At 35.1% G+C, this 128,337-nt stretch overlaps 1 protein-coding gene and 1 pseudogene across 6 annotated transcripts; one reads left to right on the top strand and one right to left on the bottom strand.

Annotated features, from left to right (window-relative positions):
• Positions 1 to 13,505: 13,505 nt before the first annotated feature.
• LOC128211900 (uncharacterized) lies at positions 13,506 to 18,825 on the bottom strand. Of its 6 annotated transcripts, XM_052917016.1 has the most exons (8): positions 18,094 to 18,825; positions 17,342 to 17,407; positions 16,887 to 17,025; positions 15,984 to 16,139; positions 15,408 to 15,582; positions 14,957 to 15,065; positions 14,394 to 14,587; positions 13,515 to 14,153 (listed from the first exon to the last, which is right to left on the bottom strand). In XM_052917016.1, the coding sequence occupies exons 4-8, from the start codon at positions 16,108 to 16,110 to the stop codon at positions 13,904 to 13,906; spliced, it is 855 nt and encodes a 284-aa protein (XP_052772976.1). In that variant the 5' UTR covers positions 16,111 to 16,139; positions 16,887 to 17,025; positions 17,342 to 17,407; positions 18,094 to 18,825; the 3' UTR covers positions 13,515 to 13,903. The 6 variants fall into 6 exon arrangements, with proteins under 6 accessions (XP_052772979.1, XP_052772978.1, XP_052772976.1 ...); XM_052917014.1 differs by having other exon boundaries at positions 17,334 to 18,825; XM_052917015.1 differs by having other exon boundaries at positions 16,887 to 17,407; positions 18,294 to 18,825.
• A 21,433-nt stretch (positions 18,826 to 40,258) lies between these two features.
• On the top strand, positions 40,259 to 100,181 carry LOC128210916 (probable ubiquitin carboxyl-terminal hydrolase FAF-X; annotated as a pseudogene).
• The last annotated feature ends 28,156 nt before the right edge of the window (positions 100,182 to 128,337 follow it).

Raw genomic sequence — 128,337 nt, 5'->3', positions numbered from 1 at the left:
TGTTATCTTGAATTTATATGAACAAGGGTCATCTTGGGTCAAAATCTAGGTCACTAGGTCAAATCTTTAGAAGAAATATTCCACAGTGATAAAATCAAGCATTTTTATCAAATCTTGATGAAACATGGTCAGAATGCTTGCCTGCATTATATCTTGCATATTTTTTATATGGGTCAACCCAGGTCAAAATCTAGGTTGCTAGGTCAGATCTTAGGAAAAATATTTCCACTTCATAAATTCAACATTTGTTGATATCTTGATCAGAATAATTGTCTGCATAATACTTTGCTTTTTTATATCGGTCATATCCCGGGTCAAATTTAAGGTTACTGTACTTAAGATAATCTTTCCACGTCATAACTTCAACAATTTTTGTCAAATTTTATAAAACTTAGTCGGAATATTATCGTTGTAATCTTTCATACAAACACAAACCCTACGGCAAGCTAGATTCAGACATGTGTAATTTCTAGGGATAATTTTTTCGAATGTGGAGAATTTTCTTGAGAAAGTTTGATGTAATTTCTTTAATTTTCTATACAACTTTAATTTGGAGCTCAGCAAATGGTGTTTTGGAACAGCTCCTCCATTAATCGACAAGGTATATATCCCTCTTATTCAGCATTACTCGGAAATTAAAATCTAGGAATTCTGTAATTCTATCCTTCCAAGCGGCTCTATATGCTTGTGGTTTTGATATTCTTTTCAGCTGAACATTCTTCCTCTTTATGTACCTGTTCAAGTTCCACTTCACTTTGCCTTTTACAGTTTTATTTAGTGCCAGAAAATGCCAACTTTCGTTTAACCTTTACATTGTCTTTTCTTGGTCGCCCTATTTTGTTAATCCCAAGTACTTCTTCAACATTTTCTGTTAGCTTCGTTGTAACCATGTTCATATGTGACAGCCTTCGTGGTGAAGCATTCTTAACTACTGTATATGATCCAACGTATTTGCCCAAGCTCTAGGACTTTCTAGTAGATGCCTCTGTGCTCTTTCAGCAGATTTTCGAATGCTAACATTTTTCTGCATTCTTGTTCTTCTTGATTTTGTCTGGGAGCTTATACTTTTCTGTTCTCTTCCAGCTTTGGCAGATTTGCGCTTACTACTTTTCTTGTTATATTCTCTCTGTTTAGCTTTCATTCTTTCATCTACAAACATTGGCGTTTAATGTCTCTGCATTCATTTTGTTTATTTTTTTAATGATGTTCTGATGGCTGGAAAGCTAACAATAAGCTACTCATCTTGGCTGCTTTGTTTTTACTCTATAAAATGAATGTAGGCAATTTTACCATTTTAATGTCAGGAGTGAACCATTTTTACCGATGCAAAAAACCATGCTCAAAAGAAAAGATATATGCTGCAAATTGTTATTTGCAGTATTATGCAGTAACATCTGGGAAAACATAAGCATGAAAAACATAAAATTCATACAAAGAAAAATGTTCTTCTTTTTAGACATATACATTTTCAACAAATAAATTATTATTATAACAATTTGACATATACATTTTCAACAAATAAATTATTATTATAGCAATTTTATTTAAAAGCATTAAAGCGTTTTGTTAAACTGTTAGAAATGGTTTAAGCCATAAAACCTTAATTTTGGAATGGGGACATGAGATCTGTGATCTGATATTTTGTCAGTAGTCTTTTATCACTTCCAAGACAAAACATTAAAAAGTGAGAGTGCTGCTTTGATAGAAAGTGTTGTAGTTAGGGAATAACTCATATTTTCTCAGTGCAGTAGTTCACAACCTATCATTCTTAATATTTCACTTTTTGATACTGAAAATGCATGAAAGAATGAAATGAATTTATAAAATAATTCTATTTTATTTGGGAGGAACCTTAAGCTGGTACATTCAAAAATAATGTTCACCAACATGTCTGTTTCATCTCCTTTTTATATGCTATCTTGAGGATTTTTTGCTGGGATTCAACCTCTTAATGTAAAAAAAAAAATATTTAACTGAAAGAGCATTTCCAGTGTTTTCCAAACATTCCAAAGATAATCATGTTTCTACATTTTCAGGTGCTTTGAATGGATATATTTTGGGTGTCACCTTGTAACCTGGCAACCAGAAGCCAAAAACAGGTGCGGTAATTTTTACTTGAATCAAATGTCACATCCTATTGTTGATTTATGATCTCAACTTGACAGATATCAATCTAGTTTAGACAAGAACCCTTGAATTAAATTAAGACCTACTCTCCAAACATGTATGTTAGTGGTATGCTCTTTCACATTATGACATTTTTCATAAGAAATTAAATATTTTCAGAGCTGATTTTTGCAACAGTGCCTCCAATTCAGTCATACAAGACATGAGATGGTAGTAAAATATGGATTGTCTTGAAAACTTATATTTATTTTACATTATGTGAAATCATTTTGCTCATGATATGGAAATTTCAAGTTTTGAAAATGTGTGTGAACAATTGCAATGTAATAATCAACTAAATGCTTAAAATTGTTCATTTCAGTTTGTATTCATGTTTTGAAAACGGCTTATTATATTTACTTTATAATTACTTTTTAACATGTATCCTTTAAAGGTACAACAGAGCACAAGTACGAACGCGTGTGGTGATTGAGCAGTCCTTTGGGATCCTGAAGAGGAGGTTTCCTTGTTTGTCGTATGGACTTAGAGTGGAGCCCGATTTCTGTTGTACAATCATTGTGGCATGTGTGTTTCTGCACAATTTCGAGTGAGTAATGGGGACACCTTGGACCCAAATGATAACTTTAATGATGACCAGCCAGAAGTCCAATTGAAATTTGAAGGAACAAGGAATGGTCTGCTGTACAGACACATTCTTGCAGAACAGTACTTTTGAATTTGGGATACGCTTACCTAAAAGATGAACTCTTGACTTTCACGTTAGATGTACTGTAAATATTATATTTCTTAAAGATACACTATAACTCCCAAAAAAGATGTACCATACCACAATTAATACAAGTGCTTAAATATACCCAAAAAGAAGAAAGTATGTCTAAAACAATGGTTCTAACAGAGGATTAGTTTAATTTGAAAGAATTATTCAGAATGAACAGAACATCTACCTTATGAGACTATAGAAGATCTCTGAAATCTTTCAGTGTTTACCAATCAATTGATTTTCTCTATGGTTTTCAATGACACTATACACTGTTACAATCTTGTTATCAGTAAACTAATTAATATTTTCAAAAAATGCATTATCTGGTAAGTTGTTAAAGATGTGTCACTCATGATGTTATGTTTGATTTACATGTGTATGTATTGACTTTGAATTAGAGGTTAACAAAAGAATGAATGAATGTCTAAACCATTGGTTCTTATGAAGGATATCATGTTTTGAGTGGAAGAAAAAGAAAAAAATCTGCATATTTCTACCTTTTTGGGCATTGGTTAATCACTAAATATTTTGGGACTCACCAGTGCATTGATAATTGAAGGTCATTAGCTATATAATACTTGGTTTCAATCTTGATATCAGTAATTATTGTTTTCCATAAAAGCATTATTAAGTAAGAAGTTAAAGGATTCTAAATTCTTAAAGCTGCATTCTCCCATAGTAGCTGTAGTGTCATATTTCTTTTTTGTTGTTATAAATGATTCTCTAGATACTCCGGAAACCAGTTATTTTTGTAATATTTATATTATGTAATATTTGATGATTTTTTCTTATATTTATAATTGATGTTTTTACATATGTTTCTTTCAAATCTGAAGTAATTCTTTAATTACCGGCATTAAACTATGATCCGCTTTAAATTGAACTGGTGTGCAAGTAAATGTCTTTACTTTATGTAAAATTTTATTTAAAAATCACACACTCTTTTGTTCTCTATTTGTGCCATGAATGTTGTTTCATGTTGAAGGCCTTTCATGTTCAAAAAGTATGACACATTTTTCAGAAATTGTGTAAATCAGCAACAGGCCATATACTTGTGTAGCTTGGCGTGGTTTGTTAATGTTTGATATAATGAGTCATTTACAGTGTTGACATGAGGTAATGATATAAACATCTGAACACTAATTGTCTGATTATAATAGTCTATATTTATACTATTTTGGGACATTAAGCATGCCATCATGATGATGTTTTTTAAAGAAATGTATTTCTTCTTTTGTACCAAATATGGCTTTTGGTTATGAAAAACAAGATATTTATACCATTTAAACAAAATACATTTTATTTGTATTTGTGTATTCACATATAAGATAATTATGATAACCAGATGGAACAGAACAATTCAATTAAATCTGAAGTGTTTCTATTCAAGCAATTAAGCAACGTTTTTTTAAAGCATTCAAATAAAGACCTTCACCTTATTCTCTTATATTATTATTACAGGCAAATCAGGCCATTTAAGTTTAATCTATGAATTTGATTAACAACTTAGTGTATTTAAGATGCAATAATTTGCCCAAAAAGCCTATGTGATACTTATTTCAAGGAGTAGTGTTTACCACTGAGAAAAAAAGTGATAAAAAGGTAATGAACGTTTTGAGGAAGTGCTACTCAAAAATAACTATTGTCAAAAAGTAAATTTACAAAAGATTAAGTTTGATATAATTGAGAAGTATCAAAGTCTCAAAAAGTAAGGTTTATTCATAAGATCTAAGATGATTAAATTGGTTATAATTAAGAAGAAGACGAAAAAAAAAGCAAAACACTCCATCAAAATTAGAATGACTGACGAAAGTCTGTGCACAAAATTGAATATGAAAGTAGAAAGGAAAAGTAAATTACTTTTAAAAAAAGACATTAAATTTTTCCAACATTATTTGAAAATGAAAGCCACACACTGAAAATGACCTTTTTAATGTGTATTTTTTTACATTACATTGTTTTGTATATATCATTAAAAATCAGCTTTTCCAACTTTAAAAATTTGCTGTCGCCAGTCCTGTCCGGCATTTTATACTAACCATATACTACTTATCGGTGTTAATTTATTAACTTTAGTGTAAAGCTCTCTCGGGAAGTGTTTGCGTTTTGAGTTTTCTTGTTTGGCGTGTTGCCATTGTATAGTCCTGTTATTCAAGTAACGTTAGTATTGACAAAATGTATGAAAAATGCTATTTCTGTGGTGTATTTTATACGTACCGGTAACTGTTTTAATTTACCAAATCTCAAGCCCTCGTATATGACACATTACCAATGCATTCAAGATTGCACAAAGTTGCGTGTTGCCTATAATGTACATCAGATATATGTTAACTTTTTTTACAATACAAAATTTATTGCACAATATAAACATAGAATAGCATGATATGGCGTATTATAGTGCTGATGGTATGAACTAACATAATAAAAGTTAAAATACATGACATGATTTATGTTTTGTTCATACGATGATGCCAAATCCATAAAAGTGCCAGGCAGACAGTCAAAACGCATCAGATACATTAACCTGTTAATGCTATTTGCGACAACAAATTGACTATCACCGATCCTAAATGCCGGAAATTTGTAAGTATATAATTATGTATATATATATTGACAACATATAAGAAATAAAAATGATATTTTTTTTTAGAAAAATAAAGCATTATACAAATTATGTGCATCAGATACATTTTTAACAAATAGGTTAACAACAAATCACAGATCATCTTATCTCATCGATTTTCTGTTTAATTGGCATTCCTGAATTATTTCAACTGTTTTTTAAACGTCATAAGTATCCCAAATGATGACGTAATCATCAAGATGTCTGAATAATAAAACATATACGCTGAACAGGTTATTTTGGTGAATTCGTCATTATACAGGGGTAAGTGAAACAAGCTTTTATTGAATTTCACATACTTTGACATTATTATTTATTGTGAAACTATAATTTACTACATCTTGTCGGTTATTGAAAAATAAACACTGTTGTTCCTATGAAAAAGCCTCTCTATCTAATAATAATAATGTATTTGATTGCACTTTATTTCATTTTTGAAAATGAACGTATAGCAGTGCCCAACAATTTTCGTGTTAAAACACATGTACTTGTGACCTATTATCATTGGAAGTGCAGTAAATAATAGTTTTCGTCCTCTGTGTCCATACATTTTGTTAATGTATTTGATGGTTGTTCTTGTTCGAGCTCAAACTGAGGAAAAAAAGGGATGTATTGTCTCCAAATTATTACAATGTCGTTTAAATTCCTAGTGTTGTATGTCCCAAGTACAATTTTATTCTTTAACCTTTACTTTTGACATTTGTCTTGGTCAAAGATGACCAGAAGTTGAGCCGAGTATCAGAGAGCATACAGAGAAAGAAAAATAAGGAAGAATCCTAACTATCTTAATTCAGAGTGTATAAGAGCTAAAGGAAACAGAGTGTCGATATCCAAAAAGAGTAAGAGAGAGCAATCAGCAACTAGGCAAAGAAATAAAGAGTACAGTAAAAGATATAGAGCCAAATTAAAGATTAAATCCACATTGAATAAACCAATCAAGCCAGGAATTGTTCTCAGAACAAGTTCCATCAATGTCAAGTTCGACTAAACTTGTATTACTGTAGAACAATGCCATAAAAATTGAAGCCAGACAACACACCTACACATCTGTGACACTTCATCCAGACTAGTCGTATATTACAAATACGACTCCGATGAACTTAAGCACAAGAATTACATCTTTATTTCCGATGTTGGCAACCATAATGCTACAGCTGTGTACACTATTCTGAAAGGTCTCGTTCCCTGCATTAAAGATATGTTACCCTCCACAACAATGGTCCACTACTGGACTGATAGTCCATCGTCACAGTAACGAAATAGGTATATATTCTACCTCGTGACAAAGCACAAAGAACTATTTGGCACTGAAGCTCGATGGAACTATTACAAATGCAGATATGGCAAAAGGCCTTGTAATGGACTAGGGGGTGTTGCAAAGAGACAAGCTGGCAGTGCCTGCAAACAAGGAAGAGCGACAATACAAAATGCTTAAGACTTTTTTAACTGGGCAAAGGCAATTCAAAAAAGCATTGAGTACAAATTCTACTCACAAACTATTAAAGTACGATAACAGTGCAGCTGAACTTTAAGAAGACAAATCGAAAGCATTTCCTGGAACAATGAAGCTTCATGATTATTCATGTAAGACATCAGTTTTACACACCTACTACATCTTGCTATTGCGCTTGGTGTTTGGCATATAATCCATGCATACACTGGGAAACAGTTCAAAACAACGAACCTGAAAATGAAACATTTAATGGGCAGAAGCATGTCCCTGCAGTTGGAACGTTTGTTCTGGCCAATTATGACTGGGAAAAGTCTTAGAGGTTGACTGCAATTCTAAGGATGCGCATGTTTCATTTATGGAAAAGACCCGAGGCAAAGGTCCAATGCCGCTTTTCAGATGGCTTTTAAGAGCTGATGACTTTTGGGTTAACTTCGAAGAATAGAAGAACCTTCCCCCTATGGCAAGACCAAGAGGCAATACCGATAGAACAATGATGATGTCGCCTTAATTGCTGATGATTAATAATTGTTGTTCCGACGTTTAAAGTAACAGTGTTTCTTTTATATGACAGCTAAGAGTTACATGATGTGTTAACGTATCTGATGTGTTTTGGTTGTCACGACTTAATTATTAGAATTGCATTAACAAAAGTGTTTTAATGCGCTATTCATATGATTTGTGGTGTATTAGAACATATCACTAACAAACAATACTATGGAAATACCAATGATCCTATTATATTCACAATTATACGAGAATTATCACTATATTCAAATATTCTCATATATTATAGTTATATGCACCTTAAACTGCTAAAAAAAATTGACTTTATATTGTGTGGATATATGAGGAACGACAGATATGTTATATAAATTAAAATTTTAAAGTTGTCGAAATATAAGTTATGTTATGAATTGAAAGCATAATGACATGCCTTAAACCTAAACAAAACATATCTGATTTTGATTATAATAAATAAATGTTTCTAATTTCAATTAAAGTTTGGTATTAAATAACAAAAGTCCACTTTTGACTAAACAATTATCATTATTTAACGTTTCTGATGCATTAAAACTACACCTTCCTAAACTTGACCTGTTCAGACATTGTGTATGTGATTACGAATGACCCACTTTCAGTTTTCTGTTGCTTAAGTGTTCTAGTTTCAATAAATGTGATGCACCATGAGAATATGGGCCCAAATGAGGTATCTGGGCGAAATTGAGTTATTATCATATTCACAAAGCTTATTCTTTTTCCAACACAAATCAATTTATTTTTTGGAGAAATTCCAATTATTGAGCGAGAAATTGAAGTTTCCGTATAACAGGTATAACAAGAAAAGAGTGAGTTTCTTGATAATGTTTACATCTTAAGGATTATCAACATGTAAACAGAAAACATAAACATTTGTACATGTAAACCAATTATTGCTCCATTATAGACACACAATTAAAACCTTAATAACAAACCTTATAATTGTAACCCTCTGGTGACAATAAAATACAAATATGGTTGACATGGCAACGGTTTTCTAAAATTTCAAATGAAAACTACTTTTTTCTTTAAACTAAGTTTGAAGTCATTATTCATTTAAAATATATAGGGCAAAATGAACATAATTCATGTTCCTGAAGCAAAAATTGTGTTTCAGACATCAAAATAACATACAAGTAATTAAAGAGATGAAGGAAACTTCAAACATGTTAAAGCTGCACTCTCACAGATATACTGTTTTAACAACTTGTTTATTTTTTGTCTTGGAAAGAGCAAATTTTTGCATTAATATCTGTAAACCAATGATATAAGGTTCAGCTGACAAAAATCAGATTGTAGATTTTTAATATTTCCTTTCGAAAATTTATGTTTTATGGCTTAAACCGTTATTAACGGTTTAAGGAAAATACAAAAAACATCAATTTTTGAACTTAAATATAAAAATCTGCGATCTTATTTTTTGTCAGCAGTCTTATATAACTGGTTTCCATGAAATTTCGCAAAAATTGCCAAGTTGTCAAAACGTTCAATCTGTGAGAGTGCAGAGCATATTGATAAACTGTATGATTTATGGTACCAATACTCAAATAGTGGAGTTTGTGTGTTTCTGGGTGATTTTAATGCCAAGTACATACCAAATTTTAGTATTAGTAACCGTGACAAATTGTTAATTCGATTTCTCGATGATTGTAATACTGTACCTGTTAACTGTTTACACATGTGTACGGGTTCACCATATTCTTTTGTGTCATATGATGAGAAATATCGAACACTGATCGACTTCATATGCATTCCAAGGGAGCTCATTGACTGTATATCAAAATGTTTCGTTTTTGATGATAGTTGTCTTAATGTGTCAAGGCATGTGCCTGTCTTTTTACAATTGCATGTTCCGAATATTGTTTTCACTGATAACGAAGCCCATGTACCAAATGTATGTCCTAACTGGCCTAAAGCAAACAATTGTGACATTGATATGTACAATAATTGCATTGAAAGAGACAGAGATATTTTGCATATAGGAGCTTGTGATCTTGATATTGACGGTATTGATAATGCATGTAATATGTTAGCTGATAAACTGTCATATTATGCTGATACTTGTATCCCAAAGAAAAGATTTATGAAATTCCTTAAGCCATACTGGAACACTAATTTGAAAAATGCTCATAAACATATGCGTGCGCTGAAGATCGTTTGCAGACAATGCGAATGTCCGTCGGACAGTCGGACATGTCCGGTATATTTCAATTTTGACCGACGAAACTTTTGTGTTGGTCGGTCACAATGTCCGGTGAAAAATTAAAGTCAGCAGCGTTTAATTTTCGGAAAATTTACTTTCAGTTTCTAAATAAATGTTCAGAGTTATTTTTATATCATGATTATTCAGCGTGTTAATCCGTGTTTCACTATTTGTAAACCCCGTTTCAACATGTTTCCGTAAAAGCCGATAAAACGCGTAAGGTTCCGATTTCAGCTAGTACTCTAATACTTTTATTTTACGGAAATGTTCGGGAATTACAAAATTCCGTTATGTAGTGGTTCCCGGCAATCGTGTTAATTTAAATATGATGATTAATAAACCGAGCTGACTTTCTTTCCGCTCTGTTTGTTAACATTGCCAATAACAAGAACTCTACTTTCGTTTTTGCATAAATGTTGGCCTGAGTTTGACTTGTAGTACAATTCGTAACATTTTATAACCCTATTGTATCTTTAATTTAAAGATGAATTAAGTGTAAGATCTAGCTGTTTCATGGGTAGACGAACCAGATATGAGTTTTTATTGGGGAGGCAAGGGAAGAAAAAAAATATGACATTTATAAGATTTTGTTTACATTATGTTTGGCTTTTTTTTGTAATTTATTATAGTACTGTAGGACAAATCTAACCAAAAGGATCTAAACCTGTTATAATGGGGAATTACAAAACTTATTTAAAAAAGAGGCTTATTAAATCAAGGTTTAGGCTGATGTTACTGAATACTGTTTGTAACATTGCGACAGGTAAAAATTTGGTGCGACAGGTAAACTTTCAGTGTTTACCTGTCGCAATGTCCTGTGAAGAAGGAAAAGTTTTCGCGTTGTCTGCGTTTGGTGTGCTGACGGACGCCCACGAGGTGGCACCAACAAAAGTTATACTGACTATAAAACGGCAAAGACCGACTTTCGTCGTCTGCATAGGTACTGTGTGACGCAATATTTACAGAAACTCGATCATGATATTGACAAAATGGCTGAAGTAGATGCCAACGGTTTCTGGAAACTTGTGAATAAAAGGCGACATTGTGGTAAAAGTAAACTGTGTTCCGGTATAAACTTTAAAGGGACAGTGGTACGAGATCCCAAAGTGATAACGGATGGTTGGACTGACTATTTCCGGGATCTATACACGCCGTCGGACATAGCAGACGACTACATCGACTGGGAACGGTCGGTGACAGCTGAGGTTCAGGATACTATCGCTTCACTGGAACCAGATCGTAACGCTACAGTACTTCCGGATACGGTTTATGACGTCATTTCCGCTCTTCCGCGTGGTAAAGCTGCTGGGATGGATGGCATACAATACGAACATCTTATTCATGCGACGAAACCGTTATCCCACGCTATTGCTAACGTTTTTACGTGGATGCTTAGAAACGGGCACATTCCCAATTCACTGAAAAGAGGGGTCATCATAACACTACATAAAGGTGGGAAGAAACCGAAGGATAATCCTGACAATTATCGAGCAATTACCCTTTCTCCGGTTCTATTTAAGTTGTATGAACAGATACTCTTAGTGCGAAGTAAAGAGTGTATTATGGAAAACATCAATAAACAACAAGGTGGTTTTCAGGAAGGTCTTGGGTGTTTCATGACGTCATTTGTCCTTCGTGAAAGCGTACATTTCGCACGTGAACATGGGTCTAGGGTGTACGCAGCGTTTATGGACTGTAGGAAAGCATTCGATACCGTGTGGCACACCGGAATCCTTTACAAACTATTAAAGGAGTGTAAGATGGACCCCACTTCCATATTAAGTTATGCAGCGATGTACCGAGATATGACTAGCTGTGTTCGCTACCTGGGCAATATTTCCGAGTGGTTTCCGGTCCGGCAGGGTACCAGGCAGGGGGGCAAGGCCTCGCCGTTGATCTACCTCCTATACATCAACGAACTAATTAACACTCTACAAAATAGCGGTCATGGTTTTTGTATGTTTGACATGAAACTCGGATCACCAACAGTGGCAGATGACATGGTGCTTATCTCTTTTTCTGTCAGTGGACTTAATTCCATGTTAAACATTTGCGAGTTGTATTCAAAACAGTGGAGATATACATATAATGCTAACAAATGTTCAATATTGGTATTTAATGAATGTAAGAACATACAGAGTAGACGAACATTCAAACTTGGTGATAAACTTCTAAATGAAGCAAAGGACTATACTCATTTGGGAATTAAATGTGACGCGCATCTAAATACTTCGGATATTATTCGTGACGCATGTACCAAACTGAAGGGAACGTTCATCAGCATTTGTAATAGTGGTTTACATCCTGAAACTCTTAACCCGCTGACGTCAAAGACAATATATACATCTATTGTCATACCGAAGTCTTTATATGGGTGTGAATTATGGTCATTCATATCGCCATCGGACTTACTGAAACTAGAAAGAGCGCACCGATTTTGCATTAAATATATGCAATCACTCCATAAGAGCAGCAATACAGACTGGTCACTCTGTGCTTTAGCTATTCCACCCATTGAAACATATGTGGATTTGCGAAAACTTCAATTTTTCGGGCAATTATGTCGGCTCCGAAATACATATATCGCTAAACAGGTGTTCAACATACGACTGTGTACGTACCTTGGATATGATAACCAATCTCGTGGCGGTATACCAGATTTTTACAGACTGTTATCGAAATACGGACTTCTAGATATATTGCTAAACTACATGCATAGCGGGACCTTTCCGTCACAATATACGTGGAAAGCAATCATTGATACTTACGTCAAAAATCCAATTCTCGTAAGTCAGTACAGAAGACTAAATCGGTCCAGTTTCAGCCCATTCGTTTGCACTGTACTAAGGGAGAAGACTGGAGCAACCTTATGGGAAGTGTCAAGAAATAGTCCTAGATTATCTCCCCTGTGTTGCACAATACTTCGCACAATGTGTCAACTCGTTTCGAACAACTTTACGAGACGTTGCGTCAAATGTGATATGCTGACAGATAATATGGTTGTTCACAGAATTTGCTTTTGTCTCAAGTTGCAAAATTTTAGACTGAAAATGTGGGATTATTTAATGCTCAACTTTATGAACTTCAATAACTTGCGCACGATGAGCCCATTGATACAATCTGTTCATATTCTATCTCAGGCAGGAACAGTGAATAGTACAATGTCAATGAGTGATTTGTACCTTGCTAAAATCATATGTAGCTTGTGTCAATAACTTGTTGAATTAAGTTGATCCAGAGTTAGGTATATTGTAAAATCACACTTTGCTTTCCTAGTTATTTCGTTTTTCGTACTAGCTTTGCATTTATGTGTGTAATTATACCTAGGAATAGAGGGCTGCTCTTAATCTAAATATTTCTTACCAATGCTTAATTTTGTTATCTTTCGAGAGTACTTGATATTTTATTCTGTTTGTCTACTTGTGTACATAATATGCATGTTTGGTTTACTCGTATTGTTTGAATATTATTGTGTTAAATGTAATTCATAATATGTGTCATTATTTGTATATATATCAATGTTTTGCTCTTCATTTCATGGAGGAATAAAAAGTGTCTATCTATCTATCTTTAAACAAGTACTTATGATGAAATTGATCATTTAACATTTTATCTTCAAGATTGGAACAAGGCAACATTTTGATGAAAGGCAAACTTTTACTGCAACTATATGTTTGTATATTAAACTTAAAATGTTACAATTGTAACCCTCTGGTGACAATGGAATACAAGCATGGTTGCCATGGCAATGGTTTTTTTTCTTACAATAATTTATTGAAAGAAAACAATGTTGCTTTTTTCTATAAAAATCAGTTTGTAGCCATTAATCATTTAAGATATACAGGGCAAAATGCATGTCACTAAAGTAACAAGTGTTTCAAGCATCTCAATAATATTCTAGTTAATAAAGAAATGAAGGAGATTTCAAACATGATAAACAAAATCTGCACTTAATAAAAATTATTATTTAACATTTCAATTCTCAAGTTCGGAACAAGGGCATCAGTTCGGTGAAAGGCAAACTGTTACTACAATGCGAAGCACGTTTATTTCACTAAAATAATTAGTTGACGACTATCACAATATCTATGAAGTTTAGATAAAAATATAGATAAAATAGTCTCCATAACTTCAATTAACTGTTAAATAATAATCTGACAAGTCCAACATTTACAATCAATGTATAAACATGTCACAACACTATAGCCTAACACCACTGGATGGTTTTGGAACTGTTGGTTTGGAACATGCTGAGCTGTTGTTGCAAAGAGGAGCAATCTCCTCAAACAGGTACCAAGACCTTTTGGCATCAAGTTCCTGATTATCAATCCGTTCTGGCATGTCACTGCTGGGGATAGGCTGTCTTTGTGGTCTTGTAATTTCTATGGCAACCTCTTGATTGTCAGCATACTCTCTCAGAAACACTGTCCCAGGGTGGCTACTAGTGATCCTGAAAAACAAGATAGGCAAAATAGTAATGAGTGTTATTTTGAACAAATGCACAGTTTGTATAAATGGTACTTGAATATTCATGTAACTTTTATAATGAATACACAGCAATTTAAAAAAAATGTAACCAAATAAATTTCTAATACTTTCTATCATCTATTACCTTAAATGATCAAAAACATTTTAAACTCAGGAACTGATTTTGTATCTTCAAAGCTGAAGATCATGAAGGTGTTTTTACCTAAAATGGTGATATTTGGTTAGCCCTGGAATAGGCTTGAACAAAGTCCTAAAGAATTCGGTCCAATTGTAAAAGGTCACCGGCTTAGCTGGGTTATTGACATACTGGGGAATATTGTATCCAACCCGGGATGACTTTCGAACAGTGTCCGCCACTTCTTCCAATGTTTCAGCATTCGATGCTCGCCATTTGACCTGCAAACAGTTGACGTAGGTTTAAAAATAAATTCAAACTGTATATATGCTTATAACCTTATATGCATCTATTATTTAAGTCTATATTTTGCATTCATTCCTTGTGTTTATAATTAAGTTTAAACCAAACAGGCTAAAATATTTCTATCATAATTAGTTACCAGTTAATTATTGTCAAAAAACAAGCTGATGACAAACCATTCAATTTTGTTGGTAAAAGGCTCTGCCAAGTTTAGTTGTAATTTATATGTAACCAGAATTAAATAAATTGTCTGTTCACTTATAATGATTGTAATTATATTTTCAAAGAATCCGGAATTACTAATCAGGTGCTCAGAAAAAACAACTGAAAAAGGCAAGGCATATAACCTTCCATAAGCCGAAGTGCCAGTCAGGACTGAATTTGGTGTGGCCTGCCTCCATCAAGCTGAATTCTATCTCCTTGTGCAGCCCTCTCATGACCCTCCACATACCATATCTGAAATATATCAGTAATTCATACTTTATTCTATATATGTAACTCCCATTTAAGTCCTAAAGGTCTGTAACCTTATATCAATAAAGAAGTAAAATTTATCAGCATATAAAACTTGGTTCAAAAATGTCCTTTTCTTAAAATCTATTCAAAGCATAAAAAATGCAACATAATAAAAAATACACATGGAGACATTCAAATCGGATATAATGCAGTTGATTATCTGCAGTCTCTGACAGGCTTTTTGACAACACTTGATCATCGTTATATCTTTACTTAGAAGTATGATAATGGAGATAAAACAATGATCAAATATTGTAAACCATAGATGAAATAAATAACTACCCAATCACAGTGTTGTTTTTATTTTGCCCTACGCAGTTGTCCATATGGAGCATTGCTCTCTTCTCCCCATAGGCCAGATGGGTGAAATGATGATGTACCATGGATACAACACTGTTTGCCCCTTTGCCAACACTTTTCCCGACAGCCTCATCCAGAAGATAAACAATCTGAGTTCCTAAATAAAGTAACAGTAAATATGTTTAACCAATGTGGACCTTCGTTTACAACTTAGGTTAAACAACTTACAATTGTGCAACATCAAATGAAAGAAAATTAATGTTTTGCTTGTTTTAATATGATAAATTTCAGTGAAAATGTTCACCCAGAAGAAACCTTTTATTTTTTATCAAACGTAATACGATCATTTGCCTTCCTAGCATTATGGTAGCACAATGGACTTAAGGTGTCTAACCTTTTTTCAGTTTATTATTTTTATTTTATTTTTTATACCAATATAAATTTGTTGTATCATTTTCCTGTATTTACTGCAAAAATGTCATAAAAGTTTTAAATTGAATGTATTAAAACAGCAGCTAATGACCATTTAAACAGTTAAACATTACAAAAATATCTCACTTGAAGATTCACAGCAGACTCCAAAGCATCCACATTTTCTAGGTGTTTTGAAGAAAAGTTTTCCGACCTGTTGGGCATAGTGCGGATACAACACCTGCTGGGAATAATCAAAACTGTAATGCACCATGGTGTCACCAGTAGCCGGTTCTGCTTGTCCTGAAATATTGGCAGATTTATAAACACAGATATAACACAATATTGATGAATTAACATTTTTTTTACACTTGTACAGGATATTATATATACACAAATAACAATGTAAGTGACCTATGTGGTACTAGCTAACACTAAATTAATCAAGTATTGTGAATTTCTCATATTTTTAAAAGAAATATTGTCTTTAAGTCATTATCATGCATTGAGGTTGTTTCTGTACACCAATGCAAAATACCTCTAACTTTGTGATCTTGAGGTCTTTTCATAGTATCTTTATTCACCACTGTGATATTGTTTTTCTCTGACACAAGAGAAATAAAATACAATCTTAAACTGAATTTAACCAATATTCTCTATTTCTTTCACAAAAGACAGCACATCAAATTATGATATTCCAGTCTGAATTTAAAGTTGTAGTCTCACCAATGTACTGATTAGTCAACTGTTTAATTCTTGCATCAGACTAATTATTACCAATTTTTGCTTGTACGTTTATAAATCAGTGACAGGACCATTTTAACAAAAAATCAAATAGTAATTTGAAGAAATATAAAATTGGCAGTTTCTTAATATTTGCGATACGTAATATTGCGAGTTAAATTTTAAAATTGACTTGTATGCATAAATGGCCAAACCAACTTTTTCTTATATTTTGAAGGGGATTCTTTGTCTCATACTATGATGGATCTAGTTTATATGTTAATTAATGTAAATTTAAAGCATAATCAAGATTCAAATGTAACTCACATGTAACTTGAGGAATCATAGACAAAACTGTTGTCAAGAGCCTCTGCAGGATCACAGGCGACACTGGTACCAGGACAAGAAACTGGTGGCTGTGGCTGGTCAGGTGATTCTGTTTCATGTACAGCTGATACAGAGAATACTGCAACAGAAATAGAAGTTGAGTTTTGTGGGTTTTATACTTGGTCATCATGTGCAAAAGTGGAATATCATGTTGTTCATTTGCTGCATATATTATTTGTGTACACGTTGTCAGTGAAATATTTATAATTAAATTCAGAACTAGGTACCAATACAACAAGAGTAAAAAATGGCAGATTGTACAGTTTAAACAAGCATGCATTATAAGATGTAAAATTAATTTAATGTTGAAATCGATTGTAAATGTTAAAGCATGTTCTGCGTGGATAAGATGTGATAAGGTGTATGTTGAACCAAGGAATAAAGTACAATATCACCCAATGGCATAACAGTTACATCCTCGGTTGGAGTAGAGGGCATGTTCACTTCTAGCTCTGATGATACTGCAATTCATGTTTTTATAAAAAAAATATATAAATAGGATAAAAAGTTGTACAGTACAAAAACATGACTTATAATGCTAACATATACATTTTGTATTTCTCATTTAAACCCTGAAAAGGTGATTGATATAACAGTTTAATCGCTGCAGTTATGGTTGAAGATATGTTCTGCAGCTTTAAATGTTTTGTTAAATTATTTTCATAATGAGGGGTGTTCTATACCTGTAACATATGTTTTAACACCCCCAGGGATGCCGCGGGTTAGCACCTCTTAGATGGTTCGCCAAGATCTCTTTGTTAGTTATAGCAATCAATTTGAATGTGAATATAAACTGAGGTGTGTGGTATGGCATCGTTTTTGTATCAGGTGTTATAAAAAGTATCACTTCTCCCTAAAGTCTCCCCACTTCTCCCTAAATTGACTGAAGGGAGAAGTCACTTCTCCCAAAATTTTCAGCCTAGTGAGAGCCCTGATTTTAAACATCAAAAGATGTAGCATTGGTTGTTTACAAGAGTATTAAGCCAATTTCAACATGGAAAAACTAGTCATTAAAAGGTGCATACATGTACGTACACAAATTGTGAACAAATTGTACAAATGGTGATCATTAAATGTTAACAATTCGCGAATATTAAATGGTAACAACTTGCGAATATTAATGTAAACAATTTGCCTGTTCTCCCACATTTGTTTTTTCTCGTGTGCACCTTCAGAGGCACCACGGAACGTTGAGAACAGCCCTTTGCCCTCCTCTTCCACAATCAGACCAATAGCCGTTGCCTTCTCCTTGTCTGTCCAGTTTGCACACCTTTTTTTCGCCATTTTATTACAGAACGCCATCGTTGTTGTAAACAGACAGGTATATGATGTTTGGTCGAGCCTTACCTCTATTTGAAGAGTATCCATGCTTTTAACCCAAACTACCAAAAAGATCATTCGGAACTCCTCGGCCATTTTATCGAAAACAATGTTTTCGATCAAACTCCGCGCAGTGTTACTTCCCTTGCAGTACAGTAATCACTGCCTTCACAAATATCACGTGATGATAGAAACGGCACGTGATTGCAATTTACAAAATGGACGGAACACCTTTAAAAGAAATTCCAGCAACATGTTTCATTTGTTTAGAAAATAAACGATTTTATTCCATAAAAGGAAAAAATGCAAAACGTTCGATACATGTCTGAATAGCTAACAACACATCCATGTTGATATTGTAATTTGTAAATCCTACTTTCAATTTGAAAAAAGACCGAACATTTCCGAATGTTTTTTTTTAATTGTTATTTTTTTATAAAACATATTATGCCTATCAACTGGCGTAAAGTAATTATTTAAGAAAGGATATAAGAATAAATATATATGATTAAAAAAAATGCCATTAAAAGTTTTCATCCAATTTTGGATGAAAATCTTGTGGTGGCGGTGTTACTGTACTGTTTACAAAGGGAAGTAACCCTGCGCGGAGTTTGGTTTTCGATAAAATGGCCGAGGAGCTCCGAATGCCAAAAAGATATTTGTGTTATACTCGATTTGTTAAACGCTTTCGTGAAATTCGGTTTAACAAAGCGGTAAAGTTAAACCGAATAACAGGTCTCGTTGCTAATCTAAGAAGTTTCGAGACATCGGGACCAGTAGATTATTTGAACCGTACTCTCAGTTTTTACTAATTAAAGGGTTTCATTTGAGAATTGTACAGTACCCGATTAATTCTGAAACTGCTAAACACTGCATAGGAGTCATAAAAAGTTTCATACAAAATACTCAGAAAAAATGTAGATTTATGGAAAAGGGAAAACAGAGAAAAAAATAGTTTTCAATTAGATAAGACAATTTTTAGATTTAAAATTAGAAAATGGTGACGGTGTTGCAATCAACAAAAGCTTTTCACAAGAAATAGGATGTACTAATATGTGTGCATCCCAATGCAGTGTCACGGGGCCTTTCTTTTATCAGACATTTAACATTGACCTGACAGCGGGCATTAGAGGGCTTGAAATAAAAACACAAACGGTAAAATAGTCTTAAATATAGACTAAGAGTCAATCATCGAAGACGACATATTTCATAGTGAATACAAAGACGAGTGGCAATCGATGTCAATATAGAACAGAACAGAACAACATACTTTTATTAGACGTATACCATCACAGTACGTAGTCAAATAATATCAAGCACATTTACAAATATGAATTCAACAAGTCACATAATACAGAACCGATGTAGGTTGAATACAAATAGAAATAAAAAAGTTGTCATGAGCAAATGCAAATGAATGCATACATACATAATGTGAGGATGAACATATGATACTAATGATCTTAAGTAAGGGAAATTTTATGTTTTACAGATTCTTTAATATATTTTGACAGTTTAAATATTGTATTTTTGTTTCCAGATTTTAACAATTCTATAAACTTTAACATGCTTTGTATAATGTAAATATATTTCTTAATATACTTTCTTCTAATATCAATAACAGGGACAAATTAATACAAAGTGATATTCATCTTCGCTGTCACGAGTGTTACAAAAAATACAGTAACGTTCATTTCTGTGAATATTATTAGTTGCATATCTACCAATATGTATTCTTAGAGAATGTGCCGAAACTCTTAGTCTACTCACATATAATCGTAAATCCTGTGGAAGAATGTTTAAGTATTGTTCGTAGCCTAATGTATCTTTAATACTATCATACAATATTAACACATCATGCACTTGTTGCTTTGTCATTACACCATCTTTGCTTAAAAGTATCAATTATTGTTTGTTTAAATATGCAAACAAATGTGTTAACATCATATAACAATGGATTAATGAAAATATATGTACAGTATAACCATATTTGCTAAGCAGATCTTTAACATCAGCAACCCAATTGCGTTTTCAGTTTTCGCAATCATTAACGGACATGTCGTATAACATTGTCAGTACTTGCGACTTTATACCAATATTTTATAATTCTTATATAACGTGACACAAACAATGGATAAACGTCGTAATTCTCCATATACTGCACTGTTACATGTATGTATACGTACATTTAGAATTCTTTCACAAAATGTTAAATGGATTCTTTCAATTTCTTCAGATTTTCCAAATCCCCAAATCTCAGACCCATAACTTAAAGTTGATCCAACAAAAGTATCAAATAATTGACATAGAATGCTAGGCTTTATACCATATTTACTACAATTAGATAGTAACACTTTAAGCGCATTAAGGGCTTCCCCAACGAGGTATTCTTGGCTCAGTGCGAATTTGCCTGTGTAATTAAAAGCAGTACCCAAATAATTGAAGTCATTAACAACATCCTGGTTATTATTTTTGTATGTAAATGTTTCATGTCTGTTTGTAAAAACAATTCTAAATCCTCCAAAAACAGAGAAAACAAAACAGGGGACATCATCTTGTCTCAAACCAATAGAATATTCAAAGAAATCAGAGTAATTATTTAACACTTTAACAGCTGATTTAATTTTTTCATACATATATTTTACTATCCTGGATACCAGATCTGTACAGTTTAAGCCACAGTGCATTTTTATACACACAATCAAATGCTTTTTTAAAATCTACAAATACACAATAAAGACGTTTATTTTTATTTAGAAATTTTTGTATAAGATTTAGCAAAACAAACTGAGCATCAATTGTTGATCTTCCCTTCCGGAATCCAAACTGCGCATCCGACATAACATTTGATTCCTCACAGAATGAAATAATTATTTTGTTAAGTATGGATGTGAACAGTTTTGGCATACAACTCACTAGGGTTATGCCTCTGTAGTTATTAACATCAGTTTATCCCCGTTTTTATGTAAAGGTATAATTATCCCCTTAGTCCAATTCTCAGGGGAATAGCCACTACTTAAAAAAGCATTAAAATATCACATAGATGTGACGACAAAATGTCGACAGATTCTATAAAATATTCGTTTAACAACGTATCTGGACCGCTAGATTTAATTCTTTTTAACAACTTGAAAGCGGCCTTTATTTCATTTACTGAAATATCAGCATCAAATAATGGATCCAAACCGCATGCGTTGTTAAAATTGTTATTTCTAGCAATCGTATATATATAAACGAGTAAAATCAATCTGTAAAGAAAACCACGAATCAAAACAATACTACTTGAAACACTTGAAAGGAAATTGAAATTTCAACGTTAGAAAAAGAAATCGACCTTGGCGTCATCTTTGACCAAAAAGACTAGCTCACCATTGAAAATGTACAATGTTAAGCCGCTAATTTAGTCAAAGCTCTAGCTTGTCTTAATTATGTCATCTCAAAAGGAACACAACAATAGGACGCGGGTCTCCCAACTGTAGATGATACTATGAAATATTAGGACTCCCAACCGAAAAGTATACTATGGAACATTAGGACTCCCAACCATATAGTATACTATGGAACATTAGCACTCCCAACCATAGAGTAATCTATGGAACATTAGGACTCCCAACTAAAAAGAGTACTATGAAACATTAGGACTCCCAACCATAGAGTAAACTATAGAACATTAGGACTCCAAACTATAGAGAGTACTATGAAACATTAGAACTCCCAACCATAGCGTATACTATGCAACATTAGGACTTCCCAACAATAAAGTATATGGTACGTTAGGACTTTTAAACTATAGAGTTAAATATGGAACATTAGAAATCCCTAACCATAGGGTATACAATGAAACATAATGACTCCCAACCATAGAGTATATTATGAAACATTAGGTCATCCCAACCATATAGTAAACTATGGTAGATTAGGACTTCCAAACTATAGAGTAAACAATGAAACATTAGGACTCCCAACTATAAAGTAAACTATGGAACAGAAAGACTTCCCAACCATAGATTAAACCATGGAACATTAGGACTACCAACTATAGAGAGTACTATGAAACATCAGGACTTCGCAACCATATAGTATACTATGGTACATTAGGACTTCTAAACTATAGAGTAAACTATAAACATTAGGACTACCAACTATAAAGTAAACTATGGAACATAAGGACTTCCTAACCATAGATTAAACTATGAAACATTAGGACGCCCAACTATAGAGTAAACTATGGAATATTAGGACTCCTAATTGTAGATAGTACTACGAAACATTAGGACTTCCCCCACTTAAGAGTAAACTATGAAACATTAGGACTACCAACTATAGAGAGTACACCAAAACATAAGGATTTCCCTACTAAAGAGTAAACTATGGAACATTAGGACTCCGAACCATGTAGTATACTATGGAACATTAGGACTCCCAACCATAGAATAATCTATGGAACATTAGGACTCCCAACTACAAATAGTAATATGAAACATTAGGACTCCCAACCATAGAGTAAACTATAGAACATTATGACTCCAAACTACAGAGAGTACTATTAAACATTAGGACTATCAACCATAGAGTATACTATGAAACATTAGGACTTCCCAACAATATAGTATAATATGGTACGTAAGGACTTACAAACTAGTTAAATATGGAACATTTGAAATCCCCGACCATAGAGTATACTATGAAACAAAATGACTCACTACCATAGAGTATATTATGAAACATAATGTCTCCAAACCATAGAGTATACTATGGTAGATTAGGACTTCCAAACTATAGAGTAAACTATGAAACATTAGGACTCCCAACTATAAAGTAAACTATGGAACATAAGGACTTCCAAACCATTGATTAAACTATGAAACATTAGAACGCCCAACTATAGAGTAACCCATGGAACATTTGTACTCCCAACTATAGAGAGTGCTATAAAACATTAGGACTTCGCAACCATATAGTATACTATACTACATAAGGACTTCCAAACTATAGAGTAAACTATAAACATTAGGACTCCCAACTATAAAGTAAACTATGGAACATAAGGACTTCTAACTATAGAGAGTACTAAGAAGCATTTGGACTTCCCCACTAAAGAGTAAACTTCGAAACATTAGGACACCCAACTATAGGGAGTACTACGAAACATCAGGACTTCCCAAACATATAGTAAACTATGGTACATTAGGACTTCCAAACTATAGAGTAAACTATGAAACATTAGGACTTTCAATTATAAAGTAAACTATTGAGCATAAGGACTTCCCAACCATAGAGTAAAATATGAAATATAAAGACTCCAAACTATAGAGTATACTAAAAAATTTTAGGACTTCCAACTATTGAGTATACTATGAACCATTCGGACTCCAAACTATAAAGTATACTATGAGTTATAAGGACTCCAAACTATAAAGTATCCTGTGAAATATTCGAACTTCAAACTATAGAGTATACTATGAAACTTCAGGACTACCAACTATAGATGATACTATGAATCATAAGGACTTCCAACTATATAGTTTAGTTTGAAACATTAGAACACCCAACTATAGAGTATACTATTAAAATTAGGACTTCCAACTATAGAATATACTATGAATCATTAGGACTCATAACTTAAGAGTATAATATTAATCATTTGAACCCCCAACCATAGAGTATACTATGGAACATTAGGAATTCTAACTATAGAGTATTGTATGAAACATAAAAACTTCCAACTATATAGTATACTTTTAAACATCAGGACTTCCCAATTCTATAGTATACAATGAAACATCAGAACTCCAAACTATAATTATGTGTACTATGAAACAATAGGATTTACAACTATAGAGTATACTATGAAGCATCAGGACTTCCAACATGCAGCCTACTATGAAACATTCCAAACTATAGAGTATACTATATAACATTTAGGACTTCCAACTTTACAGTATACTTTAAATCATTAGGACTCCAAACTAAAGGGTTAACTATAAAACATTAAAACTTTAAACTATAGACTATAGAGTTTAGTATGAAACAATAGAACTACCAACTATAAAGTATACTATGAATTATTAGCACTCCCGACTATAGAGTAAACTATGAAACATTAGGAGTTCCAATTCTAGAGTAAACAATGAAACAACAGGACTTCCAACTATAGAGTAAACTTTGAAGCATTAGGACTCCCAAATATAGAGTATACTATGAAATATAAAGACTTCAAACTAAAGAGTATACTATGGACCATTAGGACTCCCAAACTATAGAGTGTACTATGAACCATAAGGTCTCCCCAACTATAAAGTATACTATGAAACATAAGGATCCCAAAATATAAAATATACCGTCTAATATTAGGACTCTGCAACTAAAGAGTGAACTTTGAAACATTAATTAGGACTCCCCCAACTATAGAGAATAATATGGACCATTAGGAATCCCCATCTATAGAGTATACTATGGAACATTAGGACTCCGAACTATAGAGTATTATATGGATCATTAGGACTCCCCAACTTTAGAGTATACTATGGAACATTAGGACTCCCCAACTTTAGAGTATACTATGGAACATTAGGACTCCGAACTATAGAGTATTCTATGGATCATTAGGACTCCCCGACTTTAGAGTATACTATGGAACATTAGGAATCCCCAACTTTAGAGTATACTATGGAACATTAGGACTCCGAACTATAGAGTATTCTATGGATCATTAGGACTCCCCAACTTTAGAGTATACTATGGAACATTAGGACTCCCCAACTTTAGAGCATACTATGGAACATTAGGACTCCCCAACTTTTGAGTATACTATGGAACATTAGGACTCCCCAACTATAGAGTATACTATGGAACATTAGGACTCCCCAACTATAGAATATACTATGAAGCACTAGGACTTCCAACTTAAGTGTTTATAAATATGAAACATTAGAACTTAAGAGTATACTTTGAAAAAAATCGAAGTGTCACTGAGTGTTAAAGCCTTGAAAATTCGTAACAACCGGTTTCTGCATCTACATGAAGTCCATTTAATTTTCGTTCGTGATGGCAAACATCGGCGCTGCTTGTCAATGGTAAATTACGATCAAGGGCGGTTCCACGATTCACCGTTAGAGGGGGCGTAGCTTAAGGGCGTTCCCTTTTAACATTCCCCCATAAACGAAATTTATTTGGCTTAAAGTATTGGCAGGGGGATAACAATTTCTAGTCCGAAGTGGTGCATTTTTCGGCGTATTTTTTTACTTTTCTTCCCCTGTATTGAAATAAAAAGAAAACTTATGAGGGGCTAGGCGCCGGGTGCGCCCCCCTCCTCCCGAACTCTGTAAAACATATCTCACATTTTATACAATATACTCATCGAAATATGCAATACAAGTATTGAGAATGTGACGTTTAACCTTTTTCCGTTAGCCGTTTTGCCTATTAAAATTGCGCGCGAGAAATAAACATTCGGAGCTCCTCGGCCATTTTATCGAAAACAACCTCGGATTGAGTATGTAAACCGTCCTTGGAAATACATCCGAGGTTGTTTGGAAAAAAATGGCAGAAAAGCTCCGAATGAACGAATAACCCACAGACCTCTGAATCATTGTCACCAAATATTGATAAAAATCATTTTGGGTACATATAATGATATAAACAACACATTTGAATATATTTTGTGCCTTTGGTGAATTCTTTCTTGTATTTCACAGGCTGCACTAACTATCTTCAGATGTGTTGTTATCTCATTATATGAAGAATGGCATTTTCATTCAATTTAAAGCCGTTTAAGATTCAAGATCTGCCAGGCGCCTATACGTGCAGCACGTCCATGTGGTCCCCGGGAGACAGACTAGTACATGCAAGTGATATTAGTCGTTGGACATTAACGTGTTTAAGTCGCTATAGTAATGTTTAAATTGAAATTAGCGTTTTAAACTCTTTCTTTGTAATAGTACATATAAATTTTCTGCCCTCTGGATAGGACATAATAATAAAACAATGTGAGTGTGAATTGACGGTTTGTCATGATGATACGTACCATTGTAATGTTCCAGTATGTACTTGTTATTACTAGTATATCGTTTCTATTTATTGAACGCGATTCTGTAATAGTTAACGCAGTACGAAACGCAACACCACGTACACTCCGGTAGGAAGCGTCACATGGTGTCTGTTGCGATGCTGTCGCTGGAACCCCCGCAGCCCTGATTGATCCTGTACGTCGAGCTCTCACCACCGATTATTTGGACTATTAATGTACAGCTGATTTTATCGTTGTTCTGCGTGAAATAATAAGCCCGGACAACGATGACGCCCCCACCGCAATCTCATTAAAATCAGATCCCCAATACACGCTTCACGACGTTACGCTAACGTAATGAAATGAAGTGAACGTCACGATATGATTTTAATGAGATTGCCCCCACCGCGACCCACGAGTCGCTCAAAGTTAAGGAGTCACATTGACATATTCGGTCCAGAGATTGCACCAGTTGGCATACTTGCGCACCTATCGATGGATAAAATGTGGTCCCGCTGCTTAGGCCGCATAGGCCACCATGTCCAGTATCTAAGGTTGCTTGAAATGTTGGCAGATAATACCGTTCATGTAAAACGTTTGTTAATTGCAACGATATTTACTTGGCTTTTAATATACATGCACAGAACGTTTCATGAACTAACTACCTGAACCGGAGCTGCATGCCAGTCTAGGGGCCAATAACTCGAAAAATACTCAAGTTTAATTTCAATTCCCTTTACCGCATAACATCAAAGGTTATTCAAATCGTACATGTTTTAAGTCTTATACAAGCGCACTCTCCCACAGACTTAAACATTGATGAGCACCCTTTTTAAACCAATTTACTCGAATAATGTTTTTGCTCTAGTATTATTTTTTTTCAAATGTTAACTCAACACAATCTTTGAAACATACGTTCGACATATTAAAGTGCACATATTAAACATACACGATATTGAATCATACTAAGCTTTTGTATACATGGTAAAATGAGTTAAGATTAAGATTTGATTTGAGTATTTCTGTGATCAAAAATTGGGATCAGATGATCTCCCCTATGATATTGCCATGCTTCTCATTTGCTTCTCCTTATAAAATAAGTATCTGATATTTTAAACTTGGAACTATTAAGAATTGGGGAAAAAATAAAGTCATACGATAGTGTGATATCAATTATATTCGTGGGCATAAAATTTCGTGTTTTTTTTGTTTGTTTTAAGCTGCACTCTCACGGATTGAACGTTTTGACAGCTTTTTTTTATTTTTTTGTCTTGGAACGAGCCAATTTCGCAGATTTTTATATTTAAGTTCAAAAAGAGATGTTTTATGCATTTTTTTAAACCGTTAGTAACGGTTTAAGCCATAAAGCATTAATTTTCGAACGGGAATATGAAAATCTACGATCTGATTTTTTGTCAGCAATTTTATATCATTGGTTTGCAGATATGTACGCAAAAATTTGCTCTTTCCAAGACAAAAAATAAAAAAAAGTTGTAAAAATGGTATATCTGTGAGAGTGCCGATGGTACTTAAATTCTTAGATTTAATTCACATACTTATTCCCCAGGAGTATAAATGATTTCAAAGTAATGTTAACACGTCGGCATACAATATACGCCCCAAAAAGCATCCGAAAATAGCCCAAGGTAGCGGCAAGAAGAACCAATCTACACCACCATTCGCGCCATTCTCTTAACTTTGACCGTACAAAACCGTTGATTCACCTCATGATCTCCATCTTGTGCCCCAAACCCACCACCCACAATCAACACGTTGTCCATCTCCTCCTATACCGGTGATGGTGTTCTTGCCTCTTCTATTAACTTAATTGCTGCACCAGTTTCCTCCACCTTCTTACACTAGCCAGATGACAAGACCAATATCCAAAGCTCTAAAAGCAAACGAGAATTAGACAAAACAGTCAGGATTGACGGTAGTTCAGTCACACTTTGGCATCAGAAAATGATGTCAACACGTAGGCATACGAACATTGAACGTTTACAGTTCGTATGTTTATTACTTCGGCGTCTTAAAGACGTTGCGCATTTATTTCGAAGAATAAAAGTAGAATCAAGTCAAGTCAAGTAAAGGTATGTTCAGTATGAACATACTGAGGTATATTATACAAACATAGTAATGCAGAGGCGCTGATGAATTATGATATTACATGTATCCATATTTAAAATACAAAAGTAAAATCAAAATATATAAACTATATCAGAGTAAATAAACAATGTTGCACCATTGTTAGTTGAATTTCGTGTTTTTCACTTTTGTAATGAAATGGGAGATTTACACAGTTTATGCGTACGAGAAAATATAAATACATTTACCTTCAATTGATTGTTTTTATAAATATCAAGCTGTACAATATGCACCGTGTGTAACATGAAAAGAACAATAGCCAGTGCCAACCGTTCTCTCTGATAATAACTTTTGCCAGTGTAAACAGATTTCAAAATTATGTGTTATTGTTCGTATAAAATCATTTCTTTAGTTTGTAAATACATAAGTATTTGGATCTATTTACCAAATATAATTTAATTGTTCTCGGTAATTGTCAAAAAATAAAATATGAAATTCGCCACCTTTACATTGTATTTTACATATAATTTCATTGATTGATGTTCTGTTTCCATATCTATTTTTTATTGGTAGTGTAACGTTTCTTCCGTAGCTAGCTCAGACACGCTACCTTCCGTAGCTAGCTCAGACACGTTACCTTCCGTAGCTAGCTCAGACACGCTACCTTCCCTAGCTAGCTCAGACACGCTACCTTCCCTAGCTAGCTCAGACACGCTACCTTAAATGAAACTTCAAACCTATTCTCTAACTTCTCCCCAAAAAATAAATATGAAATCAGTAATATATACACGCGATTAACAATGATTAATCACAAAACCAAATGATAAGAAATTATTCATTCGATTATTGTTCAAGAATCAATGTTTTATTATCTCAAAACCAAGAACGCACAGACAGAAACACTACAACACCCGTGCTTTATCTTCAGACAGGACCAGCACACAAAACGTTCACTGATAAACCAATCTCACGATATGTCAGTGAAACTCACAGTCCCAAAGTGTATTGCTTATACGGGGAATCAAACCATTGACCCTAATCCGTCTTTATCGAATGGTCCAGGCTTACTAAGAGGCCAAGAAGAAACCCCACGAATGTCCGAACCTGGAAACTAGAAGCTGTAGCGCAATGTTTCACTATAATTCTCCTAGTCCCCAATAGTTCAGAACCCGCCTTAAACAGTACAAAAAGGAACTTCAGAGTTTCCCTACATATTTTTATTTTCCCCTACACATTAATGTGATATTCTCCAATCTGCGTCAATACATGAATATACCATTTCTATGTGTATTTGAGTTAATCAAGGTCTGGTTGCATTATGGCTTGACCCCGCCGTGACGCCATCACGACTTAAATTGTGATTTTTTAAATGCCATAAGTGACATGAGATAGAAGTGACAGCAATTCGCAGTCAAATCCAGACATTTGAAGACTTGAAGAAACAGAGTGAGATACAAGAGATCCGGGTGCGATACCCTAGCTCTTTGCGAAGAGACCTCTTGGTTCTTTTACGTGCTCGGTGTAAAGCACCGATACACGGGATACAACTTTCCTGGGTTGAACCAGTACTGAGTACACCACTTTTCCAAGCACTACCCTTTAAATGCCAAGCGCCAGGCAAGGGAGCTACTTGTACCAGCTTTTAACGTCTTTCGATATGACGCGACCCGGGATCGAACCCACGACCTCCCGCTCCGTAGGCGGACGCTTAACCACAAGGCCACGGACACGGTATACCATTTCTATGGTGGGTGGTGTTAGTAGTTTATACTCCGGGTCCCGGCGTGAGCACATTGAAGGCTCCCAGAGTGACAGTTCAACCACCGCACACCTATCCTGGGCGGTGAACCAGTACTAGGTGCCTTCACTTCTGCAAGGAACTGACAAATTCTGTACATGCCAGGGGCAGTGGTACAGTGCGAATGGTCGTAGAAAGGATTTCATAACCAATCACAACAGAAGTGACCTGGTCCGCCCGGGAATCGAACCCGGGTTGTCCGATTAACAGTCCAACGCTCTACCGACTGAGCTAACCGGGCGGACACCATTTCTATTTCTATGCCTTTCGCTTCTTATATATATATATACCCTAACATCACGTGACCAAAACGGAATGATCCATTTTAACAAACTCTATGGATGAAACGGTTATTTAAAAACTTACATTACCGACTAGGGGTGTCAAGTTCATTTATCTTTAAAAAAGGAAAAAAAACCATGACTTCAATATTGAATACACAAAACATCCTAAAGAAGTAATAAGAAAACAGCGGAACTCGTAAAAAAACCATATGCTTTATAAATGTCACTAAAACAGAAATGTTTATTTTGCGGGCTCCAGACTACATGATTCCAGGAATATTATAGTAGTCATGTTCAGAAGTTTATGAGTGTGATACAATAGTGGCGGTGGAGGTAAGTAGCCAATTGGCAAATGATATATAACACTTATAGAGAACTGTTCAATTTATTTTTATTATAATATTGAAAATCTTTCTTTACCTGTATCATGTCAACCATTTTTTAATTGGTCAGCAGTTTTGTTCGTACCGTAACGTGCGAAACCAACATACACCAGCAGATCCCTTCAAGGAAAAGCATGCTCGACCCTGAAGGGGTCCGCTGGTCTTTATATACAGTCAATTCTAAATGCACACAGAGCCCAAGCTTTGCTAATCTGCATATTACCAACCAAGTTATCATACGTACTATGAACGTACTTCCGTCTATAACGGAATGTTATATTATGAACGCACATCCGCCGCCTACAGCGGAACGTTACATAACTTTCCCCTCCGAAAAGACTCGTCTTGAAAACTCAATGGTAGGGCATCTGCTTTCAGGCAGTTGTCAATATCCTATCGCTGCCACCATTTGTTACGTGCGACGTCAAACAAAAACCCAACAGACAAAAGCATGCTCGACCCTGAAGGGGTTCGCTGGTCATTTTATACTGTAAATTCGCAATGCACACAAAGCCCAAGCTTTGCTTATTTGCATATTACCAACCAAGTTATCATTTGTTCAATAAACGTACTTCCGTCTCTAACGGAATGTTATATTATAAACGCACATCATCATCACCATCAGCAGCAGCAGCAGCAGCAGTAGCAGCAGTAGCAGCAGCATCAACATCATCACCATCATCAGCAGCATCATCATCAATACTAGTAAGGTTTATAATAAAATAAAACGCAGGAATAAACTCTTCAGTGGATTGCACACCTACGTGGCCCCACACCCAAGATCGTTCAAGGAAATAAAATAATGGGGAAAGAAATAGCACCACTTCGGACTAAAGAAATGTAAAAATGTTTATAGAGAAGCATCCCCCCAACCCCACGTCTATTTAAATTTCGGTTGTGAGGGAGACGCAAATGTCAAAAGAGTTGGCCCCTAAGTTACACCTCCTCTAACGGCAATACCTAGAATCGCCTCTGATAGAGCATATAAGGACTTTTTAACCGTTTGCATTTAGACGTTTTACCTTTTAATTCACGTTTCGCGGGCATTGCTTTGATAAAAAAAATGGCGAGAAATACATCTGCAACAGTCATGAAAGTGAATAAGCATCGTTATATTTTCTCTTTCGCACAAAATATGAGCAAGAATATTATATACGGTTTTATTTGACAAGTTTTGTCGTTAGTAATTTCTTCACGAGTTGTTGTTTTTCGTACTGTACTCATGTTTCTTCGAACTCATTGTACCCACAGGCCTTAGCCACACAATTCAATAGTTTACCTTATTATAGTATATAGCCCATATTTAACATTAAAAAAGTTTGTTTCAAGCACCTGTGTTAGTACCAGTAGTCGAGTAAAGACAATTTTGACGTTTTCACTATCTGATTCCGTGGGGAGGGGTGGATAGGGGTATGCACCCAGTGTTAAAGCGACAGTCCGCAAATCGGGCAAATTAGCCATGAAAAAAAAAAAAAATCATCTATGTGTTGATAAGCATTCCTGACTGACGAATCCAAAAAAAATTTGGTTCAAATCGACCTAGAAATGAGTTTTTCGTGTCATTTTCAATATCTCTTCTTAACTATCGGCCCCCGAGAGTTAACGGTTATATAAATAGAAAAAAAAGTGGGATTCCAAAGTTCTTGCGCATGCGCAGGGCGATACTATTTCCCGGTCTCTCCTCGTAAAATCCGGTCTCATCCGGTCTCATAATTCCCGGTTCATAACTTATGGCCCCAGGCAACGGATTGTGTTGCTGATGTTTATAACACGATTTTGACAATCTTATTTGTTTTTATATGTAACAAAATGGTATAAAATATATAAACATTATGTCTTAATTTATGCAATTTGTTATAGGTATACACTATTTATGCAATTCGTGTTAAAGGTGTAGAGAAAGATGCGATGCAGTACAAATGCTCATGTTTTTTGCATAAAAGATTGAGGACGGCTAGAGTATGAAGTAACTTAGAATTGCACCTTTTAAATTATGTTATGTTATGTTATTAACTTAGAATTGCACCTTTTAAATTATGTTATGTTATGTTATTGTTCTTCCTTTTATGTTTCCCCCCCCCCCCCCCCCCCCCCGACATAAAATTTTTTAAGCATAAATGATTACAATTGAAAAATTCCATGTTTGCATATCCGACTCATATCTGATTTACATGTAGTCAAGCATTGTTATTTTTTGTATTACTATTATCAATAGTATACTTATAACTGAATTTAATATGAAAAAAACACACACTCAATGTGTTTGTTATTCATGACATTAATTTCAGTACATGTGCATATTTCATGTTTTTATCTTTGCCTAAATTTATTTTATGTTTTATTGATATAAAATTTGAAATAAATAGTGACATAATTATCATCAAATATCTAATGTTTTAATCAACTGTAATCTTTTGTAATCCTATTACCCCCCGCGGTCATTAACACCTTTTTGATCACGCCCGATAGCTACTATATAACAGAGACCGGAGGAGACCGGGACCGGATGAGACCGGGACCGGGAAATAGTATCGCCCCCAAGAGTAGTCGGAAAAACCGTAGACCTACTTTCTCTTTTGCCGTCTAAAAATAGCAACTTTCGGCAATTTTCAATTTGTTAAATCTAAGTTATCAAAGCGATTTTTTAAAAAATAATTGCGGTTCAGTCGGTCTGAAACAATGTGGAACTTATTAAAAACTTTTGAAATACGGTTACTTTTGCGGACTGTCGCTTTAAGTTCTCGGGAGAGGATAATTGTGCTCAACCATGTCTTTCATCAATTTCTATCAGAAGAAACTTCCTGTGAAGTTCATCCAAAAATAAGCCTAACTTGGCTAATGCAAATGCTAAGCGCGCTTACATCCAGTCTTTCTTGGGTATGCATCTAGCCAGGGTTCTCGCTGGCGAACGTCATTGTCGCCATTTGCGACAAAATCACAAAAGTGCCGACAACTTTTTATGGCGAATTTATAGAGACAACAATTTTTTTTTGAAATATTTTTTTAAAATAACGTAAACAGTGCCCATACGGCCTGCATGTTAATCTATTCTGTCACTGTCATAAATCAAGTGCATCTACTGGTGCGAAAACAAATCCGATAATTACAGTCACGGCTCAGTCAACACCTCGCTAATTATTGCGGAATTTTATTAGTTTCACGGATTAACAATGACATTCTTTAACTTTTATGTCTCTTATTAGCAAACAATTTTAAGATTTAACTGAACAGCTTTGTGCAGTTGTTGCATAATTAACTTGTAGTCAGTGCCGTAGCCAGAGGCATATTTTAACCGAGGCAGAAAATATTCTAGGGGGTGGGGTTGGGTGGGGTCAGAAAATTTGTTGTCTCTTAGATCATCTGTGGATGTTTTGTGTTCAGTTTCAACCTATTATTTTACTTATGTATTGTGTCAAACATGCCATAACAATACACTCGGAGTTTTCCTTTGACCTTAAATAACATGACGCATCAGAAGCTTACTGGACAGATGCTTCCTCATCAATATCACTGAGCGCGTAGTATGTATGTTTATAATGAACCAAACAGGGTACTAATTGAATCTATTTTCATAACTGAAAGTGTGGGGGGAGTCTGTCTTTCTGAAGGGCATTGAAATATGGCAGTCTCGTTTTCCTCCTAACACACACTGGTGCATTGGCTAAAAGGGTCGGACACTGCATTTTTAACCGACATGTGTCCGTGGAGAATACTTTTTCTTTTGCGGAGTAGTGAAAAAATGGAGTAATATGTTGAAAAGTGCTCATTTAATTGCAAGTTGGTGGAGCCTGAGTGCATGAGATAACATCAGCTCTTACAATGCGTTAAATACTTTTGGGGCTTCGTCAACACTTCCTTTACATGTGGAAAATGTTAAGTTATCCGAGTTTGAATGCCACAAACTTTGCCACTCATTGTCGATGCACCAACAAACCCTTTTCCTCGCCACTTCGTTAGATTCCATATTTGTAGGCTTTCAGTAAGGTTGTTTGTAATGGTCTCTGCATTATTCCGTGGCATTTCTACAAAACCAATGATTTTCTTTCGAACAATATACCGCACACAAACACTTATCTGTCCTGTGACACTTATATCAATTGTTTCATGATGCTAAAAATGGGGGAATCCGAAACATCACATACAATCTTATCACCAATTCATGCAATTATTTCATTTTGGAATTGCGGCGATGTGTACTTCGCATAAGATTGGACTACTTTTCAGATGATTGAAAAGTGTTTCATCATATGTGTTTATCCAGTCCAAAAAGAAGTTAAAATATGCTATCCTCGCGGATTTGATCTTTTAACAACCGCCATCTAAGAGAAATTCCACGTGATGAAAAAGTTATAATAACTTCAATTATCCTGTTTTCGATTATTTTATCGGAATAAGCTGTGCTAAACGACGCATTTAATTTCGTTTTTCCTGTAAAAACACTTTATAAACATCACACTAGCGGTTACTGCACCAGTATGTGTTTTAGAACTGTGAGTTGTGACTTGGTAAGATACCCCTTTTAGCCACAACAAAAAAAATTCCAATCTTTAAATGGTGTAAATTTTGTGTGTCTGTATGTGCATTTGTAAGTGCAAACACAATACAAGGTGTACAATAAGCAACACCTTCGATCACTATCGGAATACCGTAGCCAGTGAAAGTGCGTCCTAAAGGAATGTTTAACTTGGATACTTGGACAGTTAATTAACATTGAAGTTAAGAATGTTAAATTTCTCTTCATCCAGCAACTGTCTTTGATGTGAAAACAATGTTGCCAATCCGGAAAAAAACCTGTAAAGAGTATCGATTAATGCATTGGAGTATTTTAGTGGAATTCCACTCGAATGCCAGCGGTAAACATTTCATGGAATACCACTAAAATTTACCGCTGGTATTTCAGTGGAGTCACTGCACATCATTTGAATGAGGACAACATTTGTACCAAGCAATATGGTAATCCATCAATGCATAAGTAAGTTATACCTCAGTAAAAATGTCGGTGAAATATCACTGGAATACCAGCGGTATGCCGGTGGTATACCAATGGTATTTCAGTGGTATACCAGCAGTAAACTTTGGTGGTATTCCACTAAAAGTTGACCGCTGGTATTTCAGTGGAATTATACCGCTGGTATTCCAGTGGTATTCCATTGACATTTTTACTGGGGTATAACTTACTTATGCATTGATGGATACCATATTACTTGGTACAAATGTTGTCCTCGTTCAAATGATGTGCAGTGACACCAGAGCAAGTAAGACAATACATAAATATTTGTAATATTTTTACTGTTTTATTAAACAGTAAATGAACAACATCCACTATGATTGCAATGCTTGTATCTATGTACAAAAGTTCTGTTAAATACTGTCATGACTTTCTTTCTTATTTTTGAAGCTACAGCAATGAAATTTGTAAACAAATATCAATACTGTCATTTAACCTTTAAACCATCTTTCTTATTTTTGAAGCTACAGAAATACATTTTAAAATCTACAAGGAAAACTTGACTTGGTCAGATTATTCCATGGCATAAGGAAATAATGGGAATTTAGGTTTTGCGGCTTATCATTTGATGGAAATGGCTATTTCTGCTTTTATGAAATTACCACAGGTGCTAATACTTGTGTCATTCTTAAGTGTTTAATGTATCATTGCCAAACTTTCAGTTTATGTTGCATATAGCCTGAAATGGAACTAAAGGAGTTTTTGAAGTAGGTTTCTGAACAGGTGGATGATATTTTTATTAACATTTTGACAGTTCATGGGCTATTGTAACCATCATTTATAATGACACATTCATTGTTAACAGGTCGAGGGCATCAAACTTAATGGCGAACAGAGGCAAAGACGTTGTTGGGGCAGAAAAGGTTTCCCAAGTGCAGAATGATAAATAGGCAACTAGAGAAAGATGATTTGATACTGGCATATTGGTGATGAAGATGGAGACAACCTGGACATGAAAGATAAGTGTTTGAGAGGAGTCCTGTAGAGAGGGTAACTTAAACAGTGGTTACATTTTGACCTAACCAGGATTGCCCCAGCCATCCCCAATTGGTTATGGCTGTTTGAATTTGCTATAAATGAGGCTGTGAATAGAACAGAGCCTTCCATTAGGCCTCAGTTCCTTTAGCAATACCCACCAACGAATAAATAGATTATGGCCCTTGAAATTGTCAACAGTTTAGTATGCATTAGAGCCTTCATAATTTCATTGCATGTTATATGTAACAAGACTGTAATGGCAGAGCCAATTAACTAACAGAAAGTGTTTCAAGTAAACTGTCAGTAGAAAATAACCTAAAAAGACAAGTCAGTAGAGCATCTTGTTTGAGAGAGTTGTTCTTTGAGGAGAATGTCATTTTAGCTCACCTGAGCACTATTGTGATTGTTTAATGTCTGGCGTCCGTTGTCAATATGTCTCGAAACCACATGGCCAAGAAACATTTTTGGTATGCAGTTTGGTATGCAGCCTCATGTAGAAGTCCTTAACCAAGATTGTTCAAATAATATCTCAATGGTTCAAAATTGGCCAGCCCTAGAGGTCCGAAGTTTTCAATATACTTATTTGTAAAAGCTTATAAAATCTTCTCTGACACCACAAATTGTGTGGGCTCAATATCTCATTAGCCTCTGGAAGGATTTTGAAATAATGTTTCTTGTGGAATGATTGTGTTGTTTTGGTCTGTTTTCAAAGAGTGTTTTTCTTTGAGGAGAGTTTCTCGATTTGAACCAAGTAGTCCTATGAGGAGAGATTGTTTTTTTGGTTAGCAAACGTCTAATTGCAGAGTATTGCTTGTGAAAAAGAAATCTCTTCTTAGAGAACAGGTTGTTTCGGGGAGAGAGTCTCTCTTTGGAGAGAATGTCTCTTTGTTCTCAGGCCAATACTATTAACATAATTAGCATTTTCTGTTTACGCCAAAATTTATCCAGGTATTGTCATATTGTCATGGACTTTCAGCAAATGTGTACTAAAAATAATTTTCACCATTGGTACAAAGCTATAAAAGATATCCAAACCAAAACATGGTGCACATGCTGCCAGCGACAATTTGCACTTGCACAGCAAAGCTCATAACTATGGCTTCTATAAATGTGATGTATGCCCCTTATTTGATTGGAAAAACAACCACAGACGAGTGTTTGCATTTGTTCTGCCTGGTCTTTGGCATAAAATACCACAGAAAATGTGTTGACTATCAATGAACCAATACTAAGCTTAATGTGTTCACATAAAAATCTATTTTCACCTTTTACATGCTTCAGAATGTTCTTAAAGTGAGCCTTTGAACCAAAGTGTAGTCGAAATGCTATTTGGACCTGTTGACTATCTTTCTTATTTTTGAAGCTACTGACCTGAAACTTGGACCATGTGTAAAGGTTTGCAAACCATTATCAATAGGTACTCTGACAGGTGACATTTAGACCTACTTTCTTATTTTTTTTAAGCTACAGCAATGAAATTTGGACCATGTGTACAGTTTTGTAAACAAATTTCAATATTACTTTTTGAACTACTTTCTTATTTTTGAAGCTACTGACCTGAAACTTGGACCATGTATAAAGTTTTGCAAACAATTATCAATAGGTACTCTGACAGGTGACATTTAGACCTACTTTCTTATTTTGTTTAAGCTACAGCAATGAAATTTGGACCATGTGTACAGTTTTGTAAACAAATTTCAATATTACTTTTTGAACTACTTTCTTATTTTTGAAGCTACTGACCTGAAACTTGGACCATGTATAAAGTTTTGCAAACAATTATCAATAGGTACTCTGACAGGTGACATTTAGACCTACTTTCTTATTTTTAAAGCTACAGCAATGAAATTTGGACCATGTTTACAGTTTTGTAAGCAAATTTCAATATTACTTTAATATGTAACAAGACTGTAATGGCAGAGCCAATTAACTAACAGAAAGTGTTTCAAGTGACCTATCAGTAGAAAATAACCTAAAAAGACAAGTCAGTAGAGCATCTTGTTTGAGAGAGTTGTTCTTTGAGGAGAATGTCATTTTAGCTCACCTGAGCACTATTGTGATTGTTTAATGTCTGGCGTCCGTTGTCAATATGTCTAGAAACCACATGGCCAAGAAACATTTTTGGTATGCAGTTTGGTATGCAGCCTCATGTAGAAGTCCTTAACCAAGATTGTTCAAATAATATCCCAATGGTTCAAAATTGGCCAGCCCTAGAGGTCCGAAGTTTTCAATATACTTATTTGTAAAAGCTTATAAAATCTTCTCTGACACCACAAATTGTGTGGGCTCAATATCTCATTAGCCTCTGGAAGGATTTTGAAATAATGTTTCTTGTGGAATGATTGTGTTGTTTTGGTCTGTTTTCAAAGAGTGTTTTTCTTTGAGGAGAGTTTCTCGATTTGAACCAAGTAGTCCTATGAGGAGAGATTGTTTTTTTGGTTAGCAAACGTCTAATTGCAGAGTATTGCTTGTGAAAAAGAAATCTCTTCTTAGAGAACAGGTTGTTTCGGGGAGAGAGTCTCTCTTTGGAGAGAATGTCTTTTTGTTCTCAGGCCAATACTATTAACATAATTAGCATTTTCTGTTTACGCCAAAATTTATCCAGGTATTGTCATATTGTCATGGACTTTCAGCAAATGTGTACTAAAAATAATTTTCACCATTGGGACAAAGCTATAAAAGATATCCAAACCAAAACATGGTGCACATGCTGCCAGCGACAATTTGCACTTGCACAGCAAAGCTCATAACTATGGCTTCTATAAATGTGATGTATGCCCCTTATTTGATTGGAAAAACAACCACAGACGAGTGTTTGCATTTGTTCTGCCTGGTCTTTGGCATAAAATACCACAGAAAATGTGTTGACTATCAATGAATCAATACTAAGCTGAATGTGTTCACATAAAAATCTATTTTCACCTTTTACATGCCTCAGAATGTTCCTATGGTGATTTTTTCAACCAAAGTGTAGTTGAAATGCTATAAGGACCTGTTGACTATCTTTTTTTTAGCTCACTAGAGCACGAAGAACTCAATTAAGCTATTGTGATCGTCTGTCAATCTGTCAACAATTGCTTAAAAAAACATCTCCTCTGAAATTACCTGGCCAAATGCAATCAACTTCACAGGAAGCTTCCTTGGGTGTCCCCTACAAAATACAACAAGGGGTCATGATTTATTAATAACAACATCAACAAAATGGCTGACTTCCTGTTTTGGTTTAAAAAACAATTCTCTTCTGAAACTATCAGTCCAAATTCAATGAAACTTTACAGGAAGCTTCCTTCGGTAACCTTCTACAAAAATACAAGGGGTCAAGATTGATCAACAACAACAATAATCTGCCAAACTTCCTGTCTGCTTTAAAAAAACATATCCTCTGAAACTACACTGCCAAATTCAATGTAACTTTACAGGTAGCTTCATTGCATGACCCTTTACAAATATGAAACAAGGTATTTTCATAAGTAAAGATATGTATTAATTGCAACATTGTTATTAATGCTTTATCAGAGTTGTGACCCTTTGCTTGGGTGAGCGCTTTATGGCCATCTGCGTGACCAAATTAGCATTGCATATATATCCCTTACAACCCCAGGTACTATTAAGTTTACAAAGTGTGCCATGTTCAAATGTATGTGTATGTGGAAGAGCATAGATGAGAATTGTTTCTTGAAATGATTTAAGGTAGTATTTGACAAAGTAAAATTTCGTAATTTGAAATATTGTATTTATGACATTGTCAATGTGGTCAAACAAGCTATATTTGTGTTGCATCACAGGAGGTTTTTCCTATCTTTTTTTTGGCAACACAGAATTTAATTATTTTTTTTAGTTTCTATTTCTTCAGAAACTTTTTAATTAAATCTAATTTTTCTAACTTTGCAAAAAGTCTTATATTGTGAAACACTTCACAAGGCAGGAGGTTCAATCCAATTCACCTCAAGTCAATTTAAGAATTAAGTATCACTTTGTTATTCTGTTTTTTTGCAGGAATAGATCCAGAAAATGAAGTGCTGTCAATTGTGTTGAGGGACAGCCTACATCAGCCCCAGTATGTGGAAAAGCTAGAGATAATCCTCCGCTTCATGATCACAGAGAAAGCCCTCTCTCTACAGAACCTGATAAACTCTGGGAGACTCAAGTACGTTGTTTTTAATGAGAACGACATAATTCGGGTTATTATAGCAACATCTATCTTTTTTTAAAAGTGCATTATATGACTGAAAATAGGACATACAGAAAGAGATTGAAAATACGTTTATAGAACTGTTTAAATTGTAAAAATATCTTATCTGTAAAGTCAAGTAATGAAATTTTGAAGTTCAGAATTATGGACATTTTGTTGGAATATTTTCATGTAAAAAGCATATATTCCGCTATTCAATCAATAATTCAATGAATTGCATTATAATAATTTATTATCATGATACCAAAATATTTCATTATAATATATCATAATCACATTTAAACTTGTTGCTCTCTGAAAACAATTTCATAGGTTAGTTCATTGACCTCTTTCAACGTAGCATCCCTGCTTGGTTTCTGGAAACACATTTAATGCATTGTTTACGAATGCGATTTTCTTTATTAAACAAAACAAAAACAGTATGTGTTTGTAGAGCTATGTCCATGTTAAATACACTGATCAAAATTGGTTACAATGATGATGCTGTGCTGGTGCTGATTTTGATGATGATGATGATGATGATGATGATGATGATGATGATGATGATGATGATGATGATGCACATCTAGCATATACCGGGGTATTGAATGTCAAATCACAAAAACAACAGCACTTAATTGCTTATTCCGCGAGTTGTTGACAACATCATGTGTATTCACTGTACAGGTGGGCTAGCAGCATGCCGTCAAGAAACAATGGGAGAAGTTACTGGAGCTGATCAGACGACTGGCCAAGGATGACAAGGAGGGAATAATGGCCCATAAGGTGGGTTATATATAATGGTTTTAATTAGTATGTTCTTGATAGGCTGAAAATATACCTTGGATTCTCAATGTACCTTTAAAGAGTGTCAAGTAGAGATAAAATGATGATCGAGTACAGTGGAAAATAGCCGTTACTTACTGTAGTTGCAAATAGTCGATTCCATAAAGAGCTTGGAATGGATTATCGCCATGTGACTGTGCAGAAAAACATTAGAATTAATTGAAAGATTTTTATCTGTTATGTTCAGGAAAATCCTCAAACTTCTAACTGAAAAGTAGCCAAACATGAAATATTATAAAGTTATTAATTAGGTGATTTCATATTGGCCCAGTTATTTGTCAGAGGTTAGCATTATTTTCCTAAGCCTGAAAGGGCAGGCGAAAACAGCTGACCGAGGTCAAATAACTCGGGTAATATGATACATTTTGGTTAAAAACATTAAAATAACTAACCTGAAGTTCACATTGAAGCAGTATTTATCCCTTATTCATTTACTGTGTCTGCTTTTCTAGACTTAACATTGCTGATTATGACATGCATCCTTAAAGTGACATTGCACATACATATGAATCAAGCACTGTGCAGTCTAAGGTAGCATATATATACGCCTTAATTTCGTAAGTGGTTTGCCAAAAAGTCAAATTGACACCTTTGTTGTTTATATTGTTGCTGTATAAAAACACAATTTTCATTAAACTCTACAACAGGGTAAATACAACTGTAATACCAAAATGCAACTCAGATATTCCAAGTTTTGTAACCAATCAAAACTCATATAGGCCAAGTTTGATTGATATTGGCCAAGGTTGTTAGATATAAGCCGTGTTTTGGCATATGTATGTCATCAATCGTTTGATATTGGATTCGCGATTGTCCGCGTATCGCATCAAATATGTAATAGTTGACTAATAATATATAATAGTCATGTATTCATGTAAAGTACAGCTGTTTATGTGTAATTGTGGTTCATTTATAATTCATTATTTTCTATGTCTGGTACAGTCATTATAACTGATTTTGAACCCGGCCATTTGGGAAAATTTACCATTAGAGAGTGAAGACAAGTAACAACCAAATTTAGCATTAAGTTATATAACATATTGAATCCAACATGTACAGGTGTTGGGGCTGTTTTATAATGGAACCTTGTACACAGTGTGGATATGCCCACCAAGATTATGGACAAGGCCTTAAATTGTTGGGACATGTCAAGATCCTGGACTACAGCTGCATTCAGGTAAGGGGGTTATTGTGCAGATATTTCTTTTAAATATGCTTCTGGCAAACTTAAATTAGTAATTTATCATTCTTCTAAAATGAAGCAGTAATTAACACTAATTTATGAAATCTTGAAATGCTTTGAAATGATCTATATGTTGAAAAAAAACAAATAAACAATTAAATATAAGTTTATATCAGAGTTTTATTAGAGCTTTTCAAGTGAAAACTGCATATAAGTCACCAGAGCATAGAGCTTGTCAACTATCAAATGTTTAACAACAAGTTTTTAACACCTTTCTTACTTGTTTAACCAACAGCAAGACTGTGATGCCCAGAAGATGAGCTGAATCTCCAAGTCTGTGGAGGAACTCGAGAACATTAAGTGGGTGTTGCCGTCCCTCAAACAGATACAGGGAATCGGTCAGCTATTTCCAGAGGTGGCTCAAGACCACAGTTATCCATCCAGATATGAATAAAGAAAAGAGTGCTTGTGTTCAAGTATCAATATTTTATAAAATTTGAATGAAAGAGAAGAAACAGGTGGCCGTTTTGCATAGAGCTTAACATAATTTGAAACTGTATTGCAAAAACTGATAGTTTTCAATGTAAAAAATGGAAAAATCATTGCCTGTGGAACTATGTTAATAGGTAGTTTGTAGCCTTATTCTGTCTTGACCTCAGGGTCATTGCTACTCAATTTTGTGAGAAAACGCATTGGTCAACCCTATGTTTTCTTGTGATTACATTTTTTGCCTTGGATTGTTCTACAGCAGTTAGTTACTTGTTAGCTCACCTTAGCCGTAGGCTGAGGGTGAGCTTTTAGGATCGATGAATGTCCGTCGTAGTCTATCGTCTGTTGTCCGTCCACACCTAGTTTGTTAACACTTTAGGGGTCACATTTTTGCCTCAATTGTCATGAAACTTGGTCAGGATGTTTGTCCCAGTAATAACTCTTAACAAGTTCAAATATGGGTCATCTGGGGTCAAAAACTAGGTCACAGCGCCCAAATATGGAAATACCTTGTTAACACTCTTAGAGGTAATATTTTCAGCCAAAATATCCTGGAAATTTGTCAGAAAGGTTGTTGTAATGATTTCTAGCTCAAGTTCCAATATGGGTCATCTGGGGTCAAAATCTGGGTCACAGAGCCCAAATATGGAAATACCTTGTTAACACTGTCGAGGTAACAATTTCATACATCAGAGAAGCCAAATCCCTGTTATTGCCCTTTAATTATCAACAAGTCGAGAGCACAAAATTTTACTGAGGTGAGTGATATAGGGCCATCTTGGCCCTCTTGTTTTTCAATTGGGACTGTTTTAAAGTGAAAAGCCAGGTTAGTGTCTTTATGAAACATATAGTAAAAATAACTGTGGTTTCCCGCCTGATATAGAGGAAGCTTTTGGAGGGGTGAGCTATTTTAAATTGTTATAAATTCTTAATTTTTACAGGCATCTGGTTGAAATTTGGCCAGTTGACAGTGCTTAGCCATAGAATGTTGGTGTTTGAGTATGAAATTTGAAAATCTAATATTACATAATATAAATTAATAATATATAATTTTCTTATATATTTTTGACATTTAAAAAAAAAAAGCGACTTTCTTGTTCCAAATGATGGTAACTTATAAATGAAAGCCTCACTTTCAATTCCAAAGTATAAATGGAGGGATTTTTAAAATATAAACGACATATACTTTCTCAATGAAAAAGCACGGCCAAACGACAAGAGAAACAACAACAGGCAAGTGGCCCAATAGCACTCACTTCAGTAAAATTTTGTTGTTCCTTTCTTCTTATTTTAAACAGGCCCAGGAGGAACTGATGAAGAACCAGCCAGACAGCCCTCCCGCGAAGCTGCCCACCCGACCGAGCTGTACTTGGTGTATGCCAACATGCCAACATGCTGTAATTTGTTAGTACTTCAAGATCATATAATGGAAAATTGTATCCAAACTGAAGTATAAAGTGAGTAAGTTTGGTCATATAAGCCCATTGATACTGTTTGTTCCATTCTTAAATGAATTTCTTTCATGTTGTTTGTCAATCATTTCTGGTGGGGCTTTGATAATAATATTATTTCCTAATGAAACTGCTGACTTGTATTAGTCTTTGGTCTGTATTGTGCATCTATTCGCACATTTGTTTTGCTCTTTTAAGCAAACATAACATTAATTGCAAATTCTATAAGCAATTAAACAAAACTTACTGCACATATGATGCAGAATGATGTTTTATTTAGTGTGCATATGATTTTCAGCTTATGGACAAGAAAACATCTACTTCAACAATCACAGCAACACAATGAGATCCCTATTTTAAAGAAATAATGCCACCTTTCATTAATTCATTCTATCAATCATTCATATATATTCATTAATTCATTTATTTAAAACTTTACATTTCTGAAGGCAAAAGAAATGAAAAGTGAGCTGCTTTCATAAAGATTAGAGCCTTTTCCCTTCATGCATTAAAAAACAACAACCTTAATACATTATAAATGTCTTAAAAACCCTAATTTATTGTTTATTTCAATAGCCAGTCTGGTTGCTGTAGCCACAGGGAATTTCCAAGGACAAGAACCAGTGCTGGTCAAAATGTGGTCTCGTGTGGTTTTCCATACCGGCTCTCGGCAAGGATTTCCGAGAAAGGAATACCATATCCAAGTAAGAAGAAATTCTAAGCATGTCTGGTTTGAATACTTTCAAAAGGCATCTGGGTACTCAATAAGATAAGATTAACCTTTTGACTTGTTAAAAACTGATTGCAAAATGTCCAAAAGACTATATGTTTCATAAAATTTGTCCTGAAAATCTTTGAAATCTTGAGCTTTTTTGCATATTTATCACATTTATGACTACATAAAAGGTTGTGTATGCCTCAAATGAGTGTCTACAGGCCTTTTTCAAATTTTAACAGTAGTGGCAGATAGTTTTTTAAGTGTAAAACATCGCTTTTGTGTCTTGCTTGCAGATCAAGATGTGCCAATAAGCTCCAGTTAGCTGCGGCTTTTCCCCCCGGCGGTAGTCCTGCAATCTGAATCCAGGAGATGCAGCTCTGAATCCAAATTTTTCAGAAGAATGAAGATGTTAGTCAACTCTGTAGTACTTGTTTGTGTGTAAATGATTCCAATGAGTGAGATTTATAAGCAACTTTTAGACAATGGTGAAGTGCTGTACTCTGAATTTAATGCCAAATCTAGCCTTCAAAAGAGATATTTAAAGTAAAAATAAAAATAAAAATGGGCATATTAATGCTATCTGTGCATTTTCTACATCATGTAGCCACCTCATACATGAAAACACTAGCAGTTGTCTTGAATCTTTCAGTTTTGGTGTTTTTTTTGCCATTTCCTTTGTTGCGCCATTTGTCCCGGAAGCAAACAATTTGGCATAGGTGTTGTTTAGACTGTCTATAAACACATGATCACTAATTTCTTTTGTTAAACTGAACAGTTCTGTTACCAATGTATATAAGTGGACCAGAAAAGCAAACTTTTGACAAGTTGAAGCATTTCAGTTTGGCTCTATGTCATTTTTTATATAAAACGCTAAGCTGATAATGTGGAAAAACCTTATTTTTCTTAGAAACAAATCTTAAAAGAGTGGGCAGGCCATTTTTGTGGTGCTGTTCTATAGACACCATTGAAAGCTACAAGGAAAACTTTACTTGGTCAAATTATTCCAATGCATAAGGAAATAATGGCTCTTCAAAGGTTTGTCTCGTTCATTTAGTGTTTAATATATCATTGCCAAACTTTCAGTATGTGTTGCATGTAGCCTGAAGCTGAGATATAGGAGTTTTGAAGTCTTGTTTCTGAAAAAGTGTTGCTTAAATAGGCTCAAGACCACAGTTATCTGCCCCCCGTTGACCAAGATCAAGATGTGAATACAGAAAAAAAGAGTGCTTGTGTTCAAGTATCAATATTTTATTAAAGTTGAATGAAAGAGAAGAAACAGGTGGCCTTTTTGCATAGGGCTTAATATAATTTGACACTGTTTTGCAAAAACTGCAGTTTAATAAGCTGCATGTTTCTGCAAATTTACTCCACTTACTACCTGAGGCCTTTCCTCAAAAGGGAGAAAAAACAGTATACTTAAATGCAATGTTCTTGTGCTACATTTCAGGCTCACAAGAACTACCCCCACATGCCTATCCGAGTGTCACATGTGTATTTCTTCAACTCGGTGATCAGCATCCTCCAGTGGAACCACGCCATTGTGATGGCTGTTGCTCAGAATCGCACCGCCTATATGAACAAGGCCAGGGCTTATGCCAATGGTAAGCTTCATGAATTATTACTTTAGTTTCCTTGTTATGACAGCTGCAATTTTGCACTTGGAAGTATTTCAATCTACGATTGTTCAGATGGAGACAAATTAATATTTAAGGATAACCGAGTACTTAGTTGACCAACACATAAAAATAATTGTAGTTTGTAAACTTTTGTTATTCTACAAATGTTAGTGTATAAATGTTTCTAGGGTGTATACTTCTTTATAGGAGAATTGCCTACAAGTACATAAGGTCTTTGAAGTAGTTTAAGGTTTCAACTGCCACATATCCTTTCAGGTTAGGCCAATTTTTTTTCTTGTTTCTGGTCACGGGCCTCTAAATCCTAAGGGTCGGTAGGTAGTGATTTTTTATAAAAAAATTTTTTATAATCCTTTGGATCGGAATGTTGAATGTATTGTCTTCTGTTTGTTGTAAAAATATCCAATTTCTTTTATTTAATTAACAACAATATTTATAAATCATCTAGTTCAAAATACTATGATGTAGAACCTATATATAGCGGGGAATACCTTTCATTACTAAAAATAGCAACATATGGCCACTTAAATATGTTAGACGTTCGTAGCGATCTGTTACGAAGACTGGCGATATATTTCAATGTTACCGAGGTTGTACCTGTAAGTGTTGAGTTAAAAAGGATGCATGTATTATTTTTTATGTAATCTGATGCACCCTTGTCAAATTCCAATATGCGATGACATTTTTCTCGCTTTTACTTTCAGTTTCATTTTCACCTTAGGTTTCTTCCGGAAGTAAACAAAAACATTCAGCGTTCTTATTGCCAATATCCCGTTATTGTTCCTTTATAAAAATGGCTGAGCAATCAACATGTTATGTAATAGAACTTAACTGTAGATAGACCAGGATTTACGTCAAATAGTTCTCCTTTCTCTTTTATTAAAATTGACAGGAAGTAAACATAAAAGCACCTGATTTTTGGACTATGTGCATGAGCAGGAGACATAGACACAATTTTCATCTTTTTTACGCATTTACAAACTTCCAAGATTTATCTTTTATTTTTAGCTAATAGGTGAAATTGAATTAAATAACATTTCAATTGTTGATATAGAAACATTGTTGTCCGTAGTTAGCTTAAACTGCCGAAGGTATCCATTTACATATTCTAAGCATAGTTATTCACAACATTGAGTTTGACTGCTCTTAATGGACAGGGTTGTTTACTAAATGTCACTTCGGGCGTTAATTGCTATTGACATGTGTTTACTTTACAGACAATTGAATTGAATAAACAAACATTCGGCACATGTTTTGCGGCCGCATTGATCTTCAGTTTTAGGAATAACATGTCTTGCACTGAAATTCTCTTGGGTCAAAGGTGACACTTACTTGTGAACTTTGGGTTATTGACGATATCTCACGGGAGGTAGGGTCCATTGAAAGCCCTGTTTAAATATCCTTGTCGGATAGCACGTATCCAGAACTGTTCTCTCTGGGGTAAAAAGTACGGTCGGTCAAGTGACCAGAAACAAGAACTTTTTTTTTTTTGGCCTTAAGGACTAGGACAACCTAGGATTTAGGTTGTATGTCTTCATAATTATATGATTAGCTTTAACAAACAATGGAATTATTTGCTTAACTAAATCACTCTATATGAATAAGGCAGAAGGGTGCACAAGCTGGGGCTGTGATTACGAACAGTCTCAAGTCCAAGTCTGGACTCAGACTCAGAAAAGCAATTTCATAACTGCTGGTTTCAATGAAAAGAAATGTTGATGTATTTTTCAGAAAATAGCCTTCACATTTCTTTAGTTTTAAAAGTTGGGCAAATTATGTGAAAACTAAAATGCAAAACAGCAAATAAGCAAACTCAAAGCCATTAGAAGCTTTGCATTTCACATTTTAGAAATTCTGTGAGACTGAATAATACATGATGTACATTTCAGCTGTTTTGAGCGTTCTTCAAGCACTTGAACGTGAAGGAGAACAAGTTGATGCAGAAGCGTCGAGGCGGTTACATGATGGAAGACCTTGAACTTGTAGGATACTACTATCTCTTAAATGGAAGTCATTTGACATTTTGTAAGTTTAAGTGTGTTTGTAGTAGTTCATTCAGAAGAAGTTAAAGTTACAATTCACAGTCTGCGTTATTTACCTGTGTTAGATAAATTTGATAAATAGTGCCAAGAAATATTGGGGCAAAAACCAACAGGAGTTTGTCTAGGTCATGGGTCTGAATGTGGGGCCTGTGGGCACTATACAGGTCCAACAAGGGTAATGGTTTTGTTGTTTATTTACCCCAGGAGTTGATGCATGGGCATGAGAATGTTGCTGAGAAGGCTATCACTCTTCTGAAGGACACCTTCACACACCTGGGCCCACGTCTGCAGCAGTCACAGGTGGAGATACACGAGGACTTTATGCGGACCACCATGGACAGACTTAAGGTACGTTCCAGATCAATAATGGTAATAGTGCCCTGTGTATGATATTATGGCCTAATGAACAGGCTCACAGTTGAATGAAGTAAGGGCTTTTAACAGGGTCTAAAACCCAAGAAGCAATGACTCCTCAGATTTTCAAAAGTCAAAATCAGTTTTTCAAGAGTCATTGTCTGTTTTTAATTTCGTTGTCTTTCTTCATAAATAATAGGTCTCATCTGTCATAAGATGGCGTGGCAAGGTACATGTACATAATTATCCATACTTCATTAAATAGTTTCCAAAACTTAAATAAATAATAAAAATTTCCAGTGTTTTATAAAGTTTTACTGAATTAGATCCACTGTTTGTTCTGTAAAAATCTCAAGCACTACGAAAAATAATCAGTATAACTTTTAATAGAATACCTTGTTTTATTTCCTTTTTTTAGGTGGTTAAAAAAATTCCCAGAGTCAAAACTTGGATAAATATGTTCTATCTATGATGAACATATTATTTATTTAATGCTTGTTCATTATGTAACCCAATTCCAATATGCACCAGCGATCGTTTAGTTGCAATGCCATCTTTCTTACTTTCACTTTCACGTTTTTCTTTTTTTTTTGGAAGTAAACAATTACATTCAATGTCCCTATAGCCAATATTGCAATAGTGTATCTTTCATAAACGGCATAACCATAAGGCCACTATTTTTTAGCTTCTTAGAATAAGGAGAGCTATCCTAGTCACCCAAGCTAGGCATCGGGGTAACCACTTATGTTAAAGTTTGCGTACCACCTCAAATATTTTCAAAGTCCATTGACGTTTGGCTTTGAAACTTTGCACACTTGTTGACCATCATGCCCCAAACCTGTACACAGGAGGAGGTAACTCTATCAAGTATTTTGACAAAATTATGCCTTTTTTTCTACTTAGAATTTACGTTAAAGTTTGCGTACCACCTCAAATATTTTCAAAGTCCATTAACATAATTATGGCTTTAAAACTTCCAACACTTGTTCACCATCATGCCCCAAACCTCTACACAGGAGGAGGTCACTGTATCCAGCATTTTGACAGAATTATGCCCCTTTTTCTACTTAGAATTTATGTTAAAGTTTGCGTACCACCTCAAATATTTTCCAATTCAATTTATGTAAATATCTCAGCACATCATGTATTGCATTGAAATCTAATCTAACAGTGATGCATGCATGTTTCGCTAAAACTTTTCAATCCATACACTGAAAAGCATCGGAATAGTCGAGCGCGCTGTCTCTGCGACAGCTCTTGTTTATTGTTTGGTTTACAAGAATTTTTGGGAAAAATGTCCACCGGGTGGTGGAAAAAAAGGAAAAAAGTCACAAAACATACTCTTTAAGGGTGAAAATCTTAGAACAACATAACAACATTGAAACTTTATAACATTTACTTGACATTTTTAATTTTTAAAATGCTATTAATGCTTGTTTTAATACACTCAAAGTTTCAAGGTTCTAATTAAACACACAGTTTAAATCTTACATACTGTGCATATAAAAAGTCAATGAAATTGACTGTAAATCCTGTATACAGTCCGAACTCGTTATGTCGACTTTGTCGGGACCTAGGAAAAAAAGTAGAGATAACAAACATTCGACACATCCCAATTACAAAAAAGTATAACCAATCCAAGCACATATGAGTTTGATACATGTCCGACATCCGACTTGAATTGAATGGAATGGTGTTTTTACAGTTGTGGAAACAGCAAACGTATTATTTAAAAATTAGGTGATAAAAAATGAATTATTTGTGCCAATTTATTTTATTCACGTTGATATATTACACAAATCAACTATTAAATCACAATTGCATACACTTGTACATTGTAAGAAAATGGTAAAGCACATATGTTATGCCCATTTGTGTTCTACATGCAGTATAGAGAAATTACTTTGTCACGTAATTTTCAATGTTGTCAAATTTTTACGATAATGTCATCGTCGATTTAAATTGTGCGTTTCAATGTATAGCTTGATCAATAAAAGATTCTGTAATCAAATACATAAACAACACCTTTAATTATTCACACTAACCCATTAACCTCCAATCATGAGTTTGTTATTTTGACACGCATGGTAATTTAGCGACATGCAGCAAGCCTCCATGACAACTTTCACACTTACACCTCGATCTACAGTTCAACATAAGGGACAAGGAAAATGTGTGAAATTCGACCAATGGGACTGAAATAGGAGGTTGACATAGCGAAAAAATCGAGATAGAAAAATAGACAAAAGCTGATTTATTTTATAAAGATTAAGAAGGAATAAATTCGGGATTAAAGTCCACATAACCGGAAAGTCAAGTTATCCGACGTTGACATAGCGAAGTTGCACTGTACATGAATAAACTACACTTTTTATCAAAGATACATTGAATATCACTCAGCAAGACGTTTCTTTAACTTCAAGGGTATGCTAAAGAAAAAATGAATGCAAAACACTTTAAAACTGACCAATATTAAATTTAAAAAAGCAAAGAGAAGGCGCATTTTATACATTAAAATACACAAAAATTGCACTGTATTAAAACAATTATTTACATTTTCATTTTGCTAAACATTGTTTCAGTTATTTCAATATTGGAAAATGTCAAAGTGAAATATTTACAAATTTTGTCAACAAGTAACATTTTATGATCATTTGAGCTTTAATATTGTAAAAACAATTCCTGAAAATCTCAAAACCGGATATTTTCGGACCGGGATATTTACCATGGGATGTTCACCAAATCCATTTCAAATTCAAATCTTGCAGCAAATTACCACATCAGTACATAAAAATCACATAGCAAAATAATCTAGCATGTGACTTAACTTAATGTACCAATAATAGTAAACTGACAGAGAAATCCATAATTATGTATTGGATATTTTAATTTTCTCCCATTTTGTGTATGCGTTCACAGGGCATCTATACTTCATGATTGTTTATTTTTCATTTTAAAGAGTATTCCTTGGTTACAACAACAAATCTCATTTATAGTGCAATATCAAGTTCATTGCAAATTGAAATGGACTTATTCAAAAGTCCGTGTTGTTTTATCTAAATGTTTTGCACAGTTACAACTCCCAGCATCAGTAAATGTCATTGACACATGTGTTCAACTCTTTCATTGTTTTAACTCTACTATTAACCAAAACATGAATAAACATGTAATCCAGAATAAACAAGTTTTAATAAGTATTTCCAAACCATTCTGTGATTTAAAATCCATAAACACCACCAACCAAACTTTAGATTAAATTGTGAAACTAGGTCACCGGTGTCAACTTAGAAATTTTACTTTTGATTTCACCACTCACACTTAGTGCACTGTTATTTCATATATTACCATAAAATGTTATTAAAATTTTTTAAGCCGCATTTTTCATCGAAAAATTACGGGTTATAGAATGGAGAAAACCGGGAGGGCGGGCGTTAACAATTTTGCTTTCAAGTTTTCATTTTATGTAATAAAATCAAGAGTTTTTATCCAATCGTAATCAAACTTCATACAATGGTAGAGCATAATGAGAGGAAGTGCAGTGTACAGTAACGATAACTATATTCTTGCTTATTACTGAGTTATTGCCCCTTGTTACTTTTTTTGTCTAGAGTATAACTTGAAAAGTACTGTATGGAATTCATTGGAACTTCATGCAATGGTAAAGCACAGTGAGAGGAAGTGCAGGGTACAATAACCATATGCCATTCTTGCTTATTACTAAGTTATTGCCCCTTGTTACTTTTTTTTGTTCGGAGTATAACTTGAAAAGTACTGATTGGAATTCATTGGAACTTCATACAATGGTAAAGCACAGTGAGAGGAAGTGCATTGTTCAAGAACCATAACTCTACCTAAACTCATTACTGAGTTATTGCCCTTTATTTTATTTTTTTGCTGTCATTTTGTTTTTCCAGACATTAACTTGCAAACTACTAGATGGAATTTATTAAAACTTCATACAATGGTAAAGCACAATGAGAGCAAGTGCAGACAATGCGAATGTCCGTCGGACAGTCGGACATGTCCGGTATATTTCAATTTTGACCGACGAAACTTTTGTTTTGGTCGGTCACAATGTCCGGTGAAAAATTAAAGTCAGCACCGTTTCATTTTCGGAAAATTTACTTTCAGTTTCTAAATAAATGTTCAGAGTTATTTTTATATCATGATTATTCAGCGGGTTAATCCGTGCTTCACTATTTGTAAACCCCGTTTCGACATGTTTCCGTAAAAGCCGATAAAACGCGTAAGGTTCCGATTTCAGCTGGTACTCTAATACTTTTATTTTACGGAAATGTTCGGAAATTACAAAATTCCGTATGTAGTGGTTCCCGGCAATGGTGTTAATTTAAATATGATGATTAATATACCGAGCTGACTTTCTTTCCGCTCTGTTTAACATTGCCAATAACAAGAACTCTACTTTCGTTTTCGCATAAATGTTGTGCCTGAGTTTGACTTGTAGTACAATTCGTTACATTTTATAACCGTATTGTATCTTTAATTTAAAGATGAATTAAAAGAGTAAGATCTAGCTGTTCCATGGGTAGACGAACCAGATATGAGTTTTTTTTGGGAGGCAAGGGAAGAAAAAAATTATGACATTTATAAGATCCGAATATTGATTTTTTTACATTATGTTTGTTTGTTTCATTTATTATAGTACTGTAGGACAAATCTAACCCAAAAGATCTAAACCTGTTATAATGGGGAATTACAAAACTTATTTAAAAAAGAGGCTTAAAATCAAGGTTTAGGCTGATGTTACTGAATACTGTTTGTAACATTGCGACAGGTAAAAATTTGGTGCGACAGGTAAACTTTCAGTGTTTACCTGTCACAATGTCCTGTGAAGAAGGAAAAGTTTTCGCGTTGTCTGCAAGTGAAGTGCACAAGAAGCATAACTCTTTTTCAGCTTATTACAGAGTTACTGCCCTTTGTTACTTTTTTCTTGTCCGGAGCATAACTTAGAAACTATTGGATGGGATTTAATAAAACTTCATACAGTGATAGATTATAATGAGAGGGAGTGCAGTGTACAGGAACCGCAATTCTATTTCAGCTAATTACATAGTTAGTGCCCTTTGTTACTTTTTCTTGTCCGGAGCATATCTTGAAAACTATTATATGGAATTTAATAAAACTTCATAAAGTGATAGATCATAATGAGAGGAAGTGAAGTGCACAAGAACCATAACTCTATTTCAGCTTACCACAGAGTTACAGCCCTTTGTTTCTTTCTTGTCCGGAGCATAACTTGAAAACTTTTGGATGGAATTTAATAAAACTTCATACAGTGATAGATCATAATGAGAGGGAGTGCAGTGTACAGGAATTGCAATTCTTTTTCAGCCAATTACAGAGTTATTGCCTTAAGAGAAAGAATTCCACAGCCATAAAAATTCATTAATTTTTGTCACCTCAGATCAAAAACTAAAAATACTAGGTCACTAGCTCAAATCCTCGGTTTGCAAAATTTCATTGTCAAATAAAAATCCGGCTTTAATGCGGCGTTGCCGCATTGGCGTCTTGTCTAACTCATAATTTACAGATATTTGTGTCTTCTAATTTAATGGCAGACGCTGACTCTTTTATTATTTATCTATGAACAACAATATATTTAAATGACCTAAATTAACAGGGGAAAAACAACAATCACGTGACAGTTATTTTTTGTGTCGGCTGTTACATTCGTCAATGCTTATTGCTAGTATTGTTATTTTTATTTTTTATTATTACTCCTGCATGTTTTAATTAATTATTATGCCCCCCTTCAAAGAAGAGGGGTATTTTGCTTTGCACATGTCTGTCGGTAGGTCGGTCTGTCAGTCGGTACGTCCATTGGTAGACCAAAGCTTGTCCTAGTGATAACTCAACAATGCCTTACGAGGTATGGTCATCAAACTTGACATGAAGATAGGGCCTGACCAGTAGATAACCCCAATTGATTTTAGGGGTCTTTGGGTCAAAGGGCAAGGTCACAGTGATTTTGAATGATAAAAGGTTGTCTGATTGGTTATTTGACAATGCCTGCACCCATGGCCCTCAATCTTGACTTTGGAGTATGGGTTTGACAAGTAGATGACCCCTTTTTATTTTGGGGTTCATAGGGCCAAGGGTCAAGGTCACATTGACCTTAAATGATAAAAATTTGTCCCAGTGGTAACTGACAATGCCTTCACCGATGGCCCTCAAACTTGACTTGGGGGTAGGCTTGACTAGTAGATGACACCGTTTGATTTTGGGGGTCATTGGGTTGAAGGTCACATTGACCTTGAATGATAAAAAGTTGTCCCAGTGATAACTCAATGCCTGCACCCATGGCCCTCAATCTTGACTTTGGAGTATGGGTTTGACAAGTAGATGACCCCTTTTTATTTTGGGGTTCATAGGGCCAAGGGTCAAGGTCACATTGACCTTAAATGATAAAAATTTGTCCCAGTGGTAACTCGACAATGCCTTCACCCATGGCCCTCAAACTTGACTTGGGGGTAGGCTTGACTAGTAGATGACACCGTTTGATTTTGGGGGTCATTGGGTTGAAGGTCACATTGACCTTGAATGATAAAAAGTTGTCCCAGTGATAACTCAACAATGCCTGCACCCATGGTCCTTAAACTTGACTTGTAGGTTGGACTTTACCAGTTGATGACCCCTATTTATAATTGGGGTCATCAGGTCAAAGGTCAAGGTCACAGTGACCTTGAAGACAAAATTTGATAATTCCTGGACCTATGGTCATCAAATTTGACATGAAGGTTGGGCCTGACCAGTAGATGACCCCTCTTGATTTTGGGTCAAAGGTCAAGGTCACAGTGACCTTTAACACTAAAAGGTTAACAAAGCTTCTCCCAGTGATATCTCAACAAAACCTGGACCTATGATCATCAAACTTGACTAGGGGGTTGGGCCTGACCTGTAGATGACCCCTTTTAATTTAAAGGGTCAAAGGTCAAGGTCGCAGTGACTTTGAATGCAAAAGGTTGTATGAGTGATAACTTGACACTGCCTGCACCCAAGGCCCAAAACCTTGGTGGTCCATACATATTTCATTCAATTGTCCAAAAAATCTTGACAACTTGATGTCAGGGGGGCATAATGTTTGACAAACATCTCTTGTTTCATACAGAGAATGATATGACTGCTATTGTCAATTCCGACAGCGCTGCCATAACAGTTGACTGGCTCACATGCTATCACTATAAATTGGCGAATACGGCTACGGAACAAACTAAAACGGTCAAGATCTACTGCATTATGCTCTTATCTGTTCTTTTTTTCCGCTTCGTACCAAAATCAAAATGGTTGGGAAAATAATTTTGAACTTTTCTGTTCTTTTTGTACTTTTCGGAAAATTAGACCCGTCGGTTTTGTAAACCAATTTATATAAAAGAAGAGGCCTAACTGTTATATAATACTGTTTTGTTAAAGAACTTAACTGTAACACTGACAATGATTTACGCAGTGATTTTTTTAAAAATTAACTTGAGATATAATAAAACAACTTAAAATTATTGATCAAAATATATCTTAGCACTGTTGTTTTTCAAAACCATCGTACTTTGCGAAAAAGCGAAAGGTATTCGTTAATTTGCATAATGGGCGGAGTTAGTATTACGTCATCAAGTTTTGCTAATTGACACGGTAACCGCCCAGATTCCAGATCTATAATCACTTGTCACTTCGGGTGTTGATTGCTCTTGCGGATTAAACAAACAGTCAGAGGCTCCATTCTGACTGATTATACTGACTCTCCCACCAAACAGTCAGAGGCTCCAGTCTGACTGATTATACTGACTCTCCCACCAAACAGTCAGAGGCTCCTGTCTGACAGGCTCCTGTCTGACTGATTATACTGACTCTCCCACCAAACAGTCAGAGGCTCCTGTCTGACTGATTATACCGACTCTCCCACCAAACAGTCAGAGGCTCCTGTCTGACTGATTATACCGACTCTCCCACCAAACAGTCAGAGGCTCCAGTCTGACTGATTATACCGACTCTCCCACCAAACAGTCAGAGGTTCCTGTCTGACTGATTTTACCGACTCTCCCACCAAACAGTCAGAGGCTCCTGTCTGACTGATTTTACCAACTCTCCCACCAAACAGTCAGAGGCTCCTGTCTGACTGATTTTACCAACTCTCCCACCAAACAGAGGCTCCTGTCTGACTGATTATACCGACTCTCCCACCAAACAGTCAGAGGCTCCTGTCTGACTGATTTTACCGACTCTCCCACCAAACAGTCAGAGGCTCCTGTCTGACTGATTTTACTGACTCTCCCACTGAAATTCTCCTGGGTCAAAACTGACGCAAACTTCAAATTTATGATGCGTCAATTTCGGGTCATTTACAATTTCTGTGTGTCAAAACCGGGGAGCTCGGGTCAATTAAAAGCCCTGAAAGTATAATGATATAATGCCTATGACCAAAATGGAATTAGAAAAAAAAATAAATACATAATAATATTCTTAGATTTAATTTGTACTTTCTACATCCACTAGGACACCATTCTTTATCCATTAGGACACCATACTTTGTGGTTTCGGTCAAGGGAGATTATACTGAAGTTGATGGTGGAGAATTGCACAAAATCAAAATTGCTAGATAATACCCCTTCTCAAAAAAAAATACACTTTTTACCAAAACGCGCTTAAAACGCACTAAAAAGTGTATTTTTCCTGCGTTTTTCTGAAAAAGTGTATTTATTCTGCGTATTTTTATGAATAACTGCGTAATAAGTGTATCTTTTCTAAATAAGTGTATTTTTTCTGCGTCTTTTGTTAACTGAAGTGCGTTTTTTGTGTGAATAAGTGCGTCTTTTCTAACAGAAGTGCGTTTAAGTGTATTTTTTCTGTCAATAAGTGCGCTTTTTATACAGAAGTGCGTTAAAAGTGAATCTTTTAGGTTTTTGTTTTCAGCAGAGTGCGTTTTAAGTGGATCTTTTAAGGGAAAAGTGCGTCTTTTATTTTGTTTCTTTTTTTACCACCAATAAGTGCGTTTTAAGTGCGTCTTTTATTTTGATATTTTTCTGACCACCAGTAAGTGCGTTTTAAGTGCATCTTTTTGTTAAGAAGTGAATCTTTTACTTTTTTTAATATTAATGTGAATCATGCCCTTCTCAAAATAACATTTATGAAATACACATATAAATACAAGAATATGAATGAATGAATAAATCAACCAGTAAATAAGCATTTTATTATTGATCAATATACCTTCAAAATAAAAAAAATTAAATAATGAAATAAAAAGAAAGATTATTTTAAAAATCAAAAATATATTATAATTTCTTATTTATTGTGTAATCAAAAGAACACATTTTACTTATAGGCAAGAATCAATTGCATGTAATTACAACATTTATAGAATTATTATTCCTTAAGTTTCTTGTAATGACTACCAAATTCTTTGTCATTTCCTTTCCAATTTTACAACATGCATGATAAGCCTGATCTTATCTGATTGTACCAAGGACCAATTAAATCTCAGCATTTAGGGAGCCAATTTCAAATCAAAGCTACTGGTAGCCATTTTGTTGGGATTTCATTAAAAGAATATTGATGATGTTTTAATTAATAAATGGATTTACACCAATTAAAACAAATTAATATTAAAGGGATTAGTGAAATAAAATAATGATCATTAGATCAGGTAAATATGAACTATGATTAGAAACATGACAATACCACTATTGGATGATTTGTGATAAACTGACATGTGAAAGCACTCAGGTCATGGTATGTATTCTTTATTTCAGTTGTTAATTTCACTGTTATGACACTTGACTACTTGTGGGACTTTTGTTTGTCAACTTTCAATCTAGTGCACATATTTTAATAAATAACAATGCTGGTGTAGATAGTAGCTGGAAGTAGGATTATTGGTCCCAGATAGTAGATGTAGTTTTAAAACTCTATGAAGATGCACTTGTTTTTATCCTTATATATGTTAATATAATATTAACATATTAAGCAGAAATTGCCATGTTTCCATAAATATGCACACTAGCACCTTTAAAGTTATACAAATGATTACTGTGTTGGTTTTTGGAGGGGTCATAAAACTGTCATCTTCCACATGGCTTACCAGTTATTGGAAACTGGCCAAATTGGGTCAATCAATTTAAGTACTAATAAAGTCAATACTTATTTAAAATATGATACCCTGTTTTATTCCAGAGCTGTCAGGAATCTCTAGATTTGACAAAAATATAACAAAAGATTCTTGAGACTGTCATTTTCCAATTTGTAGCTTACAGTTTCATGATTTTCTATCAATTATTTTTGCCACTGAGTAAAAGGTTATTTTATTATTGCTAAATTTTACAAATATGCACTTGTTTGTCAGACTGTAAATACATAATAATATTATGTCCAGTTACAAGGTGTCATGTTAAATTAATTATGAGATATTTTTTTATATATGTAACACAAACTCATGTTTAGGAAATTTAAATGAAACAAAAACAAAATCAGTATTTATTTATTCAAATGTGTTCTATTTTTGATGGTTCAATATATTTATATATATAAATAATATATTAAAAGTGTCCATTTTTTATTTTTGCAAAAATGGACACTTTTAATGCAGGTAAAATGCACCTGAGTGAATTTGTGCTCTTTTTTAACACAGAAAAATGCTCTTTTAATGCAGAAAAAAATGCACTTTTAACGCATTTTTTTCATAAAATTTGGGTGCAAAAGATTCACTTTTAATCAGTAAAAACGGAAGTGCGTTTTAAGCGCATTTTTTAGGGATCAAAACGCACTTCTTTACTGAAGTGCATTTAACTGCGTTTTTAACCCAAAAATGCGCACTTAAAACGCAGTTGAGTGCGTCTTTTCTAGAAGTGCGTTTTTACCTCCAAAAAGCGAACTAAAAACGCACTTTCAAGAAGTGCGTATTCTTTCTAAAAAACGCACTTAAGTGCGTTTTAACTGCGCGTTTTGGAGGTAAAAAACGCACTTTCAGAAAAGACGCACTCAACTGCGTATTAAGTGCGCATTTTATCCTAAAAAACGCGGTTTAAACACACTTAGTGCGTTTTTTTTTGTGTAAGTTCGTTTTAAGTGTATTTTTTTTGTTAAAAAACGCACTTAAAATACACTCAAGTGCGTTTTTAGTGCGGTTTTTTGTAAAAAGCGCAGAAAAAATACGCTTAAGTGCGCTTTTCTGTTCAATTTTATTCACTTTTTACGCACTCGGTAAGAAAAATACGCTTAAAACGCAGTGCCAATACCGCTGCGTTTAACGCGCGTTTTCTGCACGTTTAACGCGCGTTAAACGCGCGTTTTCCGCACTTTTTTGAGAAGGGACACTATTTTATGGTGATTTATTTCACTTTCAGGCTCTGTATGACACAATATCAGTGCTTGAGGGAGACAAGGAATCCAGCAGTCAACTGATGGATGAAACCACACGGATGATTCAAGCACTGACTGTTCTCAAGGAGTATGTGAATGAATGTGATGAACCGTGTAGGGAAGAGAGGTCCATTTTACTACTTAGCAGGTATATAAATGACCTTAAGTTGTTTTTCAAAATACGCATAAGCTTTTTGGTTTGGAAATATATGTAAGAGATATTTTAAGTAAAAGGAAAAATTTGGAGATCAATCGAATGAAGAATAATTGAAAGTGAAGGCTTTTTTTTAAATATAGGTGAAGGGATGGAAATGTTCAAAGTAGTTAAAGACAATAGTTCATAAAAAGGCAAAATAAATTGTGTGTGATTAGAGTTACATCTTGTCCAGAAATAGATAAGGATGTTAATGTAATCTTTGGGGAGTTGCCTTAACTTCAGTATACAGCTTTTTAACTACATAAAAATTTAAGCGGTTCATTAAAACATACACACACACAAACACTTATCTTCTTTTTTGAACTAATATACTATAAATAATATATTTTTTGGTAAAAATAAAAAAATATTGAAAAAAGTAAATTGAATTTTTTTTCTGCTCACATTTTTTTTCTGCTCACATAAAATGATGTAAAACCTGTTGCCTCTTCCTTTGCAACATAAGGATGCAGTTTTAAAAATTGTTTTCAAAATGGCAGCCTCAATTGAGCTGAGATCATACAAAAAATAAATTCTCATTTTCAACATACCATCTGCATTTAAATGATTTTTTTGGTAATAACTGACAACTCAACAGTAAGCGATGTAATTGCATCAGCATCAGGTGAAGTAAAATATCACACTATTTATGTGTCAACCGATGAAAAAGACTGGACGAAAATATCGCAAGAAAAGACCTGCCAGGAGGACTTTGATTTTGGAAACTGGTTCATTAAGGCTGATGTCTGTATCAATGGCAACAAATCACATATAAACCAGAGTTATTGATCAATCATATTGTCCTGTGTTTGTCTGAGGGGGCATTAATTGTTAAACAAATTATATGGAGACTGTTCTATCCAAGTTATCAAAATCTTGGGTAACTTAGATTTTGTTAAAGCTGAAGAGAAAAATCTTAACTTCAAAGAATGCTTTACTGAATTTAAAATCATTTTTATTATTCACATTTCCTTATTCCATTTAAAAAATAATTGAGTCAGTGAAATTTGTTACATTGTGCTTTTTCTGTTGAGAAGAAGTAGTGCCCAGCAATGAGGAGATACAGGCATATTCATTGTAAGGCCGATATGTGGAAATAGTGTTACAAATAGGAATACTCTTGCAGTCAGGATGTGCTCTAAAAAACATCAACAAAAAGTGACACTAAAACTGAAAGTTTGTAATAATATTGACTTTACATGTGACATTATTTTAAGTGTATAGAATGCTTATATCAGAATTACATTAATTTAAATTTTAATTTGGTAGGTCGAGAGAACTTTGGACTGTAAAGCAAACATATGTGTATTACAAAGTGAACATTTGAACATAAAGTATAATATTGAGGCATTGCAGACATGGTGTTGCATAGAAATCAAAACAAGCAATTCAAATGTCATTCATATGTATCTATGAATATGTCTTTCCTGTTTGTTGATATTTTGATCTTTTGGTTTTGGGTTTCGCCCAGGCATGAGAATTTTCCGCGGATCCGCGGAATTCCGCGGATTTTGGTTCCGCCAGGGCCATTTTTTAGATCGATGTTAATCCGAGGAGTTTTTTTAGGGGGGGGGGTAAGGGGTACACCATTTTGCTGGTCCGTTACCGATGGCCGTTAGTCTTCTGCCGTTTTATCTTAATCTGAATTCAAGCTAGATATCCGAGGTATACCAAAAGTGAAAAGTTTCAGCGATAACATTCAAAGGAATCCGTATATGGATTTCTGCCAATGGAATAGCGTATTTCAATTTCGTTGTCCAATCGAAAGTCGTCTTCTATCCTCAGATTGGCATTCTTTTCAAAATGGAGGAAGAATACTATTTTTGTTGTTGAAGTATTCCAAAATGGAGAAATTAGGCAAAAATGATGTTGTTCAAGTCAAAGAAATTGATGCCACAGTGAAAAACAAATTTTCGTTTGCATGGCTAGAGCGAGAAATTGACTTATTGATTGATGGTAAACCGTACAAATATACAGTGGGCAATGATGTAGTGAAAGTGTGTACGACTGGAAATGCTTATTGTGAACTTTGTTTAAAATCCATTAACTATGGGAGCAGAGGTTTTGTTGCGGTAGCAGATCATGTGAAAAGTGAAAAACACCAAGCCCTCGTCAAGCAAAGATTGCAGACTTCTAGCATCAAGTATAAACCTGACTAATTAGTTGAAGGATTAATCTGGATTATTGATTTTCAGTGATAAAACCTTTCATTTTAAGACAGTCTCAGTGTACTGAAATCCCTTAAAACCCAAGAGCTTCAGGGGGGCTTTGCCCACCTGGCCCCCTACCAGGGCTTTGCCCTGGACCGACAAGGGGACATGCTGCCCCCTTGACCCCCGGCAAATTTTTTCCTCTTTTTTGTAAATCAGCCATTCTCATGCCTGACACAAAAGCTATGAAAAATACATTTATTGTAAAAAAAAATTAGTCTGACTTCTTATCCATTAACCAATTAATAAAAAAAACGGCCTAAGTAACTAAAAGTATACTACTCAAAATTTGATAAGAATCACTTGATTAGTTATTTGTAAAGACCAAATAAGCATGCTTATTTAATTTCAAAGCATTAGCTTTATCCCTTCGTAGGCCTCCAGAATGTTCGATGATATTGATTGTATTGCTACCAGCGCGTGCACGGGCGGCACGGAAAACTGCATGCCCACAAAATAAGGCGTTTTGGCATACATGAAACAACTTTAAAATGTGGTCATTTCTTGTTTTTCGCTTCGTGTATTCGATTTTTACTCGGAACATCTACCACATTTTGTTCAAAATGCCAAACAGAAGACGTTTAACTCCTGATGAAATGCATGTTGGCATTGGAATGCTGGAGGCAGGGTTGTCTCAGAGGACTGTGGCAGAACACCTGAATGTGTCACAAAGTGTAGTTTGCAGGATGTGGAATCGTTATCAAATGAATGGAAATGCTCAACATCGACATGGTGGTGGTCGTGCAAAGGCTACATCTGACGTTCAGGATCGTTACATTGCGGTTTTAGCCAGATGTAACCACTTTCGTAACGCCACTTCGTTACGTAATGACTTCCAGAACGCCAAAAACGTAAGAGTTTCAACGCAAACCATCAGAAATCGTTTGCATAGTGCCGGCTTGATGGCACGACGACCGGCAATTCGCATCCTATTGACCCGATACCACATCCAGGACCGTTTGGAATGGGCACGTCAACACGTTGGATGGCCGTTAAACGAATGGACCACAATGCTTTTTACAGACGAGTCAAAGTTTTGAATTGACTTTACAGATCGACGTTCCAGAGTGTGGAGGGGACGTAATAAACGTTTTGCTCCAGTTTGTGTCGCCGAACATGACCGTTATGGCAAGGGCTCAGTCATGGTATGGGCTGGAATCAGCATGCACGGGAAAACAGTCTTACATGGATTTGAAAACGGTACGTTGACAGCTGTTCGTTATTGTAACGAGATCCTGGACGTTTATGTTCGACCGTATGCAGGTGCAATCGGTCCTGATTTCATTCTCATTAATGATAATGCGCGCCCACACAGAGCAAACATCACAAACCAATTTCTGGAAAATGCTACCATCGAGAGTATGGACTGGCCAGCTCGTTCCCCCGACATGAACCCGATCGAGCATGCCTGGGACATTCTTCAGAAAGCTGTTTCTGCTCGTCCGGCCCAGCCAACAACGGTTCCTCAGCTCAGAACAGCGCTTCAGAAGGAATGGGCCAGACTCCCTCAGCAACAGCTCCGGAGGCTTATCAGCAACATGCGGAGGCGATGTCAAGCTTTTATTGACGCTCGTGGACATCACACATGCTACTAACATGATCTAAGAAAAGTTCAAAGATATTCTGTTGACTTTCCAAATTTGTTCACAGCCTGATATACGCCTGCTTTTGACCCCTATCATGTTAAGGAGTCCGTTACGCTTGAACAGAATTGGTTTGGTACTGATATCTTATGACATTTGAAACCTGAAACAATGCCATTTGATAACATTTAGTGTTGATATATCGTTTTGTTGAAATACGTATGTACTTAACATTAAAAAACATGATCCCTATCAAATTTTGAGTAGTATATATCAACAATATGTTTGTTTATTCCTAATTTTGTGTTACACAAGGGTATGTCGGGGAAAGCTGGTCACACTGGTGGTGCGATTTCCCAACCAGGGACGACAGGTTGATGACATTGAGATCTGGTCCCATACAAATGAAACCATAGGTATGTCTTCAGTAGTAGGTCAATAAATGAAAGGACCATTGTCTACCTTTATTCACCCTTTAATCATATTCCACCTCGCCACCCCCCTTAAAAAAGCTTTTGACCTATTATAGCAGATTACAATACATAGCTACTTGATGTATGTAGTCAAATAAAAATATGTAAAATATCTTACACTCCCGTTGTTTAGAAGCGGTACGTGGCCACATCCTTCACCGGGTCAAGGCTAACAGCAATGTGTAGGTGGACCTTTACAACAACGGGGATCTTCTTGAGCCGAGTGAGGATAAAGAACTCTTCTCCCAGGTGTGTGGCGCGGGATATGAGGGTCTATAAAGGAAGAAAACTAGCACGCATATTCACTATATATAGGACTATAATGTCTCAGGGATGGTCAAGTTGAAGATAATTACTGAAATCAGGGTCTGGAGCTTTAAATTTACTATTTCATTTAAAGTTTGTTTATAAATAACTTGATATGGATATAAAAGACTTTAAAAGCAATTTTTAGTTTGCTTTGAGCTCTGTCTTGAGGCCTGACCTCCTCATACTGAAGTAATTTTTTTTCCGATAGTGTTTTTGGGTCTGTCATCATCTCCGATGTTGTTGGAGTCCAAATACTCAGGCAAAAAAATATTGTTTAAATTAAAAATGAGGAATTCTATCTTAAGGTCAATGATGTAGCACTGAAGGTATGGAAGGATTGGATTGAAGGTCACATGTGTATTTTGGATTAAGTGTTTTATTATCCCTGCCGAACCGAAGGTTTCGGGAGGAGGATATTGTTTGGCTCTGTCCTTCTGTCCGTCCATCTGTACGGAGCCATATCTTGGTAGGCATTGATCTGAAAATGTTCAAACTTGGTCAGAATTTTCCCCTTGATCAAATCACGACCACTTTTAAAAGTGGGTCACATGGGGTCAAAAACTAGGTCACTAGGTCAAATCTTAGAAAAATATTTGGAACAAACTGGAGGGATTATCATGGTCAAATATTTATGTAATTTAATCAAAATGTTTTCCTTGATGAACTCATGGACGTATATAAAACTGGGTCATATATGATTGAAAATTAGGTCACTAGGTCAAATCTTTGAAAAATCTTGTCAGGAACTGTATCATGGTAATGATTGGTCAGATTTAATTTGAACTTGGCCAGGATGTACCCCTTTTTATACGCTCAAAGGGTCGTATTATGTTATGGCCTCCATCGTCTGTCCGTCCGTTAGCAATTCCGTGTCCGGGCCATAACTTGGTAACTAATAAAGCGATTTTCAAATAACTTTATACAAATCTTCACTACATTAAAAGGATGTGTCGCGCCCAATTTCCAGGTTCATACCTCAAAGACTAAAATCACCATGGGGGTGCGTTAGCAAATCCATGTCCGGGCCACAACTTGGTCACTAATAAAGTCATTTTCAAATAACTTTATACAAAGCGTCATTACATTAAAAGGATGTGTCGCGCGAAATTTCCAGGTCCATACCTCAGACACTAGAATCACCAGGGGGGGGGACGTTAGCAATTCCATGTCCAGGCCATAACTGGGTTACTACTAAAGCAATTTTCAAATAACTTTATACAAATCATCTCTACATTAAATGGATTTGTCAAGCATGCTTTCCAGGGATGTACCTCAAAGGCTAATTTCACTGGGGGGCGTTAGCAATTCCGTGTCCGGGCCATAACTTGGTAACTAATAAAGCGATTTTCAAATAACTTTATACAAATCATCACTACATTAAAAGGATGTGTCGCACGCAATTTCCAGGTCCATACCTCAAAGACTAGGATCACCGTGGGGGTGCGTTAGCAAATCAGTGTTCGGGCCACAACATGGTCACTAATAAAGTCACTTTCAAATAACTTTATACAAAGCATCATTACATTAAAAGGATGTGTCGCGCGCAATTTCTAGGTCCATACCTCAAACACTAGAATCACCAGGGGGGGGGGGACGTTAGCAATTCCATGTCCAGGCCATAACTGGGTTACTACTAAAGCAATTTTCAAATAACTTTATACAAATCAACTCTACATTAAAAGGATTTGTCAAGCATGCTTTCCAGGTCCGTACCTCAAAGGCTAATTTCATGTCCAGGCCACAACTTTGTGTTACTACTAATAAAGGAATTTTTAGAAAACGTGTCCTAGCCACAACTCTGTAACCAATAAAGCAATTTTTAGATATAGTTTCAATATTGGAAGTTTAAGCCTTTGTTGTAAACACTTCACACCTAGTAAGCAGTATACTAGCATAACCTAAATGTTTATTAAAGATCTCAAGCCGAATCTTCTTCGGGCGTATAATGCTCCGTTTCGCGGTGCTCTTGTTGTTAGTGGCTGCTGGAAGGCCTGGGGACTGTCAAACGGTAATTAATTCCCTTTGATGATGTTCTTCACCGACGTCTATAATGTCCTGCCCCTCGTCTTCTTTTGTCCTCTTTCTTTCTACAGAATTTCGCCAGGAGTCGTGAAAGATACATAATAAATGGTTGTAAAGGTTGATTTAAGACAACCCGCCGACCATGCGTTACTGTTATTTTAAAACTCGTAATTTTTCAGACCTAAAATTCATATCGTCTATGTAGAACACTTTGAATAAGATATTCATGCAATTTTAAAAGATTGAGATGATAAATAAAGAAAATATGTAAGATGTTCACATCATTCTGGATCACCCGTTGTATAAGGACATAATGTATAGGTTGTTTTGTCTGGGCTGTAACTTTATCTTGTATGGACAAATTTTAAAATAACTTGCCACAAGACGACGTGTCGCGTGCAAGACCCGTGTCTGAGTCCCTCCCTCTAAGGTCAAGGTCACATGACCTTACACATGTTTATTAACAATGGAATGCTGCATATAAGGACATAGAGTATAGGTTGTCTTGTCCGGGCTGTAACCTTTTTCTTGTATAGACAGATTATGAAATAACTTGCCACATGTGTTTGATATACCAGGACGAGGTGTTATGTGCAAGACCCATGACTCTTTTTCTAAGTTGAAAGATATTCTAGGTGATTTATCACATTAGAATGCTGAATATTAGGACATTAGAGTGTAGGTTGTCAAGTTTAGGTGGTATTTTTTATGTTCAGAAGCAATTTCAGATAACTTGACATTTGTATTTGACACCTAAAGGCAAGATTAACTTTTCATGTACTAACCTTGTTCATAGGTCAATGTCACATTCGGGGGCATTTGTCACATACTGTGACAGCTTTTGTTTTATAAATAACCCTTTGTCAGAAATGTCATGTTGATTGAAATGTTAAAGAGTAAAACTCGTTTCTTGAACTACAGATTGCCAGGTTGTAGTTGATGCATGTAGTAACGAGCCTCGGGGGCTACCCATCACCTCCTTGGTGCACAGCCATGCTGTTATCCTACAGCAGGCGTTACATCACATACCCAACCACAGTACAGAAGGCTGGGCAAGCAACTAGCTAAACAGGTACCAAACAGTTATATAAAGAAATTCTCAAGCATTTATTTTTGACATAATGTGACGAGAGGCATATGTAATACTGCTTGATCTAGTCCCTTGCACGCCATCTTCGTATGCATGGGTCCTCAGTGAAAATTGCAATAATTTTTCCTCAGAAAACAAACTCGATAGGCAGGGCAAAATGTATCGCAGAGTATTTATAAAGTTTATTGTTTTTCACTTTAATACAGGATGCTAGCTATATTGAAAAGTTTACAGTTGGCTGATTTGTTAAAAGAAAATTAAACACTATATAATACCTGATGTATAAGTCTGCTTGATGGTTTTTCTGGCAGTGCTTAAATCAAATAAGGGTAATCAAAAATTAACAGAGTTAATGCATTTTGGAATTTTTGTATTGTTGAAATATATCACACAAAAATACATCTACTTTATGTTAATAAAACTGGCTTGTAGATTGCTTTAATTTTGCAAACATTGTATAAGCATATTTTTTCAAACCAACAGGATGCAAATTTATAAGTTAGCAAACTATAATAAAATTTTGTTGTTCAATGGTTGTCAAGTTATGGTTTATCAGTTGAAAAAGAACTCTTATTAAAATAATGTGTGGCAAATTATAAACCCTGTCAAATTGGTCTGAATCAGAAAATTGCGAAAATTGGACTAGCAAAACCAATTTACAATATTCTTCATTTCTACTCAGGCAACAGCATGCAGTGTTCCCAGACCTGAACACTATCAAAGCCATACGGAAGATAGCCTGTTCATCAGGTAGTGGCTCGTTACACCATCCAACCACCTGAACACTATCAAAGCCATACAGAAGATAGCCTGTTCATCAGGCAGTGGCTCGTTACACCATCCAATGACCTGAACACTATCAAAGCCATACAGAAGATGGCCTTTTCATCAGGCAGTGGCTCGTTACTCCATCCAACGACCTGAACACTATCAAAGCCATACAGAAGATAGCCTGTTCATCAGGTAGTGGCTCGTTACTCCATTCAACGATGATATCCACAAGGCTCATAAAAAGGTATACATGCTTTCATTGACACTCTTTCCGGATGTAGCCAAGTTTGTTTAACTATTGATTATTAGCTGTGTTGTCTGCATTTTGTGTTTTTAAAGCAAAAAATTGAGGTATTATGAAAGCCTTAGTGTGAAGCTATGGTGTGAAAAAATGTATGCTACCTTGTCCTTATGCTTCAGAAGTGCTACACAGGGATGGGGACGCTAGGGCCTGTTTTTACTGTCTACATCTCCCAATGTATAGGAGGCTGCTGCAGACCAAGATGACCTGACAGAATCTCGGGATGGTATGGAGGTCCTGACTGTGTGTATGCTGTTGTGCTCTAGTGCTACAGATGTGCTACACAAGCATAGACCCTGGCAACAGTTCATCAAGGACTGCCTCTTGCACTGTAGGAACAAGTGAGTTCTCGTAGAACTTTATATTCTCCTTATGGTTGTTTAATAGATTTAAACCCAGAACTCATATATTGCATGGTTTCTAGTTTTTGACTGACATGTGGCATATGTTATATTGTTTAATGTTTACATTATTAATTTGCTCATTTATGAATACCCCTTTTATATATTCATTTATAGTCACGTTGTTGCTATTTTAAATTCTAAGGCTCAGTGTTCTGCCAAGGATTGAAAAAGATGGGGCCGAATGGCCCAGCAGTCATGAAAATTAGGGGCCATTTTCAAAAGTAAAGGGCCATGACCTTTTCCAGGGGAAAAATGAAAACTTTTAAATGAAAGTGTTTTATTTAACCATTATATACATGGTGTAACATCCACATGACATCAGTATTCTCAAATATTGGACAGATTGATTTAACATTTAGAAAAAAAACTATAAACATGGCACAAAAGAGACACAATGATATATGTTAAGAACAGTTTTACATGTCAATGTGTTACTTTATCAGGGATGTGATTGACCTGGCAGCTGGAGGGCACTTTTGGGGTCAAAAGCACACTGCTGTAGAAGAAAGACTGGCCCAAAAGCACACTAGTAACTTTTTGAATCAGCTAAAAAAAAACACCTTTTTATTTATTTACTTTTTTGGGGGGGGGGGGGGGGGGGGGGTCCTTTGGGCCATTAGATCCGCGGACAAATCACATCCCTAAATTATAACCCTCCCCAGCCAGGAACATTTTCCTCTGTTTTGCATTCCTCTAATGCACCAGGGCCTCATTGAAATTGAATTTGTTTATATCTCCCACATCTAATTTGAGTTGTTTTCTTTTTCTCAGCCATGATAATAACATTGAATTTGGTAAAAAAAATATACTACCCCTCGCGGTTGGATAGTTACACGTATAAGGACCAATGAAAATCGTTGTTTTATTGAATGAATGCTATGCTGTAAAAGTTCTGAAAAAGAAATCGATTAAGTCAAAACGGCTTTTAAAAAAAAAATCCATTAAGTCAAAACGGCTTTTCGAAAAACGGGCGCGCCGATCGGCCCGTCTACAGGTATTTCGTTGCGCCATCCCGATTTTTTCCGCGCCAATGGCGCAAGGGCGCGTCCTTGGCAGAACACTGAAGGCTCCTTGCTGATTCTGAAAAAAGATGAGGAAAAACACTGCAAGTTGTGTTTCTCATTTAGTTATTTCTCCTGCAGACCAGTACAGATGTCAGCATCCGAGCAATTCTTCTTGATGGCAACCAAGTGCAGCCACCCACAAGCCCATTGTGTTCTTCATACAACCCCTCTTTACTGTCCTCTTAGTAAGTGTAATATACAGCAGACTCAATGTGGGAATTAAGGCACTTAGGTTATTGTGCGAACTAGAATATTGTCTTCCGTAATTGACTGACAAAGCTCTACAACCTCCACATGTTGCTAACATAGTTAAAGAGTTTTATTATACTATTAAAAAAGTGAGTTGGAAATGATTCTCTTTTCAAAACTATTTGAAGATTGCCTGTATTTCACACAAACACAATTTGAAAATGATTTACTTTATTTTTCTCTCTTTTGAAAGAATTTAGTAAAAGACCATGCAAAGCAAGCTAGTAAATATTTTCAGTGATTATTATATGCATAAACATCTTACAAGGCACATAACTCTTGCTAGAATAAATTGTCATGTTAAGCCCCTTGTTCCGATGGAGAGAAAAAAGAACAAATATTGGCATATATACTTGTGTGCTGATTTTTCTACTCTTGAATAGTCAATCAATTTCTGTGTAACTGTTGTTGTGTTTTCAGATTGCTGAACAGATGCCTAACTTGTATAATGCTGAGGCTTTATTAAATAAAGAAATACAGGGGCTCAAAACTGTCAAGGTAAGTGTATCAGTATCTTGCTAAATGAATAAAATAATCAACTTCTTAAAATTTACTCCTTGTGTTGCCGGCAAAATAGGGCAGATACATAGGGATTACTTTGTTTCCACTGTCAACATCAAACTTTTGTTCCTGATTTTTTTTTTTGACTGACTTCATGTAGAGTTATTGTCTTGTTCAAGAGCTGACTTGTATTGATTCAGTAGGTTAAAGGTCAAGATCATGGTGACCTTTACAAATATAGATGCCCTGGACAGATGACACAAGTATCTGATTTGTGAATTCTAGTATAAATTCAGACCTGTGTACTGTTGATTGCTTTAATTTTACAAATCGAGTAATGCCATTCCAAAATGATGTGTTGTGTCAGGTTCAAAGTTTAAAATGTGCCTACCTGGCAGGAATGAACAACTTGAAGTGTCATAGAAAAATGCATTCTTCTGTTCTTTGCACCAAATATACTTTATACAAGATTAACCAATAAAAATGATAAAAAGCATCAATAATAATATTTGTTGACACAAATGGTTGCTATTTGGATTATTAAAGTCAAGAAAGGTGTACCTGTTGATTATAGATTTTCAATAAATGTTTTTATCCTCTTTCTTACTGCAGGATCAGGTTTTGTCTAGCGGAAAAAGCCAGGTATAGGACACATCGCTAGAGGGACATCTGGGAATCACCATGGAGCTGCTCGCCATCCAGAGCGCAGAGAAGAAGTACCAGATGGGATCCATGCATGGGGGCGTGAATCTCATCAAGGTGGGATTGTCATGTGTAGATCAAAATTGAATACTGCCTATTTCTGAATACGGGGTATTGAAGTAGGGATATATGTCTTCAAAAAATGCACTGAAGAATGCGAAAAAAGTTAATTTAAGATTCCAATGTTATTCTTCAAGAAAGTAAGCATAATGATCAATGTTTCATCATGAAATATTAAATACTGTTTGCTTGTTATTGTTCATAACACATGTTCATAAGTAACCATTTTATTTTGAATATTTATCTTACAGGATCTAGTGGCTAGTGGAGGGTTTTGTGTTCCCAGCGTCCAAAGTTGTTGTTCAATGTCGGAAGTCTAAGGGGGGGGGGTTATCCTACAGTGCAGGCGACCCCGGTGTGTTCCGCTCCACTGACCACAATAGCGGTGTATGACTTGCTTGTAGCGGTGTTTACAGGATGTGTATCCAACCTAAGGACTGCTCAACTTAAGATATGTTCTACAATGGTAGGTGGCAATTGTTTGTAATATGGATTTTAGTTGTTTATTTTCTGACATTGTATGGCAATGGTAAGTTTTCATGGTGATCAATTGGTGAAAAAATGTTTTTATCAGACACAGAGGTCTCAATAAATTTGGTTGAACCATCTCAAATAGTGAAGTAACCAACCAACTACTACTTATTGTGCAGAAATTTACTTATTTTTCCTAATTTGAACTGGTCCAATGGCCATATTGAACTGTCCATTTTGGCTGGCAGCTTGTTCTCATGGAGAACACTGCAGACATTTTATTTTTGTCCTGAAGATTAAATCAATTCTGGCTTGGAAGCCATGTTGCTTAAGTTTACTTTAATGGACATAAATCAGACTTTATACAACTAATTGCAGCAAGTAGGGCTGAAGAACGCTGGGGCCATGTGCTATATGAACTCTGTACTGCAGCAGCTGTTCATGATTGAGCCAATCAGGTCAGGGATTCTTTCTGTGGAATGGGCCGTCACAGAAGATTATTCCTCTATTGAGAAAGGGGAAGGAGAGGTGAGATCATTTTAAGTGGGCATTGAGGAACAGCCTCTGTCTTTAAAATCAGGAAAAATATTAAGGATATAAAAAAAGGCAAAATCATAGTGAAAACAAATAGTTTAAGTTATTGGAAAACATCTTACTTATAAAATGCATAGTAGGGTTTATGGGGGGTAGTTGAACAGTGTTTTTTTATAGCAAATTAATTTAAAAAGCTCTCAGATAATTGAGCCTATAAGAAAATTTTGATCTTGAAAATTGTGATCAAACTGAACATAGGGAACAAAGTGTTTCGTTTTAAACTGTATTTCTTTTGAGCTAGCTTTTATATAGACATTTTGTGGTGTATTCCGAAACAAAAATGTGTGGGTGTGATTCCCATTAGATGCACATGGCTATTTGAGCTGCCTGTTAAACAATAAACCTTATAATAATTCAGACAAATGTTGACATGTGTGAGGAAGAGCGTAAAGAAGAGGAGAAGCCAGTGAGTAACCGGGATGAAGAGCGCAAGGAGTACAAGCTGGGAATTTTGAAGCAGATACAGCTCATATTTGGTAACCTCGCTGCCAGCAAACTACAGTACTATGTGCAAAAAGGGTTCTGGAAACACTTTGGGTGAGTGTACTGTTGATGTATGATATTTTGGTAATATTATTGTACATTGAGGAGGACAACGTGGTTATACTCCAGCAGTTAGAATTCATATTTGGTTACATGACCACCAGCATACTACAGTAATATGGGTTCTATAAAACTAAATGAATTGTTTGTGAAGTTTAGAAAAACTGGAACAATGGCTATTACATGTGGAAAACATATTGTGTTCCATTCACAAATAAATCTATCTAAATATATGGTAAATTATTCTCTGATCACCTGTTACAGACTATGGGGTGACCCTGTTAACCCCCGAGATCAGCATGATGCCATGGAGTTCTCTAACAGTCTTGTAGATAGCCTTGACAAGGCCCTGAAAGCCATGGATCAGATCAGCATTCTGCAGAGGTCCTCGGTGGGTATTTTGCCTACCAGAAAATCTGCAAGGACTGCCCACACAGGTAATATACCTAATAATTCACCTCTGAGATTGTAGGTTCAAACCTCAGCATATTCTTTACCATAAGAGTGAATGAAAATTAAAAGACAGATTATGAGCAATATTAGTTTGATTGGTGCATATTTCAAGATTCATAACTCTGGCTCTTAATTCCCAAATTGCTTCCCTTGAAATATTTCTCTGCAAATGAATTGACCTTTCATGATGAACTTCTGAATGAAATATGTAGACATATTGAAGCAATACAATATGGTAAAGTGATCTTGCGATTAGTACAATAACCCATTATAGTGGAGCCCATTGTGATCAAATTGCCTCTTTTTAGCCTCCTTTTATACCAATTGTACTGAAATAAGCAGGTTTAAAAAATATTTGTGATTGTCTACGCTGGCCGTAATATATACTTATATCTGGTTTGTCTAAAATTTAATAGAAATGAATATAATTAAAGTTAAAAAGTTAAATCTGATCAACATGATCAGCAGGTTGACCACATAGGCTTTATGCATATTTACCCCATTTTTATTTTGAACATGCTTTCAAATTGCTCCTCTATCAAATATGCTCTCAATCGGGGCCGTATCACATCCAGTGTTGGCTCTTGTTTGAAACACTGGTAGATGTACCGTAAATAACTGGATATAAGACAAACTTTTTTCCCTCAAATTTCGATGTTAAAAAATGCCTGCATCTTACAACCAGTAACAAACTTTTGACATTATTATTAGCTCACCAGAGCAATAAGTATTGCGATCGGTCTTTTTCCAGCGTCCTTCCTTGTGTCCATCAGTCCGTCCGTCAACAATTGTTTAAAAAACATCTCTGAAACTTCCTGTCCAAATTCAATGAAACTTTACAGAGGGCTTCTTTGGGTGACCCTCTACACAAATACAACAAGGGGTCATGATTGATCAACAACAACAACAAAAAAATGGCTGACTTCCTGTTTTGCTTTAAAAAAAACATTTGCCCCGAGTACTAGTCATTTGTAAAATTAAACGCTGTATACTGCGACTTCTGTAACGAATAAACTAGTATGTACAACAAGGCAGTTGAAAAAGTGAATAAAGGGTCTATATTTCATGGGATCTTAAATTCGTGGATCAACCTACCCACGAAAACCACGAACATTAATGCCCCACAAACATTAATGATTTCACAGTACTTCAATTTATCCTCTTGTTGGCCTATATGATAAACTTGTCAACAACAATACATATGGGTAAGCCATTTAGGGGTATGTGGCAAGATGCTTGATTGACAGAAAATTTTGAATATACTTGTACATGAATGGTTAAAAATATAATTTCAGATTCTTTATGAACTGAATTCATATCATGCATGTAAGTAACTTGAGTTACCTAGAAGAAGTTATTTCAGGCATTGGACAGTACACATTAACAAAATTTGAAATCTCAAATCTAATGAAAAAATTATTAGTGCAGTTAAAATGTAATTATAAGCATGTTTCAGAGAACTGAAAATCAAAGTCTTTTCACATGTTTCTATGCTATTTCCGGGTTGATACGGTCAAGCGTCATGTGATATGAAAGTTGCCCAAAACCATGGCTATACAACTGAAACAGTTTGATTACAACTGGGAAAAGTTTGTTTATTTGCACATGCAGTAATTCGTTTTGAAGTTTCAGTTTATTGCTTATATCAGCAAATACATGGCTTTTGCTTGTTAATACTAAATATGCTTGATTTTGTCCCTTGGAATGGCATATTTTATATCCAGTCTTCCCGACTTTGTTAAAATTCTGCTGTCCACCGGACAGGCACTTGAGAAGTTTTTGCCTGTCCAAAAAATATTTGTCTGTCCGAACAAATGCGTCATTACACATGAGTTAAAATAAAGACCCTTTGTCTCGCAAAAAAATATTTAAACAAACGCCACCATTAAGGTGCTTTCTGTTTTTTCGGTCTTCCGGTAATTCCACCAAGGGCCGCCATTTTGACTGCAGACGAAGTTTATTGAGTGCTAACGAATTTGATTGTACATTGTTGCAAACCAAGAACCAATCAAAACAGCTTTAATAAAATGCTGTTACTGATGAATCGTATTTACTCCTTTATCTCCAGCAATCAACATCATGATTGCATACCGGAAATGGCCGACTTTTGGCTATGTTATGTGAAGTCATCAAGATCAGTATGGGATCGACTAACTACCGAAAAGGCAAATAATCAGCGAAAGTTTTTAGATACATTTCACTTTCAGGTATCATTTCGATATTAAGTCGTCTCAAAATATGTTGGTCATCTTGACCGTCATTTTCAGAAGACCAGCCAGACCTGTACAAAATTTGCCTGACATGTCCGGCGGACCGGGACATTTTGGGAAGGCTGTTATATCCATGGTCTTATGCTAAAATCTAAGAATTCCAAACATAGCCCAGCTTAAGAATGATACATATGCTAATGATGAGTATAGGAATTGCGATGTGACTGCAAATGTTAATAAACAGTCTCATGTTGCACATAATTTGTCCTGTGTATCCTGGGGATACTACTGGTACGGCACGGCCCCGGGTTGTTCGGGTAATGTCTTTTTTCAAGTAAATGCATTTGCATTAAATACATTTGAGAACACTAGTATTATAGTGTAAAACGCGACATTTTACTGTGGATATGAACTGGTTTGCCAATGACAACAGAACACGTCCGTGTTGGATCGTGTAACTCCGTGTTGGAAAGTGTTGTCTGGGAATAAAATCTGAGCCATAAAAATGGCATCATGGCATGTGCACCAGATCCACACCTTAAATCTGTTAATTCTTCTTAAAAGTTTATCTGAAATATGTTTAACAACAAGAAATGCCGGTTTTGGCAGTTACACATACCATAAAAAGAATCCCAACACAAATTAATTATACTGTTTAATAATGTTTTTTATTGACTCTTACAAAAACTGGTGTACTTAAGCTGCTGATAAGCCTCGATCTGAAGTTCTGGCTGCGGTAGCTGCGACCGTATCTCTGTGGGGCACATTAAGGAGTTTACAGGAGATGAAATTTAATGTTTACCCTCAACTAATCCAGTTGTTATAATATACCTTTGCTTATTTTCCAGGGGAAGTGCAATGAAGTTCAATGATTACTATGAGTTTCCTAGAGAGTTTGATATGGAGCCATATATACTGTGAAGGGTCTTGCCAAAATAGAAGGTAAGAAATATGTGCAGTATTTCATTGGTTAAAACCCTGCAGCCAGTTGTAGAAAAATGGATAAACTTTCTGTCTGGTCAAAGTTAGCCAAACTGTTTATTGATTGATCAATAGTTATCCAGTAAATATTATATAAATATTGCATGGCTTTGCCTCGGGTATCAGTATTTCCCTCATGTTGACAATATGTACTGTCACACTGGAATATTTATTTTATTATACCAAATGCATTTACATTTTAGTATATTAATAATTTTTTTTTATCATAACATAACTTTCAAGTTTAATCATTTTTATTCTGTAATTGTTTCTGCAACAATAAATCTGAAAATGTAACAAAAGACACTACATGTATTGATAATAACAGAATGTACAACAAATCAGCATATTCACTGACATAATTTTTAGCTCGACTATTCGAAGAATAAGGAGAGCTATACTACTCACCCAAGGGTCAGCGTCGTCGTCACCCCTTGGTTAAGGTTTTGCGTGCAAGCACACATAGGTAAATATCTCAGCAACTACTTGAGGTATTGCATTGGGACTTTATACAATGGTACTCAACCATCCAACCTACTTAATTAACCAAGTTAGATAACTCTAGTTTGCATTTATTGCAAATAATAGGCCTTTATTATTTGACTTGGAAATTCTGGTTAAGGTTTTGCATCCAAGCACACATAGGTTAATATCCCAGCAACTACTCGAGGTATTGCATTGAGACTTGATACAATGTAACTCAACCATCCAACCTACCTTATTAACCAAGTTAGATAACTATGGTTTGCATTTAATGCAAAAAATAGGCCTTTATTTTTTTACTTAGAAATTCTGGTTAAGGTTTTGCGTGCAAGCACACATAGGTTAATATCTCAGCAACTGCTTGAGGTATTGCATTGAGACTTGATACAATGGTACTTAACCATCAGACCTTATAATTAACCAAGTTAGATAACTCTAGTTTGCATTTAATGCAAAAAATTGCCCTTTATTAGACTTAGAAATTTTGGTTAAGGTTTTGCGTGCAAGCACACATTGGTTAATATCTCAGCAACTACTTAAGGTATTGCATTGAGTCTCGATACAATGGTACTCAACCATCCAACCTACTTAATTAACCAAATAATGGCCATTTATTATTACACTTAAAAATTCTGGTTAAAATTTTGCATGTAACTACATTTATGTTAATATCTCAGCACATCATGTATTGCATTGAAATCTAATCTAACAGTGATCCATGCATGTTTCGCCAAAACTTTTTAATCCTTACACTGAAAAGTGACGGGATAGTCTAGCGCCCTGTCTCTGACAGCTCTTGTTAAAACAAAATATCATTTAAACATTAACCAAATTTAATAAGAATAGTTAAAGCTGCACTCTCACAGATTGACCGTTTTGACAATTCTTTTGTCTTTGAATGAGCCAATATATGCGTAAATGAATTGAAACCAATGATATAAGAAAGCTCAGATTGCAGTTTTTCATATTAGCGTTCAAAAATTGATGTTAAAAGTTCTACTGAAGTTTTAAGAAAAATGTAATTTTAGGTGGTTTTCCAAACAACTGAGATCTCTTCTATTGTGAGTTATCTGATATCACTGCATTGAAGGCATTGCTACATGTACCAAAAACAGCTGATTCTGAAAAAAGGTCAAAACTGTCGCTTTGTGAGAGTGCAGTTTTAATTCCTGTTTTCACAGAGTATATGGTATTTATGTGAAATTAGCGATTTAATAATACACAACAGTCAACAGTGGAAACACCAAATCACAATAATTTGTCCGTTTTGACTGGAAACTAGTTGAAACTGTTTTAAGTTCCCATTGAAATAATTGAAATAATTAGGTCAACACTGACAGGCTTATCTTCCATGGAAATGAACATGAACAGTGCAGTTGCTTATATGAGTTAATACATTATAGTATGCCTGTTCACCACCCCTATTAGGGATACCATAATAGGGAAAATCTCTAGGACGGTGATATCTTTGAGTAAACCTTCCCTTTCCCATGATTCGGGCCAGCGGGCGCATGCCCAGTGCCCCCTGAAGTAGATGCCAAATCCTAGTCTGTTTCCCCCGGCGCTATCCGTATATAACACTGCGTCGTCGTTTGTTAGCCAGAATTAGTCATGAAATACTGAAATGCCGTTAAATTTTCTAAAGAAATTGAGCCACAATTTTAAGTCGAGCTTAACAGACCTTTTTAAACGGATGTGGTGGAAAGGCTTGGTTAGACCGCATATTGAATTAATCATTCTCCTGCAGAAGGGGCGCCCTAACGGTATCGCGCGGAAACAAAATTTAAGGGACCCGATCAGTGATTGCATTTCTTTCAGATTAGTTGATTGTTTGGCCATGATATTTTTTCGATCATTTCCAACGGTATGCGTACTACCATTTCCCTTGTGTCAAGTTCAAGACCTAGGAAAACGTAAGACCTCTGTAGGGCCTCTTTTTTTCATGGGCTAAGGGGACGTTTAATTCCTGCATTAATTCTATAAACAACTGGAGTAGGGCGTTAGCCGCTGTTGTGTTTTTGTCCCCGCCTAGGAAGTCATCTAGATAGTGAATTAGCCTTCCTGAGTCTGATTTGATTTTTACGCAAAATTCAAAAAGGAAGGGTTTTGTCAATGAAATACCTGTCATTAAATTTATAGCCAAGGAGTTCAAAGTCCTCTGGTCATATCGGTAGCAATTTGAATGTGTTTTTTATGTCGACTTTAAAAATCTTACAATTCCTGCCCAGGGTTTGTATCATTTTGACAGCCTCTTCGAAACTTGTATATTGTATGGATGCGTTTTTCGGATCGATGTGCCTTTTACTGTACAAATAGATACAAGGCACATACGTAGATAATTATTGAGAGCGTATTTCGGCATCTCTTCGAAGGTAGGGTTTTCTGCCCCCAAGTAAGTCCTGAACAGTTTGACACTTCTGTTAACAATCTGCTTTGTATTGCTAGAGACCTTAGCATCGTCTAAAGTACACAAATCCTCTGCAGAAACTGACACAAACTGTTTGTTTACACTAGCTGACATTATTCTGCAAATGTCGTTTGGAAATATTGCAAACCCCGGAAGGTACAAGATTTACAACACATTTTAATAAGCGCTTACCACCTCAGACTTGGGAAACCAAAAAATGCCTATTTTTAGACGCGCGTGCTATGTGACAGTATTATGTCAACCGGTCAAAATGGTACTGTCAGTGTGTGACACTGTACGAAAATGCTCATAATGGGTATTTGAGAATTTAACATGGGCAGGTCAGGTGAGGTATAATAATACTAACTAATGGCAGCTTTTTGATGTGCAAACTAAACTTGAGATAACCTGTGGAAAACCTATCCAGGTTGTTTACAATTGGCTACAGACAACTAGAAAGACCAAAGCATCAAAGGGCGCCGTTTAATAGTTAATGCATTTGTTATATGTTGAAAAACAAGGAATGTCAAGGCCAACAAGCATATTATGGTCCATTGAACTGCATCCATGAAATTCTCAAAATATTTGTAGTATTCTGCTTGACAACATAGGCAAAAGCATTGAAATTGAAGAGTTTCAAGTTGAACATTGCATTAGGGGTGGGGTACATTAATGAACACGACAGAATTAGGTTGCTTGTGCACTGTACTTTTTTGTCATTGCCACCTACCCATATACCAAGTTTTATTTCAATACCATAAGTAGTTTTAAAGTAATGCTCTGGTCAAGAAAAAGTGGCAAAGGGCAATAATTATGTAATTAGCTTAAAAAGAGCTATAGTCATTGTCCACTGCACTTCCTCTCGTTGTGCTAAATACCATTGAATGATGTTTAATGAAATTCCAAAAAAGTAGTTTTCTAGTTATGCTCCGGACAGGAAAAGATACAAAGGGAATAACTCTTGCAATACGCTGAAATAGAGTTATTGTTCATGTACACTGCAGTTCTAATCATATAGGGGGAGGAGGCAACGTCACCATGCTGGAATGACAACTTGTAGGGAAGAAAAAGTTACCTCATTCATCATAAGGAAGTGATATGAAATAACAATTTAACAATTTTTGTAGTACTTTAATAAACATTATCATTTCGTCTGAAAGTTGCAAACATAAATAGAACATAATAATTGAACTGTTTTATAAAAAGAGAACATTGTTTACTAGATGAAATGCATTTATAACATAACATGCCTTGTTTTTAGCTGTTTAATAATACTAAAATGTAATGTAAAATTGCATAAAAATCTGTTCAATGGAGTTATTATGTTAACTTCTTCATTTACATAATAAAGAAGAGTTGAAAATGGATGTTTTTAGTTGATATTAAGACAAAAACAGCATGTGTCTTATTGGACAATGGGAAATTTTTTAAATATGATAAAAATAACGCATTCAAACTGAATATGTATCAGACTATGTATGAAAGAAATAATACTGTTTCTATTTTTCACAAAGGTTTTGCAATACAACAATGCACACATATAAGCATAAATAGGCCAAATATGCAAAAATATAATAGTAAACAATGTGTGAAAGTGATACTGAACACTTAAAATAATTTCTTTGTGCATTAAATGAATATATACCAGAAAAGCAATACTAAATCAAGTCCAAAATGTATAATAACATGAAGAACACCCCTTTATGAATATCTTCATAACAAATCAGAGTACATGTAAACAATGATCATTTATATCATTAGTATCAAATGTGTCTAGTTTAAAGTGTGTTTTCATTTGCATTAAATTACATTGTAATATATACCAGAAAAGCAATTATACAAATCCTTAAATGTATAAGAAACTGAAGACAATAAAGAATAACACCCATTTATGAATATCTCTAAAACAAATCAGAGGTCACCTAAACAATAATCATTCATATAATTAGTATCAAATGTGTCTAGTTTTTGTGTGTCTGTTCATTATCTTTAAATGAGCATCTTTAAAGTGAAACTCTTATTTGAAATCAATACATATAATTGTATTTATAACACGCATAAAATTGAATGATAAAACAATAACTACTTACTAAATAATGCATTTACTGAAATAGTGTTTACTGATAACAAGCTTGTGACCCTGTTTATAATAGCAGAAAGCATGACAAATATTAAATGATTGGTGATTGCTAGCAGAAAGCATGACAAATATTAAATGATTGGTGATTGCTAAAAGATTTACTGTGGTCTACTATAGTATCACAAGGCAGAAATACCATGTTTTATGTTCATTCTTATTAGCAAATTGAACTCAAGAGCCTTCATTAGAAACATTGTTGTTGACATATATCAACCCATTAAAAAAAAATCAAAACAATAATACAATAATATTAATTGTGATAAGTCTTATATGGGAGTAAGAGTGCATCTTTAAAAATAGTGTGTGTTTTTTTTCTCACTTAAATAGGTAACAATTCAATTTGACAAATGAGACAAAAGTTAGGAAATAGAAGTAGTAATTGTACATAATACAAAACAACAACAAAAATTGACAAAGCTCAATATAACAGGAAATCTATATGAAAACACAAATCCTTAAAGGCCATAATTATTTAAACTGAATTAAGGTATAAGTAATACACACTTTTATAAAGCTTTTACCAACAACATAGTCATTATCATGGAACACTATGGGACTTTTATCCAAATTTTGAAGATTTTTCTTACCGTGAATTAAAAATACTTTGTCTATATTTGATTTTTTTTTTCCACATTATCAGAGCTTATGAAATAAACACAACAGTTTTCTGGTAAAATAAAACTTCAGTTAACAGAAAAATTAAGTTCAACCGAACATATTATTGATACACATGGAAAAAAATCATTTTGATTGATCTTGTGAGTCTTCGGAACAGAGCAGTATTTCGATGATTGAAAATATATAGCAGTTTTATAAATTCATATAAAATAGTTAATAATAAGACAAGCTGCTGAAATCATTTTAAATATTTTCTATGATGTCTAATGAACAATTAAAAAGACAATTTATGATAGTTTACCGTTCAGTTTTGAAGAAAATATACATAATGTCATGTTACTATACATTTTTATAACTAACAAAATGCTTAAAAATCAACCTTTTTCTTGTAAAAATTGATAAAGCTTAATTGGACTTATTCATAAATGTAATCATTCAAATAAATGAATTTTACTTATGATACTAACTCAGAATTTAGATTTAAAAACAATGAATGTACTTTTAAATGAATATATATATGTAAAGAAAGAAGAACACTAAGTAGGCAGTAATGCCCCTCCAAAAATGTCAGAGTGAAAAATCTCAACTAATGTCTTTTTAATATTATAACATGTAAACAGTCTCTGTTGGTAATCGATGTCTATTTGTTTTATTTAGTCAATGGTATTTTAACATTTAGAATTTTTCACAATGATTCTTCACTCTTCAACATTTGAAGTTTGGTTTGTTCCCATGCGTTTGTACTTGTAGTGTGTGCACAGATGATAATTACTCAATGCTGAGTCAATGCTGATTTGGTTTTCATGCCCCTTCAGGTTCTTTACCCATCTAGAATGTTTAGTGCTGTAAAAAGAAAAAAAAAGTACTTTCTAACTAATTTGTATAGATAATAATACTGCCATACATATATATAAAATTAAATATAAACAGTTTAATATTTCTCAACATTATTTAAAAACAACAACAATAAGCTGATACATACATGTATATAATATAAAGAAAATTACTAAATTTATCAATAAAATTCATCATCACCACCACCATCACCACCTTCACCACTGGATTATAGAATACAGGGAGTTTATAAAAGAACAAACACCAACTCAAATATGTTTTATATGAAATACTCACATCATCTCTATCAGATGTGACTGCCTTGTGGATAGACATGGATGTCAAATCTATCTCAATGATCCAACAAAGTATTTAATGCAGGCTGGAATTCTTCATATAATAGTAATATTCAGTCATTTTCCTGCCTGAAAGAAATTAGACTTCTGATTATCAACCAACAGAAACTACAACCGTAAAATACAAATGCACATGTATTAATTATACATTCTGCACTAATATCCGTTTAAGCCAAGAGTAAGGGTTGGTAGGCACAAATGTGTAGTTGTTGTGCATATGGTTGATAATGATTCACAACAGTATGGCGTTCAACGAGACCTAGGCCAGAGTTTTTTTATCTTTAGATTTACGGGAGATTTTTCAAAAAGTTGGGTAAGGAGGAGGAAATAAAAATAAAAATAAAATGCATAAAATGTCCCGAAGGAGAAATAAATAAAAATAAAATAGATTTTTCTCCGATTTTTTTTATTTTTTAAACCTTCTTATATCATGAAGACAAAACACACCTAACTTGTGTCAGCTATTTCATCGGCTGAACAAAGGGTGAAAGATCACCATAAAGTTTCAAAAGCATAATTAAAAGGTCCTTTTAAAGACTGAAAATATTGACCTCAACACTGTCAGTTCAAACGCTTATTGAAATTAGTTGTATATATTTGTTCGAATGCATCTATGCATATGTGGTGCATATATTATCAACCCATAGATTTTATGAAACATGTCAGAGTTATCAAGAAATTAAAATGGCCATTTCTAACCTTTTGCCCACAATATAAGCACCTTTCCATTGTGAAGTATTCAAACATTGAACAAAGTTTCAGACACGGTATTAAAGGAGGTCAAATGTGTTTTTCTGTCTTTAACGAATTAGCACCGTGACAATTTACCGTGATGTGGTTTTTATATAGAAAATATTACCAAATAAAGTCCAAGCCCTGATGGAAATTCCTCTTCACTTCAAAGTTTGACAGGGCTTACGGATACACAGACATTCAAAATCTACATTTATGTACTTCACCAAAGAAAATTCAGGAGCATTAAGATAAATTTGACAAGTGATATATGTTTCAAAAAACCGGGTCTAAGAACTGATTTTAGAATCAGGCCTGAACAATATCCTTCCTATTCCAGCTATGCCCGTTGGTAATGAGCAACCGATCAGTATAACTTCTTGCACTGACTGCCAAATATCTTATGTTCAGATTTTTTTCTGTCTTATCGGAAACACACACTATGTTATTATTACATCATTTTCAGTATTCTTTAACGATTTAAATTCTAGATCATTATTAAACTAATTAACAACTACGAACTTATCACGATACCTTGTGTTTTTCTCTTCAAATATGTGATCGTGAAGCAGTGTGTTCAATGCTCCTCAGAGTCAAATTTAGAAAAAAATATCCATTTTGACTATGATGAACACGATATCATTTTGCAGTTTATGTTTGTCAGAAGCTATACATTTTTGCGCTGTAATCCAATTCATTCTTGTTAATATACGACGTGCGCCAATGACTTTTAATGGACAATACAACCCACGAATTTCTGTCTCCTTATTTTGCCCGGAAGTTGCGCAATCATTCCACGAATCGCGAACAACATACTGAATCTACAAAAAAATCACAATAAACACGCTTTAAGTTCTCCCCGGTTTGATTTAAATAAAGAAACATAAACATCGGAACGTCTTTGTAGTAAAACCTTTCAATATAGCTGCAGAAATTGCGAGAAATAAGGGGTATGACATTAACTACTTTCACTTTTGACAGGACGTTGTTATGGTAACGGGTACCTGTTCTGTTTCCCCGCGTATTTCCGACTGGTTTACGTGGTTTGTGCAGTAAAAAATCCGATAATGAATAACAATTAATACACCAGTTGGTTCTGAGATATGAGTTATAGAACACTAATTTTATTTTCTTCTTAACATTGGAACAACGTTCGTCGGAAAAAATAAAAATAAAACTACGAAAATGAATTTTATTTTTATTTGGGTTTTGCAATATTAAGGTACGGCGCTCCCGTAAATCTAAAGATATAAAAACTCTGGCCCTACACCAAGCAAATGAATGTCGCTTGTGTCCAAGCTGTCGTGGTTTCCAGCCCGAAACCATACATCATCTTTTAATACAGGTTTACTTTGAAAATATGCAGTTTGTAAACAAATAATGGGTATTTTTAAGTCTAATATTTTTCTAAGATAAAACAATCAAATAAAAGATTACATACTCATATCATATACATAAATGATGTACATAAGTACATTTAAAAATATGTAACATGTACATAATGCACCAGTCAATTGTAACCACGGCCCCCCAGGTCTGGGGATATGCTGGGAATAGCCGGGGAAATGGGCTGTGTTTTTACCTTTCAGGTGGCCTCGCAGTGCCGGGTGAATGCGGTGGTTTTGTCTTTGAGCAGGGAATATGCCTTACCTATAGGCTGTCTGGGGTACGGGGGCATATGGCGAGGATTTGACCCCGCAGGACGAGTATTTTACCCGGGGTTGGCTGGACCGAAAGTCAAAGTCCCAGCTATTCCTCGGACCTGGGGGGTTACAATTGACTGGTGCATTTTAAGTAGATATAAAGTACATGTATATAACATGTATATTGTATATTTATAGTACATGTACTGGCTAAGGTCACAAATCCGAACACTTTTTGAGGTTTTTCACAATTATCTTGGAGAGTTTTTGTTAAAGTAAGTTAAAATTGCGTATGAAACATCTTTGGTTAATGTGACAACATCTGTGAAAGTACAGTTTCACGATCTCATCAATTTCATGTTGAAAATCCTTCATTTTATGGACAGTAAATCACCCTTAATTTTATGCTTTGGAGGGTACAAATACCGAACACTTGAAAACCGCAAATACATGGTCATACGATTATAATTAATAAGTATGCTATATTAAATAAATAAACACTTAACTGCAAAGTTAATTCTTGTTTCCAATGTTTTTTAAAACATGCAATTCAAATGTAAAGCGTGATTTCTATTTATAAATACCTTAAATGTAGGTCAACATAACTGCAAAACCTAAAGATGCGCGTGCGCCCTCTGACGTCATTCCCCATGTACTACATTTTGATCTTTAAGGTATAAACATTAAATGGCATTTTTTTAGAAAAAATACTTAATAAAACAAGATGAAACTTCACAAGTGTAGTCAAGGCAAGCCTCTGTATTGATCTTGATCATTGAATAATCGATCACGGTAAACAAACACGTGTTTTAGCCGGTGTTCGGGATTTGTGCCCTGTTCGGAAATGTACCGTCAACCAGTAGAAATATTAAAATGCTGTCTTAACATTTAGCAAATAAAAATGATTTAAGAATTCCAAAGATAAATTAAAAAACCAAACATTTTTGAACACATAAACGTACACAACTACTCAAGGAAACTTACATGAATAGCACTTTGATACGAATATCCCAGTTCCATGCTGATTGTTGACATTAGTTTTTTCGACAGAAAATCTTCTCTTACGCGTATAATTCACTTATAATCCATGTTTTACTGTAATGACTCAAATTGTTAGATGTATCGTAATCAACTGTCAGTGTGCACTTTTAGTGTTTACTTATTTTAAACGTATATTCATGAAAAAACTTCACCGAATTTCCAACTATTAATCGACGATGTAAAAATTCCATTATTGACCTATGAATAGCGGGGAAATACCTTCTGGTTCTAAAAATAGCAACATCCGGATATGTGTAGTGTTAACAAAAAAATAAAACAACTCGGGGGCAATCGTAATAAAATTTTACTAATGTCACCTTCAACACATTAACAAATAAAGTTATGTGAACATTTAATATAATATCGATTAAATTAAAGAAAACAGCTTACCTCATGGTTTATTAATGCAGTAAACATAACAAAACAACATGAAACATAATTATTCCCATTCACATAATTACCGGTCCACACATTTTACATTTCATTTGGAACTCCTCCGAATATTTACATTTCCGGCACATGATATTACAGGTAACCAATCGGAAAACGTAAACGAATCGGGAACAGTTATTAAACTTATTTGTCGTTCTTCCGATATAATGTTTTGAAGATAAATTGAAGACAATCTATTCAACTATAAATAGCATTTTTAACACCCATGCAATCGCCATCAATTTGCATTTTTTAATCATAATGAAATAACAGTAAAACCAAACTGTCAATCAACTTAAAAAACACTCCTACCACTAACTTAAATAAATTCCCATTCCATAATAGACGCGCACTTCAGTGCGGCGCCAATCACTCTTAGATGTGTCACATTAGTTGGACAAGCAGACTATAGTGCTCACAGTAATGTTTCACTGATATATCTGATGTTACCAACTAGTATTGTGGTCTTAAACCAAATGTGTCTGGGTTCATAGTCAATGCAGTTCTTAACTTAGTCCTTATAAAAGGCTTTTTGATTATTTTTTAAGTCAATTGAAAACCCTTAACCCTTTACTTCATGTAAACCTTAGCCATTTCAGGCTGCCAGTGTATGGCTTATCAGTTCATATCAGTACCCCTACTTCATAGGAGATTATTGATATTATTGGAATTTTAACCCTCATGTATTACAAACCTATTTTCTTAGTATTTCTTTTGGTTTAATCAATAAGTCATCAATGTAAAGTTTATAGAGAATTAAATTTCCAATCCAGTCATATAAATTTTATTTTGTTATCTAAATTATTTCCGCATGATATTCATAAATAAACAGAAAAATATGTCAAATTTGATGAAAATTATTTTTTATTACACTTTTATTTATCAAACATAACACAAAATATTATATAAGCAACATATTTTTATAATTCATTTAATGCAACCTGAATTGAAACAAAGATGGACAGAATTAAAAAATAATTCACAACAAAGAAGCAGGGTATATTTATATATATGAAACAGAAGAAAAAAAAGAACAGTTGAAAACAGTCACAGTACGTATAACTTTCGGTTATTAAACACTACAATGAACAAATAAAGTTATTATTCAACTACTAAATGAGGCCTGCATGTTGTTGTTTACTAAATTTATATCGTTTATTGCATGTCCAGGTATTGTCATTGGGTTTGATTTTAAAAATCCTCATTTCTCGTATCCTTGTGTGCGTGACGCCGAGGTCCGAATTCGCCATCTCGACATCGTACTCAAACTCATTTTAATCGAAGCCAGAATGTTCCGATTCGTCAGACAAACACTGAAATATAAATGACATTATTCAGGAATGTTGTTTTAAACTGAAGTTAACAAGGGCAGAAATTAGCTCTACATTGCATTCTTGTGTATTCGAAAATACATGTTTCAACAGCTGATCGATGTTAAATTGGGTCATGTCAAAGTTTAACAATAGGGATAGTCATTATTTTATTACACATTTGTACTTACTTTCAATTTGTAGAAGCAGATGCGCATTTTTATGACCGGATTAGCGAAACAGAAGTAACACATATGTGCCATATAATGATTTATGGCCTTTGTTTATACAAGCCAGATGATTTTTTGTTTATCCAACATGGCCGACATTTTGACACATTTTCGAACCATGACCTGTGACGTCAGGCGCGTGATCAATAAAATATAGTTGTATTATTGGTAGTTACTTATAACTTGCAGTATTGTGTAAATTTCCACGAGGAAAACGAGACAGGAATGCCCACAAACCTGCGCAGTCAACGTTTTACGCATCTTTGATACCAGTGACCTTTTTTCGCGATATTCCGAAATTCTTTAAATAGTAACATAGTGTTTTTTTTAGTGCATTGTATTTATCGATGTTTATACTTCATGAATATGAATTTATAGCAAATAAACAAGTATCAGGTATGAAAATAAATGCCCCTACATTACGAATACGTAGGATTACGTATCTATGAAGCTATGGATAAAACGTTAAGATCCGTATCTTATGGATAGATAAGTAAAATTGCATATCTATGAAGTAAAGGGTTAAATTACAGTTTTATTTAAATTTCTTTTTCTCAGGTTGGAATTAAGTGCAGCCAATAATTGTAAAGTATGACTGACAATTGATCTTTTGTGAAAAGCAGTTAAGCCTTGCATCTTAACCCATTTCATTCTGAGACCCAGTTAGATATGATACCTTGAATATCTGGGCATTTTCCAATAACTGATAAGCCATCTGCCTTTTTATGACCATTGTGTTGTATAAACACTAATAACTTCTTTATTATTGGTACAAGACCCAATAAAGATTACATATTTGGAAAGGAAATAAAAATATGCACATGTTTATGTAAGTTTTATTAGCAAATGATTTTAAATAAATTATTTTTTGCAAGTTAACCAGGTGATGATGAAAAAAAAAACACCAAAAAATAAATACCGTATTATATCATGTATAGGACGCTAGCATAGATAGGACGCAGGCAAAAAAATAGTTGAAAAAACGGGTAAAAACCCTTAATATATAAGATAGGACGCAGCGAAAAAATGTCAAAATCGGAGCCGAAAAATTGAGGTTGGTAAAGTATTTATAACATATATTGAAGTAAAAAAAATGTATATAAGGCATATTTCGATAACTGTCTTGTGTATTTCGATAATTATCGTCGTATTTCGGTAATTTAGTGTACACAACAATGATATAAGTCTTGACATTTTGAGAACATTCACGCATATTATAAGACTTATACAAATGCTGTAATAGTCCTGAAACGCCTTCTGACTGACAGTCAATCGTTGCAATAGTTCCACATGCCTTTTGAATGACAGTCAACCGTTGCAACCGTTGCAATAGTTCCGACATGCGTTCTGAATGACAGTCAACCGTTGCAACCGTTGCAAAACTGTGTATTGTCAAAACTGATGATTGTTTTGATAAGGCTTGTCGCTGCGCGGATTAAAGCATGTCAGGCATAATTAATGCGTGTCGGTAATTATCCTTGCCAGCGGAAGGCACGACGGGTAAAGTGCGAACAAACAACCATACGGTATTAACATCTCAATAGTTCGTTCTATGGATGTTTTTCTAATGACAGACAGCGGGTGTTTTTCACACCTTCGCACATTTGAAAAAGATTTGATAGTGACAATAATGCTACTTTGCGTTATGCACATTTTTTTATTATTTTTTTAAAAACAGTAAGATACAACAAAATGTTTTGTAAAATATCGAAACATTAAAATCATGAACAACGATTAATTGATATTTACCTCCTTTCCCGATTTTCCGTTGCCGTTATAACTCAAACCAGTTAAAGTGCTGACTCACATCGAGTTTTTGTGAGTAGCGTCCCTTTTGTAAAAAAGTAAGCACTCATGTTTGTTTTCAATTTATTTCTCAATAAATCATTTTAAAGTAAACATTTCTGCGTGTGTTAACTTGCGTGATTTTACCTATGTCAGTTGTTCTCTTCGGTGACGCAGTACAGATACTTACTTTTACCGCGTTCTTCCCCGGTCCGATATTTTCGACCTGAAATGGACTTGGAAAAAAACAGATGCAATTCTAATAGCATAGAAAGGACGCAGGCCCTTTTTAAGACAAGAATTGGAGGTAAAAAAGTGCGTCCTATGCATGATATAATACGGTATGCACAAATTGAAAGCAAAAAAGCACACATAATTTTTTTCAAATGTCACATAATCCAATGTATGAAAGTTTCTAAATTAATCTGTCTTTAAAATGCAGAAAGAATTATGCGTATATTTTAAATCTATAAAAAGTTATAACAGTTTATATCATCCCATGTCCACTTCGGAGCAAATCGGGCGGGTGGATGTTCATCGCGATGTTGGTTGGAATAGCAGTTTGAATCCTCGACCAGTAAGGTCCAGAAGTCTTGCCCCCATAACAGTTTAATTGATAAATGACAGTAATGCAATATCCTGGCTTTCTTGGGTCATATTGTTCTTTAGGACCACCATTCTTTGTATTCCCACTTGGAAACCTTGGGGTGATCCTCTTTGTCATTCAATCATTCTAGAACTCCTCAAGATCGTCATAAAAACTCCACCAAATAATGCAAATGTCATAGTTTGTGATTTCTATCGATGTTTTAATATGTCTTCTGTTTGTATCAAACAAATTCACATAAACTTCGTCATTATAACCATCCCAATATCACTATCGTCACTGTGGTCGAAAGTCCTATCCATTTCAACCAAAATTTGCATCAAAATCGCAATAAAAAGCTTAAATTTAACTCGATTTTTGAGTTTTAAAATTATTTCTTCATTAAAATTTTCTGCGCATCTATCTGCGCATAACATCCGGTCATTCCGGAAAACGTATAAACCGGAAACAATACAGTCAAAACGAAAGTAAATAAAGTGAAAGTTCAGTACGTCGTAAAGGGTAACTACACCAAAAGGTGTATCCCGAATGAAATGGGTTAAGAGATGTATAATAACCATGGAAACACAAAGAATCCATTAAAATTTGAATGTTCCATTCTGTCAGATATACAGTTGTTAGAAGTTGCTTTGGTGTTTTGCCCATGCATCTTGAGACGTTGTGTTTCAGGGGAGATTATTGACACCGACTGTGATGAGAAGGGCCAGAGCACAAAGTACAAGTTGACAGGAGTGGTGGTACACTGTGGTTACAAAGGCCAATACCAGACTCTACTTACTCCGCAGGTATTTTGTTGTGGATAGATATAGCCGTGTTTATAAAGTACATTAACACCACCACATGTGGTACACAGTCTCATACGTGTGATCATTATCTCATAGTCTCAATAAGTAGGGCTCCTGAAGATGTATAAATTTGGTAATGGAAAATTGTATTAGTACACAATTACATGTTGTATACTCAGTAACAGTGTAAATGACTGTGTAAATAGGGTTTGCTCATGTTTATGTTACAGGAGTGAGGGCTCATCTAAGTGGTACAAGTTTGATGACGGTGATCATGTCATAGTGTAAGATGGATGATGGGTTACATCGGGGAGGTGTTTGACCACTTGCTAAAAAGGTACAGCAGTAGTAAGACATACTATCTAGGTGATGTGGTCACTTTAATGCAAGATCCCATTAACTGCTTTTTACTTTCTTTATAAAGTAGGGTGATAAATGGTTGTTTTTAAGCTTGATGCTATGTTGAGTCATGGAGCTATTGACAAGCTAGTAGTAACTGATGAAAAACCACAGTGGTTTGCTATGTGTGAATGGGAAAAAAATCACATAAACATGGCTACATCATGTTTTTTCGATGAAATATTGGGTTTGATCAGTGAAATAACAACAGTGAATTTTCACTGCAAAATAATGTGTGAAAAAATCAGCTTTCTGAACTACTTTAAAATCCTTTGTAGTTACTTCCCCTTGATCTAAACAGAACACTTCTCTTTGAACCAGAAAACGTTGGCAAAAAAATGTTTAATATTTAAAGAAACGTTTTATAAATTTAGATAAAATATATATTTGGAAATTAGCAACTTACCGTTTATTACCGGTTATCCCGTTTTTCAAATGTTTTCTTGATCTTGAAGCTGAATGTTCGAACATTTGCTTTCATACCAAACAAATTACAGATGAAAACAACTGTTCGAACATAAATAGAATTTTATATCATTGGACAAAGGTACTTGGAACTGTTTTCATTGTAGTACGTAAAACGAGCTTACCTGAAAATCCACACAACAATTAACAGATAATCTGATAACCCAAGTGTGGCATTTACTCTTCACCTGGAAAACAAACCTGTTTTCAAGCAAAACAGACTGGTCTCTGACAGTAAGATGACTGAATATTCATGCATCATGAAACACAGTCTAAAACTAAAAAACCCAATGATTATCCGCATTTGTTTTGCCAACACATTTGACCGTCCAAATTTTCATTCATTAAATGGCAGTGTAGTTATTTGGTTATGTATTCATGCCCCGCTTAAAATAAAAGTGTTTTCGTAATTTTTGAAACATGTGCAGTAAGAAAACATCATTGAATACTGTTCATAAAAGCTTTGCACTAAAAAACGAGCGAATAATAAGCTAAAAGAATGAATAGCAGAGAACTTTTTCTCAACAAACTGAACATAAAAAAAGGTGACAGCTATAATTTTCGTGATGGGCGCCCCATGGGTAGCGGTGTAAATAACACCCTTTTCAAAAAAGTGGGTAATTAAGAAATAAATTACAAAAACTAATAAAACTCCGAAAATTAAGCATAAAAGAAACAGAAAATTTGTTTATATCAATGTAAGATCATATTTAACTTCACTCATGATCATAAGAAAACTATATTTTCTATGACACTCTTGAAATAAAATATGATTTTACACTGAAATAAATAAATATCCTCTATATATATATAAAAATATGAAAATTGTGAACAGTTGTTATATTAGCGTTTGTGGTGGTTCCTTTTTTCCTGAGTAATTATAGAATTTGTATAACAGAATGACATATCAGCGGCAGAAGAGATGGTGGAATGCTTATATATTGTTCCACGAAAGAATCGATGATGTGGATGATGAAATAATCACAAAAACTGTGCGTGGTACTAAGCAAAGTAAGTGAGACCTTCACTTAGTATGTGTATATATATATATGTGTGTGTGTATGTGTGTGGGGTTGTCCAGTTAGTTAACTTGATTCTCACCAAGACATTCCCGATATGATTCCCTGCCTGGGGGCATGTGAGTGGTTTGTGGTGAGCAACTCGGAAAAGTGGTTTTTCTTTTGATTGTCCTTGTTATAACCCCGACAAACGAAGTTCGAAGGGGGTATATTGGAGTCACCCTGTGGTCGGTCGGTCTGTTGCAATTTACCTTGTCCGGAGCATAACTTAAAAGCTATTGGATGGATTTGGATTAAACTTCATACAATGGTAGAGCATAATGAGAGGAAGTGCAGTGTATAATAACCATAACTCTATTCTTGCTAATTACTGAGTTATTGCCCTTTGAAATTTGAAAACTATTGGATGAAATTTAATAAAGCTTCATACAGTGATAGATCATAACGAGAGGAAGTGCAGTGTACAGGAACCGCAATTCTATTTCAGCTAATTACAGAGTTACTGCCCTTTGTTACTTTTTCTTGTCCGGAGCATAACTTGAAAACTATTGTATGGAATTTAATAAAACTTCATAAAGTGATAGATCATAATGAGAGGAAGTGCAGTGTACAGGAACTGCAATTCTATTTCAGCCAATTACAGAGATTACTGCCCTTTGTTACTTTTTCTTGTTCGGAGCATAACTTGAAAACTATTGTATGGAATTTAATAAAACTTCATACAGTGATAGATCATAATGAGAGAAAGTGCAGTGTACAGGAACTGCAATTCTATTTCAGCCAATTACAGAGATTACTGCCCTTTGTTACTTTTTCTTGTCCAGAGCATAACTTGAAAACTATTGAATGGAATTTAATAAAACTTCATACAGTGATAGATCATAATGAGAGGAAGTGCAGTGTACAGGAACTGCAATTCTATTTCAGCCAATTACAGAGATTACTGCCCTTTGTTACTTTTTCTTGTCCGGAGCATAACTTGAAAACTACCGGATGGAATGTAATAAAACTTTATACAATGGTACAGCACAATGAGAAGGAGGTCAGTGTACATGAATCATTACACTATTTTAGCAAATTACAGAGTTATTGCCTTTTTCTGTGTTTTTTTGTCAAACTTTTGTCCAGTAACTTGAAAACTACTAAATGGAATTTCATAAAACTTCATACAATGATAAATCATAATGAGAGGCCGCGTTCGGGGGTATTAATCACCTTCAGTGATAGCTCTAGTTATATTTGTGACACTATCACTTTTCAAACAAATTCTTGATCTCAAGACATTAGATGTAGGTTGGATGAAAATTTGGTATATAAGAAGAGAAAAAATGAATTATATCATTGCATTTTCATTGCTTAATACTTTGGATGGCTTGGGAAATGATTCATTATCAAATTGGATTGGGAATTCATGGATATACTGTTAGTTTGGATTTAAAGATTGACAAGGCCAGAGCTTCACAAACATTAATGATGTTATCACGAATAGGTGAAATGTTTTCATTAAGTAAAAAACAAGGAAAAACATTTACTGTCAAGTGTGATTGTTACATACCATAATTGACAAAATAACTTCTTTACTGATAATGTCAGTACAGCTTAAAGAAAGACCAATTAAAAAATATATCTGTCTATAGTCTTGACCTTTTATGCAGCTGTGTGAAATGTTTCACTGATTAGCCACAGCCACGCGAAAGAACCATGTTTTATTAATTGTGTATTGAATATTTATATAGGGATTTGGATATGTGTTTCCCTTTACAGAGCTTCAGCGACGGAATGGTACGAGGCGTTGACATGTAACCTCCGTTCTAGCAAGTCTGTATGTATCTGGTTTGCCACAAATGTCATGTTTCCACAGCCGGGAAGGTTTGCTGAAGATCTGCTAGAATGCCACAGCTCTAAGGTTAGGTTTATTAATAAAAAGAGTACATGAACATTGAAGATTTACCTGTATATTTGGCCTATTTACATATATTTTTATTTTCGCTGATCATCCTGTACTATATTTGGCAAATTAGTAAAAAGAATGAAATTGAGCATAGTGCACTACTAATACGTTCATGCCATTTTGGTGGGGTTCTCATAAAAATTTAGCCCAGAGAAGGGTTTTTGTTTTGGACTAAACTATATTCTTTATTGTATTCTTCCTAAGAAACAATAAGGACAAAACCGTTGACACATGTATGAAAAAAATCAATTGTTGCCTTAGTCTTAAGTCTGTTGAATACATTAAAAATCTGCAGCTGAATCAACACACAGTGTGAGCAAATGACTTATATTACATTCATATTTACATTTATGTACTTGTAACTTAAATGGAGACAGCATTTTTTTCTTCATTCATAAGCTTCATTCAATTTGACTGCTTACAATACAAAAAATAAATAATAAAAAACATACATAAAATAGCTCCTGTTGATTGATTGTTTGAGCATAAAATTTACATTTGAAATTGAAAAAAAGAACTATTCATTAATTGGTGTCATTATTGTGTTTATATTGTACAGGTTCGAAATGTGTTTGGCAAGGTTGTGGTGTGCCTCGCCCACTTCTCTCTTAATGATGGAGCATTCTCCGCCCAGGGGCTCCCAGGTACCTTCATTATCTTGAGGAAGAAGTGTAGATATTTATGATTATAAATCTGATACATGAATTAAAAAAATTATCAACAAAATAAGCTTGAGTTGAGGGTTTACCTTTTTTTATTTTTTTATGATGAAAATCAAATAATATTGTCTTAGTCTTGGTGTCTAGGTCAGACACGTAGTGTAGGGTCATATGACATAGGGCTAGGGCCAAAACTAGAGTGTCCTCTCATAAGGTTTTTTTTGGTCATATATATAAAAAAGTCAAAATCCTAAAATAGATGGACCACCGTTTTGTTGTGGGCTGATATTTTTTTAGGATTTAATCCTTCTAATTATAGTGGGGTTAATAACCAACACCTGGTAGGTGTAAGGGGCGGACAGCGGGCCACTTTTAATGTGGAAAGTATCCCTTGTTATTAATCCCCAATTTACCTATAATATTAATTGAATAAAAATAATTAATAACAAAAGCCAAGTTGCATTATCACTTTTTTTATATATATAAATACTGATTATAGTGGTGGGATGGGGATTAATAACAAGGGATACTTTCCACATTGCTATGCTTGGCCTTAACTAAAAAAAACTTGGTACATTTGTGAACTTGGACTAGTTTACTGCAATCTTACATTTTTTATCATGAAGACTCTGGCTCCATTCTTACTCCTAAAACATTTTTTTATACTTGATGTGATTACAAGATTCTGATTGGTTGAGAGCCAGGTAAACAATCTTTATAAATGTTAATACAGTAAACAACTTTCCCTGTAAGTATACGAGTAATACAATTTTATAATTAACAACATAATTCTAAGTCAGTATCACTTTCAAAGATCAGAAAAAAGTATATTTACCTCCACACAAGTCTGTTTACTGTAAATTCATCATACATGTATGTGTTTGTCCCCTAGTATCCTAATGATGATATATCTATTCCACCAAAACTCAAGTACCTATGTAGCGGACCCCGCTGCCACGTTGAATGACCACCTGATGACAATGGTGTTACAGCTGTTCATGAAGGAAGTCTCTACAACAGTACTTCCATCTCTTCCTCATGTACTCTGACCTCGGCACACAGGAGGTATGACTCTTTCAGGCAGGGTACTGTACTTGGTTTAAATTTCGTGATTATTATTATTATTATTTATCATCATTTGCAGATAAAATAAGAGGTTCATATATATCTGTGACATAATGTGGCAGGTAATTTGACATTCACAATAATGTTTAATTATGATGGGTTGGCAATGAACAATCAGTGTTAGAGAGTGCCTTTAAGTCTAATGTCCTTCAGAAATGTCACCTGTTGAAGCTGAATGTCCCACACCTGTTTATGATGATGGCATTGGATGATGGGAAGACCCCCCCATCAAGTACCCTGCACTGAGCTGAGCAAACTGTATCTGTGGTCTCCCTGCTGGTTCGCTGTCATCCAAGTGTACATCTTCCAGGGTATTAACACTTTTTTGGAGCTTTTTCTGTGAGGTTTTGACAGGTGACCTTTGAACATTGTTTAAAACTTTTATTGGTCTTTCCATAAACTATTTTACAGGTAGAATTTGTGCATTGTTTAAACTGTATTATAACCAAACTTTAATTGTTGCGTTATACTTGTCATTTGAAAAGGTACAATCATTTAATTGTTTGCACTGAATTTGATGAAGTTTGCATGAAGCATAAATCTTGAAGCAACTGATTTAAGCTTTGAATATTGACAGATGGCAATGCGGTTTAGTTGTTCAAAGCAATATTTAAAAATCTTGGGCACTTGAATATTGATGCTTTCTAGTTGTTAATGAAGTATTCTTCAGAGTCAAGCCATGAATTGTTACCTATTGAGAGAGTGGATATTAATATGTTCTTATTTCAGCCTAACCTGAGGAGCCCCAGCCAAACCCGTTTGGTGACCAGATATTGATGGAGATTCAGCCCCAGGTGGCCGTTGTGCTCATTGCTCGCACCAGCTATGTGAAGAAACACCTTGAGGACTTTAACAACTCGGAGGACCCGACCAAATTGCTCCGGGTAAGGGGGGAGGGGATTGGTTAGGGTTTACAATGACTTAAAGTTGGCTTGTTATTTCTTTTTCGCTCACCTGTTTATTTAAGACATAAAAGGGAATGCAATGTCATAGCCTTTGTGTTGTTGTTGGTGTTGGTGTGCAAAAACTTACCTTGGTCATAACTTTAAAACAAATGTTCATAATATTGAAATGAAACTTGGAACACATATTGCAAAAGATAATATTCTTATTTAAAGCAATGCCCATTACATTGACTTGAACTTTTGTTGAGTTATCTTGCTTCTTCAAATGAAAAAAGTCAAGCCTTTGCATTTTCTCTGAGACCTTAGATAATCGTGATTCAATAAATATTGATTTGCCATCTTTCCTTATGATATGTTTTATTATGCCTCCGAAGGTGGGCATATTAAAATCGCACCGTCCGTGTGTCCGGCTCAATAACTCGTGTCCGGGCTGTAACTTCCTCTTGTATGGACAAATTTTAAAATAACTTGCCACATGTGTTTGACATACCAGGACATACCAGGACAACGTGTCGCGTGCAAGACCCATGTCCCTACCTCTAAGGTCAAGGTCACACTTAGGTGTCTATTCACAGTGGAATGCTGCATATAAGGACATAGAGTATAGGTTGTCGCGTCCGGGCTGTAACTTTCTCTTGTATGAACAGATTTTAAAATAACTTACCACATGTGTTTGACATACCAAGACGATGTGTCGCATGCAAGACCTGTGTCCCTACCTCTAAAGTCAAGGTCACACTTGGTGTTTATTCACAATGGAATTCTGCATATATAAGGACAAAGATTATAGGTTATCGTGTCTGGGTTGTGACTGTCTCTTATATGGACCGATTTATAATAATTTGACACATGTGTTTGACATACCAAGAGGACTTGTCATGTGCAAGACCCGTGTCCCTCCCTCTAAGGTCAAGGTCACACTTAGGTGTTTATTCACAATGGAATGCAGCATATTAGGACATAGAGTATTGGGTATCGTGTCCGGGCTGTAACTGTCTCTTATATGGACAGATTTATAATAACTTGCCACATGTGTTTGAAAACCAAGAGGACTTGTAACGTGCAAGACCCATGCCCCTACCTCTATAGTCAAGGTCACACTTAGTGTTTATTCACAATGGAATGCTGAATATAAGGTCATAAGTGTGTAGGATGTCAAATATTGGTGGTATTTTTATGTTTAAAAATAACTTGCCTTATGCATTTGACATGTAAAGGCGAGATCAACTTTTCATGTACTGACCTTGTTTATAGGTCAATGTCACATTCGGGGGCATTTGTCACATACTGGGACAGCTCTTGTTTTGACAAGGGTTATAAATGAAATAAAATAATATAATATTTATTTTTTTATTTAATATTTAATTATTAATATAATTTGATTTTAAGGTCATACTGCTGTATTAACATTTATGCAAAAAGCAACAGAAACAAGCTCAGTAGCTAAAAGTTCAAACATAAACCTAGTTTAGTGACACTGGGCAAAGACATAGAACACAATATCACAGACAAGAAACATAGAAGAACAGCACAAAACTCCACAAACAGCACAGTGCATACATACTATATACATAAAAAAGGTATGTTTATCAAGAATTGTTAGGTACCGTCTTGGAACGGTCAGTAAAATGTAAATTTAACTTTAAATTTTAAATTTAACTTTGCTCTTTTTCAATTCCCCTAAAAGGCCTATACAGAAACGGACTGCTTATCAGTAATTTGGCTATTGACTGGTAGGTGTAATCTGGCCACTTGCCTATGTGGTAAATGGTTAAATGTGCCTTGCTATACAAAGCTAGAATTTTAGCAGGCCCACAAATCATTTTACCAGTGTAGGGCTTGTGCTTATTTTTTACCACAGCAATGGTATACTTTTGTCTTGACTAATGTAGAGTGAGTAAATGTTACCCCTGTTAATTTTTAAGTAATTTTTACAAACCTATCGTTGCTGAAATTTAAAACCTATCCAAAACTTTGTTTCAAAGACATGTACCGTTTATGAATGTTATTACAGATAGCATATTTGTACACATAAGAGTTATGGCCCTAACTGGATATACTGTTACAAATGTTACTTCTGGAGGACTCCTGACAGAACCATCATAACACTCTCAAAAGTGACTATTGAAACTTTGCTTTAAAAAACCCATCTCCTCTGAAACTACCAGTCTATATTCAATGAAACTTTATAGAAAGCTTCCTTGGGTGACCCTCTACAAAAATACAACAAGGGGTCACGATTGATCAACAACAACAACAACAAAATGGCCGACTTCCTGTTTTGCTTTAAAAAAACATCTCCTCTGAAACTACCTGTCCAAATTCAATTTGACTTTACAGAAAGCTTCCTTGGGTGACCCTCTACAAAAATACAACATGGGGTCACGATTGATCAACAACACAACCATCTGGTCAACTTCCTGTTTTGCTTTAATAAACATCACCTCATAGTTGTGGCCCTTTGCTTAGGTGAGCATTTTAGGGCCATCATGGCCCTCTTGTTGAAGCTATACTGCCCTGAAACTTGGACCATATTACTTTTTGACCTACTTTCTTATTATGCCCCCCTTCGAAGAAGAGGGGTATATTGCTTTGCACAGGCATGTCGGTATGTCGGTCGGTCGGTCGGTCCGTCGGTAGACCAAAGCTTGTCCAAGTGATAACTAAACAATTCCTGGACGTATGGTCATCAAACTTCACATGAAGGTTGGGCCTGACCAGTAGATGACCCCTATTGATTTTGGGGGTCATTGGGTCAAAGGTCAAGGTCACAGTGACCTTTAATGGTAAAATAATGTTAAAGCTTGTCCGAGTGATAACTCAACAATGCCTGCACCCATGGCCCTCAAACTTGACATGGAGGTTGGGCCTGACTAGTAGATGACCCCTATTGTTTTTTGGGGGTCATCAGGCCAAAGGTCAAGGTCACAGTGACCTTGAATGGTAAAAGGTTGTCCGAGTGATAACGTGACAATGCCTGCACCCATGGCCCTCAAACTTGACTTGGAGGTTGGGCCTGACCAGTAGCTGACCCCTATTGTTTTTTGGGCTCAATGGGTCAAAGGTCAAGGTCACAGTGACCTTGAATGGTAAAAGGTTGTTCGCGTGATAACTCAACAATGCCTGCACCCATGGCCCTCAAACTTGACTTGGAGGTTGGGCCTGACCAGTAGATAACCCCTATTGTTTTTGGGGGTCATCTGGCCAAAGGTCAAGGTCACAGCGACCTGGAATGATAAAAGGTTGTCCGAGTGATAACTTGACAATGCCTGCACCCATGGCCCTCAAACTTGACTTGGAGAATTGGCCTGACCAGGAGATGACCCCTATTGATTTAAGGGGTCATTGGACCAAAGGTCAAGGTCACAGTGACCTGGAATGGTAAAAGGTTATCCAAGTGATAACTTGACAATGGCTGCACCCATGGCCCTCAAACTTGATATGGAGGTTGAGCCTGGCCAGAAGATTGTCCCTATTAATTTTAGGGGTCATTGGGCCAAAGGTCAAGGTCACAGTGACCTTGAATGATAAAAGGTTGTCCAAGTGATAACTCAACAATGCCTGCACCCATGGCCCTCAAACTTGACATGGAGGTTGGGCCTGACCAGAAGATGACCCCTATTGATTTTAGGGGTCAAAGGTCAAGGTCACAGTGACCTTGAAAGCAAACTTGACAATTCTTGGACCTATGGTCATCAAACTTGACATGGAGGTTGGGCCTGACCAGTAGATGACCCCTATTGATTTTAGGGGTCAAAGGTCAAGGTCACAGTGACCTTGAAAGCATACTCGACAATTCTTGGACCTATGGTCATCAAACTTGACATGAAGGTTGGGCCTGCCCAGTAGATGACCCTTATCAACTTTGGGGGTCATCAGGCCAAGGTCAATGTCACAGTAACCTTTAACACAAAAAAGTTAACAAATCTTCCCCCACTGATAACTCAACAATGCCTGAACCTATGATCATTAAACTTGACATGGATGTTAAGCCTGACCAGTAGATCACCCTTATTGATTTGAGGATTCATAGAGGCAAAGGTCAAGGTCACAGTGATCTTGAATGGTAAAAGGTTGTCCGAGTGATAACTCAACAATGCCTGAACCCATGGCCTTCAAACTTGACTTGGAGTTGCATCTGACTTGTAGATGACCCCTTATGATTCAAGGGGTCATCGGGTCAAAGGTCAAGGTCACAGTGACCTTGAACGAAAAAAACTTGTCTTGTGATAACTTGACAATGCCTGCACCCATGACCCTCAAACTTGACATTTAGGTTTCTGGTGACCAGCTGATGACTCTGGATTTTGAGTTCATAGAGTCAAAGGTCATGACGGTCATAACACACTTTATCCTCACACTTTAATGGTCATAATCTTAAAACAGCAACAAATCAGCTGTCATTTCGGTCCATGCATATTTCATTCAATTGTCCATATAATCCTGACAACATGGCGCTCAGGGGGGCATAATGTTTGACAAACATCTCTTGTTTTTGAAGCTACTGACCTGAAACTTGGACCATGTGTAAAGTTTTGTAAACAATTATCAATAGGTACTCTGACAGGTGACATTTAGACCTACTTTCTTACTTTTTAAAGCTACAGCAATGAAATTTGGACCATGTGTACAGTTTTGTAAACAAATTTCAATATTACTTTTTGACCTACTTTCTTATTTTTGAAGCTACTGACCTGAAACTTGGACCATGGGTAAAGTTTTGCAAACAATTATCAATAAGTACTCTGACAGGTGACATTTAGACCTACTTTCTTATTTTTAAAGCTTCAGCAATGAAATTTGGACCATGTGTACAGTTTTGTAAACAAATTTCAATATTACTTTTCGATCTACTTACTTCTTTATGAAGCTACAGAAATAAATTTTGAACCATGTGTACAGTGTACAAATCTTTTTTTGCCTAGAGAAAGAATCTTAAAAGTGTAGGCAGGCCATTTTGTGATGCTGTTTAATAGACACCATTGAACGCTACAAGGAAAGCTTTAGTTGGTCAGATTATTTGATAGACACCATTGAAAGCTACAAAGAAAGCTTGACTTGGTCAGATTATTCCATGGCATGGGGAATTAATGGCCCTTAAGAGTCTGCGGCTTACCATTTTACGGAAAAGGCTATTTCTGCTTTTATGAAATTACCACAGGTGGTTAATACTTGTCTCACTCTATATGTGTTTAGTGTATCATTGCCAAACTTTCAATTTATGTTGCATATAACCTGAAATGGAACTAAAGGATTTTTTGAAGTAGGTAACTGAACAGGTGGATGATATTTTTATAAACATTTTGACAGTTCATGAGCTATTGTAACCATCATTTGTAATGGCACATTCATTGTGAACAGGTCGAGGGCATCAAACTTAATGGCGAACAGAGGCAAAGATGTTGTTGGGGCAGAAAAAGGTTTCCCAAGTGCAGAATGATACATAGGCAACAAGAGAAAGATGATTTGATACTGGCATATTGGTGATGAAGATGGAGACAACCTGGACATGAAAGATAAGTGTTTGAGAGGATTCTTGTAGAGAGGGTAACTTAAACAGTGGTTACATTTTGACCTAACCAGGATTGCCCCAGCCATCCCCAATTGGTTATGGCTGTTTGAATTTGCTATAAATGAGGCTGTGAATAGAACAGAGCCTTCCATTAGGCCTCAGTTCCTTTAGCAATACCCACCAACGAATAAATAGATTATGGCCCTTGAAATTGTCAACAGTTTAGTATGCATTAGAGCCTTCATAATTTCATTGCATGTTATATGTAACAAGACTGTAATGGCAGAGCCAATTAATTAACAGAAAGTGTTTCAAGTGAACTACCAGTAGAAAATAACCTAAAAAGACAAGTCAGTAGAGCATCTTGTTTGAGAGAGTTGTTCTTTGAGGAGAATGTCATTTTAGCTCACCTGAGACTATTGTGATTGTTTAATGTCTGGCGTCCATTGTCAATATGTCTCGAAACCACATGGCCAAGAAACATTTTTGGTATGCAGTTTGGTATGCAGCCTCATGTAGAAGTCCTTAACCAAGATTGTTCAAATAATATCCCAATGGTTCAAAATTGGCCAGTCCTAGAGGTCCGAAATTTTCGATATACTTATTTGTAAAAGCTTTTAAAATCTTCTCTGACACCACAAATTGTGTGGTCTCAATATCTCATTAGTCTCTGGAAGGATTTTGAAATAATGTTTCTTGTGGACATAATTAGCATTTTCTGTTTACGCCAAAATTTATCCAGGTATTGTCATATTGTCATGGACTTTCAGCACATGTGTACTAAAAAATAATTTTCACCATTGGTACAAAGCTTTAAAAGATATCCAAACCAAAACAAGGTGCACATGCTGCCAGCGACAATTTGCACTTGCACAGCAAAGCTCATAACTATGGCTTCTATAAATGTGATGTATGCCCCTTATTTGATTGGAAAAACAACCACAGACGAGTGTTTGCATTTGTTCTGCCTGGTCTTTGGCATAAAATACCACAGAAAATGTGTTGACTATCAATGAAATAATACTAAGCTTAATGTGTTCACATAAAAATCTATTTTCACCTTATACATGCTTCAGAATGTTCTTAAAGTGAGCCTTTGAACCAAAGTGTAGTTGAAATGCTATGAGGACCTGTTGACTATCTTTCTTATTTTTGAAGCTACTGACCTGAAACTTGGACCATGTGTAAAGGTTTGCAAACAATTATCAATAGGTACTCTGACAGGTGACATTTAGACCTACTTTCTTAATTTTAAAGCTACAGCAATGAAATTTGGACCATGTGTACAGTTTTGTAAACAAATTTCAATATTACTTTTTGACCTACTTTCTTAATTTTGAAGCTACTGACCTGAAACTTGGACCACGTGTAAAGTTTTGTAAACAATTATCAATAGGTACTCTGACAGGTGACATTTAGACCTACTTTCTTATTTTTAAAGCTACAGCAATGAAATTTGGACCATGCGTACAGTTTTGTAAACAAATTTCAATATTACTTTTTGACCTACTTTCTTATTTTTGAAGCTACTGACCTGAAACTTGGACCATGGGTAAAGTTTTGCAAACAGTTATCAATAGGTACTCTGACCGGTGACATTTAGACTTACTTTCATATTTTTTAAAGCTGCAGCAATGAAATTTGGACCATGTGTACAGTTTTGTAAACAAATTTCAATATTACTTTTATATGTAACAAGACTGTAATGGCAGAGCCAATTAACTAACAAAGTGCTTCAAGTGAACTATCTGTAGAAAATAACCTAAAAAGACAAGTCAGTAGAGCATCTTGTTTTAGAGAGTTGTTCTTTGAGGAGAATGTCATTTTAGCTCACCTGAGCACTATTGTGATTGTTTAATGTCTGGCGTCCATTGTCAATATGTCTCGAAACCACATGGCCAAGAAACATTTTTGGTATGCAGTTTGGTATGCAGCCTCATGTAGAAGTCCTTAACCAAGATTGTTCAAATAATATCCCAATGGTTCAAAATTGGCAAGCCCTAAGGGTCCGAAGATTTCAATATACTTATTTGAAAAAGCTTTTAAAATCTTCTCTGACACCATAAATTGTGTGGTCTCAATATCTCATTAGCCTCTGGAAGGATTTTGAAATAATGTTTCTTGTGGAATGATTGTGTTGTTTTGGTCTGTTTTCAAAGAGTGTTTCTGTTTGATGAGAGTTTCTCGATTTGAACCAAGTAGTCCTATGAGGAGAGATTGTTTTTTTGGTTAGCAAACGTCTAATTGCAGAGTATTGCTTGTGAAAAAGAAATCTCTTTTTAGAGAACAGGTTGTTTCGGGGAGAGAGTCTCTCTTTGGAGAGAATGTCTCTTTGTTCTCAGACCAATACTATTAACATAATTAGCAGTTTCTGTTTAAGCCAAAATTTATCCAGGTATTGTCATGGACTTTCAGCAAATGTGTACTAAAAAATAATTTTCACCATTGGTACAAAGCTTTAAAAGATATCCAAACCAAAACAAGGTGCACATGCTGCCAGCGACAATTTGCACTTGCACAGCAAAGCTCATAACTATGGCTTCTATAAATGTTATGTATGCCCCTTATTTGATTGGAAAAACAACCACAGACGAGTGTTTGCATTTGTTCTGCCTGATTTTTGGCATAAAATACCACAGAAAATGTGTTGACTATCAATGAACCAATACTAAGCTTAATGTGTTCACATAAAAATATATTTTCACCTTTTACATGCTTCAGAATGTACTTAAAGTGAGCCTTTGAACCAAAGTGTAGTCGAAATGCTATTAGGACCTGTTGACTAACTCTTATTTTTGAAGCTACTGACCTGAAACTTGGACCATGTGTAAAGGTTTGCAAACAATTATCAATAGGTACTCTGACAGGTGACATTTAGACATACTTTCTTATTTTTAAAGCTTCAGCAATGAAATTTGGACCATGTGTACAGTTTTGTAAGCAAAGTTCAATATTACTTTTTGACCTACTTTCTTATTTTTTAAGCTACTGACCTGAAACTTGGACCACGTGTAAAGTTTTGTAAACAATTATCAATAGGTACTCTGACATGTGACATTTAGACCTACTTTGTTATTTTTAAAGCTACAGCAATGAAATTTGGACCATGTGTACAGTTTTGTAAACAAATTTCAATATTACTTTTTGACCTACTTTCTTATTTTTGAAGCTACTGACCTGAAACTTGGACCATGTGTAAAGTTTTGTAAACAATTATCAATAGGTACTCTGACAGGTGACATTTAGACCTTCTTTCTTACTTTTTAAACTACAGCAATGAAATTTGGACCATGTGTACAGTTTTGTAAACAAATTTCAATATTACTTTTTGACCTCCTTTCTTATTTTTGAAGCTACTGACCTGAAACTTGGACCATGGGTAAAGTTTTGCAAACAATTATCAATAAGTACTCTGACAGGTGACATTTAGACCTACTTTCTTATTTTTAAAGCTTCAGCAATGAAATTTGGACCATGTGTACAGTTTTGTAAACAAATTTCAATATTACTTTTCGATCTACTTACTTCTTTATGAAGCTACAGAAATAAATTTTGAACCATGTGTACAGTGTACAAATCTTTTTTTGCATAGAGAAAGAATCTTAAAAGTGTAGGCAGGCCATTTTGTGATGCTGTTTAATAGACACCATTGAACGCTACAAGGAAAGCTTTAGTTGGTCAGATTATTTGATAGACACCATTGAAAGCTACAAAGAAAGCTTGACTTGGTCAGATTATTCCATGGCATGGGGAATTAATGGCCCTTAAGAGTCTGCGGCTTACCATTTTACGGAAAAGGCTATTTCTGCTTTTATGAAATTACCACAGGTGGTTAATACTTGTCTCACTCTATATGTGTTTAGTGTATCATTGCCAAACTTTCAATTTATGTTGCATATAACCTGAAATGGAACTAAAGGATTTTTTGAAGTAGGTAACTGAACAGGTGGATGATATTTTTATAAACATTTTGACAGTTCATGAGCTATTGTAACCATCATTTGTAATGGCACATTCATTGTGAACAGGTCGAGGGCATCAAACTTAATGGCGAACAGAGGCAAAGATGTTGTTGGGGCAGAAAAAGGTTTCCCAAGTGCAGAATGATACATAGGCAACAAGAGAAAGATGATTTGATACTGGCATATTGGTGATGAAGATGGAGACAACCTGGACATGAAAGATAAGTGTTTGAGAGGATTCTTGTAGAGAGGGTAACTTAAACAGTGGTTACATTTTGACCTAACCAGGATTGCCCCAGCCATCCCCAATTGGTTATGGCTGTTTGAATTTGCTATAAATGAGGCTGTGAATAGAACAGAGCCTTCCATTAGGCCTCAGTTCCTTTAGCAATACCCACCAACGAATAAATAGATTATGGCCCTTGAAATTGTCAACAGTTTAGTATGCATTAGAGCCTTCATAATTTCATTGCATGTTATATGTAACAAGACTGTAATGGCAGAGCCAATTAATTAACAGAAAGTGTTTCAAGTGAACTATCAGTAGAAAATAACCTAAAAAGACAAGTCCGTAGAGCATCTTGTTTGAGAGAGTTGTTCTTTGAGGAGAATGTCATTTTAGCTCACCTGAGACTATTGTGATTGTTAAATGTCTGGCGTCCATTGTCAATATGTCTCGAAACCACATGGCCAAGAAACATTTTTGGTATGCAGTCTGGTATGCAGCCTCATGTAGAAGTCCTTAACCAAGATTGTTCAAATAATATCCCAATGGTTCAAAATTGGCCAGCCCTAGAGGTCCGAAGTTTTCAATATACTTATTTGAAAAAGCTTTTAAAATCTTCTCTGACACCACAAATTGTGTGATCTCAATATCTCATTAGCCTCTGGAAGGATTTTGAAATAATGTTTCTTGTGGAATGATTATGTTGTTTTGGTCTGTTTTCAAAGAGTGTTTCTGTTTGAGGAGAGTTTCTCGATTTGAACCAAGTAGTCCTATGAGGAGAGATTGTTTTTTTGGTTAGCAAATGTCTAATTGCAGAGTATTGCTTGTGAAAAAGAAATCTCTTCTTAGAGAACAGGTTGTTTCGGGGAGTGAGTCTCTCTTTGGAGAAAATGTCTCTTTGTTCTCAGGCCAATACTATTAACATAATTAGCATTTTCTGTTTAAGCCAAAATTTATCCAGGTATTGTCATGGACTTTCAGCAAATGTGTACTAAAAAATAATTTTCACCATTGGTACAAAGCTTTAAAAGATATCCAAACCAAAACAAGGTGCACATGCTGCCAGCGACAATTTGCACTTGCACAGCAAAGCTCATAACTATGGCTTCTATAAATGTGATGTACATGTATGCCCCTTATTTGATTGGAAAAAACAACCACAGACGAGTGTTTGCATTTGTTCTGCCTGATTTTTGGCATAAAATACCACAGAAAATGTGTTGACTATCAATGAACCAATACTAAGCTTAATGTGTTCACATAAAAATCTATTTTCACCTTTTACATGCTTCAGAATGTTCTTAAAGTGAGCCTTTGAACCAAAGTGTAGTGGAAATGCTATTAGGACCTGTTGACTATCTCTTATTTTTGAAGCTACTGACCTGAAACTTGGACCATGTGTAAAGGTTTGCAAACAATTATCAATAGGTACTCTGACAGGTGACATTTAGACCTACTTTCTTATTTTTAAAGCTACAGCAATGAAATTTGGACCATGTGTACAGTTTTGTAAACAAATTTCAATATTACTTTTTGACCTACTTTCTTAATTTTGAAGCTACTGACCTGAAACTTGGACCACGTGTAAAGTTTTGTAAACAATTATCAATAGGTACTCTGACAGGTGACATTTAGACCTACTTTGTTATTTTTAAAGCTACAGCAATGAAATTTGGACCATGTGAACAGTTTTGTAAACAAATTTCAATATCACTTTTTGACCTACTTCCTTATTTTTGAAGCTACTGACCTGAAACTTGGACCATGGGTAAAGTTTTGCAAACATTTATCAATAGGTACTCTGACAGGTGACATTTAGACCTACTTTCATATTTTTAAAGCTACAGCAATGAAATTTGGACCATGTGTACAGTTTTGTAAACAAATATCAAAATTACTTTTTTATGTAACAAGACTGTAATGGCTGAGCCAATTAACTAACAGAAAGTGCTTCAAGTGAACTATCTGTAGAAAAAACCCTAAAAAGACAAGTCAGTAGAGCATCTTGTTTTAGAGAGTTGTTCTTTGAGGAGAATGTCATTTTAGCTCACCTGAGCACTATTGTGATTGTTTAATGTCTGGCGTCCATTGTCAATATGTCTCGAAACCACATGGCCAAGAAACATTTTTGGTATGCAGTTTGGTATGCAGCCTCATGTAGAAGTCCTTAACCAAGATTGTTCAAATAATATCCCAATGGTTCAAAATTGGCCAGCCCTAGAGGTCCGAAGTTTTCAATATACTTACTTGAAAAAGCTTTTAAAATCTTCTCTGACACCACAAATTGTGTGATCTCAATATCTCATTAGCCTCTGGAAGGATTTTGAAATAATGTTTCTTGTGGAATGATTATGTTGTTTTGGTCTGTTTTCAAAGAGTGTTTCTGTTTGAGGAGAGTTTCTCGATTTGAACCAAGTAGTCCTATGAGGAGAGATTGTTTTTTTGGTTAGCAAATGTCTAATTGCAGAGTATTGCTTGTGAAAAAGAAATCTCTTCTTAGAGAAGAGGTTGTTTCGGGGAGAGAGTCTCTCTTTGGAGAGAATGTCTCTTTGTTCTCAGACCAATACTATTAACATAATTAGCATTTTCTGTTTAAGCCAAAAATTATCCAGGTATTGTCATGGACTTTCAGCAAATGTGTACTAAAAAATAATTTTCACCATTGGTACAAAGCTTTAAAAGATATCCAAACCAAAACAAGGTGCACATGCTGCCAGCGACAATTTGCACTTGCACAGCAAAGCTCATAACTATGGCTTCTATAAATGTGATGTATGCCCCTTATTTGATTGGAAAAACAACCACAGACGAGTGTTTGCATTTGTTCTGCCTGGTCTTTGGCATAAAATACCACAGAAAATGTGTTGACTATCAATGAAATAATACTAAGCTTAATGTGTTCACATAAAAATCTATTTTCACCTTATACATGCTTCAGAATGTTCTTAAAGTGAGCCTTTGAACCAAAGTGTAGTTGAAATGCTATGAGGACCTGTTGACTATCTTTCTTATTTTTGAAGCTACTGACCTGAAACTTGGACCATGTGTAAAGGTTTGCAAACAATTATCAATAGGTACTCTGACAGGTGACATTTAGACCTACTTTCTTAATTTTAAAGCTACAGCAATGAAATTTGGACCATGTGTACAGTTTTATAAACAAATTTCAATATTACTTTTTGACCTACTTTCTTAATTTTGAAGCTACTGACCTGAAACTTGGACCACGTGTAAAGTTTTGTAAACAATTATCAATAGGTACTCTGACAGGTGAAATTTAGACCTACTTCCTTATTTTTAAAGCTACAGCAATGAAATTTGGACCATGCGTACAGTTTTGTAAACAAATTTCAATATTACTTTTTGACCTACTTTCTTATTTTTGAAGCTACTGACCTGAAACTTGGACCATGGGTAAAGTTTTGCAAACATTTATCAATAGGTACTCTGACAGGTGACATTTAGACCTACTTTCATATTTTTAAAGCTACAGCAATGAAATTTGGACCATGTGTACAGTTTTGTAAACAAATATCAAAATTACTTTTATATGTAACAAGACTGTAATGGCTGAGCCAATTAACTAACAGAAAGTGCTTCAAGTGAACTATCTGTAGAAAAAAACCTAAAAAGACAAGTCAGTAGAGCATCTTGTTTTAGAGAGTTGTTCTTTGAGGAGAATGTCATTTTAGCTCACCTGAGCACTATTGTGATTGTTTAATGTCTGGCGTCCATTGTCAATATGTCTCGAAACCACATGGCCAAGAAACATTTTTGGTATGCAGTTTGGTAGCAGCCTCATGTAGAAGTCCTTAACCAAGATTGTTCAAATAATATCCCAATGGTTCAAAATTGGCCAGCCCTAGAGGTCCGAAGTTTTCAATATACTTACTTGAAAAAGCTTTTAAAATCTTCTCTGACACCACAAATTGTGTGATCTCAATATCTCATTAGCCTCTGGAAGGATTTTGAAATAATGTTTCTTGTGGAATGATTATGTTGTTTTGGTCTGTTTTCAAAGAGTGTTTCTGTTTGAGGAGAGTTTCTCGATTTGAACCAAGTAGTCCTATGAGGAGAGATTGTTTTTTTGGTTAGCAAATGTCTAATTGCAGAGTATTGCTTGTGAAAAAGAAATCTCTTCTTAGAGAAGAGGTTGTTTCGGGGAGAGAGTCTCTCTTTGGAGAAAATGTCTCTTTGTTCTCAGGCCAATACTATTAACATAATTAGCATTTTCTGTTTAAGCCAAAAATTATCCAGGTATTGTCATGGACTTTCAGCAAATGTGTACTAAAAAATAATTTTCACCATTGGTACAAAGCTTTAAAAGATATCCAAACCAAAACAAGGTGCACATGCTGCCAGCGACAATTTGCACTTGCACAGCAAAGCTCATAACTATGGCTTCTATAAATGTGATGTATGCCCCCTTATTTGATTGGAAAAACAACCACAGACGAGTGTTTGCATTTGTTCTGCCTGGTCTTTGGCATAAAATACCACAGAAAATGTGTTGACTATCAATGAAATAATACTAAGCTTAATGTGTTCACATAAAAATCTATTTTCACCTTATACATGCTTCAGAATGTTCTTAAAGTGAGCCTTTGAACCAAAGTGTAGTTGAAATGCTATGAGGACCTGTTGACTATCTTTCTTATTTTTGAAGCTACTGACCTGAAACTTGGACCATGTGTAAAGGTTTGCAAACAATTATCAATAGGTACTCCGACAGGTGACATTTAGACCTACTTTCTTAATTTTAAAGCTACAGCAATGAAATTTGGACCATGTGTACAGTTTTGTAAACAAATTTCAATATTACTTTTTGACCTACTTTCTTAATTTTTAAGCTACTGACCTGAAACGTGGACCATGTGTAAAGTTTTGTAAACAATTATCAATAGGTACTCTGACAGGTGACATTTAGACCTACTTTCTTATTTTTAAAGCTATAGCAATGAAATTTGGACCATGCGTACAGTTTTGTAAACAAATTTCAATATTACTTTTTGACCTACTTTCTTATTTTTGAAGCTACTGACCTGAAACTTGGACCATGGGTAAAGTTTTGCAAACAGTTATCAATAGGTACTCTGACAGGTGACATTTAGACTTACTTTCATATTTTTTAAAGCTGCAGCAATGAAATTTGGACCATGTGTACAGTTTTGTAAACAAATTTCAATATTACTTTTATATGTAACAAGACTGTAATGGCAGAGCCAATTAACTAACAAAGTGCTTCAAGTGAACTATCTGTAGAAAATAACCTAAAAAGACAAGTCAGTAGAGCATCTTGTTTTAGAGAGTTGTTCTTTGAGGAGAATGTCATTTTAGCTCACCTGAGCACTATTGTGATTGTTTAATGTCTGGCGTCCATTGTCAATATGTCTCGAAACCACATGGCCAAGAAACATTTTTGGTATGCAGTTTGGTATGCAGCCTCATGTAGAAGTCCTTAACCAAGATTGTTCAAATAATATCCCAATGGTTCAAAATTGGCCAGCCCTAGAGGTCCGAAGTTTTCAATATACTTACTTGAAAAAGCTTTTAAAATCTTCTCTGACACCACAAATTGTGTGATCTCAATATCTCATTAGCCTCTGGAAGGATTTTGAAATAATGTTTCTTGTGGAATGATTATGTTGTTTTGGTCTGTTTTCAAAGAGTGTTTCTGTTTGAGGAGAGTTTCTCGATTTGAACCAAGTAGTCCTATGAGGAGAGATTGTTTTTTTGGTTAGCAAACGTCTAATTGCAGAGTATTGCTTGTGAAAAAGAAATCTCTTCTTAGAGAACAGGTTGTTTCGGGGAGAGAGTCTCTCTTTGGAGAGAATGTCTCTTTGTTCTCAGGCCAATACTATTAACATAATTAGCACTTTCTGTTTAAGCCAAAATTTATCCAGGTATTGTCATGGACTTCCAGCAAATGTGTACTAAAAAATAATTTTCACCATTGGTACAAAGCTTTAAAAGATATCCAAACCAAAACAAGGTGCACATGCTGCCAGCGACAATTTGCACTTGCACAGCAAAGCTCATAACTATGGATTCTATAAATGATGTATGCCCCTTATTTGATTGGAAAAACAACCACAGACGAGTGTTTGCATTTGTTCTGGCTGATTTTGGCATAAAATACCACAGAAAATGTGTTGACTATCAATGAACCAATACTAAGCTTAATGTGTTCACATAAAAATCTATTTTTATGCCCCCTTTTGAAAAAAGTGGGGTATATTGTTTTGCACATGTCGGTCGGTCGGTCGGTCTGTCTGTCTGTCGGTCGGTCGGAATACCAAATGGTTTCCGATCAATAACTTGAGAACGCTTTGACCGAGGGACCTCATACTTGGTATGTGTATTGGTCATCACCAGCAGATGAACCCTATTGATTTTGAGGTCAGTGGGTCAAAGGTCAAGGTCAGTGTGACCTTTACATGAAAAACGGTTTCCGATCAATAACTTGAGAACGCTTTGACCCAGGAACCTCATACTTGGTAGGTGTATTGGTCATGACCAGCAGATGAACCCTATTGATTTTGAGGTCAGTGGGTCAAAGGTCAAGGTCAGTGTGACCTTAACATGAAAAACGGTTTCCGATCAATAACTTGAGAACGCTTTGACCCAGGGACCTCATACTAGGTAGGCTTATTGGTCATGACCAGCAGATGAACCCTATTGATTTTGAGGTCAGTGGTTCAAAGGTCAAGGTCAGTGTGACTGTAAGCTGAAAAAAGGTTTTCTGATTGTCCATATTTTATTTAAGTGTCCAAATCCTACTAACAATTTGGCTCCCAAGGGGGCATAAATGTTTCACTAACATCTCTTGTCACCTTTTACATGCTTCAGAATGTTGTTAGAGTGAGCCTTTGAACCAAAGTGTAGTCGAAATGCTATTAGGACCTGTTGACTATCTCTTATTTTTAGCTCACCTGTCACGTAGTGACAAGGTGAGCTTTTGTGATCACTCTTCGTCCGTCGTCCGTCCGTCCGTCCGTCCGTCCGTTCACAATTGCTTGTGAACACAATAGAGGTCACAATTTTGACCTAATCTTTATGAAACTTGGTCAGACTGATCATCTCTATAAAATCTAGGTCAAGTTCGATATTGGGTCATCTGGGGTCAAAAACTAGGTCACTAGGTCAATTAGTAGAAAAACCTTGTGAACACAATAGAGGTCACAATTTTAGCCTAATCTCAATGCAACTTGGTCAGAATGGTCATCTCTATAAAATCTAGGTCAAGTTCGATATTGGGTCATCCGCGGTCAATAATTAGGTGACTAGGTCAATTAGTAGAAAAACCTTGTGAACACAATAGAGGTTACAATTTTAGCCTAATCTCAATGCAACTTGGTCAGAATAATCATCTCTATAAAATATAGGTCAAGTTCGATATTGGGTCATCCGCAGTCAATAACTAGGTCACTAGGTCAATTATTAGAAAAACCTTGTGAACACAACAGAGGTCACAATTTTGACCTAATCTTTATGAAACTTGGTCAGACTTATCATCTCTATGAAATCTAGGTCAAGTTCGATATTGGGTCATCTGGGGTCAAAAACTAGGTCAGTAGGTCAATTAGTAGAAATACCTTGTGAACACATTAGAGGTCACAATTTTAGCCTAATCTCAATGCAACTTGGTCAGAATGATCATATCTATAAAATCTAGGTCAAGTTCGATATTGGGTCATCCGCGGTCAATTATTAGGTCACTAGGTCAATTAGTAGAAAAACCTTGTGAACACAATAGAGGTCACAATTTTAGCCTAATCTCAATGCAAATTGGTCAGAATGATCATCGCTGTAAAATGTAGGTCAAGTTTGATATTGGGTCATTCACGGTCAATAACTAGGTCACTAGGTCAATTAGTACAAAAAACCTTGTGAACACAATAGAGGTCACAATTTTAGCCTAATCTCAATGCAACTTGGTCAGAATGATCATCTCTATGAAATCTAGGTCAAGTTCGATATTGGGTCACCCGCGGTCAATAACTAGGTCACTAGGTCAATTAGTACAAAAACCTTGTGAACACAATAGAGGTCACAATTTTAGGCTAATCTTAATGCAACTTGGTCAGAATGATCATCTCTATAAAATCTGGGTCAAGTTCGATATTGGGTCATACGCAGTCAATAAATAGGTCACTAGGTCAATTATTAGAAAAACCTTGTGAACAAAATAGAGGTCACAATTTTAGCCTTATCTTAATGAAACTTGGTCAGAATGATCATCTTAACATAAGCTAGGTCAAGTTCCATATTGGGTCAACCCAGGTCAAAAACTAGGTCACTAGGTCAATTAGTAGAAAAACCTTGTGAACACAATAGAGGTCACAATTTTAGCCTAATCTCAATGCAACTTGGTCAGAATGATCATCTCTATAAAATGAAGGTCAAGTTCGATATTGGGTCATCCGCGGTCAACAACTAGGTCACTAGGTCAATTAGTACAAAAACCTTGTGAACACAATAGAGGTCACAATTTTAGCCTAATCTCAATGCAAGTTGGTCAGAATAATCATCTCTATAAAATCTAGGTCAAGTTCCATATTGGGTCATCCGCAGTCAATAACTAGGTCACTAGGTCAATTATTAGAAAAACCTTGTGAACACAACAGAGGTCACAATTTTGACCTAATCTTTATGAAACTTGGTCAGACTGATCATCTCTATGAAATCTAGGTCAAGTTCGATATTGGGTCATCTGGGGTCAAAAACTAGGTCAGTAGGTCAATAAGTAGAAATACCTTGTGAACACATTAGAGGTCACAATTTTAGCCTAATCTCAATGCAACTTGGTCAGAATGATCATCTCTATAAAATTTAGGTCAAGTTCGATATTGGGTCATCCGCGGTCAATAACTAGGTCACTAGGTCAATGAGTAGAAAAACCTTGTGAACACAATAGAGGTCACAATTTTAGCCTAATCTCAATGCAACTTGGTCAGAATGATCATCGCTATAAAATGTAGGTCAAGTTTGATATTGGGTCATTCACGGTCAATAACTAGGTCACTAGGTCAATTAGTAAAAAAACCTTGTGAACACAATAGAGGTCACAATTTTAGCCTAATCTCAATGCAACTTGGTCAGAATGATCATCTCTATAAAATCTAGGTCAAGTTCGATATTGGGTCATCTGCGGTCAATAACTAGGTCACTAGGTCAATTAGTACAAAAACCTTGTGAACACAACAGAGGTCACAATTTTAGGCTAATCTTAATGCAACTTGGTCAGAATGATCATCTCTATAAAATCTGGGTCAAGTTCGATATTGGGTCATACGCAGTCAATAACTAGGTCACTAGGTCAATTATTAAAAAAACCTTGTGAACAAAATAGAGGTCACAATTTTAGCCTTATCTTAATGAAACTTGGTCAGAATGATCATCTTAACATAAGCTAGGTCAAGTTCCATATTGGGTCAACCCAGGTCAAAAACTAGGTCACTAGGTCAATTAGTAGAAAAACCTTGTGAACACAATAGAGGTCACAATTTTAGGTTTAACTCAATTCAACTTGGTCAGAATGATCATCTCTAGAAAAATATAGGTCAAGTTTGATATTGGGTCATTCGCGGTCAATAACTAGGTCACTAGGTCAATTAATATAAAAACCTTGTGAACACAATAGAGGTCACAACTTAAGCCTAATCTAAATGTAACTTGGTCAGAATGATCATCTCTATAAAATCTAGGTCAAGTTCGATATTGGGTCATTTACCGTCAATAACTAGGTCAATAGGTCAATTAGTAGAAAAACCTTGTGAACACAATTGAGGTCACAATTTTAGCCTAATGTTAATGCAACTTGGTCAGAATGATCATCTCTATAAAATCTGGGTCATGTTCGATATTGGGTCATCCGCAGTCAATAACTAGGTCACTAGGTCAGATATTAGAAAAACCTTATGAACACAATAGAGGTCACAATTTTAGCCTAATCTTTATGAAACTTGGTCAGACTGATCATCTTTATAAAATCTAGGTCAAGTTCCACATTGGGTCATCCGCGGTCAATAACTAGGTCACTAGGTCAGATAGTAAAAAAACCTTGTGAACACAATAGAGGTCACAATTTTAGCCTTATCTTAATGAAACTTGGTCAGAATGATCATCTTAACATAAGCTATGTCAAGTTCCATATTGGGTCAACCCAGGTCAAAAACTAGGTCACTAGGTAAATTAGTAGAAAAACCCTGTGAACACAATAGAGGTCACAATTTTAGGCTTATCTCAATTCAACTTGGTCAGAATGATCATCTCTAGAACAATATAGGTCAAGTTCGATATTGGGTCATTCGCGGTCAATAACTAGGTCACTAGGTCAATTAGTAGAAAAACCTTGTGAAATCAACAGAGGTCACAACTTAAGCCTAATCTTAATGTTACTTGGTCAGAATGATCATCTCTATAAAATCTAGGTCAAGTTCGATATTGGGTCAATTACCGTCAATAACTAGGTCACTAGGTCAATTAGTAGAAAAACCTTGTGAACACAATAGAGAGCTACAGGTGAGCGATACAGGGCCATCATGGCCCTCTTGTTGAAGCTACTGACCTGAAACTTGGACCATGTGTAAAGGTTTGCAAACAATTATCAATAGGTACTTTGACAGGTGACATTTAGACCTACTTTCTTATTTTTAAAGCTACAGCAATGAAATTTGGACCATGTGATTTGTTTTGTAAACAAATTTCAATATTACTTTTTGACCTACTTTCTTAATTTTGAAGCTACTGACCTGAAACTTGGACCACGTGTAAAGTTTTGTAAACAATTATCAATAGGTACTCTGACATGTGACCTTTAGACCTACTTTGTTATTTTTAAAGCTACAGCAATGAAATTTGGACCATGTGTACTGTTTTGTAAACAAATTTCAATATTACTTTTTGACCTACTTTCTTATTTTTGAAGCTACTGACCTGAAACTTGGACCATGGGTAAAGTTTTGCAAACAATTATCAATAAGTACTCTGACAGGTGACATTTAGACCTACTTTCTTATTTTTAAAGCTACAGCAATGAAATTTGGACCATGTGTACAGTTTTGTAAACAAATTTCAAAATTACTTTTATATGTAACAAGACTGTAATGGCTGAGCCAATTAACTAACAGAAAGTGCTTCAAGTGAACTATCTGTAGAAAAAAACCTAAAAAGACAATTCAGTAGAGCATCTTGTTTGAGAGAGTTGTTCTTTGAGGAGAATGTCATTTTAGCTCACCTGAGCACTATTGTGATTGTTTAATGTCTGGCGTCCATTGTCAATATGTCTCGAAACCACATGGCCAAGAAACATTTTTGGTATGCAGTTTGGTATGCAGCCTCATGTAGAAGTCCTTAACCAAGATTGTTCAAATAATATCCCAATGGTTCAAAATTGGCAAGCCCTAAGGGTCCGAAGATTTCAATATACTTATTTGAAAAAGCTTTTAAAATCTTCTCTGACACCATAAATTGTGTGATCTCAATATCTCATTAGCCTCTGGAAGGATTTTGAAATAATGTTTCTTGTGGAATGATTGTGTTGTTTTGGTCTGTTTTCAAAGAGTGTTTCTGTTTGATGAGAGTTTCTCGATTTGAACCAAGTAGTCCTATGAGGAGAGATTGTTTTTTTGGTTAGCAAACGTCTAATTGCAGAGTATTGCTTGTGAAAAAGAAATCTCTTTTTAGAGAACAGGTTGTTTCGGGGAGAGAGTCTCTCTTTGGAGAGAATGTCTCTTTGTTCTCAGACCAATACTATTAACATAATTAGCAGTTTCTGTTTAAGCCAAAATTTATCCAGGTATTGTCATGGACTTTCAGCAAATGTGTACTAAAAAATAATTTTCACCATTGGTACAAAGCTTTAAAAGATATCCAAACCAAAACAAGGTGCACATGCTGCCAGCGACAATTTGCACTTGCACAGCAAAGCTCATAACTATGGCTTCTATAAATGTTATGTATGCCCCTTATTTGATTGGAAAAACAACCACAGACGAGTGTTTGCATTTGTTCTGCCTGATTTTTGGCATAAAATACCACAGAAAATGTGTTGACTATCAATGAACCAATACTAAGCTTAATGTGTTCACATAAAAATCTATTTTCACCTTTTACATGCTTCAGAATGTACTTAAAGTGAGCCTTTGAACCAAAGTGTAGTCGAAATGCTATTAGGACCTGTTGACTAACTCTTATTTTTGAAGCTACTGACCTGAAACTTGGACCATGTGTAAAGGTTTGCAAACAATTATCAATAGGTACTCTGACAGGTGACATTTAGACATACTTTCTTATTTTTAAAGCTTCAGCAATGAAATTTGGACCATGTGTACAGTTTTGTAAGCAAAGTTCAATATTACTTTTTGACCTACTTTCTTATTTTTTAAGCTACTGACCTGAAACTTGGACCACGTGTAAAGTTTTGTAAACAATTATCAATAGGTACTCTGACATGTGACATTTAGACCTACTTTGTTATTTTTAAAGCTACAGCAATGAAATTTGGACCATGTGTACAGTTTTGTAAACAAATTTCAATATTACTTTTTGACCTACTTTCTTATTTTTGAAGCTACTGACCTGAAACTTGGACCATGTGTAAAGTTTTGTAAACAATTATCAATAGGTACTCTGAAAGGTGACATTTAGACCTTCTTTCTTACTTTTTAAACTACAGCAATGAAATTTGGACCATGTGTACAGTTTTGTAAACAAATTTCAATATTACTTTTTGACCTCCTTTCTTATTTTTGAAGCTACTGACCTGAAACTTGGACCACGTGTAAAGTTTTGTAAACAATTATCAATAGGTACTCTGACATTTGACATTTAGACCTACTTTGTTATTTTTAAAGCTACAGCAATGAAATTTGGACCATGTGTACAGTTTTGTAAACAAATTTCAATATTACTTTTTGACCTACTTTCTTATTTTTGAAGCTACTGACCTGAAACTTGGACCATGTGTAAAGTTTTGTAAACAATTATCAATAGGTACTCTGACAGGTGACATTTAGACCTTCTTTCTTACTTTTTAAACTACAGCAATGAAATTTGGACCATGTGTACAGTTTTGTAAACAAATTTCAATATTACTTTTTGACCTCCTTTCTTATTTTTGAAGCTACTGACCTGAAACTTGGACCATGGGTAAAGTTTTGCAAACAATTATCAATAAGTACTCTGACAGGTGACATTTAGACCTACTTTCTTATTTTTAAAGCTTCAGCAATGAAATTTGGACCATGTGTACAGTTTTGTAAACAAATTTCAATATTACTTTTCGATCTACTTACTTCTTTATGAAGCTACAGAAATAAATTTTGAACCATGTGTACAGTGTACAAATCTTTTTTTGCCTAGAGAAAGAATCTTAAAAGTGTAGGCAGGCCGTTTTGTGATGCTGTTTAATAGCCACCATTGAACGCTACAAGGAAAGCTTTAGTTGGTCAGATTATTTGATAGACACCATTGAAAGCTACAAAGAAAGCTTGACTTGGTCAGATTATTCCATGGCATGGGGAATTAATGGCCCTTAAGAGTCTGCGGCTTACCATTTTACGGAAAAGGCTATTTCTGCTTTTATGAAATTACCACAGGTGGTTAATACTTGTCTCACTCTATATGTGTTTAGTGTATCATTGCCAAACTTTCAATTTATGTTGCATATAACCTGAAATGGAACTAAAGGATTTTTTGAAGTAGGTAACTGAACAGGTGGATGATATTTTTATAAACATTTTGACAGTTCATGAGCTATTGTAACCATCATTTGTAATGGCACATTCATTGTGAACAGGTCGAGGGCATCAAACTTAATGGCGAACAGAGGCAAAGATGTTGTTGGGGCAGAAAAAGGTTTCCCAAGTGCAGAATGATACATAGGCAACAAGAGAAAGATGATTTGATACTGGCATATTGGTGATGAAGATGGAGACAACCTGGACATGAAAGATAAGTGTTTGAGAGGATTCTTGTAGAGAGGGTAACTTAAACAGTGGTTACATTTTGACCTAACCAGGATTGCCCCAGCCATCCCCAATTGGTTATGGCTGTTTGAATTTGCTATAAATGAGGCTGTGAATAGAACAGAGCCTTCCATTAGGCCTCAGTTCCTTTAGCAATACCCACCAACGAATAAATAGATTATGGCCCTTGAAATTGTCAACAGTTTAGTATGCATTAGAGCCTTCATAATTTCATTGCATGTTATATGTAACAAGACTGTAATGGCAGAGCCAATTAATTAACAGAAAGTGTTTCAAGTGAACTATCAGTAGAAAATAACCTAAAAAGACAAGTCAGTAGAGCATCTTGTTTGAGAGAGTTGTTCTTTGAGGAGAATGTCATTTTAGCTCACCTGAGACTATTGTGATTGTTAAATGTCTGGCGTCCATTGTCAATATGTCTCGAAACCACATGGCCAAGAAACATTTTTGGTATGCAGTCTGGTATGCAGCCTCATGTAGAAGTCCTTAACCAAGATTGTTCAAATAATATCCCAATGGTTCAAAATTGGCCAGCCCTAGAGGTCCGAAGTTTTCAATATACTTACTTGAAAAAGCTTTTAAAATCTTCTCTGACACCACAAATTGTGTGATCTCAATATCTCATTAGCCTCTGGAAGGATTTTGAAATAATGTTTCTTGTGGAATGATTATGTTGTTTTGGTCTGTTTTCAAAGAGTGTTTCTGTTTGAGGAGAGTTTCTCGATTTGAACCAAGTAGTCCTATGAGGAGAGATTGTTTTTTTGGTTAGCAAATGTCTAATTGCAGAGTATTGCTTGTGAAAAAGAAATCTCTTCTTAGAGAACAGGTTGTTTCGGGGAGTGAGTCTCTCTTTGGAGAAAATGTCTCTTTGTTCTCAGGCCAATACTATTAACATAATTAGCATTTTCTGTTTAAGCCAAAATTTATCCAGGTATTGTCATGGACTTTCAGCAAATGTGTACTAAAAAATAATTTTCACCATTGGTACAAAGCTTTAAAAGATATCCAAACCAAAACAAGGTGCACATGCTGCCAGCGACAATTTGCACTTGCACAGCAAAGCTCATAACTAATTCTATAAATGTGATGTACATGTATGCCCCTTATTTGATTGGAAAAAACAACCACAGACGAGTGTTTGCATTTGTTCTGCCTGATTTTTGGCATAAAATACCACAGAAAATGTGTTGACTATCAATGAACCAATACTAAGCTTAATGTGTTCACATAAAAATCTATTTTCACCTTTTACATGCTTCAGAATGTTCTTAAAGTGAGCCTTTGAACCAAAGTGTAGTGGAAATGCTATTAGGACCTGTTGACTATCTCTTATTTTTGAAGCTACTGACCTGAAACTTGGACCATGTGTAAAGGTTTGCAAACAATTATCAATAGGTACTCTGACAGGTGACATTTTAGACCTACTTTCTTATTTTTAAAGCTACAGCAATGAAATTTGGACCATGTGTACAGTTTTGTAAACAAATTTCAATATTACTTTTTGACCTACTTTCTTAATTTTGAAGCTACTGACCTGAAACTTGGACCACGTGTAAAGTTTTGTAAACAATTATCAATAGGTACTCTGACAGGTGACATTTAGACCTACTTTGTTATTTTTAAAGCTACAGCAATGAAATTTGGACCATGTGAACAGTTTTGTAAACAAATTTCAATATCACTTTTTGACCTACTTCCTTATTTTTGAAGCTACTGACCTGAAACTTGGACCATGGGTAAAGTTTTGCAAACATTTATCAATAGGTACTCTGACAGGTGACATTTAGACCTACTTTCATATTTTTAAAGCTACAGCAATGAAATTTGGACCATGTGTACAGTTTTGTAAACAAATATCAAAATTACTTTTATATGTAACAAGACTGTAATGGCTGAGCCAATTAACTAACAGAAAGTGCTTCAAGTGAACTATCTGTAGAAAAAAACCTAAAAAGACAAGTCAGTAGAGCATCTTGTTTTAGAGAGTTGTTCTTTGAGGAGAATGTCATTTTAGCTCACCTGAGCACTATTGTGATTGTTTAATGTCTGGCGTCCATTGTCAATATGTCTCGAAACCACATGGCCAAGAAACATTTTTGGTATGCAGTTTGGTATGCAGCCTCATGTAGAAGTCCTTAACCAAGATTGTTCAAATAATATCCCAATGGTTCAAAATTGGCCAGCCCTAGAGGTCCGAAGTTTTCAATATACTTACTTGAAAAAGCTTTTAAAATCTTCTCTGACACCACAAATTGTGTGATCTCAATATCTCATTAGCCTCTGGAAGGATTTTGAAATAATGTTTCTTGTGGAATGATTATGTTGTTTTGGTCTGTTTTCAAAGAGTGTTTCTGTTTGAGGAGAGTTCTCGATTTGAACCAAGTAGTCCTATGAGGAGAGATTGTTTTTTTGGTTAGCAAATGTCTAATTGCAGAGTATTGCTTGTGAAAAAGAAATCTCTTCTTAGAGAAGAGGTTGTTTCGGGGAGAGAGTCTCTCTTTGGAGAAAATGTCTCTTTGTTCTCAGGCCAATACTATTAACATAATTAGCATTTTCTGTTTAAGCCAAAAATTATCCAGGTATTGTCATGGACTTTCAGCAAATGTGTACTAAAAAATAATTTTCACCATTGGTACAAAGCTTTAAAAGATATCCAAACCAAAACAAGGTGCACATGCTGCCAGCGACAATTTGCACTTGCACAGCAAAGCTCATAACTATGGCTTCTATAAATGTGATGTATGCCCCTTATTTGATTGGAAAAACAACCACAGACGAGTGTTTGCATTTGTTCTGCCTGGTCTTTGGCATAAAATACCACAGAAAATGTGTTGACTATCAATGAAATAATACTAAGCTTAATGTGTTCAGATAAAAATCTATTTTCACCTTATACATGCTTCAGAATGTTCTTAAAGTGAGCCTTTGAACCAAAGTGTAGTTGAAATGCTATGAGGACCTGTTGACTATCTTTCTTATTTTTGAAGCTACTGACCTGAAACTTGGACCATGTGTAAAGGTTTGCAAACAATTATCAATAGGTACTCTGACAGGTGACATTTAGACCTACTTTCTTAATTTTAAAGCTACAGCAATGAAATTTGGACCATGTGTACAGTTTTGTAAACAAATTTCAATATTACTTTTTGACCTACTTTCTTAATTTTTAAGCTTAACTGACCTGAAACGTGGACCACGTGTAAAGTTTTGTCAACAATTATCAATAAGTACTCTGACAGGTGACATTTAGACCTACTTTCTTATTTTTAAAGGTACAGCAATGAAATTTGGACCATGCGTACAGTTTTGTAAACAAATTTCAATATTACTTTTTGACCTACTTTCTTATTTTTGAAGCTACTGACCTGAAACTTGGACCATGGGTAAAGTTTTGCAAACAATTATCAATAAGTACTCTGACAGGTGACATTTAGACCTACTTTCTTATTTTTAAAGCTACAGCAATGAAATTTGGACCATGTGTACAGTTTTGTAAACAAATTTCAAAATTACTTTTATATGTAACAAGACTGTAATGGCTGAGCCAATTAACTAACAGAAAGTGCTTCAAGTGAACTATCTGTAGAAAAAAACCTAAAAAGACAATTCAGTAGAGCATCTTGTTTGAGAGAGTTGTTCTTTGAGGAGAATGTCATTTTAGCTCACCTGAGCACTATTGTGATTGTTTAATGTCTGGCGTCCATTGTCAATATGTCTCGAAACCACATGGCCAAGAAACATTTTTGGTATGCAGTTTGGTATGCAGCCTCATGTAGAAGTCCTTAACCAAGATTGTTCAAATAATATCCCAATGGTTCAAAATTGGCAAGCCCTAAGGTTCCGAAGATTTCAATATACTTATTTGAAAAAGCTTTTAAAATCTTCTCTGACACCATAAATTGTGTGATCTCAATATCTCATTAGCCTCTGGAAGGATTTTGAAATAATGTTTCTTGTGGAATGATTGTGTTGTTTTGGTCTGTTTTCAAAGAGTGTTTCTGTTTGATGAGAGTTTCTCGATTTGAACCAAGTAGTCCTATGAGGAGAGATTGTTTTTTTGGTTAGCAAATGTCTAATTGCAGAGTATTGCTTGTGAAAAAGAAATCTCTTTTTAGAGAACAGGTTGTTTCGGGGAGAGAGTCTCTCTTTGGAGAGAATGTCTCTTTGTTCTCAGACCAATACTATTAACATAATTAGCAGTTTCTGTTTAAGCCAAAATTTATCCAGGTATTGTCATGGACTTTCAGCAAATGTGTACTAAAAAATAATTTTCACCATTGGTACAAAGCTTTAAAAGATATCCAAACCAAAACAAGGTGCACATGCTGCCAGCGACAATTTGCACTTGCACAGCAAAGCTCATAACTATGGCTTCTATAAATGTTATGTATGCCCCTTATTTGATTGGAAAAACAACCACAGACGAGTGTTTGCATTTGTTCTGCCTGATTTTTGGCATAAAATACCA

The sequence above is a fragment of the Mya arenaria genome, chromosome 12 (assembly GCF_026914265.1).
Source record: "Mya arenaria isolate MELC-2E11 chromosome 12, ASM2691426v1".
Taxonomy (NCBI): Eukaryota; Metazoa; Mollusca; class Bivalvia; order Myida; family Myidae; genus Mya; species Mya arenaria.
Note: the sequence above shows the minus strand (reverse complement) of the source record. Positions and strands in the feature narration are given on the sequence as shown.

What these genes read in the sequence shown, in the direction of transcription:
- LOC128211900 (XM_052917014.1), bottom strand. Translation starts at nt 16,110, where the DNA reads ATGGTGCATTACAGTTTTGATTATTCCCAGCAGGTGTTGTATCCGCAC. An exon ending in GGCACTTCGGCTTATGGAAG is followed by an intron (nt 14,588 to 14,956) that starts GTTATATGCCTT and finishes AACTGTTTGCAG; the next exon opens with GTCAAATGGCGAGCATCGAA. An exon ending in ACCAAATATCACCATTTTAG is followed by an intron (nt 14,154 to 14,393) that starts GTAAAAACACCT and finishes CTTGTTTTTCAG; the next exon opens with GATCACTAGTAGCCACCCTG.